The 139,008-nt window shown below is 46.2% G+C and overlaps 5 protein-coding genes, 1 long non-coding RNA gene, 8 other non-coding genes and 1 pseudogene across 21 annotated transcripts; 10 read left to right on the top strand and 5 right to left on the bottom strand.

The window, feature by feature from the left end:
* The first annotated feature begins 19,417 nt into the window (after positions 1-19,417).
* Positions 19,418-37,724, top strand: LOC128050979 (H-2 class I histocompatibility antigen, Q10 alpha chain-like). Its single transcript, XM_052643491.1, has 9 exons — positions 19,418-19,431; positions 20,152-20,486; positions 22,705-22,812; positions 27,544-27,804; positions 28,879-29,154; positions 36,255-36,530; positions 36,642-36,740; positions 37,068-37,109; positions 37,347-37,724. The coding sequence occupies exons 1-9, from the start codon at positions 19,418-19,420 to the stop codon at positions 37,370-37,372; spliced, it is 1,437 nt and encodes a 478-aa protein (XP_052499451.1). The 3' UTR covers positions 37,373-37,724.
* Positions 37,725-47,785: 10,061 nt separating this feature from the next.
* On the top strand, positions 47,786-55,588 carry TRIM52 (tripartite motif containing 52). 2 transcript variants are annotated; one of them, XM_052643291.1, is made up of 2 exons: positions 47,786-48,880; positions 55,329-55,588. In XM_052643291.1, the coding sequence occupies exons 1-2, from the start codon at positions 48,089-48,091 to the stop codon at positions 55,437-55,439; spliced, it is 903 nt and encodes a 300-aa protein (XP_052499251.1). In that variant the 5' UTR covers positions 47,786-48,088; the 3' UTR covers positions 55,440-55,588. The 2 variants fall into 2 exon arrangements, with proteins under 2 accessions (XP_052499251.1, XP_052499253.1); XM_052643293.1 differs by lacking the exon at positions 55,329-55,588 and adding an exon at positions 51,959-52,471.
* On the bottom strand, positions 48,121-56,081 carry LOC128050870 (uncharacterized). The gene is made up of 5 exons (XR_008199698.1): positions 55,978-56,081; positions 51,371-51,429; positions 49,369-49,421; positions 48,578-48,710; positions 48,121-48,226 (listed from the first exon to the last, which is right to left on the bottom strand). It is a non-coding gene; the product is annotated as an uncharacterized LOC128050870 (long non-coding RNA).
* A 5,502-nt stretch (positions 56,082-61,583) lies between these two features.
* On the top strand, positions 61,584-66,171 carry RACK1 (receptor for activated C kinase 1). The gene is made up of 8 exons (XM_052643283.1): positions 61,584-61,800; positions 62,974-63,145; positions 63,683-63,830; positions 64,053-64,148; positions 64,388-64,498; positions 64,905-65,045; positions 65,571-65,681; positions 66,061-66,171. Exons 1-8 carry the CDS (start codon positions 61,692-61,694, stop codon positions 66,124-66,126), a joined length of 954 nt encoding a protein of 317 aa, XP_052499243.1. The 5' UTR covers positions 61,584-61,691; the 3' UTR covers positions 66,127-66,171.
* Positions 62,052-62,119, top strand: LOC128051815 (small nucleolar RNA SNORD95). The gene has a single exon (XR_008199746.1). It is a non-coding gene; the product is annotated as a small nucleolar RNA SNORD95 (small nucleolar RNA).
* Positions 63,439-63,517, top strand: LOC128051808 (small nucleolar RNA SNORD96 family). The gene has a single exon (XR_008199740.1). It is a non-coding gene; the product is annotated as a small nucleolar RNA SNORD96 family (small nucleolar RNA).
* Positions 66,172-66,942: 771 nt separating the features above from the next.
* TRIM41 (tripartite motif containing 41) lies at positions 66,943-77,457 on the bottom strand. 4 transcript variants are annotated; one of them, XM_052643266.1, is made up of 7 exons: positions 75,925-77,457; positions 72,006-72,101; positions 69,832-70,095; positions 69,278-69,300; positions 68,954-69,081; positions 68,353-68,534; positions 66,943-67,716 (listed from the first exon to the last, which is right to left on the bottom strand). In XM_052643266.1, the coding sequence occupies exons 1-7, from the start codon at positions 76,732-76,734 to the stop codon at positions 67,699-67,701; spliced, it is 1,521 nt and encodes a 506-aa protein (XP_052499226.1). In that variant the 5' UTR covers positions 76,735-77,457; the 3' UTR covers positions 66,943-67,698. The 4 variants fall into 4 exon arrangements, with proteins under 4 accessions (XP_052499226.1, XP_052499223.1, XP_052499225.1 ...); XM_052643263.1 differs by having other exon boundaries at positions 66,943-68,534; XM_052643265.1 differs by having other exon boundaries at positions 66,943-68,534; positions 68,954-69,018.
* A 1,579-nt stretch (positions 77,458-79,036) lies between these two features.
* On the top strand, positions 79,037-79,109 carry TRNAV-CAC (transfer RNA valine (anticodon CAC)). The gene has a single exon. It is a non-coding gene; the product is annotated as a tRNA-Val (tRNA).
* Positions 79,110-79,508: 399 nt separating this feature from the next.
* Positions 79,509-79,581, top strand: TRNAK-CUU (transfer RNA lysine (anticodon CUU)). The gene has a single exon. It is a non-coding gene; the product is annotated as a tRNA-Lys (tRNA).
* Positions 79,582-84,861: 5,280 nt separating this feature from the next.
* On the top strand, positions 84,862-84,934 carry TRNAV-AAC (transfer RNA valine (anticodon AAC)). The gene has a single exon. It is a non-coding gene; the product is annotated as a tRNA-Val (tRNA).
* Positions 84,935-92,443: 7,509 nt separating this feature from the next.
* TRNAK-CUU (transfer RNA lysine (anticodon CUU)) lies at positions 92,444-92,516 on the bottom strand. Its single transcript has one exon. It is a non-coding gene; the product is annotated as a tRNA-Lys (tRNA).
* Positions 92,517-92,984: 468 nt separating this feature from the next.
* Positions 92,985-93,056, bottom strand: TRNAA-UGC (transfer RNA alanine (anticodon UGC)). Its single transcript has one exon. It is a non-coding gene; the product is annotated as a tRNA-Ala (tRNA).
* A 3,667-nt stretch (positions 93,057-96,723) lies between these two features.
* On the top strand, positions 96,724-111,679 carry TRIM7 (tripartite motif containing 7). 4 transcript variants are annotated; one of them, XM_052643272.1, is made up of 7 exons: positions 96,724-97,597; positions 98,478-98,573; positions 105,534-105,764; positions 107,251-107,273; positions 107,554-107,669; positions 108,150-108,185; positions 110,095-111,679. In XM_052643272.1, the coding sequence occupies exons 1-7, from the start codon at positions 97,091-97,093 to the stop codon at positions 110,604-110,606; spliced, it is 1,521 nt and encodes a 506-aa protein (XP_052499232.1). In that variant the 5' UTR covers positions 96,724-97,090; the 3' UTR covers positions 110,607-111,679. The 4 variants fall into 4 exon arrangements, with proteins under 4 accessions (XP_052499232.1, XP_052499231.1, XP_052499234.1 ...); XM_052643271.1 differs by having other exon boundaries at positions 107,479-107,669; XM_052643274.1 differs by lacking the exon at positions 105,534-105,764.
* Positions 111,680-114,231: 2,552 nt separating this feature from the next.
* On the top strand, positions 114,232-114,304 carry TRNAT-UGU (transfer RNA threonine (anticodon UGU)). Its single transcript has one exon. It is a non-coding gene; the product is annotated as a tRNA-Thr (tRNA).
* Positions 114,305-122,555: 8,251 nt separating this feature from the next.
* Positions 122,556-125,613, bottom strand: LOC128050978 (EP300-interacting inhibitor of differentiation 1-like; annotated as a pseudogene).
* Between the last annotated feature and the right edge of the window lie 13,395 nt (positions 125,614-139,008).

Here is a 139,008-nt window from a genome sequence, read left to right as displayed (position 1 = left end):
AAGGAGCCTGAGAAGCTACAGTCCATGGGGTCGCAAAGAGTCGGACACGACTGAGCGACTTCACTGGTTCACTGGTTCTGTATGAGACTGGACGAGGAAATGGCAACCCACTCCAGTATTCTTGCCTACAGAATCCCACAGACAGAGAAGCCTGGCAGGCTACAGTCCATGGGGTCGCAAAAAGTCGGACATGACTGAGCGACTGACTAATACTTCTGTATGGGAAGATGCAAGCCTCTGGGCTCACTGAATTCATTCCTTTCATTTGCACTTCAACAATCTTGGGGGTAAATCTTGTTTCCTGATTATCTACATCCTTAGTTCCTTGTTCACCACAAGGAGTGGCAGATATGGTGGATGGCTGCTTCTTGCATTCCCCTGAGGTCCTCAGCAAACACCATTCACGGTTATGGCACTTGCTGGATCACAGGCATTTGTTCCCTTTTGAGAGCCCGCATTCACATTTGGAGGGTCAAAATTGCAGATAGCTGTGACTTTTTTTGGCCACTGATATGGCAAGAAATGTTTCATTTCACAATAGCAAGCAAATGCAGTCTCTTTCAAGTTTTCAGTACAATGATTGTTAGGAAACAGAAAATAAAACTGGACTCTCGTACTCATTCCCATGAGAAGAAAATACCGGGAAAAGGAATTCCTGGTATTGTTACTGAACACAGATTCGTGTGGTAAATGCACAGTGAGGCCAAAACCTGAAATATCAGCGTTTGGAGCAGAGAAGGGTTAATTGCAGGGCCGTGCAAAAAACTGATGGCTTTTGCTCTGAAAACTTGGAACTCCCTGATGGTTTGAGGGCAGAAGTTTTATTAGGTAAAATTTGGTGGCGCTCCAAGACTCTTGAGCTCAGCCTGAAGTTACCATTCTCCGCCTGGCTAGAGTCCTTATTTCCTGCGCAGGAACTCAAAGCTGCTGTTTGTATATTCCTTTAGGAGGAACCAGGATTCTGCTTTAATTGCTACATTATAGTTAAGCAATCCTCAACCTTTTTCACACCAGGTACTTGTTTTGTGGAAGATAATTTTTCCATGGATCAGGTAGGTTGGTTTAGGCAGTAATGTGAGCAGAGGGGAGCAGCAGATGAAACTAGGCTTGCTCACCGGCCAGTCACCTCCTGCTATTTGGCCCAGTTCCTAACAGGCCACAGCCCAGTACCAGTCCTCAGCTGGGTGTTAGGGACCCCTGCTATAGTTTCTTACTGTTCCTCCTTTGTTTCAGCATTCACTACTTCCATGGTTACTAGTTGTTTGAATCTGCCCTTCAGAACTCAGGAAAGTCTAGGAGGCTGAAGTCTTTATCCTGCAAACAAGAATTAGGGGACCCAGAAAGGCTCTTGTACCCAGGAGGGCCCCATAGGACCCTGCTCAGTTTTAGTATGGGGGTACAGACAGAAGTAGTTTGAGTGGGCCTTATTTGCATCTTTATTCCAAAAACTAACTCTGAAAGATATATTTATTGGAGATATAAAACACTGGGTATAAGATGAGCTGCAAGGATGTATTGTACAACACACGGAATATAGCCAATATTTTTTAATAATTGTAAATGGTGTATGACTTTAAAATTGTATATTTTTTTAAATAAATCTATAAATAAATAAATACTTTCTTTTTTTTAAAGACATATTTACACCCATTATGGAAATTTGATTATGAATCTGGCATTAAGGGATAGGAAGGATAATTGTTCATTTTGTTGAATGTGGCAAGGTTCTGAAACCAAGTGTTTCTGAAACCAGTAATCGAGAAACCAAGCACCACACTCGGAGACGGCCAATCGAGCTCGCATAAATTACGAAGCTACCCGGGGTCATCTTGACTCCGTAATCTCCAGCAAAGCCCTTTTTAAAGTTCTTTATCATGAAATCTAAAACTGTTGGCTGAGAGGAACTCCACCCGCCCCATGTTGACAATGTAATCCACCTGACAGGATTCCGAGGAAAACCTAATCTCTTAGATGTCAGCGCAAGGAGTCAGTCGATGGAAGAAAAAACAGTAACCAATAATTCCTCCCTCCCTGTGTATCCCGCCCTGAATCGGTGCTGCAAAGACAAAGGGTGGGTGCTCCCTCAAGAGAGGAGACAATTCAGGTGCCAGCTTGGCTGCATCCCCGGGGGGAAGTTAGGTTCCTCTTAGCACAGGCGGATCAGTATAAACCCCTGATCTGGATCTGTCTCACAGAGAGGGTCCCCCAGAGGCACCGCCTTGAGCCATATGAGGTCACCACAGAACCGCAGGTTAGGGTCAACTCAGACTCCGTAGCCATGAAGCCACACAATCCAGCCTGAAGCGCAAGCAAATCAGGCCACACACTTGTTCACATTCGTTTTTCATCTGCCTGGCCATTCTCCTGAGGGAGAGTTAAGATGCCTCTTAGCATTGGCAGATCGGTATAAACCCCCCGATCAGCCTCATAGGGAGGGATAGAGTCCCTCAGAGACTGGCACTGACTTTTAGCCTTATCAGGTCATCACAGAGCACAGGTTTTGGACCCTCTCAGGCTCCATAGTCCGAGGATGGTGGCACTCGCTCTCACTCCCGATGCCTCCCTTCTCCTTAGTCCCCAGGTCTCTCTATCTGATACTCCCTTCCTGGGAGCTCCAAGGAGACGATCGGTCTCCTCTTCTACCCAGTGGGGTAAGACCTGACTGGGGACTGGCCCTAGGGGGAACCTTATCCTGTGGCCATTCCTGGTGAGTTGGTCATCACTCCAATGAGTCCGATCGGGGCTCAGCCATCTGAAGAGTCGGAATGTCAGTCCGATAGAGAACCCAGAAAACTGTTGGGTGGTGTGCCTCCTCATTCATCTTGGGGTTCCTCCACTCTGGCTTAGCCAAGGCACCAGTCTGGCGACTCAAGGGGCTGACGTGGTTGGCATCTCGCTGGGGCCTCCAGAAATGTTTCAGAAGTGACCGAGAAACCAAGCACCACACTCGGAGAGTTGGAGAACTCAAGTTTATTACCCCGGTGGGCCCAGAGGAGTTACCACTCCAAGTTCTGAGCCCTGAACAAAGGGGTTACTGAGTTTTTATAGACAGATTATAGTGGGTTTCCCTTGTGGCTCAGCTGGTAAAGAATCCACCTGCAATGTGGGAGACCTGAGTTCGATCCCTGGGTTGAGAAAATCCCCTGGAGAAGGAAAAAGCTACCCACCTCAGTATTCTGGCATGAAGAATACCATGGACTGTACAATCCATGGGGTCGCAGAGTTGGACATGACTGAGCGACTTTCACTTCAGTTCATAGTGGGCAACACTAGCTGCTAATAGGCTGGTCTAAACGAAGGAGTTTCACGCACACGGGAACAGTGGTTCAGATGGGGGTGGGGATGCCTGACCTTTACATGGACAGGCATGATTAAGCAGGATGGCAGGGGCTGGACAATTCCAAAGAGCAGGACAGAGGTGAGCGAGATAAGCTCCATCTCCTAGTGTTGTTTTAAGTCCCCACTTTCTGAGACTATGTGACCCACAAGATCCAGACTTTGCAAGGAGCAAGCTGAGTTACAGAGGCTGAATGAGCAGGAGGTTATGTAAAATTTAACTTTTCCTCTTCACATGGAGGACCCTTAGGGGCTCCTTGGCACAAAATCTGTCTGTGTCCCCCATTTCTTATTTGTAGAAAATAGGTTTCGTTCAGCCTTCAAGACCTTCTCTAAGTTTAAAGGGCAGATTCAAACAGTTGCTATTCAGTGGATGGCATTAAAAACTCAGTGGACATGAGCTTGAGCAAACTCCATAGCAAAGGATAGAGAAGCCTGGTATGCTGCAGTCAATGGGGTCACAAAGAGTCGGACATGACTGAGTGACTGAACCATAACCTTTTTGAACTTGTAAATGAACATGTAGCTCTTTCATGAGAAAGATGCATTTCAGCTATCATATAAATGAACACATAAATGGACACATTTCAGTCAGGAAAATTTGAAATGTTGAGCTGATACAAAAGACAAATGCCTTAGTAACTGAACAATAAAAATCAGAGAAGGGAGGGAATGCAGAGACAAGGGGCTTTCCAGGTGGTGCTAGCAGTAAAGACCCTGCCTGCCCATACAGGAGGCCTAAGAGATGTGAGTTCAATCCCTGGATGGGGAAGATCCCCTGGAGGAGGAAATGGCAACCCACTCCAGTACTCTTGCCTGGAGAATCCCATGGACAGAGGAGCCTACAGTCTATAGGGTTTTAAAGAGTCTGTGTGACTGAAGAGGACAAGGGAGGAGACAGTCAAGAAACAATAGTGCAGCCTCGGGGCAGGGTCCTCATTCCCCGGAAGGGATATTTATGAACTTATCTTTAAGCTCTTCTGCCAAACTAAAACTCCCACCTAATGGAAGATGTTAACTGCTTGATGGAGCATTCTTCACTCCAGAGAGAAGGTCACAGTTTGATAACCTCAAGAACCACAGAAGCATGTGAAGAGATGATCTGAGGCCAGATTAAAAGAATGCAGGCACTGCACATACTCTAATTTTACTAGCAATCTTACCATTGAACCATTGCTATAAAAAGTCCACCAAATCCTCCCAGGTTGAAAGATACAGTTTTGAGGAGCATTGTGTCCGCCTTTACCTGGGAAAGTAATAAAGCTATTCTACTTCACCCAAAACTCTGCAAGATTCAGTTTGACACCAGTGCACAAAGTCAGAGTTTTTGGCATCAAGGTGAAGAAAATGAGGGTTATACAATCAGAGCAGTTGGGATAAGGAGAGGTCTTTATATTCTTCTTTCTACTTTAATGTGTGTTTGACATGTTTGTAAACACAAATGCTCTTGAGAAGCAAAGATCGTTTTTAGTGAGCAATGGAGTATTTCCCACCATTTCAGTAAACAAGAGTGTCACAGCCTTCAGCAATTTCAGCCCTCCAAGTGTGAATTTCTGAGTTCAGAGGGCTCCCAAGAAGAATAATACCTGCTATCCGGCAGCCATCAGCCATGCCCCACAGTGAGTGTCTAGGGGAATGGGGGATGTGAAAAACACAGGATACTGGCCACAGATAGCTGAGATGCATATAAAATGAATTATTTTAGTGAATCCAGATTCTTGCATCTTCCTATACATAAAAAAGTGCCAAATTCCTTGAGATATCTGATTTTCCTTAATTAACAATAATCTTTTGATGTTCAGACTATCTGCCTTTTGTTGCAAACTTCTATGTAACCTGATTCCTTCTGACCCAACCTCCTCAAAGCAATTCTCTCAGGTTGCTTGAGATGTCTCCCCAGCTTGAAGTCCTAAAAATTCCCACCAAAAAACATAATTCAAGTTTTAGATTGTGACTATTTTTTAAGTCAACATTAGGAAGGCAGACTTGGGGCAACAACAAAAGTGACTTAAATGGTTTTTCTTCTGCCTCCGGTGCTTCTAGCTGCTCAAAGGATACAGTTAAGCCTCTCCAGGAGTTGTGAACTGCACCCCTTCCCCTGCCAGCCTTGCATTTGTCCCACAGCCCCAAGGGGTCCTGCACCCAGTAGTGTAGGCTCCAGGCCTGGCCTCAGCACAGGGCTGAGAAGTGAGAGTGGCCCAGTTTCCTCTCAGATGACCCAGCATCTTGTCCATTAATACTAGAGCAGAATCTGTGGGTCAGTGACAGTCTGCCGTAGCATGATCAGGTCTGCACGGGTCCTCCCAGCTGTCTGGGAAGGATTTTAGTTTCAGTCTCTTTCCTTATTAGCTAAAGCAATTTCCATACACTTTGCATTAGAGTAGTAAAATAGTCCTTGCAGGCAAAACTGTCATCTCAGGCAGTTGCTTTAGGGTTATTACTGCAGTCAGTCACCCACATTCCACATCATCCCCTCTATCAGTAAAGAATGATTCCTGAACCAGAGGATGATAAAGCCAGCCTTGTGTAAATAGCATTGTGCCACTAATGCTGTTTGTGTCTTATCACAGAAAGAATTTAGAGACAAGAAATAGTGGCCAAGAAAGCAAAGTGAGGATTTATTAAGTGATAGACTTCCCTGCTGGCTCAGACGGTAAAGCGTCTGTCTGTCAACGCGGGAGACCTGGGTTCCATCCCCGGGTAGGGAAGATTCCCTGGAGAAGGCAATGGCACCCCACTCCAGTACTCTTGCCTAGAAAATCCCATGGACGGAGGAGCCTGGTGCAGGCTACTGTCCATGGGGTCGCAAACAGTCGAATACGACTGAGCGATTTCACCTCACTTCACTTCAGCACAGTCTCAGAAGGGAGAGTGAGCAGGCTCATGTGAGTAACTGCCCTGAGTTCCTTTGGCAAACTGGTGGGTGATATGGGGTATAAAAATGGTTGGGTGAAATATTCACTGAAGAGAGAGGGGTCTTGGATCGTATTTCCTGATTTTCATCCTAATTCTGTTACCAAGCCCATGCTCTCTCTACCTCTCACACAATAGACAGACCAATCAATTGGGAGACAAGTAGTTGGAACAGGAATAAAAGTTTTAGTGGGAAAGCTAGCAGACCAAGAAGATAAAAGATTACCCAAAAACCACCTCTTGAACTTCCCTGGGGGTCCAGTGATTAAGAATCCATGTGCCAGTGCAGGGGATGCAGGTACGATCCCTGGTTTGGGAAGATTCCACCTACCAAGGGGAAACTAAGCTGGGCTGCCACAACCACTGAAGCCAGCACAGCCTAGAGCCCAGGCTTTTCAACGAGAGAAGCCCCCACTGTGAGAAGCCTGAGCCCCGAAACTACAGAGTAGTCCCTGCTCGCCACAACTAGAGAAAGCTCGTACGCAGCAATGAAGACCCGGCACAGCCATAAATAAATAGTAAACAAACACAAACAAACCATCTCTCCCCAGTACCAGTTCGGGTTCCTTTTATACAGAGGAGAGTTCCACTGCTCCCCGACCAATGGCTGAGCAGGATCACTGCCGGTTGCTCCTTGACATGTGACCCCATAGACGGCAGCCCACCAGGTTCCCCCGTCCCTGGGATTCTCCAGGCTAGTTTCCATGGCTCTCTCTAAAGTCCCACTCTGTCAACCCCTGTTCCTAAGTCTCCAGGACACCCCTGTCTGGACGACTCTTTCCCAGTGATGATGAATCTGTCCCTAGAATGCCATTCCCAAATAAGCCTGGCTATTCCCTGACCCGCCTTCTCCTCCCAGGTATAACTGACCTCAGTTAGGTTTCCCAGGTCACCTCTATTTTATTGTCTCCTGAGGGTTTACAGCACTGCCCACTCTAGCAGGGTGGTGGGGATAGGGAATTGAGGGGCTGAAAGCAATTCAAGATCAGTTAATGGCTCCTGAGAAGGGGCCATCTCTAGGCGAACAAACCTGGATTGGCCCCTGTCCTCTGCTTCCCCTTATCCAAACCCTCCTAGTGTGGCTTTTGTTCCCCTCCCTGTCTCATTTCCTTCTGAGTCTATTTTATGTGCAACAAGATGTAGAGGAATGTGGAGCCCCGTGTGATTACCCAGGATCCTTACTTCCCAAAGAAGCCCTAAAGTCCAGCTCTTCTGCTAGTAAACATGACATACCTCTTCTTGTGCAGCCCTGTGTCTACCCACCTTTTCCAGTCCCAGCCAGCCCTTCACCCATGTCACTGTCCACTCTCCTGCCTCACAAAGAGATTTAGCATTTCCATTGCAGAGACTATTGTCCAAGTTACACAGTTAACAAGGACCAACCCAGAGCTGATCCCAGGGCTTCTGAGCCCATGAAGGGTGGGAGTGTGGTGGCAAGATCACTGGGTTTTCCCTTCAGATTTGCAGGGACCCTGTGTGTGTTCTGGAACCTCACAGCCTGGCTTCCAGCCCAGTTTATCTGCTTCCCAGCTCTGTGATCATGAGCAGAACACTAACCTCTCTGTGTCTCTGTGTCCTCATCTCTAAAGTGGGGATCATGAAAAGGCTTGAACCAGTGAAGTCAGGACAACTCAGGTCCATCATGACCTAGAGACAGGAACTTCTTCCCCTCCCAGGATCCCACTCTCTGCTGTTCTTGCCATGTGGTATCACAGGCTCACTCCCAGAATCCCTGGGTACAGTGCCTTCAAGTGCCTGGAGGACCTAATGGTCACTCACTCAGGCTGACACTGAGCATTGGAAAGTGGAGTCACGCTGGTTTCAAGGCTGCCTGCATATCATGATGGGCTACTTCAGAGAGAGCCAGGGTGAGTGGTCCAGGAAGCAGCACACTGTCACCCTGTAGAGACCCCAGATCTGAGGTCCAGGGCTACTCATCTCACCCAGCAGGTCGGGGGCAGCAAGACATCCCCTGCTTGGCTGACCAGTGCCGGTACCCTGGGAAGAACAGGCTGTCAAGGTTGGAGTGCTGGAAACAGCCCTGAAGTAGGGCAATTTACGTAAAAGCGCTGTGTGGAGGAGCGAATCATAAAACAAACTCAGAGAGCTTCCAGTTATCCATGTTCAATGTACCAAAAGGCACAATACAAATTGCATATCCTGAAAGGGTCTTCAGGCTTTATTTTTTACATTTTAACACTTATTTTGCATATTAAATATACATAAAACCTTTTCACACGGTAAATATTCTCATTAATAATAAAATTTTAACAGTGTGTTTGAATATGCATCATTATTTCTCCTTTTTTAAATTAATTAATTACTTTTGGCTGTGCTGGGTTTTCACTGTTGTGCAGGCTTTCTCTAGTAGTGGCAAGCAGGGCTTCATTGTGGTGCTTCTTATTGCAGTGACTTCTCCTCTGTGTAGTTCAGTTAGTAAAGCATCTGCCTGCAATGCGGGAGACCTGGGTTCAATTTCTAGGTCAGGAAGATCCCCTGGAGAAGGGAATGGCAACCCATGCCACTATTCTTGCTTGGAGAATCCCATGGACAGAGGAGCCTGGCAGGCTACAGTTCATGGGGTCTCAAGAGTTGGACACGACTTAGTGCTTTCTTTCTTTTCTCTGCTGCCTAGGCGCTCATGCTCAATAATTGTGGCACATGGGGTTAGTTGCCCTGAAGCTTGTGAAATCTTCCTGGACCAGGGATTCAACCCATGTCCCCTGCATTGGCAGGTGGATTCTTAACCACTGGACCACCAGGGAAGTCCCTTCTGGTTTTATTTTTAAATTTTTATTGGAGTATAATTGATTTATAATATTGTGTTTCAGGTGTACAGCAAAGTAAATCAGTTATATGTGTACATATATCCACTCTTATTTTCAAGATCACGTTCCCGTGTAGGTCATTAAGAGTATTGAATGGAATTCTTTGTGCTATACGGGAAGTTCTTATTAGTTATCTATCATTTACATAGTAGTGTGTATGTCAGTCTCAATCTCCCGATTTATCCCTTCCCCACCCATCATCCCCTAGTAACCATGTTTGTTTTATACATCAGTGTCTCTATTTCTATTTTGCAAGTAAGTTCATTTGTACCTGAAAGTGAGAGAGTCATTTCCTAGGCAGGTTGATAAGAAGTCTAGGGGTCCCCAAGGAGAGAGGGGTCTGGAATTCTCAAGGAAGAAGAAAGGATAAATATTTTTTCCTTCTCTACATTCCTTAGGATTATATAACAATAATGTATTCTGCCTGAGGACAGTCTCTGGATTAAACCTTCTGGCTAATTCTGTTATCTTAAAATGTAAATTATGGGAGTAGGTCTGGTGAGGTCTTGACAACCTCCAGACATTCTTTGGATTCATTGGAGAGTATATAACTTCATTGCTAACACTAACAAGGGGGTATTCTTTCTGCCCTCTTCTGATGCCTATGTCAGAAGCTTTCTCTAGCTCCTTTATACTTTAATAAAACTTTATTACACAAAAGCTCTGAGGGATCAAGCCTGGTCTCTGGCCCCGGATTGAATTCTTCTCCTCCGGGGGCCAAGAATCCCGGCGTCGTGATCCAACAACAATCTTTCATCTTGGGGGCTCGTCCAGGATCCTTCAGGACAAGGTAAGGATGCTTGGAGCTCTAGTTCTTTGTTCTCTTAGCGAACACGTTTTCTGCTGTGCTTTACTAACTCTGCGGGGTGCTTGTGTCAATGAATGATATGCCCTGCGGGAAGCAAGTGAGGAGCCTTGCTCTGCGGTTCCACGGTGATCTCATATGGCTTATGGCAGAAACCTGTCAGGGGTTTATACCAACCTGCCAGTGCCAAGAGGCACCCAATGACTCCTTTGGGAACCGACCAGAAATGGGCAAAGCGTATGGACCAAACTCTCCTTTCTCGGTCAAACTTTTCGGTGTCTTTGACCATTTCATAACTCCTTGGGAATTAGAAGTATTAACCTAATCTATCGGATCTTAGACTTTCAAGGGACTTGTGATCTATACTGTTCCCAAACTTGGATTGGTAGTCAAGAAAGCGCCTAGCCTCGCTAGGAATTGGAAGTTCAGAAACTAGATGAAGCTCTAGCTCCAAGAACATCTCTGAGGTTAAAGGTTACTCAGATTGGTACTGCAATGGGTTTTTTTTTTCCTTTGGTAACGCTGGCTCTTAGTGGACCAGAGGAGGCTCTTATACTGGTGTGGTTATGCTTGAAAAGAACATCTCAGCTTTATGTTCATATCGGTCTTATTGTGGTCAGGAATATACTCAGGGTCGTGCACAGGCAGTCAGGTGGCGAATGCTCCCCCCAGCGGTCTTAGCTTGGGAGGCATTCCACAAGGTTACTCTGATTGCACCCTGGGTGGCATCTGAGGCAAGCAAGGTCAAAGGTGAAGAGCTGGACGTCAGGTAGAGATGCTATCAGGTCTACCCCTGGTATATCCCCATCTCGGTGGTAGAACTGGGAGGGTCGAGACAGTGCCTGCGTCAGTAAGGGACAGACTAAGTCCGACCAGGAAGGAAAAGCTTTTGGTGTAAAGTCTGTCTACACCCCCATCTAGGGCAGGGAGGGACGCCTCCGGTAGAAAAATGGCACTGGTCGCTTTTTTTCTCTCTTACAGATGGGAGCTAACAATTCCAGCCTCACTCCTTTTAACTGTATCCTGAAAAACTGGGATAGATTTGATCCCCAGGGCTTAAAGAAGACACACCTGGTCTTCCTATGTGATACTGCATGGCCAAGGTATCCATTGGAGGACGGCGAACGGTAGCCGGTTGGAGGGTCTCTTGAGTATAATACTGTTATACAATTAGACCGGTTCTGTAAGGAACAAGGGAAGTGGGTAGAAGTAGCATATGTGTTGCCCTTTTTCTCTCTGTGAAATATGCCAGACTTATGTCCTAAGGGTATAGATTTGAGGGTGAAACCTTCAGCTCCCTCCTGTCCTCCTACTTTGCCCCCGTACCCAGGGCTCCAAGCTGAGCAAACTGAAAACCAGAGAATCCCCCTTAGAAGGGTTGCCTTTGTCTCAGTGGAAATCCAAACTGAGATTCAAACTGTGCACATGGAGGTCCAAACAACTCCTGTCTCAGTATGACCTCAGACAACTCTGGTTTCAGTAGAAACTCAGACCATCGAAGTAAGAGATGAGATGGAGGACAGGAGACAAAGAGAAAAAGAAAAACATGTTTCTCCAGTCTATCCCTGGGATCATATGTGCAGAGCAGCCAGAGAGACTGAGGAAGAGCCACACAAGCTGTTGCCTCTTCATGAAACACCCACCGGGAGAAATAATTAGTCTATGAGAGTTAATAAGCCTTTTTCTTATCAAGAAATACAAAGAATCAAGGAGGATCTGGGAGACTATTTAGAGGACCGAGAAAAATATATTAGAGCTTTTAAAGGTGTTACTCTGCTTTATGACATTACTTGGAAGGATGTGATGTATATGGGACAAACACTGACTCCCGACTCAAAGACTCGAGTTTTGGGAAAAGCAGTTGCTTATGGAGATGAATGGCTTGGTAATGAATCAGTAGAGAAGAGGGAGGACGAGATAGCAGTCCTCCCCACTGGGAATCAGGCGGTCCCAACTATAGAACCAGACTGGGACTACAACACAGCTAAAGGAAGATGGGATCAGAGTCATTTTTTCAGAAGTACTCTTGAAGGACTCAGGCAGGTGCATTCTAAGCCTTTAAACTATAGCAAATTGGCAGACATAGAACAGGAGGAGAAGGAAGCTCCTGGTAAATTCCTAGGTAGACTAAGAGAAGCCCTTCTCAGATTCACTGAGATTGATCCCAAAAGTGAAGAAGGAGTACACCCGTGGTGGATTCATGTCAATGTATGGCAAAACCAATACAGTATTGTAAAGTAGAATAAAGTAAAAATAAAAATAAAAAAAAAAAAGCTATCGGCAACTTAAAGTTTAAGCCACATCTCCTGTTTTCTCCTAAGATTATGGACAATTTTTCATTAGCCTCATATATTTTTCCTTCTTTAATCAGTTCTTTTTAACCTAAAATTAAATCTCAATAATTTATTGTAAAATTGAAATTCAATAACTATTGTACAAATAAATAATACTGTTTTAAAAGTTAAAGAAAAAAGAAAATAAAAAATTTTAATATGTAAAAAAAAAAAAAAAAGTGAAGAAGGAAAAGTGATCTTAAAAGATAGATTTCTTAAACAGCCAGAGAAAAATGCCCAGAGGGACCCAGGTGAAAAGGGATGGGCTTGCTATTACTGTGGAAAGGAGGGGCACCTCAAGCAGGATTGCCCTCAGGCATCTAAGCCGCCCTGGCTCCATGTCCGGTCTGCAAAGGACCACACTGAAAGAGAGACTGCCCTCAGAGGCGTAGGTCTCCGGGGTCAGACTCTCGAGACAATCAGGACTGAAGGTGCCTGGGGGTCCCCACACAAGCTCCGTCCTAATTACACCTGAGGAACCCTGAGTAGTAATAATTGTGGGGGGGGCAATCCATCGATTTCCTTTTAGATACTGAGGCAACTTACTCTGTGCTTACTGAAGCTCCTGGCCCACTTTCTTCCCAATCCGCTTCTGTAATGGGACTGTCTGGACTAGCCAAAAGGTATTATTTCAGTTATTCTTTATCTTGCAACTGGGATTCTGTGCTATTTTCACACGAGTTTCTGATCATGCCAGAATCTCCATCACCCCTTCTGGGGAGGGATATATTGGAAGGAATGATGCTAAAGCTGAAGCTCCAGTACTTTGGCCACCTCGTGCGAAGAGTTGACTCATTGGAAAAGACTTTGATGCTGGGAGGGATTGGGAGCAGGAGGAGAAGGGGACGACAGAGGATGAGATGGCTGGATGGCATCACTGACTGTCTGAGTGAACTCCGGGAGTTGGTGATGGACAGGGAGGCCTGGCATGCTGTGATTCATGGGGTCGCAAAGAGTCGGACACGACTGAGCAACTGAACTGAACTGAACTGAACTGAACGGATACTGAGCAAGGTCTATGCCTCTGTTTTCATGAATATGGAGCCCTCCCTTTCTCTCCCTTTAGTTGAACAAAATGTAAATCCTAGAGTATGGGCCGATGGAAAATCTGTGGGTCGAGCACAAAATGCTATTCCTGTAATTGTCAAGCTCAAAGACCCACACTTATTTCCACATAAGAAGCAGTATCCACTGAAACCTGAGATTAAGGAAGGATTAAAACCCATCATCGAAAATTTAAAGGAACAGAGACTATTAATTCCCTGTAATAGTCCTTGCAACACTCCTATTTTGGGTGTAAAGAAATCAAATGGTAAATGGAGACTGGTTCAAGATTTACGTGTCATAAATGAGGCTGTAGTTCCTTTCCATCCCGTGGTGCCTAATCCTTATATTCTATTGTCTGAAATTCCTGAACGAGCCAAATATTTCTCAGTAATTGATTTAAAAGAGGCTTTCTATTCAGTGCCTTTGGTGGAAGAAAGTCAATTTCTATTTGCCTTTGAAGACCCTACGCAGTCAGCTTCTCAGTTAACCCGGACGGTTTTGCCCCAGGGATTTCGTGACAGTCCTCACTTATTTGGACAAAGTTTGTCCCGGGAACATCTTTTTTGGGTGGGAGGAGCCACCACACATCCAAGGAGCTGTGGATGCATAGGCACAGGAGGGCCTAGAGGAGCCATCCCAGGTTGAAGGTCAGGAAGGGCGGCGGTGAGGAGACACCCCTCATCCAAGGTGAGGAGACACCCCTCATCCAAGGTAAGGAGCAGCGGCTGCACTTTGCTGGAGCAGCCATGAAGAGATACCCCACGCCCAAGGTAAGGGAAACCCAAGTAAGATGGTAGGTGTTGCAAGAGGGCATCAGAGGGCAGACACACTGAAACCATACTCACAGAAAACTAGTCAATCTAATCACATGAGGACCACAGCCTTGTCTAACTCAATGAAACTAAGCCATGCCCAAGGGGCAACCCAAGACGGGCAGGTCATGGTGGAGAGGTCTGACAGAATGTGGTCCACTGGAGAAGGAAATGGCAAGCCACTTCAGTATTCTTGCTTTGAGAACCCCATGAACAGTATGAAAAAGCAAAATGATGGAATACTGAAAGAGGAACTCCCCAGGTCAGTAGGTGCCCAATATGCTACAGGAGATCAGTGGAGAAATAACTCCAGAAAGAATGAAGGGATGGAGTCAAAGCAAAAACAATACCCAGCTGTGGATGTGACTGGTGATAGAAGCAAGGTCCGATGCTGTAAAGAGAAATATTGCATAGGAACCTGGAATGTCAGGTTCATGAATCAAGGCAAATTGGAAGTGGTCAGACAAGAGATGGCAAGAGTGAACGTTGACATTCTAGGAATCAGTGAACTAAAATGGACTGGAATGGGTGAATTTAACTCAGATGACCATTATATCTACTACTGCGGGCAGGAATCCCTCAGAAGAAATGGAGTAGCCATCATGGGCAACAAAAGAGTCTGAAATGCAGTACTCGGATGCAATCTCAAAAATGACAGAATGATCTCTGTTTGTCTACAAGGCAAACCATTCAATATCACAGTTATCCAAGTCTATGCGCCAACCACTAACGCTGAAGAAACTGAAGTTGAACGGTTCTAAGAAGACCTACAAGACCTTTTAGAACTAACACCCAAAAAAGATGTTCTTTTCCTTATAGGGGACTGGAATGCTAAAGTAGGAAGTCAAGAAACACCTGGAGTAACGCAAATTTGGCCTAGGAATGTGGAATGAAGCAGGGCAAAGACTAATAGAGTTTTGCCAAGAAAATGCACTGGTCATAGCAAACACCCTCTTCCAATAACACAAGAGAAGACTCTACACATGGATGTCACCATGTCCATGTACACATGGACAACACTGGAATCAGATTGATTATATTCTTTGCAGCCAAAGATGGAGAAGCTCTATACAGTCAACAAAAACAAGACCAGGAGCTGACTGTGGCTCAGATCATGAACTCCTTCTTACCAAATTCAGACTCAAATTGAAGAAAGTAGGGGAAACCTCTCCATTCAGGTATGACCTAAATCAAATCCCTTATGATTATACAGTGGAAGTGAGAAATAGATTTAAGGGGCTAGATCTGATAGATAGAGTGCCTGATGAACTATGGAATGAGGTTCATGACATTGTACAGGAGACAGGGATCAAGACCATCCCCATGGAAAAGAAATGCAGAAAAGCAAAATGGCTGTCTGGGGAGGCCTTACAAATAGCTGTGAAAAGAAGAGAGGCGAAAAGCAAGGAGAAAAGGAAAGATATAAGCATCTGAATGCAGAGTTCCAAAGAATAGCAAGAAGAGATAAGAAAGCCTTCTTCAGTGATCAATGCAAAGAAATAGAGGAAAACAACAGAATGGGAAAGACTAGAGATCTCTTCAAGAAAATTAGAGATACCAAGGTAACATTTCATGCAAAGACGAGCTCAATAAAGGACAAAAATGGTCTGGACCTAACAGAAGCAGAAGATATTAAGAAGAGGTGGCAAGAATACACAGAACTGTACAAAATGGTGTGATCACTAACCTAGAGCCAGACATCCTGGAATGTGAAGTCAAGTGGGCCTTAGAAAGCATCACTAAAAACAAAGCTAGAGGAGGTGATGGAATTCCAGTTGAGCTGTTTCAAATCCTGAAAGATGATGCTGTGAAAGTGCTGCACTCAATATGGCAGCAAATTTGGAAAACTCAGCAGTGGCCACAGGACTGGAAAAGGTCAGCTTTCATTCCAATCCCAAAGAAAGGCAATGCCAAAGAATGCTCAAACTACCACACAATTGCACTCATCTTACATGCTAATAAAGTAATGCTCAAAATTCTCCAAGCCAGGCTTCAGCAATACATAAACCGTGAACTCCCTGATGTTTAAACTGGTTTTAGAAAAGGCAGAGGAACCAGAGATCAAATTGCCAACATCTGCTGGATCATGAAAAAAGCAAGAGAGTTCCAGAAAAACATCTATTTCTGCTTTAAATTGACTATGCCAAAGCCTTTGACTGTGTGGATCACAATAAACTGTGGCAAATTCTGAAAGAGATGGGAATACCAGACCACCTGACCTGCCTCTTGAGAAATCTGTATGCAGGACAGGAAGCAACAGTTAGACCTGGACATGGAACAACAGACTGTTTCCAAATAGGGAAAGGAGTATGTCAAGGCTGTATATTGTCACCCTGCTTATTTAACTTATATGCAGAGTACATCATGAGAAATGCTGGACTGGAAGAAGCACAAACTGGAATCAAGATTACCGGGAGAAATATCAATAACCTCAGATATGCAGATGACACCACTCTTATGGCAGAAAGTGAAGAGGAACTAAAAAGCCTCTTGATGAAAGTGAGGGTGGAGAGTGAAAAAGTTGGCCTAAAGCTCAACATTCAGAAAATGAAGATCATGGCATCCGGTCCTATCACTCCATGGGAAATAGACGGGGAAACAGTGGAAACAGTGTCAGACTTTATTTTGGGGGGCTCCAAAATCACTGCAGATGGTGACTGCAGCCATGAAATTAAAAGACGCTTACTCCTTGGAAGAAAAGTTATGACCAACCTAGATAGCATATTCAAAAGCAGAGACATTACTTTGCCAACAAAGGTCCGTCTAGTCAAGGCTATGGTTTTTCCTGTGGTCATGTATGGATGTGAGAGTTGGACTGTGAAGAAGGCTGAGCACCGAAGAATTGATGCTTTTGAACTGTGGTGGTGGAGAAGACTCTTGAGAGTCCCTTGGACTGCAAGGAGATCCAACCAGTCCATTCTGAAGGAGATCAGCCCTGGGATTTCTTTGGAGGGACTGATGCTAAAGCTGAAACTCCAGTACTTTGGCCACCTCATGCGAAGAGGTGACTCATTGGAAAAGACTCTGATGCCGTGAGAGATTGGGGGCAGGAGGAGCAGGGGACGACAGAGGATGAGATGGCTGGATGGCATTACTGACTCGATGGACGTGAGTCTGAGTGAACTCCGGGAGTTGGTGATGGACAGGGAGGCCTGGCGTGCTGCGATTCATGGGGTCTCAAAGAGTCGGACACGACTGAGCCACTGAACTGAACTGAAATCAGAGGTTATTGAGTGGAATGAATGGCAGCTGTAAGTAAAGGGTTTGGACCAGCACTTGTCTGATCCATCCTCCATTATTTATGCATTGGTGTTAGCTGTTTACTAGGATAATGAATATAAATCACCTTTTTCCAGACTGTGGACTTACTCCTGGCAGTAACCTTACCTGGTTCCTGCCTGTGCCAAGCACCTGCTGCAGAGCAGACACTCCTGCCCAGCTGAATGGATGGTTGGATCTGACTGCTTACACCTTGAGGTCAGCATGCAGATTCCTTAGTTCTTCACTCAAGACCCTCTGTGATCAGGACCCCAACAACCCTCAGCTCTGTGGGCTTTGCTTCCACCCATCCCCCCTACCGCCCAGCATTTTCCACTTCTCCCCACACACCACTCTCCTTGCATTTCCCTGCCCAGAATTGCCTTTCATCCTACACCTTCATCTTCCTTGCCCCCTTTGTCAAGAACTAGGTCAATTCTCACCACCTCTAAAGGCCTGGCCCCTCTTCCTGCTCAGGATCCAAGTTTTACCAGTTGTGGGTATCAAAGCCCCATCTGAATAGCTCTCCTTGTTACAAATATTTTATAACATTTTCTTTCTGAAGAGAAATTCAAAGATAATTTAATCTATATACCCATAGAATTTTTGCCTTTCTATACAGTTTATGGGGTTCTCACCACAAGAATACTAAAGTGGTTTGCCATTCCCTCCTCCAGTGGACCACATTTTGTCAGAACTCTCCACTGTGACCCATCTGTCTTGGGTGGTCCTGCATGGCATGACTCATAGCTTCATTGAGTTACCCAAGCCCCTTCATTTAACAAGGCAATGATTCATGAAGGCAGAAGGAGAAGAGGGTGACAGAGGATGAGATGGTTGCATGGCATCATTGACTCAATGGACATGAACTTGGGCAAACTCTGAGAGATGGTGAGAAACAGGGATGCCTGGCGTGCCACAGTCCATGGGGTTGTAGAGTCCAACTTGGCAACTGAACAACAACCCATAGAATTATAAATTGGAGTCAATGTAGTGCCGTAATTATAACAATAAGTATTAAAAATTAAATTATAATATGTAAAATAATAACATGTGTTTGAATAGTTAAATGTTTCAGTTGGTTATATACAAAATAAACTGATGACACAGGTAGTTACATGTATGCAAAAAATTCTGTAAATATGACAGCTATAAAAGCAGACTGATTTGAGTGTGCAGTGTGGACAATCTGGGGCATCCCTGAGGGTGACACCACACTACAGAAAGCCTCTCTTGGTAAAGTACCCCACAGCACAAAGTACAACCTCTCTTTCATCTGCAGCACAGCTGCCTTCCTGAAAGATTCAGTGTGTACAAAGGAAGCAAAAATGACAGTTGCTTGCTTCCTTATGAGCAGGCCTATCATGTCATATAGCCAACTGTCCTGGTTTGAACATGGCTGACGGGTCTTCTGGGATGCACTACCTTCAATACTAAAACCAGGGCTGTTGGTTACCCCACTTTACACCTTGAAACAAACCAAAGCTAACTGGGTTGCTTTATTTGATTTGGCCCCCCAAATAAACCTGGATTATCTAGAAAAATAACTTTCAAAGCTGTCAAACCTAGACAGCATATTAAAAAGCAGAGACATCACCCAGCCAACAAAGGAGGTCTATATAGTCAAAGCTATAGTTTTTCCAGTAGTCATGTATGGATGTGAGAGTTGGACCATAAAAAAGGCTAAGCACTGAAGAACTGATGCTTTTGAATTGTGGCGCTGGAGAAGACTCTTGAGAGTCCCTTGGACAGCAAGGAAGTCAAACCAGTCAATCCTAAAGAAAATCAACCCTGAATATTTATTGTAAGGACTGATGCTGAAGCTGAAACTCCAATACTTTGGCCACCTGACGTTAAGAGCCGACTCATTGAAAAAGACCCTGATGCTGGGAAAGATTGAGGGCAGGAGGAGAAAGGAGTGACAGAGGATGAGATAGTTGGATTTCATCATCAACTCAAAGGACACGAATTTGAGCAAGCTCTGGGAAATGGTGAAGGACAGGGAAGTCTGTAGAGGTGCAGTCCCATGGGGTTGCAAAGAGTCAGACACCACTGAACAAGAGAAAAACAACAATGTCTGCAGCTATGTCCCAATCTTTGTGAGTATAATAATCATATCATAATGCAGATTCATTAATTTTGTAGGTTTTTTCCTTTACATACAAATTTGTATTTGCTTGAACTTTCTGGTGCCCACCTTCCTCTATTCTTTTCACTCCGTGTGTTCTTTTGACAATATTAAAACTTAAAAACCATTGTATTCTAGACACAGATCATTACAGTCTGGTTCCTTTCCTCCTGTTAGCTGGCAGGACACCATTTGTGTCGTGGTCCCCAGACAGGACTGCACATCTGACACTCCTGCTCCCTCCCTCTGATGTGAAAATTGCTCCCCTCACTAACCCCAATCAGGATCACCAGAGCCCTCCTTATGAATTTTCAAATATCAGAGAACGCTGGGCTGAAAACCATTTTTTTGAACAAGAAAGTCCCTAGTGAGAATTCAGGGGTTCTGTGAACCCAGATGGGGAAAATAACCTGTATTTTCACTAACTTCTATTTGAAATTTCGCGGTTCTTTCCTGATGCATGGAGGTAAGAAAGCTCAGTGAGGTTAGCAGGAGCGGTGCCTTGGTCCCCAACAGAAACCACAAGAGTTTTAGAATCACGACAGTTGTCGGAGACACCTCTCGACTTGCCAGACGGCTGTAACGTGAGCTTCACCGCCTGGTCTACTTTCGTGAGGTAGTATACACGAAAGGCTGTGAGGCTGTATTTCACAATTAATCGATTGGTTTTCGTTCCTGTTTTTCTTCCGAGGACCAGCAGAGGGAGCCATCGAGGAGCGGGGGGCGGGTCCCAGTTGTGCGCCCGTGTCCCACGCGGAAGTCTGAACCTGAGCCAGGGTGGGTTCGCACCCTCCGCGGCCCAGAGGGAACTGAGCGCTCACCCGCCGGGGACCGGGGAGGGGAGGCGGCCGGCGTCAGCACAATTGAAGGCGGACCCCCCGGGGACCGGCGCCCTCGGGCGGTGCGTGAGGCTGGCGACCCGGTGGCCTCGTAGTTCCGGGAGTGCGCGGCACCCGCGGCCGCCGCCACCACCACTGCTGCCGCTGCTGCTACTGCTGTTGGGACTGGTGCAGAAGGGAGCGGCAGGTAACCCGGGGCGGCGGGGGCCGGGGGGCGCTGCTAGGGAAAGATCCTCCAAGAACACAAAGGCCATTCCGGGTTTGGAGGAGAGGAGAGCATGGTCATTCAGAGAGCTGACCCAAGATAGCCGAAGCCACAGCTTCCTGGGGATCCCTTGGCCCGTCTGGAGGACGCCGCTCGCACTCGGCTCCCAGACCTGGTCCTCCAGGAAGGCCCCGGAGAAAAGCTCCTTGGGGGCAGGAATCTGAGCGCGGCCTTGGAAACTGCACAGGCCTGTGCTTGCTTGCTTGACGAGGCACCTGCTCATTGCTATATATAGGCCTCCCTGGCTCGCTGCAGAGGTTGTCTCGCGTGGCCCGGGCAGCTCCTTGTTGAGGTAGCGGGTGAGGGGAGCAGCAAGGATTTCTTTGACTTGGTGGGGAATTTCCATACTTTTCCAATTTCCATTCTGCAGGCAACTGCAGAGCTGATCCCCTCCCCTGCCGGATTCCCGATCACCCCCACCGAGCACCACCCATCCTAACTGCCCAGAGGCCTGAAGATTATTAGCACAGACCGGGAGTGTCCACCGTCATGGCAGTAACAATAGCTGATGTCCTTTATTCCAGGCTCTGTACTAAAGGCTTCAAGTACAAGAAGCCATTTTCGCTGTAGAAAATTCAACATGTACAATTTACAGATTTAAAATAGGGCCCGGAGAGGACGCTAGGGGGCAACACTGGGATCCAGATTCGGAGATTTTTTTTTCCTCTTTTTTTCAGTTTTTAACCATGTTTGTACTTGGGCCTTGTCTCAGAATGTTTTTAATACATAAATGAAATACATATGATTGCAAAGGATCCAAATTATATTTTTATAAGCTACTAAAAATTTTAGCTATAAATATAAATTTGTGATATGTAATATATGTGCTTCTAATTAACACATTAAATCACCCATTAAATAGCAACAATTTCCAGAATTTGTAAGTATTGAGGGTAAAGCATATTTACAGGTATCTGAAACCACTGTCATGTGATTGGAAAACATCTGTGGATTCTATCATGGACCACTGCACTGCTGCTGCTAATCCTGCTGAACTTCCATTCAGCATGGAAGATGGGCCAAACTTCAGCTAGAGCTTAGTGAAAATAAAGAGGTTATTTTTTACGTCCAAGTTGAGGCTCCTGAATGCAATAGGAGGATTCAGGGCTTCCCTGGTGGCTTAGCGGTAAAGAATTCACCTGCCAAGCAAAGGAGACACACATGTAAAGAACAGACTTTTGAACTCAGTGAGAGAAGGAAAGGATGGGGTAACTTGAGAGAATAACATTGAAACATGTACATTACCATATGTAAAATAGATGACCAGGGCAAGTTTGATGCATGAAGCAGGGCACCCAGAGCCCGTGCTCTGGGACAACCCAGAGGGATAGGGTGGGGAGGGAGGTGGAAAGAGGGTTCGATGGGGAGAACACACGTATACCTGTGGCCAATTCATGTTGATGTATGGCAAAAAACCAGCACAATATTGTAAAGTGACTATCCTCCAATTAAATTAATTTTTAAAAAAGAATGGTATAATAAATGTCCTTGAACATAAAAATGTGGGGGAGGATTTCTGTATCTGGGTGTTCTGTTTCATATACTAAATATACATATGTCCTCAGAAAATGAATATGTATTTCTCCAAAGATGTATATGCATGTTCCGTTTCTCCTACTAAATATATAATCTGTTATTTTCTTTTAATGAAGGAAATGGCAACCCATTCCAGTGTTCTTTAAACAACAAGCAGATGTTTGTCAAATGAGCAATATTGCAAAGGGAGAGGTCAGGGCTGCCTAGCTGAGCCACTGGGCAGGGCTGAGCCAGGCAGGAGTGCATGGGTTCTCCTTCTGGCAGCATATGAGCATCACCTGGGAGGTTTCAACGCCTGCCAGTGTCCAGCCTTCCTTTACCTCCAAACCAACTAAATCCATGTCAGTGGCAGGATTGTCAAAGCTGCTGGGTGGTGTTAAGCAGCCAGATGGAGACATCCCAGTCCTGGCTGCTTTCCTGGCTTTGTGCCTGCCTGCTGGGGAAATTTCCTATCACTCCTGAGGCAAAACCCCCATGTTCCTCTTCCCTTCCAATGTGCCTCTCATTGTTGTCATTCCATACTATCTCTCCCAGCGAACACAAGGATGGGAAGGATGTTTATGCCTTAAGATTCATACTATCCTTTTCCATTTCCTCCTTGCAGAGAGTCCCTGGGGGCTGCCTGTGGTGGCTGATGGCCCAGCTTCCATGGCAAAGGTGCTGATGGCAGAACTGGCAAACCTGACGTTGGAAAACAAGTCGTGGCCTAGAGGTAAGACTTTGCCTGCCTCCTGAAGAAAGGCTAGGATGGTGGAGGCCAGGAGCACCCAGCCTGCAGGAGGCCATGTCCACTGTCTAGGAATCTGGAGGACTGTCTTGGGGTGGGGAAACTCTGCCAGGATAGAGGATACAGAGGCCAGGGCCTCTGGACAGTGTCCCAGGGGCTGAGACCTGGCCTCCAGAGAGCTGACCCAGGCATCTTTCCCACCCCACCCCAAACTCCAGCTCTCTCCTTCCCAAGGCCACCTCTGCCTCCAGAATAGGAAAAGACTGAGACTAAGAAGGTGCTGTCTCCATGCCTGTTTAGTCGCTCAGTCATGTCGGACCCTTTGCAACCCCAGGGACTGTAGCCTACCAGGCTCCTCTGTCCATGGGATTTCCCCGACAAGAGTACTCAAGTAGGTTTCCATCTCTTTCTCCAGGGAATCTTCCTGACCTAGGGATTTAACCTGAGTCTCCCGCACTGCAGGCGTTTTTTTTCTTTAACCACTGAGCCACCTGGGAAGCCTGCCCCATGCCTGTACTTTTTCATATGTTCATTATCTCATTGGATGCTCCAGTACTGTGGAGCAGGTCAGTTAATTGAGCCTACCTACAGATGAGGAAACCAAGGCCTGGAGCATTGAAATAACTTCCTCAAAGCCATGCAGCTAGGGACTGGCAGTGTTATATGGATCATAGGGGAGGTGTTCAGTTCAGTTCAGTTCAGTCACTCAGTCATGTCCGACTCTTTGCGACCCCATGAACTGCAGCATGCCAGGGCTCCCTGTCCATCACCATCTCCTGGAGTTCACTCAAACTTATCTCCATCGAGTCGGTGATGCCATCCAGCCATCTCATCCTCTGTCATCCCCTTCTCCTCCTGCCCCCAATCCCTCCCAGCATCAGACTCTTTTCCAATGAGTCAACTCTTCGCATGAGGTGGCCGAAGTATTAGAGTTTCAGCTTTAGCATCATTCCTTCCAAAGAACACCCAGGACTGCTCTCCTTTAGAATGGACTGGTTGGATCTCCTTGCAGTCCAAGGGATTCTCAAGAGTCTTCTCCAACACCACAGTTCAAAAGCATCAATTCTTCGGCGCTCAGCTTTCTTCAGAGCCCAACTCTCACATCCATACATGACCACTGGAAAAACCATAGCCTTGACTAGACGGACCTTTGTTGGCAAAGTAATGTCTCTGCTTTTGAATATGCTATCTAGGTTGGTCATAGCTTTCCTTCCAAGGAGTAAGCGTCTTTTAATTTCATGGCTGCAATCACCATCTGCAGTGATTTTGGAGCCCCAAAAAATAAAGTCTGACACTGTTTTCACTGTTTCCCAATCTATTTCCCATGAAGTGATGGGACCAGATGCCATGATCTTTGTTTTCTGAATGTTGAGCTTTAAGCCAACTTTTTCACTCTCCTCTTTCACTTTCATCAAGAGGCTTTTTAGTTCCTCTTCACTTTCTGCCATAAGGGTGGTGTCATCTGCATATATGAGGTTATTGATATTTCTCCCGGCAATCTTGATTCCAGCTTGTGCTTCTTCCAGCCCGGCGTTTTTCATGATGTACTCTGCATATAAGTTAAATAAGCAGGGTGACAATATACAGCCTTGATGTACTCCTTTTCCTATTTGGAACCAGTCTGTTGTTCCATGTCCAGTTCTAACTGTTGCTTCCTGACCTGCATATAGGTTACTCAAGAGGCAGGTCAGGTGGTCTGGTATTCCTATCTCTTTCAGAGGTGGGGAAGATGCAAAAACATCTCCTGGCCTGGGTGGCAAAGGGGCTGGCTCCTTCCTTCCCAACCATGGTCAGAGGAAGAAGGAGGCCAGGCTAATGGGGTGCAGGACTGCTCCTTTTTGAAGACCAGCCATGTGGCCAAGAGACTAGGAATGGCAGTGGAGAGTTAGGGTGGATTGTTCACGCAGGCCCTGAAACAACAACGGGCATGTAGCAACTTCCTTAGGCCATGTCACTGCAGGAGCAGATGCCACTGGATGCCTGCCATGTAGCCCCCACTTCCTCCTGCCTTGGTCCCACAGTACCTGGCACTGACCCCAGTCTGGAAGGTAGAGAGTACCAGCTACACAAAGACACAGGATCTTTTCTGTCCCTCACTTCCAGGGCAGGTAGAGCTGCTGCAGATCAGAGCCAAGGAGTGGGTGGATCACCTTGACATGGAGAAATCATAGCCTCTGTTCTCCCCCAAAGAACTTTGTGCCCATTCACAGCTGCCAGCACAGGAGTACTCCCACACTGCCCTTAACTCAAAGATGTGCAAGGAAACAGCACCACGAGAGATAATTCAGTCATTTCCCAGGAGGCCCACACCGGTTCAGGCCTGACGTTAATCCTTCACTCAAACACTCCCAACATTGACCACTCTTGCCTCCCATGAGGAGGTTTCTCCAGGCATGAGAAGACAGCATCCCTTTTCTCAGTTTAGAAGAAGAGAGCAGTCCCTGGGGAGAGAATCTGGGCTGCCCTCATTCTAGTGCATGCCTTTGAGTACTACACTTGGTCTCCCCTGGGCCTTGATTCCCTTATCTGTAAAATGGGACCAATCACAGTGACCTCTTAGGTTTATTGTAAGGATGAACTAAGATAGTGAATGAGGAGGAGTTAAACCAGTGCAGGCACAGTGGTCACTCCAAAAATAGCAACTCTGATTATCCTCATACCATTCATGTTCTTGTTTTTTGTCCAATTTAGCAACTTCCAGTTGTGTGCTAGGCCCTGGATAAATAGAGGGCAGATGGACTTCCCACCCTCATGAAATCCATAGTTTCACAGGGAGCACAGGACACTCTTGAGATCCCTGTGTCAGACATCAGGCTGAAATCAGGAGGACTTCCTGGAGGAAGGGATGCTTGACTGAAACCTGAGGGATGTGGAGAGTGGCTGAGAGAAAACAGATAGGGGGATGCCTGGGGCAGAAGAAACAGCAGGTACAGAGGACCTGGCCAGAGTTTGGTATAGCCTGAAGTAACAAGGAGGTAATAAAAAGAGAGCTGTGAGTGTAGAGATGTGTTTGACTCCTTTCACATGCGAATGTTCAACCAATGAGCACCCACTGTAGGCCAGAAGCTGTTCTAGGTGCTGAGGAAACAGAACAATCCATACAGGAATCCCTGACCTTTGGAGAGCTGACACTGCAGAGGAAAGAGTCCATTAACAAGACAAACAAACGCAAACTCTCTAGTCAGTGCAAATGCATACTCTCTCCAGTGCTCTGGAGAAAAATAACACAGAGACAGGAGTTTTAGGGGATAAAAACTTCTGAGCAAAACTTTTTTAAAAGTTAAGTACGAAAGCAAGCCAGGGATATCTCTGAGAAATTTGACCTGAGTTTAAGATACAGCGTTTATTTGAATAGCTTGAGTCAGGACTGGCTGCGAAGTAGATTTCATCTCCAGCACCAAGTTAAATCAGTGAGTTTGGAGTTATGGTAGAGAGGCAGCATTGGACTGAAAGAGATAAGAGATCAACTAGTCTTCAGCCTCCCTGGTGCTGCTGCTGCTGCTAAGTTGCTTCAGTCGTGTCCGACTCTGTGCGACCTCATAGACGGCAGCCCACCAGGCTCCCCCGTCCCTGGGATTCTCCAGGCAAGAACACTGGAGTGGGTTGCCATTTCCTTCTCCAATGAATGAAAGTGAAAAGTGAAAGTGAAGTCGCTCAATCGTGCCCGACTCTTAGCGACCCCATGGACTGCAGCCTACCAGGCTCCTCCGTCCATGGGATTTTCCAGGCAAGAGTACTGGAGTGGGTTGCCACTGCCTTCTCCGCCTCCCTGGTGGCTCAGATGGTAAAGAATCTGCCTACAGTGCAGGAGACCTGGGTTTGATCCCTGGGTCAGGAAGATCCCCTGGAGAAGGAAATGGCAACCCACTCCAGGTTTCTTGCCTGGAGAATCCCATGGACAGAGGAGCCCAGTGGGATACAGTCCCTGGGATCACATGATTGAGCGACTAACACACAGTAATGTCTGTTGTGGGAACAGAAGGGAGTGGGGAATGGAATCAAGGTGCCACCAGCTTGGCAGTAATGGTTCAAGCTAAGAATGATGTCCAACCTTTCTCAAGCATGTCTGGGCAATGAATTAAGCTTAATTAACCACATAAATTAAGCTCCCAAGCAACCAACTTTTTAAAAATATCCCACCCTTTTTGTGAGAAATTGGAAACCAGACAATCACACTCACTAGAGATGAATACAAAGTATGAGTAAGTAGGCCCTGCATGAGGAGCTGAGAAACTTTCTGAGAATAAAGTCCATAAGCCTTAATGCATGAGCTTTGGCCTCAGTGTTCAACTGGTTCTGTCTATATTTAATCTCTTTGGATGCCCTTATATTTTTTTTTTTCACTGAAATTGCTAGTGCTTACTCTTGCTAATGGACTTCCCAGGTGGTGCTAGTGGTAAAGAACCCGCCTGCCAATGCAGGAAACATAGGGACTCATGTTTGATCCCTGGGTTAGGAAGAGCCCCTGGAGGAGCAGCAACCTACTCCAGTTTTCTTGCGTGGAGAATCCCGTGGACAGAGGAGCCTGGTGGACTACAGTCCATGGGGTTGCAAAGAGTTGGACACGACTGAAGTGACTTAGCACGTACACACACATTCTTGCTCATAATGAATTCTCTTGGATAAGTTTCTACTGCCAACCTCACCCAGCACACCGAGGCCTGGTGTAGACCCTGGTCGTCTATGTGAACCCAAGACCAGTTTGTGTTTCCACAGGGACGCACTCCCTCCGCTACCACTACCTGGACCTGTCAGAGCCGGGCCCGAGCCTCCCTAAGTTTCTTGCTGTAGGCTACGTGGATGATCAGCCTTTTATCCGGTATGACAGTCGTGTGGACAAAGCTGAGCCCCAGGCTCCGTGGATTACGCCCATGAATGCCAAGTACTGGGAGAAAGAGACCAAGAAGCACAGGAAATGGGCAGAGATTCATCAGGTGGAGACATGGCAAACGATGGGCTACCACAACCACAGCAGCGGTACGTTGGGTGGACGCCCCATTCTCCTTCCTTCACCCTTTGCACACTCACTCTCCAGGCAGCTGTGCTTGTCAGAGGGTGTGGGGCAAGCCTCTGATACTTGGCTCTTTTCAGTCTCCTTCCCCCACAGTCAAGCAGGGGCCTCAGGGCCTCAGAATCCATTGTGGCTTCGGCAGCCAGCCCACAGGCCAGTGCAGCAAGCATCATAGAAGCTGGGGCCCATGATGTCTCCCCTTCACCCCTTGCCTACCCCTTAGCTAACCTGGGCTCTGAAACTCAGCTGATGGGGAGAGGATTTCCCTGCCTCATCCTCACTCATACCTACCGCCAGGCCCTCTGGCACCACCTCAGCTTCCCCCTCTCAGCAACAGTGCACTTGGGCCCACCACCAGGGCTGCTGCTTATTCTGAATGAAGTGCTTATGGAGCACAGCTTGTTCACACCACACCATCCGTCTCTGTGCCTGGGTATGCAAATGCCTAGACTAAGAGCCTCAGGTCCCCAGAGGCCTCAGAATCAGTAGCTACAAAGGATATAAAAGATTGAGACTGAGAAGGGCTGTGCATCAGCCAAGGGCCCCCAGGATAAGCATGGCATGACTTAGTCTTACCATTGAGAACAGTTTACACCCACAAGTGGGCTTCCCTGATGGCTCAGCTGGTAAAGAATATGCCTGCAATGTGGGTGACCTGGGTTTGATCCCTGGGTTGAGGAGATTCCCTGGAGAAGGGAAAGGCTACCCACTCCAGTATCTGGCCTGGAGAATTCCATGTATAGTTCATGGGGTCACAAAGAGTCAGACACAACTGAGCAACTTTCACTTTCACTTTGAAGTAGTGTGGGATATGAAATAAGGATGTATCTAATTATGAAATGGGGTGTTTGTCCCACATGAGAGGCCTAGCAGGTTTCTCAACCCTGCTTATGAAAATTACTTGGGAGATTTCTATCTAAATGATGATGCCCTATCCCTCTACTTTTTTGATGTCCCTGTGGGTGGTAGGCTTCTCCCTGGCTGTCAGGGACTTGACCCCCAGTCCCCACTAGTGACAGCTTTCTTACCTGTACTCACAGGCATGCACAGCACTCACCGCATGTTTGGCTGCGAGATCCAGGAAGATGGCCACTTCAACAGCTTCTGGCGGTTTGGCTATGATGGGCAAGACCACGTGTCACTGGACATGGAAACTCTGAGCTGGGTGTCAGCTAACCCCGTGGCTCTGTTGACCAAGCGCAGAATTGAGACAGAGCACTGCTATGCTGAGTACGACAAAGCCTACCTGGAAGGCCCCTGCCTCGCCTCCCTGCACAGATACCTGGAGTTAGGAGGCCAGAGAGTCACCCAGAGAGGTAAGGTTCAGCCTGTGGCAATGTAGATTGGCCCCACGCTCCCATTCTCAAGAGCCATCCCATTTGACAAACAAGTCTCTGGGGGATGAGAGGTGGGCTGCGTCCCCAGGCTGTGTCCCCCCGGCCCAGGCAAGCCCTCTGGGATCCAGAAAGATGGCCAGCTAGCCAACTGCTTTTTGCTGCAGACTAAGAACAAAGCCCAGACCTCAGGTCTTCGCTCCAAATAAGATAAAGTGTGGAGTTCTGGAGTCTCCCCTGTTTCAAAGTGGTCTTGGGAATAAAGTCTCTTAATCTGGGTTTCATTTTCTTCATCTGCAGAGCAAGTGGGTCAGACTAGGTCCTCCTAAAGTCCTTTGGGGATTTACCAGCCTGTAACTCTGCTCCTTGGGAAACAGATCTCAGGTCCCAGGAGAACAGCAGCCCTCACCTCTCCCTAGACCACTGGGGACTGACAGGGGAGCTGAAGCTTTTTTCCCCTTTCCGCCCTCACACTCCTCATGCTCAATGTGCTCCCCAAACTCCAGGTGCATCATAAACTTCTGACTCCAGCCAACCAGGGCTAGAGACACAAAGGCTGGGGTGGACACCAGGGAAGGTGGGTGCTTGGGGCTGCCTAGGGTGAAAGCCTTTCTGGCTGAGGTTGCCAGGGGTGGAGCTGATCAGAACACCCAGGACACCATGGATGTCTGGCAATTGAATGGTGGGACATGAATCAGCTGAGGTAATAGTAACAGGACAGATAACATCAGGAGTAGAAGATGTGATTGTGAGAGCAGAGCATGGTGGACAGAGCTCAGGCATTGGAGCCTAGCCTCCAGATAGTGCATCCCAGCTCCAGGATTAACTGGCTGTGTGACCTTGTGCCAGTTACTCGCCTTCTCTGCACTTGAGTTTCCTCATCAGTATGATGAGGATAGTAATAATAGCCGAGCCTCTCCAAAGCACCATATTAAATGGTGCATTAAATGAGTACTGTGGAACTCTCATTTAGCACCAGGTTTGTCCTATGTCCTTCACCTGGGAGATTAGTGAGGATTCTTCACAGAAGCAGAACCAACAGGCTACAGGGAGAGAGAGAAAGAGTTGTGTTCCAAGGAACTGGCTCATGTGACTATGGTCGCTAAGTTCCACCATCTGTGGTTGGCAAGCTGGAGACCCAGGAGAGCCAATGTTGCAGTTCCAGTCTGAGACTAAAGGCCTGAGAACTGGGAGAACTAGTGGTATGGTTCCTTGAAATGCTAGAAAGTTTGAGACCCAAGAAGAGTCAGTGTTTCAGTTTGAGTCTGAAGGCAGGAAAACACCAGTGTTCCAGCTCAGCTATCATGCTAGAGGAGCTCCCTGTTACTCAATCTCTTTGTTCTATTCAGATCTTCAGTTGAGTGGATGGACCCACTCACACTGCAGAAGGCAGTCTGCTTCCCTGAGTCCAGTGATTCAAATGATAGTCTCAGGCAGAATACTCTTCAACATAAATCGCAGCAAGATCCTTTTTGACCCATCTCCTAGAGTAATGACCCACCTCCTAGACAAAAATAAACACATGGGACTTCATTAAACTTAAAAGCTTTTACATGGTAGAGAAAACATAAACAAGAGGAAAAGACAACCCTCAGAATGGAAGAAAATATTTGTAAACAAAGCAACAGACAAAGGACTGATTTCCAAAATATACGAACAGAACATGCAGCTTAATATTAAAAAAATAATAACCCAATCAAAAAATGAGTAAAGACCTAAGTACATTTCTCCAAAGAAGATATACAGATGGCCAAGAAATACATAAAAAGATGTTCAATGTCACTCATTATTCAGCTCAGTTCAGTCACTCAGTCATGTCCAACTCTTTGCTACCCCATGAACCGCAGCACGCCAGGTTTCCCTGTCCATCACCAACTCCCGGAGTTCACTCAGATTCATGTCCATCGAGTCAGTGATGCCATCCAGCCATCTCATCCTCTGTCATCCCCTTCTCCTCCTGCCCCCAATCCCTCCCAGCATCAAAGTCTTTTCCAATGAGTCAACCCTTCACATGAGGTGGCCAAAGTACTGGAGTTTCAGCTTTAGCATCATTCCTTCCAAAGAAATCCCAGGGCTGATCTCCTTCAGAATGGACTGGTTGGATCTCCTTGCAGTCCAAGGGACTCTCAAGAGTCTTCTCCTTCACCACAGTTCAAAAGCATCAATTCATTGGTGCTCAGCTTTCTTTATAGTCCAAATTTCACATCCATACATGACCACAGGAAAAATCATAGCCTTGACTAGACAGACCTTTGTTGGCAAAGTAATGTCTCTGCTTTTTAATATGCTGTCTCGGTTGGTCATAACTTTCCTTCCAAGGAGTAAGCGTCTTTTAATTTCATGGCTGCAATCACCATCTGCAGTGATTTCGGAGCCCAGAAAAATAAAGTCAGCCACTGTTTCCACTGTTTCCTCATCTATTTGCCATGAAGTGATGGGACTCATTATTAGAGAAATGCAAATCAAAACTACAACAAGGTATCATCTCACACTTGTCAGAACAGCCATCATTCAAAAATCTACAAACAGGGACTTCCCTGGTGGTCCAGTGTTCAGAATCTGCCTTGCAGTGCAGGGGACATGGATTCAAGCCCTGTCAGGGAACTAAGATCCCACGTCCTGCGAGGCAACTAAATGCGCATCAACAAAACTAGAGAGAAGTCCACTTGCCGCAACAGAGATCCGATGCAGCCATAAATAAACAAATAAAATATATATATTTTTAATCTACAAACAGTAAATGCTGGAGAGGGTGTGGATAAAACAGAACCCTCTTGCACTGTTGGTAGGAATGTAAATTGATACAGTCACTATGGAGTACAATATGAAGGTTCCTTAAAAACCTTAAACTAGAACTACCATATGACTCAGCAATCCCACTACTTGGCATATACCCTGAGAAAACTACAATTTAAAAAGGCACATGTACCCCAGTGTTCATTACAGCACTATTTAAAATAGCCAGGACATGAAAGTGAAACCATTCACCTCAGATTGTGACTCTAACTCACATGGCCAGGACTTGAACACAGCCAAAACCCCCTGTGGAACTCCAACCATGATCTTTTCTTAGAATCGCTCACCTGGTGTCTGGACTTACTAAGGAACAGTTTCTTTGTGCCTCAGCATAGAAGGAATCCAGCAAGAGGCAAAGTGATGGGTTCAGTTCAGTTTGGTTCAGTTGCTCAGTCACGTCCAACTCTTTGTGACCCCATGAATCGCAGCACACCAGGCCTCCCTATCCATCACCAACTCCTGGAGTTTACTCAAACTCATGTGCTCCAAGTCGGTGATGCCATCCAGCCATCTCATTGTCTGTCATCCCCTTCTCCTGCCCCCAATCCCTCTCAGCAGCAGGGTCTTTTCCAATGAGTCAGCTCTTTGCATCAGGAGGCCAAAGTATTGGAATTTCAGCTTCAGCATCAGTCCTTCCAATGAATATTCAGAACTGACTTCCTTTAGGATTGACTGGTTTGATCTCCTTGCAGTCCAAAGGATTCTCAAGAGTCTTCTCCAACACACATTTCAGAAGCATCAATTCTTCAATACTCAGATTTCTTTATGGTCCAACTCTCATATCTCTACATAACTACTGGAAAAACCATAGCTTTGATTATACAGACCTTTGTCGCAAAGTAATGTCTCTGATTTTTAATATGCGGTCTAGGTTTGTCATAGCTTTTCTTCCAAGGAGCAAGCATCTTTTAATTTCATGGCCACAGTGGAATATTACTCAGCTATAAAAAGGAATGAAATTGTGTACTTTATAGTGACATGGTTGGATCTAGAGTCTGTCATACAGAGTGAAGTCAGAGAGAGAAAAACAAACATCATATATTAACACATATTTATGAATCTAGAAAATGGTACACTATACTACACATCTGCTCAGTTGTATCTGACTCTTGCAACCCCATAGACTATAGCCTACCAGGCTCCTCTGTTCATGGGATTCTTCAGCTTCCCTGGTAGAAAATGGTACAATTCAGTTCAGTCACTCAGTCATGTCCAACTCCATGTGACCTCATGGACTGCAGCATGCCAGGCCTCCCTGTCCTTCACCAACTCTTGGAGTTTACTCACACTCATGTCTGTTGCGTCAGTGATGCCATGTAACCATCTCATCCTCTGTCATCCCCTTTTCCTCCCAACTGAGAGGAAGGAATCATAAAGGAAGACTCTGAGTGCTGGCAGAGGATTGTAGACAGGAATCAGACTGGCTTTCAGACCCAGACTCTCCGACTTCAGAGCCCACACTCAAAACCACTCGTATTCCAGGGTGAGGGGAGGGTCATCCTTCTTGTTCTAATTTAACAATCTCTTATTAGTTACCTTTTTCGGTGTCATATGTTTTTGCCTTTTCATACTGTTCATGGGGTTCTCAAAGCAAGAATACTGAAGTGGTTTGCCATTCCCTTCCCCAGTGGACCACGTTTTATCAGAACTCTCCACCATGACCCGTCAGTCTTGCATGGCCCTACACAAATTGGCTCATAATTTCATTGAGCTAGACAAGGCTGTGGTCCATGTGATCAGTTTCATTCAGTTCAGTTCAGTTCAGTTGCTCAGTTGTGTCCAACACTTTGCAACCCCATGAATTGCAGCACGCCAGGCCTCCCTGTTCATCACCAGCTCCCGGAGTTCACTCAAACTCATGTCTATCAAGTCGGTGATGCCATCCAGCCATCTCATCCCTTGTCGTCCCCTTCTCCTGCCCCCAATCCCTCCCAGCATCAGAGTCTTTTCCAATCAGTTTGATTAGTTTTCTGTGATTGTGGTTTTCATTCTGTCTGCCCTCTGAGGGATAAGGATAAGAGGCTTATGGAAACTTCGTGATGGGAGCAACTGACTGTAGGGGAAACTGGGTCTTCTTCTGATGGGCAGGGCCATGATCAGTTCAGTTCAGTTCAGTTCAGTTGCTCAGTCATGTCTGACTCTTTGCGACCCCGTGGATTGAAGCACGCCAGGCTTCCCTGTCCATCACCAACTATCAGAGTTTACTCAAACTCATGTCCATTGAGTCAGTGATGCCATCCAACCAGCTCATCCTCTGTTGTCCCCTTCTCTCCCGCCTTCAATCTTTCCCAGCATCAGGGTCTTTTCAGATGAGTCAGTTCTTCCCATCAGGTGACCAAAGTATTGGAGTTTCAGCTTCAGCATCAGTCCTTCCAATGAATATTCAGGACTGATTTCCTTTAGGATGGACTGGTTTGATCTTGCAGTCCAAGGGACTCTCAAGAGTCTTCTCCAACACAACAGTTAGAAAAGCATCAATTCTTTGGTGCTCAGCTTTCTTTATAGTTCAACTCTCACATCCGTACATGACTACTGGAAAAACCCTAGCCTTAACTAGATGAACCTTTGTTGGCCAAGTAATGTCTCTGCTTTTTAATATGCTGTCTAGGTTGGTCATAACTTTTCTTCCAAGAAGTAAACATCTTTTAATTTCATGGCTGCAGTCACCATCTGCAGTGATTTTGGAGCCCCCCAAAATAAAGTCTCTCATCGTTTCTCTATCTATTTGCCATGAAGTGATGGCACTGGCTGCCATGATCTTAGTTTTCTGAATGTTGAGCTTTAAGCCAACTTTTGCACTCTCCTCTTTCACTTTCATCAAGAGGCTCTTTAGTTCTTCACTTTCTGCCATAAGGGTGATGTCATCTGCCTATCTGAGGTTATTGATATTTCTCCCGGCAATCTTGATTCCAGCTTGTGTTTCTTCCAGTTCAGCGTTTCTCATGATGTACTCTGCATAGAAGTTAAATAAGCAATATACAGTGACAATATACAGCCTTGACGTACTCCTTTTCCTATTTGGAACCAGTCTGTTTTTCCATGTCCAGTTCTAACTGTTCTTCCTGACCTGCATACAGATTTCTCAAGAGGCAGGTCAGGTGGTCTAGTATTCCCATCTCTTGAAGAATTTTCCACAGTTTATTGTGATCCACACAGTCAAAGGCTTTGATATAGTCAATAAAGCAGAAGTAGATGTTTTTTTGGAAGCTCTCTTCTACTGGGCCATGCTCAGTAAATCTGAAATCCAATTTTCTGTTGATGGGCAGGACTGTGTTTCATGGCAAATAGATGGGGAAACAATGGAAACAGTGAGAGACTTTATTTTGGGGAGTTCCAAAATCACTGCAGATGATGATTGCAGCCATGAAATTAAAAGACACTTGCTCCTTGGAAGAAAAGCTATGACCAATCTAGACAGCATATGAAAAAGCAGAGACATTACTTTGCCAACAAAGGTCCATCTAGTCAATGCTATGGTTTTTCCAGTAGTCATGTGTGGGTGTGAAAGTTGGACTATAAAGAAGGCTGAGCACCGAAGAACTGATGCTTTTGAACTGTTGTGTTGGAGAATACTCTTGAGAGTCCTTTGGACTGTGAGGAGATCAAACCAGTCAATCCTAAAGGAAACCAACCCCAAATATTCACTGGAAAGACTGATGCTGAAGCTGAAACTCCAATACTTTGGTCACCTGATGGGAAGAACTGACTCATTGGAAAAGACTCTGATGCTGGGAAGGACTGAAGGAAGGAGGAGAAGGGGATGACAGAGGATGAGGTGGTTGGATGGCATCACCGACTTGGTGGACATGAGTTTGAGCAAACTCCGGGAGTTGATGATGGCACAGGGAAGCCTGGAGTGCTACAGTCCATGGGGTCGCAAAGAGTCGGACACGACTGAGTGACTGAACTGAACTGATTAGGTACCTACTGTATGCAGGAAGTCACAGAGGAAGTAAATAAAGTCAGTGAGAAAACCCTAGGATCTCTTTAGGAAGAAGGGGGTATGTCAGTCTTGGACCCAACAGCCCCACAGAGGTAGGTCCTTGGAGGTTGGGGACAGGAAGTCAGTCCCCCTCATGGCAATTAACAGGTCAGTGCTTCTTTGTAGCAGCTGGAAATCGGTCATCCCTGCCTGCAGCAGTGATTGGGTACATCCCCTGGAGAGAGACCTTGTCCCCGTTTTCCTCGTCTTCCACCCTGGAAGATGCTGGAGGAGCCCAGAATTAAGCATAAGGGATAGGTAGAGAAGAGCCACTCAGCAGTCTTCCTCTCTACTCTCCTTGCAGAACCACCCACAGTACGGGTGACAAAGCACTCAGCCCAGGATGGGGGTACCACCCTGAGGTGCTGGGCCCTGGGCTTCTATCCACAAGACATCTCACTGAGCTGGTGGCTGCGTGAGAAGAAGTTGAATTCAAAGCTTGAGTATGTGGAGACACGCCCCAGTGGAGATGGCACCTATCAGACGTGGATGGCCGTGTGGGTGCCGGCTGGGGATGAGACCCAGTACACGTGCCACGTGCAGCACAGCAGCCTGAATCACACGCTCACTGTGTCCTGGGGTAAGAAGCTGGGCTTGGCTGGGAGGGGCTGAGGAGGGGAAGGGGAGGGTCCCAGGGGACCAGAGACAGTCCCATGATTTGGGAGTGCTCACTTTTCTCTGTCTTTCTTAGAAATGCCCTCTCATCCAGGACTTATGGCCATGGTTATCTCTCTCATCCTGATCTTGCTGGTGATTGGCGGTGTTGTGAGTTTGACCAAGTGCCTTCAAGGTAGGTGGGTAAGGAACAAAGGAGTGGGAAGCCCTCTGGCTGGTACAGCCTTTTAGGGAACAATATAATGTATCCTTCCCTGTGGCAGCAAGAACTGTTTTCTCCTGGGAGCAGCAACTACTGCTGAGGTCCTGCCCCTGTCCCCCACCTGTAGAAAAGCCCACATGTCCCCACCCCACCCCAGTTGCATACCACCAGGAGGACCTTGTGGATTCCACAGTCAGGGGAGACCTGGGACTGACTTGGGGAAAGGCCGAGCTGGGGAGAGGAAGAGGGATGGTGGGGACCCACCACTCACCGGGTCTCCTGTGTTCTTTTTCTCCACAGCCAGGAATAAGGAACCTTACGAGCAAGCCCCAGGTGACTGTGGTATGGACTAGTTGGGGAGAGGAAACCCCAGATGTTCCCAACACGGCGGAGATGCCTTAGAACTCAGGATGGGGGTGGGGCATGGGGTGTATGCTTTCCCTGGCCTCAGCCCCCTGCCCCATGCCACCATCCTGCCCCTAGGCAGAGGGGTAGGGAACACTCCAGAGAGCCAGCATCTGGATTTGGTAGAGGGCTGGGGAGCCTGTTGGGGTCACCTCCCTTCCTTTCTTCCTGCAGGTGAAGAGGACTCCCATAATTCTTAAAGCCCAGCAAGATCAGGAGCTGCTCAACTCATCTCCTGACAGAAGTCACAAGGAGGTGTTTCGTGGGGTGTTAGGGGGGCCTGACAACCCACTCCAGTATTCTTGCCTGGAGAATCCCAGGGACAGGGGAGCCTGGTAGGCTGCCATCTATGGGGTTGCACAGAGTTGGACACGACTGAAGCGACTTAGCAGCAGTAGCAGCAGCAGCAGGAGGGCCTGAAGGCCTCCTACACTGGCTGGCTCATGTGATCTGTGATGGGCCCACCCCACCCCAAAACTGAGCCCTCTTCATCCCCATCAGCCTTATTACAAGCAGTCGGTGCCACTAAGATGCCTTTACCATCTTCCTAAAGTCCTTTTAAAAGTCTAATTATTTCTGGTTTGGGAGGTGGGAAGAGGGGGCAGTAGTTATCCCTCAGCTCCTCTTACACTTGACAATTTGCAGAGTGATTTCATGTTAATTGTAAATCCCACTTGAGCTTCTCAGGCACTCTATGAGTTTGGCAATGTTACTCTCATTCCCACTTGCGCAACATGAAAACCAAGGGTCTGGGCAGTCAGGGAAAAACCCGAAAAATATCCAGAGGTTATAGTGGCAGCATCCTGTGTGTAGCTGCTAGCATCAGAAAGAAATGGCTAGATGCCTGCCTCTTTCATAGGTGTGTTCTATATATATGTATGATCTCCTTTTGTATAGATTAGTGTTGGGTGTGTGAGGGTATAGGGGAGGCAGTAAGGGTAGGTGTGTGAAACTGAGGAGGTGTGTTAGGGTGAGGATGTGTGGGTGTGTATGTCTGAGGGTGAGAGGATATATGGGGTACCTGTGAGGGTGAGTGTATGTGTGGTGTGTGGTATCCTTTTGTATTTGAGGAGAAGCTCAGAAGACAGGTACCTGGAGACCTGTTAGTCCCAGGCAACTGAAGGTTGGGAAACAATTCAGACCATACTTTCCCTATGTCCTGTCCTTTTGAATGGTTGAATTTTTACAATAGGCACATGTTACTGTTACTGTAAGGAAAGACCCCTCTTCTCTGTGTCATGTGAAAATGCCTGTGAAGGATATGTCTGAAGAAGGCCCAGCCTCACCTTTGCATATTCAGTGGAGCAGAAACCCCTTGTCTCCTCTCTGAACAAGATTCCAATCTTAGGGCCATTTGATGTGCTAGCAGCTGGGACTCCAGAGCTGAGGCAGAGAGAGAGTGCACTCCATTGTCATAAAAGACACAAGGTCAGACCCCTTCCAGAGCACCCTCTGCCTCCCCTTCAGCTGACCCCACAGTGTGACAGAGCCTCCTGTGGGGAGTTTGAAACCTCTGTGTCTACAGCCCTGGGAGGCTCAAAGGCCAAGGATGTGAACGATTATAATACTAGAAAAGATTCAACCTGCCCTGGTGGTCTGTGGGACCTAAGCAGTGAGCTTGTAATGATTGACTTGTACTGAAGATGTGCCTTATATGTCTGTCTTTCTCACTGATGTTGTCATGCCCCATATATGCTGTGCAAACCACATACTAAGCAGAGTTCTAAGCACTTTATTGCATGTTAGTTGCTCAGTCGTGTCCAGCTCTGTTGAACCTGGGTGGTGGCTCAGACGGTTTAGCATCTGTCTACAATGTGGGAGACCCGGGTTCGATCCCTGGGTCGGGAAGATCCCCTGGAGAAGGAAATGGCAATCCACTCCAGTACTATTGCCTGGAAAATCCCATGGACAGAGGAGCCTGGTAGGCTACAGCCCAGGGGGTTGCAAAGAGTCGGACACGACTGAGCGACTTTACCTTACCTTACCTTCTGCATTGCAGGCAGATTCTTTACCATCTGAGCCACCAGGGAAGCCCTTTATTTTATATACTTTATTGTATACTAAGCTGTTTAATCTTCCAAGTATGACTGTGAGGGGGGATTAATACTCCTGTGGTATAGATGAGGAAACTGAGCCCCAGGGTCCCACAGCTGATTCATGCCAGAGCTAGGATGTGAGGACAGGCAGTCTGGCTGCTGCAGCCTGGCCACCTCACCACTGTACCAAAGCCTCAACAATAACTGAGCTGTTCTGTAAATGGGCAAGTAAGTACAGGTCTACAATCCCTTATTCGCAATTCTGAAATCTACAAAAACCTCTGGAAGCCAGAAGTGTCTTCCCAACTTTGTCATCAAAACATGACCTGGGAGAGGGGTAGGAGGGAAAAAAAAAATCCTAAAGTGAAGTGAGGCTCAGTGCTTCCACTGCCAGGGGCACAGTTTTGATCCCTAATCAGGAAACTAAGACCCCACATGCCCCATTATGGAGCAAAATAGAAAAAGTCAAGTGGGGTTATTTATATTCTTCATTTACTTCCTCCAGCGTGCCTTTTCACATTTTTTCACAGAAATATTGATTTGGGGGATTATTAGATGTCACCCCAGACATCTCTGGTAGTATTACATAATATTCAGCATTCACATCTTGGTATCTTTCTAAAGCCTAAAGAATTCTAAATTCTAAACTATATCCAGCTCTAAAGGTTTTGGGTAAGGGATTGTGGACCTGTATTAATAAGGTTTTGTGGTAATAAACGTGTTTTATTTTTACAGTTCTCTGGCTGTATGGTGAGATAAGTTAGAAAAAAGATCAGGTATGGTCCCCACCAATGGAGGCACAAGTGCCCAGGTGGACCCTCAAGGCTCCCTCAGCCCTGGGTACACTTAGGGCCTCCTGAGAAGAAGTGGAACTTTTTCTCTGGGGAAGGAGTGGAGGCAGAACGTTTTTGAGAAGAAGCAGATAGAAGGAGGCTTCCGATTAGTCTTCCTCTCTTTGAATTGGTATAGCCTGGTCACCCTTCTGTACCCCACACATACCCCCAAGGTTATGGGGGTTCAGGTTCCTCTATAGACCCTCCAGAGCCACCTCCTAGTTTTGATCTCACCCAACCAAGTGTAGCCCTTAGAATGACAATCTGCATGGCTTCTTTGATGCAAGGGGTGGGGTGGAGGGGGCCAGTATATTCAGGGAGTCTTAGATATAGGGTCTGGCTTCTGTAGTTACGAACACTGGGCAGAATAGGCTGGAAGTTCCTGTCCAGTTCTGGGCTTCCCTGTGTCTAGGACCCTGAATACTTCTGGGGCGGTGGAATTAAAGGGGCAGAGAGGCCATAAACTAGAACAGTGCCATAACAGACCCTATAGGACAGCAGCAGGGCCCCAAGCACCTGCCCCTAAAGGGTATGGTCTTTCCTTCTTCCATTAGCCTCATTGGCTAATTGGCTTAGAAACTGCCAGAGGGCAAGGGACATGCAGTCTACATCTGTCCTGGATATCCATCCACAAACCCTGGTGGTTTATCCTGCTGGTTCTACTTATTCTGTCCACCCAGCCTCCGATCTTCTCATCAGAACATAACATTTGCAAGAAAACCTGGGGCTCTGGGATCAGGGGGCTGATAGAAATGCCTATACTGCCTACCCTGGCCCGAGGGGCCTTCCTCCCCTTTCCTCAGTCCCACTAACCGTTCCCTGGTGGAGTAGCCCCCACCCCAAACTTGACACCCCAGGCAGAACCTACCAGCCTTTTCTGCTGCCAGTGGCACCACTGTCCTGATGTTCAAGAGGTATCTGTTCCATAAACAGATTATGAAATCTTTGGTAACTGGATCGATTTTATTTTGTTTTAATCATCTCCCTTATAGGCTAGTTCAGTGTTTTGCCCATATAACCATAAAATACATTTTAGGAAAACAAAACAAAATTTAAAAAAAAATATATATATATATATACAAAATAAAATAATATATTTTGGACCTAAAAGGATCCTGAAGCACCTCTTTGAACCCCTGATAATTTGACCCTCTCACTAACTGCCCCACCCCCATCACACTACTTCCCTCTGCTGAGGTTTTGAGGCCTCTCACGTTAGAGTCCTTCCTGTCCAGGCTGTGAGCTCTCTCTCAAGCGCATTTCTTTTACCTCCATCCACACCCCAACATATATTGGTTTATGTCTGGTGCAGCTGCAAAAATTGAAATAAAGGAACATGATTCAGTTACCACCCCACAACCAGTAGAGTGAACGCAGGGATCTAATGGCACCAAGGGATGAGCAGGCTTAGAAAACATGGCTGTCTCCCATAACCCAGGTTTTGCTCCACCCCCATTTTTGTTTTTTGGCTTTTTAAAAAATATTTATTTATTTGCCTGCCTCAGTCTTGGTTGTAGCATGTAGGACCTTTGTTGTATCATGCATTGTGGTACACCGGCTCAGTAGTTGTGGAGTGTGGACTTAGTTGCTCTGGGGCATGTGACATCTTAGGTCCCCAACCAGGGATCAAACCCAAGTTCCCTGCATTGCAAGGTAGACACTTAACCACTGGACCACCAGGGAGGTCCCTCCACCCCCATTTTTGTTTCACTGCTTAGTAGCGGCTAGTCAATGGTCCCAACCAAAGTCTGGTGCTCTGAGCCTAGCTGAACCCGCCTGGACATCTGCCTCTCTTGGCTTCCTTCCCCAGCCACCGCTGCCAGGAGAGAAACTTGTGAGGGGACAGAAGGCAAATGCAGAGGGAGTTTGTCTTAGCCTTGAGTGTTCCTCTCAGCTTCACCGATGGACACCATGGTTTCAGGAGTGGACAGAGGCAGGAAGGCAAGTAAGGAGGGTTCTGAGTGCCCTAGAAAGGGCATGGGAATATGGCAGGGGTAGGTTGGCAGCTTTGCAAGGGCTCCTCCCTCAAATCCTTGATCTGAAGGAACAGCCTTCCTATCCAGCAGGGCACTGACTTTGTGTCCTGAGGGCACGGCCACAGGCCTCTCTAGGGAACTGCTTCCTTCTGTCAGCCATCCTGGGCTGTGGCTCAGAACTGTGAGGTCTCTACCCACAGACCCACCCCTGGCTCAGCCTGTGGGGGGAGTGCTAAGTCATACTTCTAAGCCTCAGGCCACCCTGATGGCCTCCCTACCCCCATTTGCACAAATCTCACATGCTAACCACTCACTCAGGAGTCCTGTCCCAAACCACAACTTCTTGAGGGGCTATTCCATTCAGAACAGAATTCTCTGGTTGTTCAGTATGGCCTGGTGCTGTGATTATGTGTCAAATGAATGAAGGAATTCACTAATGAATAATAATGAATCATGGGTATTCAAAGAATACCATTAGAATCCAAACTCTCCAAACAGCAAGTCTTTCTCACCATATCATCTCCAGTACAGCTTGACTCACCCAGTTTCCCTCACTGTTCGGCCTTGCCTCCCTTCCTCCCAAGGCCATCCAGAACTCAGAGACCCGGACGTGCCTGCCCTGGGTACCATGATGAATTATGCAGGATATCCAAGCAGTCACGGCCTGGTCAGATGGGAACTAATGACAAAGGCCAACAGGAAGGCCCAGCCCTGGGCTGGTATTTTTTTTCTCCTCTAACTTCTTGGAAATGTTCACAGATCAGTGTGGCATCAAAAGCATAATCAAGGACATAGGTTCTTTCACAACTGTGTCTTTCTAGACCTCCTTGCCCCAAACTGCCACACAGTACAAATGGAACCATACAACCTCATCTCAAAGCAAACAGCCAGGGAGGAGGGGGTCAAAATTTCAGCTGTCTATGCCAAAGGCCTGTCCCACCTTACTCCATGGTGCCAGAGTCAGGATAGGGAAGAGACCCAGGAAGCCCGAGCTCTCTGCACCGCAGCCAAGGCAGAGAAGAAGCTGGGCCAGTATTAAGGAAAAGCAAGGCTGACCCACTGGTCATACTCACTCTGTCCAGCCAGGACCTCTGGAATCTGACAGGGAGGAGACAGTGCTAGGGCATGGTGGACAAGCCTGAGTCTTGAACCCAAAAGGTAGAGACAAACCAGAATTATAACATTAGAAGGCATTCTGGGGACTCCCCTGCCAGTCTGGTGCTTAGGACTCTGTGCTTCCAATGCAGCAGCTTGCAACTTCCATCCCTGGTCAAGAAACTAAGATCCCATATGCCATGTGGCACAGCAAAAAAACCCACCACCAACAGCAAAGTCCTGCTGTATAGCACAGGGAACTATATTCAATAACCTCTAATATACCATAATGAAGAGAATATATATATGTGTAACTGAATCACTTTGCTGTATGCCTCAAACTAACACAATATTGTAAATTAACTATACTTTGATTGAAAAAAGGCATTCTAGAGGTCTTCCGTTCTAACCCCATATCCCAGAGTTCAGTAAACTTTTCTTGTGAAGTGTCAGATAGTAAATATTTTAGACCTTTCTGGCCACAGTCTCTGTCTAAATATTCACCTTTGTTTTCTTGTCTTTCAACCCCTTTAAAATTTAAGAATTGCTCTTTGTTCTTGAGCCTCACAAAAAGAAACCAAGGGCCAGATTTGCCAACCCCTGGGTGGTCAAGCCCATGCTACACTGCTTCTCAGATACCTCTGACAAAGCGGTTCCCAGTGCCTGTGTGACAAATGCTTGCCTCCTCACCATAAATTGGAATATAATCATCTGCCATTGTGTGGGATTCTTCAGCCTAAAAAGGCTGATGTGAGTTTCCATGGATAAATCTGAAATCAGAATCCTGAGAAAAATGCCCTGGCAGCCACCTTCATTGCTGAGCCCTAGCTCCTGAGTGCCCTCCACAGCTCTGTTTTCCCAGTGCCCTGGGACAATGACACCTGAGGCCCTGTGTGTGCCAAGTGGTCTGCTCCAATTACCCAGAGCCCCCAGCTGAGTTCAAGAGAAGGCTAGCAGTCCTCTGTGAATAGGAGTGTGCCTGGTTGCTGAGGGCGTACAGGTTGCAAGAGGGCTTAAAACCAAGCCTCCTGTATACCCTGGAAAATATCAGCTAGGTTTCACTACATGAAGGAAATTAAACAAAGCCCCCTCTCTCAGGTGCCACTTAGATTTGAGGGGAGGTAATTTAGAAGAGAAGCAAGATAAAATAGGTACTGAATTAGGTCTTCATTCAACTAGGTATTCTTGAGAATGGGTGTCCACTATATGTTTAAGTCATGTTGGTTCCTTCAGGATGCTCCTCTAGCCTCCTCTCACCATCTTCTTTTACTTCCTTGCTCTTTCTCCAGCTCTCCTTCCCACCTGGGCTCTGCTCCCTGGGGCAAGCAGGAACTTGCTTTCATAAGCAGGCCCCTCTTCTCTTGGTCTGCTCCCCAGCTCTTTGCCCACCCACTTCCATGTGCAGTGGAGAACCTGCATTCAGGGATGGGGAAGTATTCCAGCCTTGAAACTCAATTCCAGTTCCTGTTGCACATATTACCCACTGTGGCTTCTCAGTCATGACCTCCAGGATGGCTCTCAGATTGTATATGGGAGCTGTTTTCTAACAAATAAACACCATGGATATGTGTCCCACCTTACACAGGGAAGACCTGGGTTTCCACTCCTGCCCTCTCCAGAATAAAGGCTCTCAGAACCACTAGGATAACAGAGAATTCCCTGTCAGTTCAGTGGTTAGGATTCTGCACCTCCACTTCAGTGGGGAGGAGTTTGATCCTTGCTCTGGACCCTGCTTGTTGAGGACAAAAAAAAAAAAAAGTAGGATGACATATGGTGTGTTATTTTTCCCCTCAGGGTTCCAATCACTTAAACATACTTGAAGTAAGAGAGAATAAGAGATAAGGGAGAGTTTCTTCTGAGACTTATCTCCTACAGGAAAGTAATACAGTGGCAGGTGATAAAAACACAAAAATAACTCCAGTGGGCACTGTTCTAACCATTTTACAATTAATCCAATTTTATAACAACCCATGATGTATGTGCTAGGCTTCCCTGGTGGCTCAAACAGTAAAGAGTTTGCTTGCAATGCAGGAGACCTGGGTTCAATCCCTGGGTTGGGAAAATCCACTGGAGAAGGGAATGGCAACCCACTCCAGGATTCTTGCCTGGAGAATTCCATGGACAGAGGAGTCTGGCGGGCTACAGCCCATGGGGTCACAAACAGTCAGACATGACTGAGCAACTAACACACACATGATGCGTGTGCTACTATCATCTTTATGTTGCATGTAGGAAAACTACAGCACAGGGATGTTAGTAACTAACCCAAGGTCATACATAAAATGAGTAACAGAGTTGGGGTCTGAACACAGGCTGGTGCTGATAGCTCACGGTGAAAGGTGCAACTTTGGGACCAGGGACCAGGCTTGATCACTCAAGAGCTTTTGTGTAGCAGAGTTTTATTAAAGCATAAAAAGGGACAGAGAAAGCTTCTGACATAGACATCAGAAGGGGGGCGAGAGTGCCCCCACTTGCTAGTATTATCAAGGCCTTATGTACTTTTCCAGACCCATTTTCACAACATACATCTTAAATTAACAAGATTAGAACTAACAACAGAAAGGTCTCACCAGACCCGCTCCCATAATATACATTTTAAGATGACAGGATTAGTCAAAAGGTTCTCAATAAGAAGAAACATGTCCTTGAGCAAGATAAATTGTTATACTGACTAAGACAAAGCAATGTAGAAAAAATCGTTTGTCCTTTTCTCCTTGAGACTCCCAGACCCCTTTCTCCTTCTCGAGGGCTCAGGACCCCTCTCTCCTCCTCCTCCTCCTCGGGGACCCTGGACTTCTTATCAGCCTGCCTAGGCATTGACTCTCAGTGCCATCCTCTGGGAAGAGTCTCCTTCAGGAGTTTATGCCTAAGGAGAGACCTGAAGCTTAATTAGGCATTATACCTACGTGAAGCAGCGAAGTGCAAGCCTTCTAGGTGAGTGAACAACATGCCCAAAGACAGAGGCAACAGCCTGGCAAGAGTGTGTCAGACCTTGATTTCAGGTAAATGGTACTGGTAGCTGGTTGCCCTGAAATGAGCGCAAATGACCCTTCAGAAAATTTTTTGTCCATTTGGAAGCTGATAGGGTAAAATATAGGCTGGAAGAAATAGAAATAGAGAAGAAGACCTAGATTTGAGGAGATAAAAATCAGCAGGACTTGCTCCCAGCAATTTGTTGGGTTTTACTTATTTACTCTGCAGTTATATAGGGAATATTAGCTGTATATTCAGCACTATGATGGAGCTGTGTGTACAGTGTTGAATAGTGCATTTATCATTCTTGCTCTGTGTTCAAGCTCAGGCCCAGAGAGGAAGGGCACGGGATCCAGGGTTGGCTGAAGTTTCTGTTAGGGCAAATGGAGTTCCTCACACCAAAGTGACCAATTAGTGAGGTCACTTTGCAATCACTCCAATGGGTCTTGAACAGCACCTTACTGAAGCAGAACATATCAGAGTGATATGAATGCCTCAAGGAAAAGAACAATTTCCCCAAATTTTGTTTCTGTCATATATGTGGAAGCCTGTATTGGATCAATATGTGCAATGTACTTCTTACTGAGGGCCAAGTTAAACAAACAAACCCTGTAAACCTTGGGTGACAGATGACCAAACGTCTATAACTCTGTTACTCCTTGAAGGACCCTATCATGCCTTACGCATTTTCTGTTGTTATTGTTCTTATAATGTGGACAGATGAAAGTGGGTGGATAAATGGATGGAAGGGTTATTCATGCATATGATGAATGAATGGAAAGACAGAGGGATGGATGAAAAATGAATGGTTATTTGGGTAAGTGGATGAGTGCAGGCATGGAAAGAAAGTGAAGTCGCTCACTCGTGTCCGACTCTGCGACCCCATGGATTTTAGCCTACCAGTCTTCTCCGTCCATGCGATTTTCCAGGCAAGAGTACTGGAGTGGGTTGCCATTTCCTTCTCCAGGGGATCTTCCCCACCCAGGGATCAAGACCGGGTCTCCCGCATTGTAGGCAGACACTTTTACCGTCTGAGCCACCAGGGAAGTCGCATGCATGGAGAGTACATGCTGAACGGAAGGATTATAGATGGAGATGAAAAGATCCACAGACGAAGTCGGTGTAGGGTATGCCGAGTCTAAGGTGTCTGAGGGCAGGTAGCAAGAAAGGGGTGAACTGATCTGAGAAGGAAAGTTGGAAGCACCCAGGTTTTTATGCGAGATTCTTCCACTTCACGGCCACTCAGGGGCACAGCAAACTCAATCCCGCCAGGTTCCCACAGACCACACCCTCGAGGGCGGGAGCCTCGGAGTCCTCCCTACCACAAAAGCCTCTGGGTAGACGGGGGTCGGAAATACAGGGCAGCACCAGAGCTTGGTCGCCGCACTTACGGCCCTTTTGGGTGCATGCGGAGACGGGCTTTCCTGAGCAGCTGCTGGACCCTCTGGGTCTGGCTGATTAGAGAACTAGTGGCTTAAATTGATTTTCTCGCCGCCTCCACCCATTCTGACCGGGCAGTTTTTCCTATCTGTGGTAGCTGAATGGGCGGCCGGGGTTCTTGCCTGGCGAGTTTCCGCGGGTACCATAGAGACGTGGTCCTCCGCCTGCCCAGTCCGCCGTCTCCCGCGTGTTAGCGTGCCTACGTCATTTTCGGTTGCCTCCGACGGAGTGAGGAGCGCCGGCTTCTGAGGAGAAAAACGCCGCCGGGTCGCGGACGCCCGGAGGCAGGCGAGAACCGTGGAGTGGTCTGAGTTTGAACGCTGAGTTTCGAAGGGAAGTGGGGGGCCGCAGCCTGGTTCTTTCCCCACTGCCTTCGGAGGACAGCTGTGAGTTCAGGGAGCGCCTGAGAGAAGGAAGCAGGGATTCTCTGAGAGCCTGAGATGGGAGAGCAGAGTTGGGGACAGCTTTGAATCACCAGCGTAGCTTGGAGGCAGGTCCGCAGGTGCTTCCCCTGCTCCTCGGCTCTGAACTGACGCATCCACACCAACCGGCAGCGCGTAAAGATGGCTGGCAGTGCCACTACTCCTAATCCCTTGCAGACACTTCAGGAGGAAGCCGTGTGTGCCATCTGCCTAGATTACTTCAAGGATCCCGTGTCCATCGGCTGTGGTCATAACTTTTGCCGAGGGTGTGTGACCCAGCTGTGGGGCAAGGAAGATGAGCAAGACAGAGAGGAAGAGGAAGATGAATGGGAGGAGGACGAGGACGACGACCAGGCAGTAGGGGCCATCGGTGGATGGGGCAACTCCATTCGGGAGGTTTTATACCAGGGGAATGCTGACGAGTTGTTCCAGGACCAAGAGGATGATGAACCCTGGGTCGGTGACGGTGGCATAAGGGACAGCATGGATTATGTGTGGGACCAGGAGGAAGATACGGACTACTACCTGGGAGGCTTGAGACATGACCTGAGAATTAACGTCTACCTGCAAGAGGAGGAGATTTTGGAAGAATACGACGAGGACGACGAAGAGCTCTACCCTGACACTCACCTAGCCCCGCCTCCAGCCCCTCCACGGCAGTTCACTTGCCCCCAATGCCGAAAGAGCTTTAAGCGTCGCAGCTTTCGTCCCAACTTGCAACTGGCGAACATGGTCCAGATAATTCGCCAGATGTGTCCCACTCCTAATCGAGAGAGCCGGTTGAATGATCAGGGCATCTGCTCCAAACACCAGGAAGCTCTGAAACTCTACTGTGAGGTGGACAAAGAGGCCATCTGTGTGATATGTCGAGAATCCAGGAGCCACAAACAGCATAGTGTGGTGCCATTAGACGAAGCGGTACATGAGTACAAGGTGAGCAGCATGGGAGAATGTGGGGATTTGAAGGAAGTGGAGGAAAAACCAGGGCAGCTGGGTACTTTGTAGCTGAGCCCCTTTTTTTTTGTGAGGGATGAGGCACAGAGTGAAGAGAGATGGACATATGTGGAGAAAAGAAACATTGGCTGAGGCTGACTGGCTTCCCCAGAGGAAACTGAGTGAAGACTAGAGAGAGTAATCAGGAGCTGATCACTAGCCTTACTCCCTTTCAATTTGCCCAAGTGTAAGGGGGTACAAGTGACAGACTCCTCCCCATTCCCCGACTTAATTTCCCTCTTATGTAAGTACTGAGTCTATACCTGACCAAGACTCTAGGACCCTTAATACACAGGAATGGAAAGCCATAGTGCTTGTAGATAACTAGACATTTAGGACATCAGCACAAGCAGTGTCAAAACTGAGGACTAATTGGTAGACCAAAAAGCCAGGGTGTGGTTCCTGCTAATAAGAGCAGCTGGACATACCTGCCTAGTAAAGTCTGGAGTTACTTTCCTGCCTTCAGTGGGGCCCATTTCCCCTGTAGAGAAAGGCAAAGGACATAAACATCAGAATAAACCTGCCCCGATCATTGTCCTTACCTGTTACTTTATCATAGCGGAATAAGTTAAGGGATTTAGGATCAGATGACCTTGCTCTAAAACGTACTGTCTAATCTTGGGCAAGCCTCAAACTCTTAGCTTTACTTTTCTCCTAGGCTTGTTAAGATTAAAAGAGATCTTACATGAAAGTATTTTATAAACCATAAAGCACTAAACAGATGTTTCTTTGGCTTTCCTATAGTTTCCTCTAATTTTTATGGGTTCTGATATGGTTAAAACCTTGCTTTCTAGTTCTGATCTGAGTATTAGAGAATTATCTCAGTGACAGCATGAAGATTGTCAAAAAGCCTAAATGACTCCTAGCAGTACCCAAAGGAGAGAAAGGTTGTCTTCAGGTCCATAACAGTCTTAGTAGCAGTTGCTCATGTCTCAGTAGTGCTTTACAGTATATAAAGTGTATTTTCTCATATTCTACAGCAGTGGTTTTCAAACTGTGGGTTTTGACCAATTAGTGGGTCTTAAATGGGTCATGCCCAGCATTATTTTTAAATGAAATGAGAAAATATCGAGTGCATGGGAGCATAGTAAGGGTAAGTATTGTTTTATGAAACTTTTAAATTATACATACACAGGTGTATACTTGGGCCACAAAACGTATCACTTACTCTGGGTTGTAGTCAAAACACAAACAGAACCCTGCCCTACAGGTATTATATATTATCATCCCTCACCCCCCCCCACCTCACCCCCGCCCCATTTCACAGTAACTGTTGGTAAGTACACAGTTAAGACACAAATCTTCATTACAAACCATTGCTAATTCCATCATATTAATATGATTTAAGGATAAACCCCAGTATCTGCTTTCCCCCCAGGGTAATAATTAAGTTTGCCTATAGAAGAAACTATGTCCTGTACTTCTGGGGTTTAGTACCTAACGCTAAGGAGAGGAGGTAACCTTTCATTCCTCTGCTAGGATTTCCTGAAAAGAATTTTTGAAACCAAAATTTTAATTGAAAGCTAGTTTAGACAAGAGAAAAAGAGGTGATCTCTTTATCTTGGGAAGCCAGCTAACACTTATTTGAAACCTCAGAAGTTACTTATAAAGCACACTTGTAAGTATAAACAGCACAATCAAGTTAAATTGGAGATAATCCCTTTCAAAATATATACTATTTAAAAGAAAATAAAACTTTTTTTTTCCAAACATATACCAGAACTTAGGTTGATGGTGTTAACAAATACAGGAATTACACTGAAGAGGTAATAATTGTGTAGGCCTTCTTTATATGGTTTAGTTTTGTTTTTTATTGGTAAACATGCATCTTACAGTAGCATGATTTAGAACCTTATGATACAAAGTTCTCACAGTAATAGTTAACATCATATGGAACTGTTTTTGTATAATGGTTTATTTAATTTGCTATACATTAGCCACCACACAGTTCTGGTTACATTAAATTCTCTCTTGTCAGCTATTAATTCACCAAAATTTTAACCTCCTTTGGAGGTGATCAAGCTTTTTTAGTTTTAGGGGCTACAGTAGGAAGTTGTTACTCATAGACTCAAGGAACACGTTAGTGATTTTCAGAAATAGAAAAGAAAGCATTCTCTCCCCCTCCCTTTACACATTATATCAGCATTTCTGGGTATGAGGAAAGTTATAGTTTATGAAATCATACTTAATATTGTAATGTTAAAAAAGATTTAATTTTTCATAATATAAGAAATAAATTGGAAAGAACTCCTTGGCTGGTGGGAATACAAAGACAGACCAAGAAGTATTCAGAGTAAAGCCTATAATCAGTGAGGTATATAACAAACTGTATACCCAGAGATGTTTGTTGTAGATATGGTACTGTTCATACTGTTATTCCTTAAAAGTTTAATTTTATATAAGAGCCTTTTTTAGCTCTGAAACACTTACTTATTTACATCTTCCATTTTGTTCACCCCATGAGTTAGAGTTCGTCTTGACTCTTCAAGCTAGAATCAGAGGATTATGAAAGTAAGATCGTTTAGATTGACCAAGGGTACCGTTAAATGGTGTCAGGTTTTAGCCAGCAGATGGGTGTATAAAAAGAAAATGAACAAAGATTTCACTTGTTGAGGCTCAGGCATAACTGGATGCCTGTATTGCCCTGCCACCCAGCTGCCGCCGGTAAAACCATTCATCGCTCTGCAAGAGGGACCAGAGGCTTCCATCATCAGTACTCCTGTTTTTCTGTTGTTTCCCTTGAGGTAGCTAAAGGTGGCAGCCAAAAAAAGTTTTGAGGCTTTTATCAAGTATGTATTCATGAATGATGCAGAAGATAGGGTCAGCTTCTTCAGTTATCTGAAAGTGTTGGGCAGTGACACATGACAAACACTGTTAAAAGTTATGCCACTAAAAACAGTGAAGTATTCTGCAAAGCACAATTCTCTGCAGTTTTAAGGTTGGACAGTATTGGAATATTAATAAGAATCTTCAAAGGCCACGAATGCCTAATACTAAATAACTCTTTTAATTGCAAAGGAGAAAAAAATGGAGAAACTAGTGAAACCTTGCATTCCAAGTGCTGCCATAACTTTGAGAGGAAATTGAGGAATTTCAGAATTTCTTCATCAACTTCTGCATCTGAATTCATTGACTGAGCCTATCAAACACCAGGTTTAAAAAAAAAAAAAAACAAACATCAGCTCATCCTTCTTTGCTGTTAGTTGAGATTAATCTACTGATGAAGAAAACTGTACTTTGCTCTGTTCAGAGTAAGACTTTAAAACTCTGGATGTGCTATTTTCACTAAGCCTAGCACTAAAGACAGTATTTTTGAAGTTGTATGAAATGAAATTGGTTGGAAGAAAAAAATTAGAGAAGTATATGTTAGTGGTGCTACAGCAATGGCATGCTTTAGATCTGGGTCTTTCTCAAAAATTGAAGACAACTGGCGAGATGTACCGTAGCAGTCACCACCAAGCATTAACTTCATCAGCCTGCCCATAATCTACTGGAAATCTTAAGCCTTGCTGTCAGCATAACTGTTTTGAAAAGTAGTCCATATGATCCCAGTTTGCCTTGGTTTTCAAAAATCTGAATGCTGTTCAGAGTATTTTCTGTCACGCATTGAGTTTCCTTGATCAGAAAACTTGGTTCACCTGAATTTATGGACAGAACAACTAATTTGGGACACCAATGATAAAGAATCTGTACTTTAAAACTTAAGTAGAATTTAACACATTGAAGCTTAAAATACGTTGACCCTGAACTGTCAAGGAACAGACACCAACATCACTGCTTGTTATGAAATGAGCACTTTAAGCACTTGCCAAAAATCTCTACAAATAGCAAACTCATGCAAAAAATGTCAATTTTCTTGGCTAATCTTTCAAGAACCAGATTCGTGAATGTTATTTCCAGGGGAAAAAAAGGGAAAATCTAAAACTATTTTGGGTGATGTTTTGTTGACCTCTTAAAACCTACCTGTGGTAGCTTTGGGAAGAATGTCTCATGTTTCACACTTAATGTTCAATTCTCACTGGAAGAACTTCAGGAGTTTGTAGAACTCAAAGTTGGATTGTTTTGACTAGAAATTTTCAGATTTTAATCCTTCATTATTCCATTTTTCTCCTTGTATCTTTAAAGTTTTTTTTTTTTAATTGATATAACTAACTGTGGGAGAAAACACCACAAGAGTGTTGTCAAAGCAGCTTGCATTTTGTTGCATTTTCTACACCATCCAGGAAAGAAAAGGCTAAACAGTGGTTATTATATCATTTGAATAAATTTTTGCTTTCCAAAATTTACCATTGCTTTGATTAATTTTAGTAATGAAACTTAATTTTGTAATTTTAAATAACATTGAAGGAAGGAGAATGTGAGGTGTTAAGATATATGGAAAAAAGGGGGTTACAAAACGTGGGTTACAAAAACATTTAGAAAAACTGATACATATCCAAATCCATCAGATGCTCATCTGTTTATTGAATGTCTTCCCTACTAGGTTCAGCTGTTGACTGCTGTATCACAAGTCAGACTGTTTAAACTTGCTCCTCTCTACTGTGGCTGTACCCTAGACCTCTTCTTCACACAGACTTGCTACACACCTGAAATCCTGAACTCCAATTGTACCATGACCTCTCATTCTGGTACAGTTAAACACACTCCAGTTATACATGCCCTTCATCTTTATGGAGGCCACTGTTCCACTGACTCCTAATTTTTTTCTTTCCCAATTTATCAGACACTTGCTAGCCTTACTTACTGTCCTTCTGACCCTGTACCTCATGATTAGTCTTGGCATGGAAAACTAATCCATGGTGTATTCTAGACCAGGGTTTTCTCAACTTCAGCACTCTTGTCATTTTGAGTGAGATAATTCTTTGCTTTGGAGGGTGGGGGATAGTCTATGCATTTGAGGATGCTTAGCAGCATATATAGGAGAAGGCAATGGCACCCCACTCCAGTACTCTTGCCTGGAAAATCCTATGGACGGAGGAGCCTGGTAAGCTGCAGTCCCTGGGGTTGCAAAGAGTAGGACACAACTGAGCGACTTCACTTTCACTTTTCACCTTCATGCATTGGAGAAGGAAATGGCAACCCACTCGTGTTTTTGCCTGGAGAATCCCAGGGACGGGGGAGCCTGGTGGGCTGCCGTCTATGGGGTCGCACAAAGTTGGACACGACTGAAGCGACAGCAGCAGCAGCAGCATCTATGGATCCCACCTACTAGATGTATGTAGCACTCCTCCACCAGTTGTGACAACCACAAATGTCTCAGACATTGCCAGATGTCTTGGAGGGAGTGGTACAAAAGTATCCCTGCTTAAGAACCACTGCTTTAGTCTCGGAAAATCTAGTCCTATCTGCAGACCTGCCATTACTAGCCTCACTTAGGCTGTATAGTCAGTACCTGGCAGGGGGGTTTAAAAGTGTTCGGGGAATAGCCTCACCCAGCTGGAATTTTATTAAATGCAGTCATAGCATCAGTGGATTAACTAAGACCCCTACTTCTCCCAGTTCTTGGCATACAGGTAACAGGGTCAACAGGCCTTTTTTAAACTGAGTTGCCTATATCACTGCCATCAAGGACTAAGATAAAGCAGTATATGAAATAAGATCTAGAAACGATGAATAATAAAAGGCATTCACTTAAGCTATTCCTTAGTTTCAGCAGAGCCATACGGCAGTATTTAAGAATTCAGAACTAAGACCAGAGCCTCTGTTCCTGTCAGAGTGGGAGTAGCCCTGAACTGATCCATCAGCCCTTAAAGCACTTCTTTAAAACTTAAGGCTCCTCTGCCATTGGCCATCAACCTCTGGTCCCTGTGCCATGCTTCCTGAAGCCTTTATAGGACCTAGAGATTCTATGCTGCTTCCCACCCCTTACCCCTGACCCCCTTTGGAAGCTATCCTATAACAGTGAAATTATCACAGATAGTTATTGACCAATAAATTTGGGTTACAAAGAGGAGACGGGGACAGTAGCCCTCTATACCAGCTCTAAGGTCTTTCTGCAATGATGGAAGTGTTTTAAATCTGTGCTGTGCAATATGGTAGAGGTACCACTGACTACATGGGACTTATGAGCTCTTGCAACATGATTAGTACAACTCATTTATTTTAAATAGTAACATATGGCTGGTGGTGGTTTAGTCGCTAAGTCATGTCCAACTCTTGTGGCCCCATGGACTGTAGCCTGCCAGGCTCCTCTGTCCATGGGATTCTCCAGGTAAGAATACTGAAGTGGGTTGCCATTTCCTTCTCCAGGGGATCTTCCTGACCTAGGAACTGAACCCAGGTCTCCTGCACTGCAGACAGATTCTTTACTAATGAGCTACAAGGGAATCAAATCATGTTGGACTATATAGTTCTATACAAAAACAGGTTGAATTTTGATCCTTCCTAGGACTCTCAAGCGGAGAAGGCAATGGCACCCCACTCCAGTACTCTTGCCTGGAAAATCCCATGGACGGAGGAGCCTGGAAGACTGCAGTCGCTGAGGATCGGACACGACTGAGCGACTTCACTTTCACTTTTCACTTTCATGCATTGGAGGAGGAAATGGCAACCCACTCCAGTGTTCTTCCCTGGAGAATCCCAGGGACAGGGAGCCTGGTGGGCTGCCGTCTATGGGGTCGCACAGAGTCGGACAGGACTGAAGCGACTTAGCAGCAGCAGCAGCAGGACTCTCAAGAGCAGTAAAGTCCAAAGGGAAGATGAAAAGGGAAAAGACAGTTTTCTCTTCTCAATCAGGAGAGAGGCTGTAAGGTTATATTTTTAGGTATAAAAGGAGAAATGGTGGCTTGTTTGTTTAAATCTGCCCAAAATAGCCTTGAGCCAGTTACACTTGTGATCCATATAGATCACATGTGGGAGATGTGACAGAGGAGAATTCTAATGGAAAGTAGCTAAAAACTTTACCCACTTTCCCAAAAGAGCTGGGGCTATAACCTCAAAATAGGACAAGTTTAAATATAAATAAGCTTTTCTTTGGTTTAACTTTTTAATGATAGTGTCTGCCCACAAATCAGAGCCCTTTTGGGGCAACAGCTCACCTGTGCATGTGGGAAGTACAGGTGGAGATGCCACAAGGCTCCTGTTATCAGGAGACCTGGTACTCTTCTCCCCAACTCTTCTGCTTCCAAAGAAGGGGGAAAATGGATACCTTAGGGATTTAAATTAGAAATAGCCTTAAAGAACAAGGAGGCTTATTCCTCCTAGCTGCATTCAGGCTGAGACCTTCCTTGCCTTTTCCCCCATCCTAACAGATTCAGATCCAGAGTTGGTCAGGGCCTTCTGGTCGACAGTTCCACTTGGCATCAAGCAGGGAAAGATAAAGGAGGATCCAGGTGGTCTGCAAGAGGATCCCTGGAAGTCACACCCTTTTTTTGACTACCATTTCCTAGGTGTGTAAAATCCCTTCTCTCCCTCTATAGCAAAGGATGGAATTTCTCAGCAGGCTCTGGCTATTTTACCCAAGTGAGAACAGGGAAAGGTTACATGGGCTGAGGGCTGTCTGCTTCTCAGCCCTCATATCTTGTAGTAAGCTAGTTAGCCTCAAGTTTCCATTTCAACACAATCTCCTGACCCTGGTTGATATGAAATTCTCTTCCTGGTAAAAAGCTGAGAACAAGCACCCTGGGTCACATTTTGTTTCTCCCTACCGCCAAGTGCTATTTTAAATCCTTTAACAAAGCAAAGAAGTTTGCCTTTTGCTGGCATTTCTTATAGTTTTGCCTGGAATATAGCCACTTGCCCAGATCGTGCCCACTTTCATAGCCTGTGGCTCTGCACATCTGGTAAAGCAGGGGTCCCAAACAGGGGCACATAGTAGGAGGTAAGTGATGAGAGAAACCAAAACCACCTCCCCACCCTGCCCCCACCCATGGAAAAACTGTCTTCCATGAAATGTTCCCTGGTGCCAAAAAGGTTGGGGACCACTGTGCTAAAGCACCCAGAGCCTGGGGAATGCCAGTCCATCTCAGGGAAGACCCACAGGATATGTTAGCAGCTTTCTGGGAGACTGTTAGACCTCAGATTTCTGCCTAAGACGGACAAGGGACCTTTCAAGAGATTAAAAAATGGCATGTGATTTCTTTTTAAGATCTATTCCCAGCATTGATTTAATGCCACATCCCTGCCTCTGACTAGGAAGAATGGAACAGGGCCTATAATTATAGTCTCACATTTCCCTGTCTTCAGCCTTTTGAACTTAATTCTTTAGGCCTCAATCATTACATAGCTTCTGTATACTGAACCTGATTCTAGACCCTGGAATGGAGGAAGCAGGGTAGAGATGGACTGGAAGAGACGTTCAACCCCTTACTCATAAGACCTTTGGTAAATCTATTCCTTCCTTTGTAAGAGTCTCATGATCCTCCAGGAGACCCTCTGGTTCAGCTTCTGAATTCTTCCTGTTTTCTAGTCATACTCCTCCAACCTAGCTTCCACTTTGACAACAAATGCCTTTCAGTAAGATCAAGGGTAGGCAGGAGAGGGATGAGATAATCTTTAAGAGACTGTCCTGGGCTTCAGGACAAAAGCACTAGGCTGAACTGCCCACCTTGGATTTCACTCTGCCTTCTCTCTTAAAATAATCATGCTCAAACTTGTGCATGCACACAATGCACAAGTTTGCACATTTCCTCCCCAAGCTGATCCCTCTGCCTAGAATGTCCTGCCTTTAACTACTGGTTCCTAACTACTCAGCCTGTGAGGCTGACCACCAAAGTTAGAATCTTCCACATGGGAAACCCTCTACCTGGTGCTGGGAATGCAAAATGTGAGCAGAAACAGCCTAATCCCTATCCTTAGGGCACTCACAGGAGAGGCTGGCAGAATTTAAGAGACCCAACATACATGGCACCACTAGTAGGACAGCATTAAATAAAGGAGCCTGACATACACCTGAGGGTCACAGAGGGCCTCCCAGATGTGGCAACTTGAGCTGAGACTTGAAGGAAGCTTAGATTTAACTAAGGTGGGGGGAGGCGGTGGTGATAAGACATGGTGGGCCTTCCAGACAGAACAATGCATATTCTGTATGGGAGAGAATTGATGGATGAGTTGGAGGAGCAAGGGAGGGCCAATGTAGTCATAACAATGGAGTATGGGGTATGCCAGAGCCAACCACACTAAGTCTGCAGAAGGACAGTAAAACGAAAGGAAGCCCTTTGCCCAGGGCTGGCAGTCAGGAGGCCCTCTGGTCCCGGCCATACACCTTTCCCTTAGATCCTCACCTCAGCATTCAAGAGAAGACCTCTCCTCCCTCTTGAATGCTGGCAGGAGGGGATGGAGAGGCCTCTGCTCCTGGAAATCATGAGCCTCCAAGAAGTCTGAAGGACCCTTTCCAGCTGTGTGGGTCCTAGGGGCTTCCTTCAGGAAATGAATGGTGAGACAGACTTCCTTAGAAGAGCATCTCCAATTTCTTCTGTGGGATTCTTACCTTGTGTGGACTAGAGGTGGTGCCCATGGGGACAAGGGAAATATGGGGCTGCCCAGGGACCAAGACAATAAGTAGGTGAGACAGCAGTAAGCTCAGAGCCAGGACTGGTTCTACCTACAGGGTGTGGGCTGCCTGGAAAAGTGGGAGGATACCTTGGAGGAGAGCTGAGTCTTCCCTAAAGGGCAGATGAGAGCCTCCAGCAGCCTTCCACCTCTCTGAGGTTGAAGAAATGCCCTGAATGAGAAGGAAGAGGTCTGGCCGGGGTAGTAAGTAGACTTTGTTGAGAAAGGCACAGCTGAGGGACAACACTCTTCTGGAAGGGGGCAGGATCTCTCTGCTAACCGAAACAACCTACAGCCTCCTCAACAGAAGTGAGGAGTCCAGGCAGATCCCTAACCAGGGCCAAGTGAGGGCTTCCATCCCAGGGGTCCCCAACATCTGCGATCTAATGCCTGATGATCTGAGGCGGAGTTGATGTAATAATAATAGAAATAAAGTGCACAATAAATGCAATGTGTTTGAATTATCCTAAAACCACCCACCCCCATGTCCATGGAAAAACTGTCTTGCACAAAACTGGTCCCTGGTGTCAAAAAGGTTGGGAACCACTGCAGCAGGGAGCCACAGAATGCCCTTGAGGGAAGCAGGCGTGAATGTGGCTGGGCTGCAGAGGTCACTCCACCCCCACCTCTACGCAGAGTCAATGCCAAAGAGGTCCCCAGCATTCCCAGGGTCAAGGCAAGGCCTCTTCAGCTAAAGACTGTCCTTCAGTGGCACTGTGGCCTGCGAGCCTCCCCTCCAAGAGAGGAGAGACCAGGTGGTGGCTGTAAAAGAGCTCTGAAGTGGAAAGCCTGAATCCTGCAGGGTCTCTGGTTGATGGGGAAGTCCACTACATCCCATTTCTCTCCTCTACTGGCATTGCCAGCTTAGTCCTGGTGAGCACCAGGGCAAAACCCGAATTCCCTCTTTGACCCCATAGGAGGGGCTACTGCCAGAATCATCTCAAGATTAGAGACAAGTGTGGGGAGAAGCCTGCGGGTTTGGAAAGTCACCTTCAACTGTCTCAGAGCAGAGGCAGGGCAGGGAGGACCTGGGAGGGGCTGGGAACCTGGGAGAGTAAGGATCGTCTGGAAGGCTTCTGGAAAAGAGTGGTGTTACAAAAAGGTCCCATCTTTGAGCCAGTATGAGGGACCTGACAGGCTCCTTTTAAACCTGGTTTCCTGGCACCCTGCCTCAAGAATGCAGATTCCACAGGGGTACCCTGGACAAAATTCAAGAAACAGCCGAATGAGGTTTTTCGAGGGGGAAAAAATATAATAATGTGATTGAGTGAGGGTGTCTTTGGAGAGTAGAGGTAGGAGGTGGAGGAGCAAGTGTTCTTGAGGACAGAGGAAATTTTGCATAACACATCTCACATTCCACAGAGATAACCACAGAATCACTCACCTCTCCATTGTGCTGAGTACCCAGGGAGGCTTAGTCATGGTCTGAGTTGTGGGCAGCAAGCTGGATACTAAGATGGGTAAAGGCAAGGATCTCTCACCATCACAGGAGAAACAAAATGCATGGGTAGGGACTTCCCTGGTGGTCCAGTGGCTAAAACTCTGTGTTCTGAATACAGGGGGGCCACAGTTGGATTCCTGGTCAGGGAACTGGATCCCACATGCCACAACTAATACAGGGTGCAGCTAAATAAACGTTAAAAAAAAAAAAAAGCATGGGTAAGGGTAGAGTTCAGTGTTGGAAAAACTACAGGAGAGCCAGCTGGGGATGCCAAGAAGGCAGATGATGGAACCCTTAAAAGAGTCCTTAGGCTGTGCAGGAACACAGCGAAGGCTGTTCCTGATGAGCCCAACTTGGCTGTGGAGGAAGGGAGAGGTGTGCAAGGCACCAGGAGAGTAGCTGCTTTCAAGGGATGGATTCTGGCCTTCTTCACACATCTGAGTAGCCATAGCCCGTAGAAGCTTTGCCACTGTCCCACACTGTTCCTTCGCAAAGGCAGGCCTTCTAGCAGCCTGCAAGGCCCTCTGTCAACTGCCACTCCCACCCCCACCCCCACCGCATTGGTTTGGTCCCCAGGGCCTTTAACGCTCCAGCTCTGGACTTTGGCACTGATTCTTTACTCGGATTGGAACATCCACCCATAAATCCCCAAAGCTCTCTCCTATATCTTTCTTTGTTAAAAATCTACCCCTTGAGCTCTTTTCCCCATCTCATTGGATGTAAACTCAAAAAACAAAGAAACAGGTCCCTTTTAACCTGTTCACAGCTATGTTACCAAGACCTAAAATTGCGTCTGGTAGCCAAGAGGTGCTCACTAAGTTCTGTGCATTTGCTTTGCCAGGGATCTCTCTGGGTGTTTTACCTATCTAATATACTCTCCACACCGTGTGAGGTAGGTACTATTATTCCCAATCTCATTTCATGAGAAAATAATACACGTGACAAACAGAAAAGAAATACTTGGGCACGCCTAGACACCCAGACCCAAGGACCTTTCTATGAGGTGGTTTTGCCCGAGCCAACCTTCCTCTTGGAGCCTTTCAGTTTCTGCGAGAGCTCTCCACGCTCCTGCTTAGGCGGGAGCGGGGTTTATTGTCCAGCAGCCCACAGACTAACTTATCCTTCATTCCCGGTTTTCCTCTCTGTAACCCATTCCTGCCTTAGTCCTGGGTGGACTGTCTTTCCTTACCCAACACCATTAGTGAATAAACCTCTTGAGGGAAGAGTCGCCGCCCGCGCATGGAATTTGTTAGGGTTTAACAGTTCACCTGAACGCAGCTTACTTTGAAATTTTAATATAGTATTATTCACATTGCCCACCGTTACTCACAATTGTGCCCATGAAATTAAGCTCCCTCTGCGATGCCCTCCGAGCCACCAAGCGGAAAGGGAGGGGTTCAGACTATGCCACGTAGGGCCAGTGAAGCCACTAGGCTCCCCTTACTAAGCTCTGGGGCGTGTACTTCCTCTCTGACGCTTTTGAGACATCATTCCCCTACCATAAGGAGCCTTTTTAAATACTCAGCCATGTTGGTTTAATAAGGGAATTTGTACGGTGCTACCAAATTACGTTGTACGACGGTCTGGACCAGAAGTCTTCTTTTATCTCTCCCTTTGAACTACACGGCGCTGCCACCTTGAGCAGAAGTGAATTATGGGAGGGCGCCATTTCGCTCGAGAGGGCGGGTATTTCCGGTTCCGGCGTGGGCGGTTCTCTCTTTTCCTCTGCAGGGCCGCGGTGGAAGCGGTTGTGCGGGTCGCCTCTCTGAGTTATCCAGTTCCATCCTTGTCGCTCCGGCGACACCCGCACTCTCCTTCGCCATGACTGAACAGATGACCCTTCGTGGTACCCTCAAGGGCCACAACGGCTGGGTGACCCAGATCGCTACCACTCCCCAGTTCCCGGACATGATATTGTCCGCCTCTCGAGGTACGGGCTGAGGTGCTGGATTAAGGGGCAGGGGTCGTTGCGCGCGTCACATGGTTGGGCCTGTGGGCCGCGAGGTGGGCTGTGAGTTGACCTGTGCCTAGGCCTCATCGCGGATAAACCACGATGCGTCCCCGACTTGGCGAGCCCCGAAACAGCTGGCTGCCGGGAGGGTTGCAAGGCTGGGGCCTTTTTAATCTCTACCTCTCAAACCCGTGTATGTAACTGGGGGCCCAGGAGCCTTCGGGTCGGGCGGCGCCGTGATGATCCCAACATGCCATCTGAGTGCCTATGCTGAAACCCAGAGGCTGTTTCTGAGCTGCTGCCCGGACCCTCTGCTCATTAAAAAGTGGACTCCAAGGCGGACCTCGTGTCTAGTCTCTCGGCTACTTCGGGGCAGCCCTTTCTTCCCCCTTTTTTTTCTTCTCATTCTCTCTGTACCTGACTGCATTTGGAGACTTCTTGGCGATTGCTTTTTGCGTTCACGCTATTTAAAAATAGTTCATCTGAGGCTACAATCATGTATGGCACTTACTAGAAAAGTTTATTCAGTGGAACACATTGCAGTGAAAGCATCCAATCCTTAGCGCCTAAAGTGGATTTTCTATTGCTAGTATTTCTTGCATCCCTTAGCAGTAGTCTCAGGAGGCCCACAGCTACTCTTCCATATCCAGCCTGCTGTGCGCATGTATTCTGGAAGTGAAGTCGCTCAGTCGTCTCCGACTTTTTGCAGCCCCATGGACTAGCCTACCAAGCTCCTCAGTCCATGGGATTTTCCCAAGCAAGGGTACTGTAGTGGGTTGCCATTTCCTTCTCCAGGAGATCTTCCCTACCCAGGGATTCAACCCAGGTCTCCTGCATTGCAGGCAGATGCTTTACCATCTGAGCTACTAGGGAAGCCCAATTAATAGATGTGGAATCGTTTTAGATTTTCGAAAGGGGCATCCATAACCTGGTAAAGTTTCACACACCTGAGTTAAATTCTTAGGGTGCAACTTAGCTCTGCTTGACTCTTGACTAAAGTTACTTGGACTTGGCTAATAACTACTCTCTCAGCCTTTACGTAGTTTCCCTACCCCTAAATGCCCTTGATTTATGATCCAGAAGGTCAGATGGTGAGCCGTGGGGTTTTTTCACTGGGTCTTTTTTTTTTTTTTTTTTTTTACCTGCCCTTAGATAAGACCATCATTATGTGGAAGCTGACCAGAGATGAGACCAACTATGGTATCCCACAGCGTGCTCTTCGGGGTCACTCCCACTTTGTTAGTGACGTGGTCATTTCCTCAGATGGCCAGTTTGCCCTCTCAGGCTCCTGGGATGGAACCCTTCGCCTTTGGGATCTCACAACGCAAGTAGCTGCTCTGGGGCACTGGGGGAAAGCTGGGTAGAAAGCAGGTAGATACCATCAGGTTTCCCAGGGTAGTGATTGGGTACTTGAGTGGGAACTGTAAGGCACAGTACCTGGAGAAGATATTTGTGGTTGTTTGGCCTCCCTCCCCGTTGCTTTTAATTAGATACACAGAATTGCTGAAGAGTGGTCTGTTTTAGCAGTTTTATCAGATACTGCACTTGGGAGTAGACAACATGTTTGAACATACTGTATATTGGGAGCTCAGTCTTGGGTGGTCAGGCATAATGGAGGATCCTGGTGATGACAGATGACATTGTCAGCCAATCCCCACATGGGAGTGAGGACATGTCCTGCAATTCTGAAGGGATTCTCTGGCATATTCTTGGCCAAGGGCCTGCCGTTTATCAAAGCCATGTCCAGGGTGGTGTGGGTAACGCAGCTCCACTGGGTGAGGAATTGGGCCAGGGAAACAGTGTGACCGTGGAAGAATGTTTGCAGAGTCTTTCTGGAGAGTAACCAAGTCCTCCTTCTCAGGGGCACCACCACTCGCCGATTTGTAGGCCATACCAAAGATGTACTGAGTGTGGCCTTCTCTTCTGACAACCGGCAAATTGTCTCTGGCTCCCGAGACAAAACCATCAAACTATGGAATACTCTGGGTGTATGCAAATATACTGTCCAGGTAAAGTAAAGGCACATGCAGGGAGCATATGTTGTGGTGATTTTAAGCCTCATCTGGAACCTAAAGGGATTCTATCTTATCTTAAAGGTTTGGGTTCTGGAAGTGTGAATACAGGTTGTCAACATACTGAATATATATCCCACATAACTGAGGGGGGAGGGTGGGGTCTCGAGTTTCATGAGACGAGACAGTTTCTCCTTATTTCCTTTCCATCCTCTGCAGGATGAAAGCCATTCAGAGTGGGTGTCTTGTGTCCGCTTCTCGCCCAACAGCAGCAATCCCATTATTGTTTCCTGTGGCTGGGACAAGCTGGTCAAGGTGAGCTTGGAGCCAGGGCGTGAGGCCTTTACCAACCAGAATGTGTTCCCACTACCTCCCAGTTGGTCATAATCAACTTTGAATGCTTTGTCCCTTAACTGACCGTAAGTGGCCAAGGTTAATAATTGTATTTTTTTGTCACTGATAGAATGGAAATTGGCTCTCCTATCCAGGGATGCCTTTTTTTGACCTTGATAGATCCAGAGCCCAGGTTCTTCACCTTTGACCCACAATTTTAGGTATGGAACTTGGCAAATTGTAAGCTGAAGACCAATCACATCGGCCACACAGGCTACCTGAACACTGTGACCGTCTCTCCAGATGGATCCCTCTGTGCTTCTGGAGGCAAGGTGATTCATAGACACAGGAGTCCCCTAATCAATGGGGAACAATTGGATACTTAAAATAATGGGATAGCAGTCGAGGGGTAAATGTTTCTTCAGAAACATTTTGAGAATGAGTTAAGTTAAGGCATTAAGAGATTGTCTTATGTGAGGCTGGTTTCTTAAAGCTGTTCATGAGATTAGCATCCTGTGATTTTGGAGTTTACAGTGATAGTATTTTGAAGTCAGGTTCTTGTAGGGTTGGTGGTGTCATCTCTTACATAAAGAGATAACTGGTGATACTCATGAAATTAGTTTTTATAAAGACAGTATACTGCGGTAGACAGTTAAAGGCAGCATCTTGAGGCAAAATGGGTGGGATTAACATGTGGAAGAAGTCACTTTCTCTGATTGGTGTTCTCCTGTCACTCAGGATGGGCAGGCTATGTTGTGGGACCTCAATGAAGGCAAGCACCTTTACACACTAGATGGTGGGGACATCATCAACGCCCTGTGCTTCAGTCCCAACCGCTACTGGCTCTGTGCTGCCACAGGTCCTAGCATCAAGATCTGGGTGAGTGTGGGCTGCAATTGAGGCCAGATACCTGGCTGTGCAAGCCTTGGCAATGTTGTAATTTTTCAGTGTGTCTTCTGACTTGCTGCTGGGATTTGAACTTCCTAAACAACTCCAGAACCATCATGCTATCAGTGGATACCCAAGAAGGATGAATTATAACTTCCTGGGATTGGGGGGGAGGGAAGCGAAGACCAATTGTAGCAATCCACTCAACCTCAGTGCAATTGACACTTGGGTCTGGGTAATCCATTGTTGGAGGGGAGGCAGTCTCCTGCATTATTTAGGATGTTTAATAGCATCCCAGGCCCTACTCCCCACAAGATGCCTGTAGCAAACTAGTGACAAATAATGCCTCTAGGCATTGCCAAGGCTCCCCAAAGAGGCAGAAAGTAATTCTCTGCTAAGAATTACTAAATTACAATTAAAGGGGTGCTTGAGAGGGGACCTGTCTTTGGTTTTTAAAAACTGCTAATAGCATGAAAGGGCCGAGTGTCCTTAGCCCTGGTGTTATCCCTTCCCCAGGACTTGGAGGGCAAGATCATTGTAGATGAACTGAAGCAAGAAGTTATCAGTACCAGCAGTAAGGCAGAGCCTCCCCAGTGTACCTCTCTGGCCTGGTCTGCTGATGGCCAGGTAAGTGGATCTATCCTGTGGTGATTCAGCTTTTAACCTTTCCGCTCATCAGCCAATTACAAAACTAGTGACGTAAGTGATTGCCTTTGGCGGGACTTGGATAACTGTGCCAGTGAACACAGATCAGCCTTCATGTGCTAATGTCAGTAGGAAGATTGTGGAGGGACAGTGATTACTTGTCTTCAATGATAACCTTGATTAACTTGATCAGTTTACAACCTGTGAATCCTTACGACCAGCTGTTGCTTCCTCTAGGAATACATAATCACCTGTGAATAGCAAAAGAGTGAGCATCTTAAAACAAGGGTAATCTTTGTTGCACCAACAGGACTGTAGAATTGCATGGCTCTAACTTAATGTTGTCATTTCTCCCTTGCAGACACTGTTTGCTGGCTACACAGACAACCTGGTGCGAGTGTGGCAGGTAACCATCGGCACCCGCTAGAAACAAATATGGCAGAGCTTTAAAAATTAAAAACAAAAAACTGGTTTTCTGACTTTTATAGTGTCTTTCTCTGAAAACTTTTTGAGACTCATCATGTTAGCTTAGTCTACATCAAACTGGGGCTTTGATTAAAAAGGTTTTGTTTTAGTCCTTTAAGGCAAGGACTCCTTTGTACTCACCTTACATAGATATTTAAAATTAGGTGTAATTTTACACCTAATTTTATATCTGGAGGTGGTGGCTTTTCTTCAGGTGGCAGCTAAATGACAGATGTGTGGCACATTGAGGTCTCCTGTATATATACCCTCTAACTCATAATGGCAATAAGACTTCTTTGACTTCCAACTAGATACATAAAAAGACTGGAGATGTAGTGTGCCTGAGTCTTGGGCATAGGGCCACAGTATGGAGATTGTTAGGAAAACCAAAGCCTCAAGCAGCGGTAGAAAAGAAGTGGCAGGTGATCTTGAAGTAGACTTGAGGAGCCTGCCAATAATAAGCTAGGCGGAGGACCCAGATGGAGGGTGGTAGGATTTATACCTCACTCTGTTGAAACAGTCACATCTAACAAGATCTAATCAACCACTCCTCCATTCTGTGGCGTCGGCTTTGTGTGTGTATGCACACTCAAGTCATGTCCGACTCTGGTTTCCAACCCCTATGGACTGTTGCCCCCCAGGCTCCTGTCGCTGGGTTGTCATTTCCTTCCCTGGGGACCCAGGGATTAAACCCACATCTCTTGCTTCTTTTGCACTGACAGGCAGATTGTTTACCACTAGCAACACCTTACTCTTCTAAAGGAATGGACTCCACAAAAGCAGCAAATAGTTTTTATTTCCACAACACAACCCATCTTCCTTTTCTCCCAGGAGCATAAAATTGACCTCAGCCATCAAAGCAGAGGACAAAAGCTGATAAGTGACAGAAGGCAAAGGGTTACTAGAAAAATAGATTCTGCCCAAGGCTCTCCTAGGGATTCAAATCCCTGTCCCAAGGCTCCCCTCCAGGGCTCACCAAATGGAGGGAACTAAGCACATGAAGAGAGGCTGGAAACTGACAAGGGGATTTTACAGAAAAGGAAAGGAGCCTGGCGGTGAAAAGACCTGAGGGATTGGGGTGGGGGAGGAGCCTTGCTCCTAGATTAGTGCTGAAAAAGGAAGGGGGAAGAAATAATTGGATGATGTATGTAGTTTTCATCATGTCGACCATTCCAGATCTCACTGAAGCTAAATTCTGGCCAGTCTATGGAGGTAGAAATTGGGGATGGAAGGAAAATTAGAATCCTTCCTACTTCCCCCAGAGAGTAGACTGTTGATTATCCAGCTCTACCCTTTTCCCAGCCTGCCTCCCCCAAAACAGCTTCCAAATCCCTTAGCTAAAATTTGCATCAGAAAATGGAATGAGGGCTGTCATGAGTCTTGCCCAAATCCTCCAGCCTCAGAACTGACATGAAAGTTGAACAGGAATGGGGAAAGGGAAGTTTAGTAATGAGATTACAACCTCCCATCATCCCCTACTCAAAAACTCAGATCCCTGGGCAGACAGGAAGGGAACACCAGGCAGCTGTTGTCATCAGGGACCCATGCAGACCTGTTGAACAGACCCAGTAGGTGAGAGAAAGCTGAGCTGGAGGCTAGGAGAGTTTATTAGACTCCTAGAAGTAGAAGCAGGGGCCTGGGGTCAAAGGAGGAGCATGAAGCAACGCAAGAACGGGAGCATTTTAGCCCCCAAACTTAATGGGCCACCTTCCACCACCACCCGCCCCCCTAGTGCTAACCAGAGGGGCCCATGCGGGTGGCAGGCTGATCAAGGGCAGAGCTTGATGCGGGTGCCCTTGGAGAGCACCCGGAAGAAAGGGAAGACACGCTCGCCCAAGAAGGCAGCCGAAAAGGTGTGCACGTGAGCCAGAGTCTCTGCATTGTAGAAGCCCAGGCGCCCAGCCTCATAGTCCAGGTACACGCCAAACCGCCGTGGTTTCTCACTTGGGCTCAGCAGTGTCTGCTCCGTTGAGCTTTGTGCCTGGTAGCGTTTGCCATTGGTGCCCACACACCACACTTCCCGCTGGAGCAGGGGCTGCTGGGGCAGGTGGAGGCGGCGGCGGCGGTGGTGATGGCGAGAGGAGCTGGCATCCCCACTGCCCACAGAGGACCCCCCAGAGCCCACCTTCTCCTTATGATGGGTTGATTCACGGGCAGCACCCACCGCCCAGCCCCGCCGCCCACCCACCTCTACCTCCCAGTAGTGCCGGCCAGAGCGGAAGCCCTGGGCCCCCAGCACGCAGCAGTCGGCCGAGAAGCGCTTGGAATGGTCAGCAACCTCCTGCCGCCTCTCTGCCAGGCGGACCCCCCGGCGGTCGGGAGACAGCATCAGAGCCGGGTGAGCCGTGTCAGGGTCCAGCGTCAGGTCCACTTGGGAGGAGGGAGGACAAATACGCCAGGGCTGGAACGACTGCTCCCTGATGGTGGCTAACTCCAAAGTTTGGCCTTTCCTGCTGCCCTCCCCCTTCACCTCTCGCCCTCCCCACCATCCAGCTGTCTTCAGCTCCCTGCCCCAACAGAGTCTGGGCTCAAGTTCCTAGGGGCTCCACTTTTTTTCCCAACTCTTTTCAGGACACCAGACAGGTTTTCCCTCTGGTCCTGCTTTTACTCCCCAACACCCACCTGGGCTAGAACAAAAAAGCTGCTCTCAGCTTGAAGCCCCAATTGGCCTGCCTTTAGCCTGCTCCAATTTCAGCACCCATTCCCCCAGGGCCCAACTTTCCCTCAGAACCCAATCTCAGGTCTGTGAAGGGAAAGGCAAAGGAAGGTCGGACAGGTGACCTCCCTACCTCGGGCAGCCTGACAGAACATCCGGCTCATTTTCCTCACGATGGCGTCTGTCAGGAAGTCATGGCTATGGGGTTGACACGGGTCAGGGGACCAGACCTCTGGGGGCTGCAGCTGTACCTCTTCACACCTGGAGAAGGGGACCGGGCAGGGGGTGGGACCATGATATTCCCCCAGAGGGAAGAGCAGAAGCTGAGGGGAAGGAGAGGGTCCAGGAGGCAGAAACTCAGGTCCTGGGGAAGGAAGGAGAGGAGCGGGATATCCAAGAGATGCAGGGATGGGGAACCAGATGCCATTGGGTCAAAGGATAAAGGGTGAGAACACACCTATTGAAAGTCTCCTTGATGTCCTGGGAATAACAAAAAGAGGGAGAGGGAGAAAGAAACAGAGAGTCAGCTGCACAGGGATGGTTCCCTTCTCCCCATCTGATTCCAGCCAGAGAAAGAACTGAACTTGGACAGTGAGTGAGAAAGCATATACAAGGCCTTCGATAAACACGCATCCATCTCAATCACCCATATGACTCATGCCTAATTTAACCCATCCTGCTGTGAGCCCACCAGAATTTACAGCCCCAGTAAAAGAATTTTCACAATATGACTTGGTCCTATCTTTCAAGATGTTAATGTCAAAAATTCTTTTCCAAACTCTTAAAATCCTTTTACAAACTGAATCTTCATTCTTTTCATTAGGTACATTTATCACACACCACATTCAGTATCAACTAATCTGTCTCCAGCCTCAAAAATTTGGGTTAAATCATTGTGGGTTCCTCCCAATGAGAAGAGAGGCAGCTCTGGACAGGTGTTTGGTAAGCACCACCTGATAACAGCTGACACAGGGCTCTGGGGGGGTGGACAAGGAAGGGGCCATTGCTTACCTGGAGCAGCCGCAGGCCCCCTTGCTGGCTTCGCTCCTGGGCCTCAGCCAGCAGGCGGCTCAGCTGGGCAGCCTGCTCTGAGAGGCGGCTGGCTGCTGCTCCTGCACGCCCCAGCTGAGCTTCATGCATCTCTCGGAGGCGCCGCTCTAGCCCTGCCTGCTCTTCGGCCAGAAATCGTGTCAGCCGACCAAATTCTGAGGCCACAGCTGCCAGCTCTGACTTCATCTGGCTCTGGGATGATGCAAAGGGGATGGTGGATACCACCTCAACACACAGAAACAAACCTCCAATTTGGTAACTGCTGCCCCTCAATCCAAGGCAAAGGAGCCCTACATTCTGAATGGAAAAGAGCCCCTGACCCCTTCCCCATCTCCTGGCTTTAGCAGGCTTTAGCATGCTCCTGGCACAATGGTCCCAAACCCACCAACCACTGCCTGCAACGCTTATCTACACCTTGGCTACTTGACTCTTCAGGTCTAAGCTTAAATATTCCTGAGAAAAGTCTTCTCTCTCTTCCAGATCTAAATCAGGGTCACTTACATAAACATCGTATCTTCTCGTGGCATATGCCTCAATTTGAAAGGTTATATTTACATTGGAGTATCTTTTAAAATCCTCTTTCCCCACTGCTCTGTAAGCTCTGTTGCCACAGGGTCCTCAGACCCTGAAACAGTGCCAACTACCAAGTAGGTGCTTGGTGAGAAGTTTTTGAAATAAATAAAAAATTCAGGAATCAAGATACAAAATCAGGGTCCTGGCTATTCCACTAATGACCATGGGAAGGTCACCCAATCCTTCTAGGTCAGATGTCAGTAAATTTTCCATAAAGGGTCAGATTAGATTTTACACTTTATGGGCCATGAGGCAAAATCAAAAGTATTATGTAGATAATGTTAATATATGAAGAGAGAAGACCTCTACCCATTCCCACCCCATTTGCCTCGGAAGGGCAACCCTGGATGATCAGCACACTTTTTACCCAGATATAAGCTGGAGACATTCTTAAGGGTATGTAAAAAGAATTAAAAGGCCAGAGTATGCAGGGAAGTCCTGGCTGGTCAGGTGTGTGAAGAAAATAGTTTCACTCTCTATCCCAGTGAAATTCAGTTCCTGACACCGCTGCACCCCAGGAGCCCAAACATCTCAATTTGGGCAGCAGGCTAGAAGCAAGAAAATCCCTGACTCCCAGACTCAAGATTCCCACTAGGTGCCCAGCAACAAAGTCCCTAATGTATAGGTGGCAATGAATGAGCATGGGTCCTGGAAAGTGGCAAGGCTCAGCCACCCTGCCAGGATGGCAGGCATTGGAGAGATGGGGGAAGACGTCAGATAGGAGGGATGCCCTGGCTTGGTGTCCAAAGCTCATTGCCAGGTCATTCCAGTGCCTACCAGCTTTACAAAAAGAGGCAGGAGTAAAGGGCTAGAATTAGGAGGAAAATATTTTAAAATACTCCATGGGGAGGGGTAAGCAATAAAGAAAAAAGGCTGAAAAACACCAGACTGGAAGATAATAGGTCTCTATAATGCTGACATTCCTCCACTCATGCCTTGCCCACCACCTGACATCTGTCTTGGAACCTGGAGCTTCTCTGACAGCTGGTATGTGAAGTTTGCCTTGCCCTCTTCTGTCCTCTGTGCTATCTGGAGTGATGGTATGGGGCAGCAGGTCTAGGGTTAAGTGTCCAGGATGGTAAACCTGCTCTGCAACCTTGAGCCAGGGACCAGCCCTCTCCAAGCTAAACCTATTTCATTCCATTTTGGAACCTAGGAATAAGCATGCCTCTTGATTTGCTAAGGCTTCCCTGGTGGCTCAGATGGTAAAGAATGTGCCTGCAATGCAGGAGACCTGGTTTCAATCCCTGGGTCATGAAGATACCCTGGAGAAGGGAATGGCAACCTACTGCAGTAGTCTTGCCTGGAAAATTCCATGGACAGAGGAGTCTGTTGGGCTACATACAGTTCATGGGATCGCAGATTTGGACACAACTGAGCAACTAACTCTTTCTTTGAGCTGCTAAGACCCCTCTCCTCACAGACACCCAAGAAGGTGTCTACTTCTCTCCCAGGCCTTGGCTGTCCCTCTTCAGAGGATCTAGTCACCATTTGTGAGAGCCCATCTTTCCTGCTCTAACCACAGAACCAGTCAGTCAGCCCTGTCAAGGACATTCACTCACCTTCAACTCTGTCACCCGCCTCTCCTCCTTGGCCTTCATCTTCTGCACAGCCTCCAGGTGCTTCCTCAGTGGTTCCACATGCCCCTGCAGTTTGGCCTAAAGAGATGGAGAAAGGAAAGTTAGAGGTCTTGGATAGGAGAAGCACCTGCCCTCAAAGGCCATATCCCCCATTCTCCCCGCAGTGGTTTGGGCTCAAAGCCTGATACCCATTACAGGTATTAAATGAGCATCAAATTCCCTTCCTCCCCTTTCTTCTCTTCAGATGATGACAAAGGCTTTCAACCCTCCTCCTGAACTCATGTACAAAGTCTACAAGTTAAGATTCTGGGACTTCCTTGGCAGTCCAGCAGTAAAGACTCTGCACTTCCACTGCACAGGGCACAGGTTCAGTCCCCGGTCAGGGAAATAAGATCTGGCATGCCACTCGGCCTGGTCAAAATAATAAAGGTAGGATCCTGATGACTACACAGCACCACACTCAAGAGTTGGGAGTGAACATGGCTTGAGCCCCTCAATGCACAGTCTTTCCATATGAATGCTCTTACATATGGTCCCTTCCTTCTCATAAGCAATCTTCCTTATAATTTTCAACTCTAAATACTTCTCTGATGATTTTATGCCTATGCTAAAAATCTTTCAACAGTTCTCCATGACTTGCAATATATAAGGCTCTCACTGCACCTTCATTTCTAGCTCCCCTCCTATACCTCCTGCACACAGAATCTTTAGTTTTAGTCACATAAAACTTCTAGTCTTTTCCTGAGCATAATTCCATACTTTTATCCATGCTACTCCCTCTGTCCGGGACTGCCCTTCTACACTTAGCCCAAGGCATTCTTCCTTTAAAACCCAGCTACCTGTCCATGCCCCTGATGCTCCCCGTCCATGGCCCTGATGCTCCCCACCCCCAACTTCCTCTGTGATCCCAAGGAACATGAATACACCTTTATAATACTTCCCTGCACTGTAATCACTTACATGTGTTCTGTCCCTAGGACACACAGGCTCATGGGAGCATGGACCCCATTTATTTTAATTTCTATGCTTCTCTCCCACTCAATTACTTGCTAAATGGAAGACAAATACACTTTCCTCCTAAAGTTTTAACTCGTGCAACAAAAATGCACTTGAGCTCTGTGTTCTAATCGTTTGTAACAGAATCTTGTGCTTTAAAGACCAGAATGGATAACCCTGGTTTTTGTGCCCTTTCCTTTTTTATGCCTTCTACTACTTCTGCCTTTCTACCTCCTTTTCCTTGGGGGGTAATACAGCCTAGAAGAGCTCACATCTAGACTCTAATCTGAACCTGAATGCAGGCAAGTGACCATGCTTCAAGTTACCTCATCTTAAAAAGGGAACTAGGAATAAGAGAATCTACCTTGTGGACATGATGCTTAGCACAATGTCTGACACAGAACAAAAGATCAGTACTGAATGTTATCTAGAATTCCCTACCCAGGCCTAAGCTGCCAATGACAATCTGATAATGACCCTTGATCTAAAGAGGTTACTGACCCAGAGCACAAAAGGTAGTCATTGCAAGGTTAAATAGTTGAAAAAAAAATCATAATAAAATTACAATCAATCCATAACATAAAAATAGCATAAACAACACAAAAATTTGCCTTTTGCCATTATTTTCTATTTTTTTCCAGTAGGGTCAATAATTTCAACTTTATTAATTCAACATTTATGCTTATATTTCTTATTTAATATTTTTCCTAAATTATGGACAAAAAATTCATACACGAATCCAAATAGAGTACCATTTAAGAGAAATTTTCAAGAACCTTTAACTTTTTTGATGCTTTATTTATATATCATTTGTGCATTATTACCTATTCAATAAAGAAATATTTCTACAAAACAACACTGTGCCAAACTAGTGCTAGTTAGTGTATGTATCTGAAAAGAAACTACCTGCCTGTAAAATACCCTGTAATTTAGAAGAGGAGACTCAAAAAATTAGTCGGACATAATAAAATGTATGTATTTACATTTACTGATCAGTTAATGTCAGACTTTGTGTTTAGTGGCCTCTTCAAATTGCAGAGCTCTACTGGGCTGGCATTCAACAGCTATGGCTAACACAAATTAAAATCCAGTTTCAGAAGCTCTTCAGAAGAGTTCTGCAAGGAGAGGGTGGAGAAGGGATGGAATGCCCCATGGATATGCCACCCTGGGATCCAGTTAACAAAGTGACTACACATTGATGGGTACAGGTAACTAGAAGCCAAGAGGATACAAAAGGGAAGGACAAAAGGAGCTCACAATGTCCCCTAATAATGTAGGGCCTAAAAGGCAGGTGGTAGTACCAGTGCAGTGATTTCCATAGTAGCCTGGGCTTTCTAAAGATTAACCCTCCCTTGTCAGTGATTCAGAATCAATGATGGTAGGGCCCACCGTACTTCTGAAAACCTCCACTAATAACTGGAACAATCAGCCAGGTGTGACAATCACTCTGTGGGAGGAACAGTTACTTGTCATAAGGGGTGTAGATCTGTCTTAACTGTACATACCACTCCCAGCTGAGAAGCTCTAGACATCTTACTCTAAAACTGGGGTAATGATAATAAAACCCAAATGAAGTTACTGTACAAATCAGGAGAAGATTATGAAAACACAGGTCATAAAACAGAAAAGCTCTGTGCAGACTACACAGAAGCAGCTACCCTCTCCTCCTGGTTCCACTTCTACAAACCATCTGGCCCTTCGGTAAATGTTATTTCTACCAGCTATCTCACACACAAATCTCCTTTACCTGTGTCCGAAAAGATGTTAACTAAATTAGAATCAAACTTCGAAAAGAAAAGTCACATGTCAGAAAAATCAAACAACAGACATCTAAATAGTGGTGATGTTGTAAAACAATATAGGCCAGGAAAGGCGGGGCGGGGGGAGGCGGTGTAGTTACGAGTAACTGTGTGGCCCTGTGTGTATATTACTTACATCTCTCTGTTTCTGTTTCCCTTCCGTTTCCCAATCTGTAAAACGGGAATACAAACCACAGCAAACTCACAGGTTTTCAATTTTAAATGAGACAGTCCAAGAAAAAGTGCTTAGTACAGTGCAGGGGTACATAGTAAGTGTTCAGTAAACATTAACTTTTAATCCTGGAGAAATTATAAAGTTCAAAGACATTCAGAGACTAAAGGCCAGATCTTCTGACTTAAAAGCCTATCCCTCTTTTTAAATACCCAGGAAAGGTAAGAAGTCCTGGCCAGTACACCAGAATGATGCCGCAAGGAGAAAACAAAGCCATATCTTGGAGTGGGTGGGGAACGCATTAGAACAAGAGCAGAGCATATGAGTCTGATTCTAGTAGTTAGTCAATATACACTTCTGTTCCTCAGAACACCTTATTATTTGAGGCCCAAGCTCTTTCCTGGAGAAGGAAATGGCAACCCACTCCAGTATTCTTGCCTGGAAAATTCCATGGACAGAGGAGCCTGGTAGGCTACAGTCCATGGGGTCGCAAAGAGTCGGCCAGGACTTTGTGACTGAGCAAGTTCTTCCCATTTCTAGAGGTTTTAATCAGGGCTAGAGTTTTAAGAGTCATTCACAGTTAAATAAGATGGGTGGTAAAGCCCTAAGGGCTTGTCACTTGCATTTCTATAACTTAGGGACAGTGGAAGTGCAAAACAGCAGTGGCTTTTCCCCAAGAGACAAAGTCCAGTGATATGACATCACCAGATTTCGTTTGAGGAAGCCAGTCTTCCCTGGTCTTCTCCACTGTGTCTACTTTGTCTGTGTCCAGGATCCTTCTCACTCTAACCATCTTGGTGCCAGTAAGTGCTTAGGTAAGGAGAATCAGCTCAACAGTACACGAGGATCTCTGGACGGGAAAGACACCATTTCCTTTCCCCAGTTTCTCTTACTACTTCTCCACCCCAACTAAACTCCCATCTTCTACTCTCACCTTGTACTCCTGCACCACCTCCTCCAATGGCACCACGCTGTGCTGTTTGTGGTTCCTGGATTCTCGACATACCACACAGATGGCCTCTTCATCCACCTCGCAGAAGAGCTTCAGGGCTTCTTGGTGTTTGGGACAAATGCCCTGCTCGTTCCCACGGCTCCCCCGACCAGCGGTTGGGTGCATCTGCCGAATCACCTGGACCATGTTGGCCAGCTGCAGGTTGGGCCGGAAGCTCCGCCTAGGAAAGCTCTTGCGGCACTGAGGGCAGGTGAAGCACCTCCGAGGAGTTGGAGGCGGGGGCAGTGGGGTGACGGGATCTAGCTCCTCTTCCTCGTCCTCCTCCAGCACTTCCTCCTCGTCCTCCTCCTCCTCTCCCCTCAGGTCCTCCTCCATATCCCCCAAGTAGTAGTCCAGGTCTTCCTCCTCCTCCTCCTCCTCCCACACGTAGTCCATGTTGTCCCAGTTGGATCCGCCCATGCCACTGGTCCAGAACACACCCTCTTCTTCCTCCTCGACCTCCTCCTCCATGTCGCCCTCATAGTCTTCATCGCGCATGGGGGTGTCCCAACCCCCACCGGCCCCCACAGCCTCCACTTCTTCCTCCTCTGCATCCTCCTCCTCTTCCTCCCGGTCTAACTCTTCTCTGTCCTCTTCATCCTCCCCTCCCCACAACTGGGTTACACACACTCGGCAGAAGTTGTGCCCGCAGCCGATGGACACGGGGTCCGTGAAGTAATCGAGGCAGATAGCGCACACCGCCTCCTCCTGAAGGGTCTGCACAGGGTTGGGTGCCATGGCAACGGCAGCCATCTTAAGTGTCCAGTCAGCCAGTATAGACGGGTGGTGAGTGGTGGGGGCGGGGGGCGGGGGGGGGGTCTTCCCTCTCAGACTCCCTGACGACCCAGCCCCACCCCCAGCCCTGCCCCTCCACACCTCGCCTCAAGCGCAGCCAAAGAAATGTCCTCCCGTCAACACACCCCTGCACACAGAGTTCTCTACTCCCAGACCAAAACCGAGTCCCTGAAAGGGGAGGGGACAGAGCTGAGCGATACCGCCAAGTCCCTCAGGTGGCCCTGAGTGCAAATCTGCCCCAACGCTCCCTTGGCCTCCTCATAAACCCCCGCCCCTCCTCACTTCCTGGCTCCGCCCCCTCACTTCCGGCCTCCCCTAACACTTCCGGTGCTGCTAACCACCCAAGATCGCGAGCTCCCTCCCAGGTCACGCTACGCCCCTTTCTGCCCCCGCTTCCCCGCCCCGGGTCTCCAGATGACAGGAAACGGTGAGGCGACGCTCTAGCAGGCACTCAGGAACAGGGAGGGAGGCCTAGAAGGACGGAGGTGTACGACTCTGTAATGCGAGGGAGTGGGGAACGCAGACGAAACTGAAAGCCCGGCCTCCCCCATCGCCCGCCACTGGGGATAAATTTCGGGGGACCTTGGAAGGGCTTGGCACCCGTCTACTCTCTATGCTATGACCGTATCGGCCCAGCGCCATCCTACCGACCGGACACGGAGAACTGCAGCAGGAACTCCCCACGGCCGATACCGGAAATGGGAAGGGCGGGTGTCGGTGAGAACCCTGAAGTACTTCCGGCCCATCTAGGCGAAGGACTTTGTTGTTTGACGACTCCGAGAGTCGGTCCGAGACTGACTAGGGGGCGGGGTCTGTAGAAGTGCGGTGGAGGTGGGACCGGAGACCCCTCCCATCCTCCCAGCTGTAGTTGGCATTTCCACACACTTTGTAGCAACTACCATCGGTCACTGCCGCTTCGTTTAGATGAACTTTCTTAACTGCCATCAGTAAAGGAACAGTAGCAAATCATGGCATGCACATTCACACAGTGGAACACTTCAGATGTAAAAAAGGGAATCCTCCCCAAAATGTACAAATGAAATGAAAAAACCAAGGTGCTAAACAATGTATAGAGTATAATTGTAAAGAAGGGAAAGGGATAGGATGTTTAGCTTTATAAGTGACTAAGTGAAGTCGCTCAGTCGTGTCCGACTCTGCGACCCCGTGAACTGTAGCCTACCAGGCTCCTCCGTCCATGGGATTCTCCAGGCAAGAGTACTGGAATAGGTTGCCATTTCTTCCAGGGGGGTCTTCCCAACACCAGGAATCAAACCCGGGTCTCCAGCATTGGAGGCAGACACTTTAACCTCTGAGCCACCAGAATCCTGTGCTAATTCATAAAAGGTAGTTCCTATCTCAGAGGGTTTAGTGAAATTACCGTTGTGCAAAACTATTATAATATTGCCTAGCACATAGTAAGTGAGATACAAGGTTTAGCTATCTATCATTATCATCGTTGTTGTCTATCTCTGGATGAATATTAGTGTATCTAGGACACTTTTCTGTAAATGTCGTTCTGTATCTTTTGAACTTGAACCAAGTCAATGTATTGCCTTAAAGAAAAATAATAATAATTTTGTTTTCCACCCCCCAAGTGCTGTTGAGTCCTTCAGCTCTTTCTGAGCTGTGCACCGCGCGTGCTCCACGCCCAGAATACTTCGAGGTCTGTCTTCGTGGAGTCCCAGTGTAAGAGCAGGGGCTCAAACTGGGTTTGCGGCATTGGGTTTTACTTGAGAGAATCCTAGCTAGGATGTAGAACGGTATCGGTAAAGATGCTGCTGTGGTACCTGGAGCATCTCAGCCAAATGGATTGTTTGTTTGTGCGATAAAAATAATACTTGATGTTTTTAAAAGACATGATCTTGCTTAATTAAAAAAGATTTTTTTTGAACAGGGAAAGTTACGGGACTCCCTAGTGATTGTTGGGCGCTGCGCGATGCCAGAACTGGGCACGCAGAATTGACCCTGATCTCGAGGCGGTTCTAACCTCTTGTGGAAACTCCAAAATGACATGTGCTTTATAAAATGGTGGTCGGAACGCGCCCAAACTACGAATCTTCGTGCATAAACTATGTACTAGGCCGTGCCAGGAGCTGCAAACGCTACTGTGGCAGATAAATGGGACCACCAGACCTGAACGTGGTTCAGACGGCCCCTAAAGGGAGCCCCATGTCCCTTTGGAATCTTGTCGTATGTTGTCCTGACCAGTAGGGGCCATGTGTAGATTCAGGGAGTAATCAGCGAGGGAGTTGTTGTGGGCGTTTCCGTAGTGTAGTGGTTATCACGTTCGCCTCACACGCGAAAGGTCCCCGGTTCGAAACCGGGCGGAAACATGGCTTACTTTTCCATTTTATTTTATTTTTTTACTTTTCAATTTTAGAAACTATCTCTCTCGCGTCCTGGAGTGAAGACCATCACATCAAAAATGTGTGTGTGTGTGTGTGTGTCTATGTTTACCTGTATTTCTGTTTCTCGGAGACAGGCAGTGAAGCGGCACTGTAGCAGGCAATACTCTGCTCCAATGGAAATTCGGTTCTGGCACCTCAGCTAATCTCCTTGCTCTTCCCCTCCGAAGCCTGCATGGCCAACCATCCCACGTCGAGAGGGTGTAGATTTCAGATCCCTTCGCCAGGCGCACAGTAGGAGCACCATAGTACTTTTGTTGTTGTTTAGTGATCTGCATCCTTGCTGGATTTTGGTCTTCTGGGACAGGAGGTGCACTCCTGTCTGTAGCCCGGCTAGCTCAGTCGGTAGAGCATGAGACTCTTAATCTCAGGGTCGTGGGTTCGAGCCCCACGTTGGGCGACGGTTAATTTTGGAAAATGAGACAATGAAAGATCTCAATGTAAGGGCAGCAGACCCAGACCCTTCTGGGATCCATCTTCCCGCTGATGATGGCCAGTAGCGGGGCTACAGAACAGATGGAGTGCACCAAGCTCAAAGGGGACAGTGAAGGCTGAGTACCGGCGACAAGTTCCTTGTTTACGAGACAACCCTCCTCTGGAAACTGCGGTATGACCCCAGGGCCCCCTGATTAGCGACCACTTTACCAGATGATTTTGAGGTTAGTATTCCGCGCTCTTGGAGTCTCGGCCCTATTTCGAAGTCTGAAGCCCTCACGTTCAATATATTCTCTTTAAGCTCGATACTGAGTCGATCTTTTGAGAAATGTTGCCCTACACATCCTAGTCTCCACATTCCCCCCACACATAAAGGAATGTTAAAATGCCCGCCCCCCCTTTTTAAATCTTAAAATCATGATACATTTTATTTATAGAGTTCTAAGACTGATGACCTATCAAACACATTATTCTGGGGAAAGGCATGTTGGAGGATATGCTTACGACAGGTCTTTACAGTTCTTTAAAAAATTATCTTTTTGTTTTCTTTATTAATTTATTTTAATTGGGGGCTAATTATTGACTATACCAAAGCCTTTGACTGTGTGGATCACAATATACTGTGGAAAATTCTGAAAGAGATGGGAATACCAGACCACCTGACCTGCCTCTTGAGAAATCTGTATGCAGGCCAGGAAGCAACAGTTAGAACTAGACATGGAACAACAGACTGGTTCCAAATAGGAAAAGGAGTATGTCAAGGCTGTATATTGTCACCCTGCTTATTTAAATTATATGCAGAGTACATCATGAGAAACTCTGGACTGGAAGAAGCATGAGCTGGAATCAAGATTGCCGGGAGAAATATCAATAACCTCAGATATGCAGATGACACCACCCTTATGGCAGAAAGTGAACAGGAATTAAAAAGCCTCTTGATGAAAGTGAAAGAAAAGAGTGAAAAAGTTGGCTTAAAGCTCAACATTCAGAAAACAAAGATCATGGCATCAGGTCCCATTGCTTCATGGGAAATAGATGGGGAAACACTGCAAACAGTGTCAGACTTTATTTTGGGGGGCTCCAAAATCACTGCAGATGGTGATTGCAGCCATGAAATTAAAAGACGCTTACTCCTTGGAAGAAAAGTTATGAGCAACCTAGATAGCATATTCAAAAGCAGAGACATTACTTTGCCGACTAAGGTCCGTCTAGTCAAGGCTATGGTTTTTCCAGTAGTCATGTATGGATGTGAGAGTTGGACTGTGAAGAAGGCTAAGCACCGAAGAATTGATGCTTTTGAACTGTGATATTGGAGAAGACTCTTGAGAGTCCCTTGGACTGCAAGGAGATCCAACCAGTCCATTCTGAAGGCGATCAGCCCTGGGATTTCTTTGGAAGGAATGATGCTAAAGCTGAAACTCCGGTACTTGGCCACCTCATGCGAAGAGTTGACTCATTGGAAAAGACTCTGATGCTGGGAGGGATTGGGGGCAGGAGGAGAAGGGGACGACAGAGGCTGAGATGGCTGGATGGCATCACTGACTCGATGGACATGAGTTTGAGTGTACTCCGGGAGTTGGTGATGGACAGGGAGGCCTGGCGTGCTGTGATTCATGGGGTCGCAAAGAGTCGGACACGACTGAGCGACTGAACTGAACTGAATTGCTTTACAATATTGTAGTTTTTGCCATACATTGACATGAATCAGTCACCGGTGTACATGTGTCCCTTGGTCCTGATCCTCCCTCCAACATCCCTCCCCGTCCCATCTGTCTGGGTGGTCCCAGTGCAGTGTCTTTGAGTGCCCTGTTTCATGCGTCAAACTTGGACTGGTCATCTGTTTCACATAAGGTAATATACATGAATCAATGGTAGTCTCTCAAATCATCCCACCCTCGGCTTCTCCCACAGAGTCCAAAAGTCTGTTCTTTATATCTGTTTCTCTTTTGCTGTCTTGCACATGGGGTCGTCGTTACCATCTTTCTAAATTCCATATATATGCGTTAATATACTGTATTGGTGTTTTTCTTTCTGACTTACCTCACTCTGTATAATAGGCTCCAGTTTCATCCACCTCATTAGAACTAACTCAAATCCATTCTTTTTAATAGTTGAGTAATATTCCATTGTGTATATGTACCACAACTTCCTTATTTGTCTGCCGATGGACATCTAGGTTGCGTCCATGTCCTAGCTATTGTAAACAGTGCTTTGATGAACATTGGGGTACACATGTCTCTTTCAATTCTGGTTTCTTCATTGTGTATGCCCAGCAGTGGGATTGCTGGGTCATATGGCAGTTCTGTTTCCAGTTTTTTAAGGCATCTCCACACTGTTCTCCATAGTGGCTGTACTAGTTTATAGTCCCACCAACAATGTAAGAATGTTCCCTTTTCGTCACATCCTCTCCAGCTAAAGTGCCCTTTTTTAAAAAGACCCTAACATGAACATCTTCAGCATGTCTTGTCACCAGCTTCTTCCTTAACTTCACGTGAATTCATTCTTTTCCATTTATTGTTCCTCAGTCCTGTAAATTCATCTCATTTTCTATTTTCCATCTGTAGAAGTCTCCCCACATACATACCAGACCACAACAGAAGTCGGCTGATTATATAAAGCTGGTTTATTAAACTTTCTAAGTGAAGGATAGTTATCACCTTCAGTCTCAGAAGTGTATGGAAAGGAAGAGTTAGGGAGAGTTTAGCATGACGCCCTCTGAAGACAGTGCAGACAGGAATTGGCTGGTAAAACAGGTAGAGTTCCTAGTATAGTCATAACTCATACATCCCTGGGGAGTTACTGTTACTACCATCTTTTCTTGGGATCAACGGGTCTGAACAAGCCAGCGTTGAAATAGTTTGGCATTTCGTGTGGCAAAAGGCTTGCAAATTCATCTGCAAAGTTGCTTCAGGGATTTTTTTTTTTTTTACCACCTTTACTGGGACTGGAAAACATTCCTAAAAGATTCTGACTTTTTCATTAAGAGAAAGTCCAAATGTACACGTTTCTCTTTTCCTGTCTCCCAACAAGCTGAGGGCACACCCTCCCCAGCTTTTTGCTACAATTTCTTCTTTTCTCTCCTCTCCACCCATTCCACAGAAGCCCCTCAAGCCAGGTCTTAACTGTTTGTAATCCCTCTGCTGCTGCTAAGTCGCTTCAGTTGTGTCAGACTCTGTGCGACCCCAAAGATGGCAGCCCACTAGGCTCCCCTGTCGCTGGGATTCTCAAAGCAAGAACACTGGAGTGGTTTGCCGTTTCCTTCTCCAATGCATGAAAGTGAAAATTGAAAGTGAAATCATTCAGTTGTGTACGACTGTTAGTGACTCCACGGACTGTAGCCCATCAGGCTCCTCCATCCATGGGATTTTCCAGGCTAGAGTACTGGAGTTGGGTGCCATTGCCTTCTTCGATCCCTCTGCTAGTAAGTGACCTATGTAGCTCTCGGTGTTCAACAGTTCAGACATCAGGCTAATGCACGGTATTGCTCTTTAAAGGCCAAAGAGGCAGAAAGACTCTGATGTACGTTTTGGATTCTTTCAGGAACTAAGAGCTGGAGGTGTGAAGGAAGTGAGACTTCCTTGGGGAGAGGAGCTGGAAAGACACAACCACAGTCCAGACAGGAAGGGGCCTGCACCAGGGTCAAGGCAGCAGCCAGCCGGAGAAGTGGCAAAGGAGCTGGATGTATGGTTTGTGCTCAGGGTAGGAAAGGGGTCTCCTGGATTTCTGTTTTATATGGGTTAATAACCAAGATCAGATACTGAAGATTGGGGCTGTTAGGGGAGGGAGGAAAGAGGTTTAGTCAGTTCAGTCTTGGACAGGTTGGGAGATGTCTAGAAGGACATGTCCGAAATGTCCAAGGCAGGAGGATCTAAAGCTTGGGGAGAGCAGTCACAGCTGGAGTCACAGATGCAGGGAAGAAGAGTGGGTCAAGTGTGAGCTGAGATCTGACCCTCAGGGAGATGGCCTCAAGTACATGGAGGAGTCCGATTAGGAGGAAACCCAGCAGCAAAACTTCCACTGAAGCCAAGGGAGTGGAGATGTGCAAAAAAGGAAGGACAAATGGGTAAAGTCAAATTATGGCTTAGGAAGGGAAAATCGTAATGCGTTCATGAATTCAGCCACTTGCAGTCTCCTGGCTAACCTTGAACTAGACTCTGACAAGAGAGTCTCCTGCCCTGTGCTCTGGGGGAGAGGGGCTTCCCTGTCACAGAATCCCTACTCACACATTAAGAATCCCCACTCAGTACGACTCAGCCTCTTTTCCAATTCCTGGTTACCTTGGTCTTTGGCCACCAGCGCTGGTGGCAGAAAAACACTTTGCAGTATTTTAAACCATCCATACTGCTCTTAAATTTGCATACGTGTAAACTACATATAATATACGTTAAATTTCATCCCAATTCTGGGCATCGAATGCTAGGATTGATGAATTTTATTTTTATAAGATACTTAAGAGATTTCACTACATTTTCAAAATTTAATAAAAATGTCAGCTTTATTTAACATCGACTTAAAACTTGATATGTTTCAATCTCCCCTTTATTCTTAATAATTTTATATTATTTCTAAGAAATAGTTATTCTGAAAGCATATGTAAAATTAATTTCATTGTTGCTTTTCGTATTTAACGTATATTTTGACAGAAATATGTTCATATCTCATGTACTTTGTATTTGAATCCTTTGGAGCGTAACTATCAATAGAGCACATATTATGTGAAAATTTAAACCCGGCAGCAGTCCCCCTCAGTTCAGTCCAGTTCAGTAGCTCAGTCGTATCCGACTCTTTGCGACCCCAGGAACCGCAGCACTCGAGGCCTTTCTGTCCATCACCAACTCCCGGAGTTTACCCAAACTCATGTCCTTTGAGTCGGTGATGCCATCCAACCATCTCATCCGCCGTCGTCCCCTTCTCCTCCTGCCGGCAATCTTATCCAGCATCAGCAGTCTCCCTAGAAGACAGATAATGAAAAGGGTTATCCACGTTTTACCTTCCCTTGGGCGAGGCTCGCTGCTTTCATTCGAGCCTTTGTTTTTTAATTGCTGAACCTGACTGATTTCACAACCTACCAACCGGTCGTGCTGCACAAGTTAGACAAACACTGCTACCTGGGGCCACCAGGGGACAGATGTCCTAGTGTAGAATTGTTCCAAAGGCTCTGACCCGGCAGGTGAGGTAGGAGGAGGACCTGGGCAATGACAATGACTATAGTCTATAAGGGATTTGGAAAGGACAAACTTCAGGTGTTTCCGTAGTGTAGTGGTTATCACGTTCGCCTAACACGCGAAAGGTCCCCGGTTCGAAACCGGGCGGAAACAAAAAAAAATGTTCTTATTTTCCCCAGCTACAACCACTTTCTTCTAGTTGATTTGTCAAGTTGTCATCTGTCCCTGGAATGTGTGTGCGTAAAAGTATGCTTAGCTTTTACAGTATTATCCTACCGCTCTCTTTTCCAATCTATTACCAGTTCACTTCAAGCGAGTATATTACGGATCTCTAGGTCTGTAGCGCAAAAGAAGGTGGTCTGTCATTAGAGCCATCCTTCACAGAACTTAAAATCCTAGAAGATCAGAAGGCAGGAATGCCACTCAGAGACAAATGAAATAGTAAAAAAAAGTACAAGTGCGTTGGAATCATATAGTGGAAGTCAGGCTGGGAAAGAGAGTTCACAGGAAAGAGCAGTAATAACCTCACCATCTATCACAATCACGTTGACTGTCTGGTCCTGTTGTTGGTGTCTCCCTCTCCTGCAGGTGAGGCCACTGAGCCACAGACACGTCACACGAGGTGACTAAATGTGGGGTAGAGGAAGTAGCAGACGGAGCTAAAGGACGGAGAATGCGGAATGAAACAGGGCACCGTGAGAAATTCAAGTTAGCATAGCCGAGAAAGTACCTGGTTCTGCCACAGATCTGCTGGTGACTGGTTCCCGCTCAGCGCTGACGGATATTAGCGCGACAACCTTCACCTTACGGGACACCACCGTGAGCGAGTCTGAGTTTTTCTATCCTGACTGGTTTCACTCCCGGCCTGCACCTACGCATCCGCCTTCAGCGGCAGAATAGAACAGTAAAAAGAACATCAGCCTCTCCACAGGTGTCTCGGTCAGCCGCCTTCTTCATCCGTCCTCACTTGCTGCGCATCTACTGCGTGCCTATGCGACTCGAAGGGTGTGTTGCGAAACGGGCTCCAGAGGTCAAAGGCAAAACGTCAGCGAAGGCTTCAGAGAAGCAGACCAGCGGTACTTGGGAGTCCCCAGGCCAGAGTTCCCGGCCTGAAAGATGTCTGCAGACAGGCACACGGTGTGGACTTCTGAAGAAGGGTAGCCTGCTTCTATGCATGGAAAATGGGGTTTACACTTTCATACACCTGACGGTACAACAATTTACACGAGCTAGAGGCAACTACTTCTTTCCCTCGGACTTCTGTCAAGCTTGAAAGTCAAATAGATAAAATATCTAAGTGGTAAATCAAATTCTTTTAAAATAAAGTTTCACAGGGTTTTTTTGTTTTCTTTTTGCGTTGGGGCGGGGCGGGGGGGTGGGGTGGGTGTTGGTTGTGCGGAGGTGGGGGCGGGGTGGAAGGTTGGGATGTCGTGCTGCGCAGCTTGAGAGATTTTAATTGCCAGGCCAGGAATCAAATCCCGGGCCCTGGCAGTGAAAGCACTTTCACATCTTAAATGCAGACAAAGCATAATCAAAACTAGCTACGTGATGGCAAAGCTTGTTAGGTTACCTGCATTCACGTAACTTTCACAGACACAAAATCAATCTCATGCCCATATCTTTATCAGTGCTTTTTAAAAAAATACTTACTCATATGCCTTAGCTTGGTTTACAGATGTAAACCCGACCAAAACGGCTAGGGTCCAGATGTACAGCTTAGAGCCCTAGAAGAGTGAAGAATTTTGGACCCCACTTGGAAGAATTTTCCCAGTTTCCCCTGCTCACTCAATTTCTTTTTTTTCCCCCCTCATATTTTACTGACTGATCTGAGATAAATCAGTACAGTCCCTGCATCCCAGGCTCTGGACTGTCAGAGTGTCTCTTGCTGTACCCCCTCCAAGCCCACCCAAGACTCGGGGAGGCCAGAATCATCACTCAGTCCTGTCATTCTTCACCAGGTGGACTTTGGTCCCTGCCTCAGCTAACGTTAGAGTATCCTCTGACTTCCTTGGGGAGACAATAAACAAATCCACTGCAACACAGTTAACACCAAAGAGGCAGCTGGGCTGGGCAATAAGCTCCACAGGAAGTTGTCTCATGTGGATTGTATTTCTTTTGGGTTACATTTAATGCTAACTTGTCAATAGGGCTTGAGAGCTTTATTAGGTTCATCTTGTTTCAATTAATGCTAAAGTTATCCTCTTGTTGATGCTTAAATTGTTGCTGCTTGTCAGTAGAAGCCGCTTTAAAATTGGCCCCTTTATCCTTTCAGCACTGCCCTAACAATTTGAAAGCACCCTTGTTTCCTGGTAGAAACTCACACTTCAGGCCTATCTTTAATTTTTCCTAGATAAAGAATAATTTTGGACCTCACTTGGAAGAATTCTTGAAAGAATCAAGTTCAGAAAAGTTTTTGTTTTTTGTTTTTTGTTTTAGTAAAAAAAGAATCAAATATGGGTGCCAGGACACAATGCATGGGACCAAAGCTTGGCTCCCCCACGTCTGAGGTTCCCTAGGAAAATCCTTTAAAGGATGTAAACGTACACTGAGAGCTCTATTTAATTGTAGCTTTGCTGGGTCTTTACTTTTTTTTTTTTCCAAATAAGCCTCAATCAAACATACGCAACATTAATACTCTACAAAATTATTTACCTAAATCTCTCACTCAAAAGTAATTGTGTTACTTTTTGCTTTTATTTTTGAAACTTTTATTAAGAAATTTAATAGACAGAATGGTATTAAGAAGTCCCAAGTACTCATCACTCAGCTTCAACACTTTTCTCTCTTTCACCATTTCTATTTTATCTCTACATTCACCAGTTCCCACCCCACTGGCTCATTTATTTATATTCCTCATAGATCTCGTGATATATCCTTCTATAGTCACTCTATTGATCATCTCCCTTTCCCTCTGGTTATTCTGTTACTGTATAAAACTTCAGGGTTAGGAAATAATATTAATAGCTACAAATCTTGTGAATTGAATCCTTACATGGACAAAAAAACTGTTCTAGATGCTGGGCATACATTGATTCTTTGCAGTCTTGCAACAAACCTATGGTGTGCCACTGTTAAAGGGAAACTTCATTCATTCATTCATTCATTCATTCATTCATTCATTCACACTGCAGTGAAAAAGACAGGCCAGTGAAACAGACTTCCCTCCTGATGTTTACCTTCTAATAGGCAATTAAAACAACAAACAAATAAGCGGATAGAAAAGTACTCTTAGTGATACAGACTGTGAGAAAATTAATGAGGGTTATCTGACAGAGTGGTAGGCAGAGGACAGTATTAGAGAGATAGTCCAGGAAAGATACATCACAAGAGGTGACAATGAGCTGAGTCAGAAAGATAAGAAACAGCCACCTTACAAATATCTTGGAGAAAAGGACTTTGGGAGAGGGGGCAGCAGCAGGTTCAAAGGCCCTGAAGTAGGCATAAATTTGGTGTATTTAAGGATGGGGAAAAATCCAAGACCTCCTTACTGAACCTTGGAGGTTAAAGAGCCACAGCTATACCCCCAAGGCTCTGCATTCTGATGACTGCATCCACACCATTTGCTGGTTTTGTTTGCAGATGGGAAGAAAAATGACTGGAGGACACAGGATTTTATGTGTTTGAGGACTCCCAGGCAAATGAAGAACACAGTAGGAATTTTTAACACAGTGTGAAGTTTTTAGGATGACCACACAGGTTCATTCAGAAAATTTCAAATAAAAAATGAACATCAGCTCTAAGTCCTAGCTGTGTGACCTCACCAGTGCCTCCCTCACCTCATCGTGAATTGAGGGTTCAGATAAAGTCTGTAATTATCATTTAAAATGTTTTAGAGAATATCATCAGTGGCTTAGATGTTCAGGATGATGTCTTTAGGTGGCTTTAATTCACATAAGAACCAATGAAAGGGATTGTTCTGGTTGTTTCAAAATTTTCTAGCTTTATAACAAAAACAACAATATTTTAATTGAATTTAAAACCGTGAGAAAAACTAGACTTTAACATTTGTAACTATAATACAATGAATATTAATTACAAAAGAAGTATATATTCCTTTCGCTTTTCAAAAGCCTTCCACTGCCCTTAGACACTGAATATCTCAAATGACAGCAGAAAGCGTTTCCCAAAATAGGCAGTGATTTTAATCCAATTGGTCCTGACACAGACTAGAGGAGCAGGTCACTCTGGGTCATCTTTTTTGGCCATTATTCCTTTTCCAGGGAGTCCTCCGTAATTACCTTGCTCTAGTTGACATTTTGTCTTCCTCCTTACCCAAAATTCACATTCCCCATGATGTTACTGAGATATGCCTTTTTCTAGGGGGACTTGCACCCTTAAACCAATGTGATATAAATAGCATTGAAATAATGGGGTAAGCATTTGATGATGATTGAACCATCTCTACTGATGCTACAGAGACCATAGAAGAATGATTTTCTCAAGTTTAGGAAAGGGAAACCAGTAACTGTTAAAGATACAGGAGTATTTTTATTTTTGATACTGGAATATTTTTAGACTGGTCAGAATATCCATCTACTTGTTCATGCTCAGTTGTGTCTGACTCTGCAATCCCATGGACTGTAGCCCACCAGGGTCCTCTGTCTATGGGATTTCCCAGGCAAGAATACTGGAGTGAGTTGCCCTTTCCTCCTCTAGGGGATTTTCCTGACCCAGGGATCAAAACTGCATCTCCTGTGTCTCCTGCATTGCAGGCAGGTTCTTTAACCTGGAGATAATTTTCTGTTTCAAATGAAATTTTTAAATAAAAATATTCAAGTAGATGGTTGATCAGTATTTACATATAAATTATATGTAATTATTATTTGAGATCACTTCACAATCTACATGCATGATCTAATAATTTATATATGCCCTACATGATACCAAAACCTTATAGAAAATCACATACAAATTTAACTTCCTATACCTGATTGGAGTCTTCCTGCCCAAGGGAGAAAATTTGCCAAATAAAAAATAACTAAACAGGCCTTCCAATGATGTTATGGCTTTGCAAGTGAAGAAAACACAATGGCTCCCACAAAAACAGGTCTGAAAAGAGAAAAAATAGTGTTATCCTATACAGTTGGATTAGAAGTCGTAAGGTCGAGTGACAGTGTGATCTTCAAAATCTTTTGTCCAAGTATGCTCCTATGAGAGGCAAAAGGAAGGTCCCTTCCTCTGTAGGTAGTATCCTGTAGGCCCTGCAATGGTTATTATCTTATAAGACAGACAATGAGGGACCCTGGCAATATTAAGGGGATAGGAACAGTCACATGTTAGGTTTGTTTTTCAAGCAGCTTGATGCCACCAAAGTAGTAGAGAAACAATCAGTCTCATTCATGGCTGGTGGGAAGTAATAATACCCTGTAGCAGCCATAGACTGGTGATTTGTCTATTTCTGTAAAATTATGGCTTCATATATAATGAATCTTACTTGACCCAGGAATCTTAATTCTGGTAATTTGCCTTACAAATGTAAGTTCAAAAGTGCATGAGGACTACACTATATGCTTATTAATGCAGCATCACTTAAAATAGCAAGAGCTTGGAAACTATAAATATCCATCAGTAGGTGACCTGCTGAATGAACTAGGATTCCTCTAAGTGGGATATTAGACAGCTGCAAAAAAGAGTGAGTAAAATTTCCATGTCTTGAGATAGAAAGAAAATTAAAATGTAACGGAGCTATAATTATATCTTTGTGTAAAATAGAGGAAAATAAAAATATCTTTGCATTAAAAATTTTCTGGAAGAATATGTACGTGGATACAAACTTGTTGCCTAAGAAAGGAGAATAGAAGTTGGATTCTTTTCATTGAATATTTCTATAGATGTTTCATTTTTGAACAGTACAGTATATTACCTACTCAAAAGATGTTTTAAAAACTCATTTCGTGGTGCAGCCTCTCTGGAAAATGGTATGACGATTAAAAAAAATAAACATAGAAATACCTTATGATCAGCAAATATACTTCTAGATATATGTGCAGAAGAAATGAAAGCAAGAACTTGAACAGAACAGGTATAAGTAAACCCATATCTAAGTGGACTGATGCTGAACCTGAAACTGCAGTACTTTGGCCACCTGATTCAAAAGACTGACTCATCTGAAAAGACCCTGATGCTGGGAAAGGTTGAAGGCAGGAGGAGACAGGGATGACAGAGGATGAGATGGTTGAATGGCATCACCGACTTGATGGAAATAAGTTTGAGCGAGCTTGGAGAGTTGGTGATGGACAGGGAAGCCTGGCATGCTGCAGTCCATGGGATCACAAAGAGTCGGACAGGACTGAGCAACTGAACTGAGCTCAAGTGTCTACTGAGAGATAAATGGATAAACAAAATATGGTATATACATACAATGAAATATTGAAAGTGTTAGTCACTCAGTCGTGTCTGACTCTTTGGGACCCCAGGGATCAAACCCAGGTCTCCCACAAAGCAGGCAGATTCTTTATCATCTGAGACACAAGGGAACCCCCTGTTGTTTAGCCTTGAGAGGAAGAAATTTAAAGCATGCTACAACATGGAAGAATCTTGAAGACATCATGCTAAGTGAAATAACCCAATCACAAAGGAAAAATAATCTTGATTCATCTTATATGAGGTTCCTAGAGTGGCACAGCAGTAAAGAATCCACCAGGCAATGCAGGAGAAGTGGGTTGGATCTCTGGGTCTAGAAGATCCCAGAGAAGGAAATGGCAACCCACTCCAGTATTCTTACCTAGGAAATCCCAAGGACAGAGGATCCCTGGTGGGCTACAGCCCATGGGATCTCAAAGAGTCGGACATGATTTAGTGACTAAACAACAACAACAAAGAATAGCCAAATGCATAGAGACAGAGAGTAGAATGGTGGTTGCCAGGGACTTCGAGAAAAATAGATAGGGAGCTAATGTTCACTGGGTAGAATTGCAGTTGGGCAATACGGAAAAGTTCTGAGGATGGATGTTGATGAGGGTTGCCTAGCAATGTGAGTGTGTTTAGAGGCACAGAATTGTGCATTTTAAAATAGTGAAAATGAACAAGATCCTACTGTATAGCACAGGGAACTATATTCACTATCTTCTAATAAACCATAATGGAAAAGAATATGACAAAGTATATACACATAGACATATATACATATATATATATATATCTGCTGTATAGCAGAAACTAGCATATTGTGTATCAGCTATAATTTTTTTAAAAAAATAGTGAAAATGGTAAATTTTATTACATGCATTTTGAACAATTAAAAAAAAATTTATTTACTTTTGGCTGCACTGAGTCTTCCTTGCTGGGCGGGTGCTTTCTCTAATTGCGGTGCACAAGCTTCTCATTGCAGTGGTATCTTTTGTGGAGCTCAGGCTGTAGAGTACCTAGGCTTCAGTAGTTGCGGCTACGCCTCCAGAGCCCCGGCTGAACAGTTGTGACTCATAGGCTTAGTTGCCCAAGACAATGTGGGTTCCTCCCAGACCGGGGATCCAACCGACGTCCCCTGCACTGCGGATTCTTTAAACAATTTCTAAAATGTTGCTTTGTTAGTAGGTAAAGGATACAGTAACCAAAGAACAAGAGCGTAATACCAAGAAGCCCACATCAACTTATGCACATGGATCAGAACAGAAGTATTTCTCACTATCAACCTTCCGGTAGTTAAGAGCAAAATACACCTACCGCCCAACGTGGGGCTCGAACCCACGACCCTGAGATTAAGAGTCTCATGCTCTACCGACTGAGCTAGCCGGGCACGCAAACCTCTCTTTCAGTAACTTTTACTTGAAGGAAGCCTTCCGGTTGAATCTAGCTTGAGGTTTGAAGTTGAATTTAATTGGGACAAAATTGGGCCACTAAAGACAAGATTATTGACAACCTGAGATATTTAAACTCTACCAATCATGCTTGACTGACCGTCCTTCCCACTTCCGTCCCTTTTCTGCTCGCCCTTTTCGGCCAGCTCCCTAGCCCTTTTCCATCCCTGAGAAACACAGGCGCTGAGGAGGAATAATGTTTGCATCCTGATACCATCGAAGAGCTTACTCCGTGAATTTTCAGTCCGAAGTTTAAATGCACTGACGCGGGGTTGATCCTAGAGTGGGTGAAGGCCGCCGCCGTGCCCACAACCTGCGCAAACTGCACGATTTAGAGTGGTTCCTTGGATTCTGCATTTCTAAACTCTGGGGTCGACAGAAAGCAAAACGGAAACCACTGCTTGTTCTGGAGATGCCGGGGATCGAACCCGGGGCCTCATACATGCAAAGCATGCGCTCTACCACTGAGCTACATCCCCAGCCTGCCGCAAGGCTTGCTCTAATTTCTGTTAGGTGGTTATTGGCAAAAAGCACAGTCGAACGAAGAGCATCTGCCAACTGTGGCTGCAAAGGCCAGCGGCCAGAGCTGGGAGCTATTCCAGGGTCCTCTACTGACTTCAAGTGAGTGGACTTCGACCGAGATGACCAAGGGGAGCACAGGACCAGGATAAACACTTGGAGGCAGCGGTGAAAAAAGAAGGGAAAGTCATCCGGCACGAGGCCCAAAAATGAACTGTGAGCTGAAAGAAGGAAAGTAAGATTAGGTGCAGGATGCTACGTTTGTTAAACAAAGAGAAGAGTTGTTCAGTCGCTCAGTTGTGTCCAACTCTGCCGCCGCATGGACTGTAGCATGCCCGGCTTCCCTGTCCTTCACTATCTCCCAGAGCTTGCTCAGACTCACGTCCATTGAGGCAGTAATGCCATCCAACCATCTCATTCTCTGTTGTTCCCTTCTCCTCCTGCCTCCAATCTTTCCCAGCATTAGGGTCTTTTCCAATGAGTCAGTTCTTCGCATCAGGTGGTCAAAGTATTGGAGCTTCAGTATCAGCCCTTCCAATGAATATTTAGAGTTGATTTCCTTTAGGATTACTGGTTTGATTTCCTTGCTGTTCAAGGGACTCTCAAGAAGTCTTCTCCAGCACCACAGTTGGAAAACATCAATTCTTTGGCATTCAGCCTCTCTACTGTGCAGCTCTCACATCCATGCATAACTACTGGAAAAACCATAGCTTGACTCTGCAGACCTTTGTCCGTAAAGTGATATCTGCTTTTTAATGAGCTGTCTAGGTTTGTCATAGCTTTTCTTCCATGGAGTAAGTAAGTGTTTTTTTAATTTCATGGCTGCAGTCACCATCTGCAGTGCTTTTGGAGCCCAAGAAAATAAGTCTCTCACTGCTTTCACTGTTTCCCCACCTATTTGCCATGAAGTGATGGGATTGGATGCCATAATCTTAGTTTTTTGAATGTTGAGTTTTAAGCCAGTTTTTCCACTCTGCTCTTTCACCCCCATCCAGAGGCTCTTTAATTCCTCTTCACTTTCTGCCATTAGGGTGGTGTCATCTGCATATCTGAGGTTATTGATAATCTTGATTCCAGCTTGGGATTCATCCAGCCTGGCATTTCGCTTGATGTACTCTGCACAGAAGTTAAATAAGCAGGGTGACATATACAGCACTGATGTACTCCTTTCCCAATTTGGAACCAGTCCATTGTTTCAGGTCCGGTTCTAACTGTTGTATCTTGACATGCATACCAGTTTCTCAGGAGGCAGGTAAGGTGGTCTGGTATTCTCATTTCTTTAAGAATTTTCCACAGTTCATTGTGATCCACACAGTCAAAAGCTTTAGCTTAGTCAATGAAGCAGAAGTCGATGTTTTTCTGGAATTTTCTTGCTTTTTCTATGGCTCAACAGATGTTAGCAATTTCATCTCTGGTTCCTCTGCCTTTTCTAGTTCCAGCTTGTACATCTGGAAGTTCTTGTTTCAAGTATTGTTGAGAAGAGGGAGTGTAGTAAAGTGTGCAATATTTGTATAAAGTAATTCAGAATTGCAAAGTTGACGCTCGGGATTGGAAGGGGGCTGGGGCATAGGCAATGGGCAAAGTTTTTCACTGTTAAATGCTCTCTACATCTGAATTCTGAGCCATATTTAAATTAACTGAACCCAAGAAAAGTTTATCAAGCTCTCTTGTGTACCTAGAACTGCTGTAGAAAACTGGGAGTTCGGCCATAAGCAAAACTGACATAGTTCATTACATCTATCAGCTCTGGTTTCGGAGGAGGTTGAGTGCTAAAGAGAAAATAGAGCCAGCCTTGAGGGAGAGAATGGAGTAAAGTGTGATTCTGAGAAGGTGACATTTGAAGAAAAGTGTTGAAAGAAGATGGAATGTGAGCCATGAAAGTGTCTGTGAAAAGAGAGGTCCAAGTAAAGGTGAGAGCCAGTTTAAAGGCCCTGAGGTAGGAGCTTTGTGACATGTTATTGCAGGAATAATAAGGGGGTCCATGCAGCAGGGGAGAGTGACAGGAGGCAAGGGGATGCATCTCCTATCACTTTGTATGCAGGGGATGGAGAGAAAGAATGGATAGTGCCTTTAGACAGTGTGAAGACTTCAACTTTTACTCTGAGAGAGGAGGGAGCCACGGGAGAATTTGAGGAAAGGAGGGCCCCTATCTGACTTGACATTTTAACAGGATTGTTCTCACAGCTGGATGGAGAAGATAGGACAGGAGAGGGACAGAAGGGGAAAGAAATGTTGTGATCATCAAATTATAGGTGATGAAGCCGTGGAAGAATTGAGATGCTGAGGGCTAGGGGTGGGTCCTGTGCATTTCCCCTCTCTTGGGGAGCCTCAGAAGACTCGCCGATTTGGGCCTGAGCACCTGGATGGATGGAGTTGCTGTTAAGTGGAGTGTAGTGGGGAAGGCTGTGGGAAGAGCAGGTGGAGGGGCAGACAGAAGTGCACTGTGGATGTGACGAGTGTGTAACTCTCCCTTAGAATGCTTCATGTGGAGATGCTGCCCAGTGAGCGGGCTGTGGGAGCCAGGCATCCTAGGAAGAGTTGGGCTGGGGATTTGTGCGTGGAGCAGGGAGAAAGTCTTTCAAGCAAGAAAGTGGAAGAGATCACAAGGAAGTGAGCGTAGACAGAAAGTCCAAGGACCAAGCAAGGGCAGGGAGAGGAAGAGGAAACAACCGTGGTGACCAAGAAGCTGGTAGGAGGCCGTGGAAGCGGGAGAAAAGCCAGGGAGTAAACCGTGGTGACCAAGAAGCTGGTAGGAGGCCGTGGAAGCGGGAGAAAAGCCAGGGAGTACGGTACCCCGGAAGGAAGGCATGGTGCCAGAAGGAGGAAGCATCTGAGGAGACGAGGTAAAGCCTAAGAAGCCTCCTGCTTTCACCTTTGGGTTATGATCGCTGCGGTCACCGGTCACCTTGACAAGAGCAGTTTCTGAGGAGGCTGAGGAAGAAAATCTGCTTAGAGTGCCCTCCAGAGGGAGTGATGAGAGACGTGTGTGTTAGTCGCTCAGTTGTGTCCGACTCATTGTGACCCCAGGGACTGTCCATGGAATCCTCCAGGGAAGAATATTGGAGTGGGTAGCCATTCTCTTCTCCAGGGAATCTACCCGATCCAGGGATCAAACCCGAGTTTTCAAATTGCGGGCAAACTCTTTAGGGTCTGAGCCACCAGGGAAGCCCCTAAGGGGAGACCGGGTGTGAGCAAATATTATTGGTAGCTCCAGAAGGGTTGCAGCGAGCTGTACAAATAAAGCTAAAGAGAAAATAGAGGATTGGGTTTTGTTTTGGTTTTGTTTTTTTTAGGGGAGGAGGATAACACTGAATAAAGGGGGGGGATTGCTTTTAAGTGTATTACTTGCATTAAAAAACAAAAAGAATAAATGGGCAGGGGAGGACACAAATGCAAGAAAGGTAGCTACAAAAGTGGATAAAAGGCCACTCATGGGGGTGGCGGTAGGAGCAAGAGCCAGGTTCCAGACTAAATTTAACTTAGTACAGGGCCGGACAAACCTGTGCTCCGGGAACCCGACACTGTGGTCGGGCGCCAGACCCTCGGGCTGTGCTGGGTCGGCCTCGGGCAGCAACTGGGAGTGGCGCCCAGGTGGGCGTGTGCTTCCACCTGTCCCGGCCCGTTTCTCACGGCTGAGGGAGTCAGGCTTGGACAGCGTAGGCTAGCATTAGAGCTGAGATAAGAGAGAGACGGAGAGAGGGCCGCGAGACCTCCGAGGCTGCTGGCCAAGGCAGGGTATTGAGGGGGCTCAGAGCGGGAATGCAAGGCACTGGCCCGCGCTTAGATCCCCTGGACCTGTGCTACTCCGCCAGTTGACAAGACGCACCCTCCTCTAGCGTTTCTCAGCCGGGAGCACTCAGCTCTAGTCTCTGCCAGCCGGCGTCAGCCCCGCCTTTCCTCTTTCAGCGGCCGCTCGGACTCCCGCCCCGGCCGCGCACTGTCGGGTCCGGCAACTTCCCCAGCGCCGCCCGACTTCGGTGAGCTGGGGGCGCGCATGGCGGCAGTAGGGCCGCGGACTGGCCCAGGCGCCGGGGCCGAGGCGCTGGCGCTGGCAGCAGAGCTGCAAGGAGAGGCGACCTGCTCCATCTGCCTGGAGCTCTTCCGCGAGCCAGTGTCCGTCGAGTGCGGCCACAGCTTCTGCCGCGCCTGCATCGCACGCTGCTGGGAGCGCCCGGGAACGAGGGCCACCGCCGTGTCCCACACGCTGTCCTTCTCGCTGCCCTGCCCGCAGTGTCGCGAGCCCGCGCGCCCCAGCCAGCTGCGGCCCAACCGGCAGCTGGCCGCGGTGGCCACACTGCTGCGGCGTTTCAGCCTGCCGGCCGGAGCGCCAGGAGAACGCGGGCCTCCGGAGGCTGTGGCGGCCGGGTGCGCGCAGCACGGCGAACCGCTCAAGCTCTACTGCCAGGACGATGGACGGGCCATTTGCGTGGTGTGCGACCGCGCCCGCGAGCACCGCGCTCACGCCGTGTTGCCGCTGGACGAGGCGGTTCAGGAGGCTAAGGTGAGTGTCGTCCCCACCCATGAAGGTTCTCGGGACCTCCAGTCCCGGTTCTAGTATTCCCGCGCACGAAGGAAGGCCCAGGTGAGCCCCTGCTTTTTTTGTCCTATCCCATGCTGCCTGGCATTAGCTTCGGGACTCAACGCAGCTCTCCCTCTGTCACCAGCCTCCCACGCCCTTATCATTTCCTTTGGGGCCCATACTGGACGCACTGCATGATACCCCACAGATACGGCGATTTTCTGTCGGCCCCCGGCTTCTCCTAGTGCCTCCTTCACACCCCCACATCTGCTACCCCTACTATCAACCCTTACCACGGGCATAGCTCTGTTCAGTGTTCTCTCATCTCTTGTGGTCAAGTGAGACGACCTTCCCAGGAGGTTGGGCTAAGGGGGTGAGTGGATCCAGAGTTGAGTAGAGGGCCAAGAGCCGGCTGGGATTCTCCGTGCCTGCCGCCTCCCTTTCCTGCCACCTTGCTGGGGTGTGCACTAGGAGGCCTGCGGCACAGTCCCCGGTCTTTCTTTGCTCTGACTCTGCTCCAGCCCTCCTACCCAGAGGGCTTTCTGATGCTGGTGAGGAGAGCAGAAAAGAGGACTAGGCAGACTGGGCAGCTGGAGTGCTTGGATTTCAGCCTAGATTGTGCACAGATGATCCTGAAGACCGGAGACCCTGAGGTCTTTGGAATCAGCTTGCAGTTGCCCTGTACCCTTAAGTGCGGCCTGTGTAGGCTGCATCCGTCCCAACTTCCAGAGGTGGCTTCAATCCTGCCTCCTCCGCCTCAGTGAACAGGGCCTTCACTTTCTTCTGGGTGGTTTCAGGAAGGCCCATGTGGGGGTTTCCAGAATCTTCTCCCCGCAATGTCTTCCTTCTCACCCTCCTGCAGGAGCTTCTGGAGTCCAGGCTGAAGGTCTTGAAGAAGGATTTGGAGGACTATGAGGCCTTTCGTTCCACAGAAGAGAAGGAGAGCAAGGAGCTCCTGGTGAGAATGGCAACCCCCAGGTTGGCTCCCCCTCCCCCAACCCCATGCCCCAGGCCGACAACAGAGGGCCACCTACCACTCTGGATTTGAAGTGTGTTCCTGTGGAACAGAGGTGGATTTTAGAAATATCAGTTCAGTTCAGTCGCTCAGTCATGTCTGACTCTTTACGACCCCATGGACTGCAGCACACCAGGCCACCCTGTGCATCACCGACTCCCGGAGTTTACCCTAACTCATCTCTGGTGAGTCGGTGATGCCATCCAACCGTCTCATCCTCTGTCGTCCCCTTCTCCTCCTGCCCTCAATCTTTCCCAGCATCAGGGGCTTTTCAAATGAGTCAGCGCTTCACATCAGGTGGCCAAAGTATCGGAGTTTCAGCTTCAACATCAGTCCATCCAATGAACACTCAGGACTGATCTCCTTTAGGATGGACTGGTTGGATCTCCTTGCAGTCCAAGGGACTCTCAAGAGTCTTCTCCAACACCACAGTTCAAAAGCATCAATTCTTCAGTGCTCAGCTTTCTTTATAGTCCAACTCTCACATCCATACACGACTACTGGAAAAACCATAGCCTTGACTAGATAGACCTTTGTTGACAAAGTAATGTCTCTGCTTTTTAATATGCTGTCTAGGTTGGTCATAACTTTTCTTCCAGGAAGTAAGCATCTTTTAATTTCATGGCTGCAATCACCATCTGCAGTGATTTTGGAGCCCCCAAAAATAAAGTCAGCCACTGTTTCCACTGTTTCCCCATCTATTTTCCATGAAGTGATGGGACTGGATGCCATGATCTTAGTTTTCTGAATGTTGAGCTTTAAACCAACTTTTTCACTCTCCTCTTTCACTTTCATCAAAAGGCTCTTTAGTTCTTCTTCACTTTCTGCCACAAGGGTGGTGTCATCTGCATATCTGAGGTTATCCATATTTCTCCCTGCAATCTTGATTCCAGCTTGGGTTTCTTCCAGTCCAGTGTTTCTTATGATTTACTCTGCAAATAAGTTAAATAAGCAGGGTGACAATATACAGCCTCGACGTACTCCTTTTCCTATTTGGAAGCAGTCTGTTGTTCCATGTCCAGTTCTAACTGTTGCTCCCTGACCTGTGTACAGATTTCTCAAGAGGTAGGTCAGGTGGTCTGGTATTCCCATCTCTTTAAGAATTTTCCACATTTTGTTGTGATCCACTCAGTCGAAGGCTTTGGCCTAGTTAATAAAGGAGAAACAGATGTTTTTCTAGAACTCTCTTGCTTTTTCCATGATCCAACAGATGTTGGCAATTCAATCTCTGGTTTCTCTGCCTTTTCTAAAACCAGCTTGAACATCGGGAAGTTCACAGTTCATGTATTGTTCAAGCCTGGCTTGGAGAATTTTGAGCATTACTTTACTAGTGTGTGAGATGAATGCAATTTTGCAGTAGTTTGAGCATTCTTTGGCATTGCCTTTCTTTGGGATTGGAATGAAAACTGACTTTTCCAGTCCTGTGGCCACTGCTGATTTTTCCAAATGTGCTGGCATATTGAGTACAGCACCTTCACAGCATCATCTTTTAGTATATGAAATATCTCAACTGGAATTCTATCACCTCTACTAGCTTTGTTTGTAGTGATGCTTTCTAAGGCCCGCTTGACTTCATATTCCAGGATGTCTGGCTCTAGGTGAGTGATCACACCATCGTGATTATCTGGGTCATGAAGATCTTTTTTGTACAGTTCTTCTGTGTATTCTTGCCACCTGTTCTCAATATTGTCTGCTTCTCTTAGGTCCATACCATTTCTGTCCTTTGTTGTGCCCATCTTTGGATGAAATGTTCCCTTGGTATCTCTAAGTTCTTGAAGAGATCTCTAGTCTTTCCCATTCTATTGTTTTCCTCTATTTCTTTGCACTGATCACCTAGGAAGGCTTTCTTATCTCTCCTTGCTATTCTTTGAAACTCTGCATTCAGATGGGTATATCTTTCCTTTTCTCCTTTGCTGTTTGCTTCTCTTCTTTTCACAGATATTTCTAAGGCCTCCTGAGACAGCCATTTTGCTTTTTTGCATTTCTCTTCTTGGAAATATAATGGTATGCATATCATATAGTGTGACCATATAATTTATTATGTAACCAGAGCTTTTGAGAGTAAAAGGGGCAGCTAAAATATTTTCAAACATCTGGCTTAAACTGGAACTGTCCCAGTGAATCAGGAAGTATAGCCCCCCTAATATGACATAACACCTCAGTTAGGGTCTGTGGAGCATCTTGTAATTGAATACATTAACATTCCTGTAGAGAAACATATGAACGGAAAATAAGTAGCCTTCTGTCAGTCTTAGGGTAAATTTTACCACCAAAGGAGTTATGAAAGAAACTTTTTTTCATTTTTAAATTTTAGATTTTGAAATTGAGGCTAGGAGAGAGGGGGTTGGGGGTGGAGGAGGGGATGGCAGAGCTGTTCCCCACCCAGTAGAGGGCAGAAGGTTTGGGGACTTGGGTTTTCAGCAGCTGACTGTGCCAGCACCCCGGTGCCCAGAGCTTGGGGTGGTATTTTGTCTTCCTTGAAGTGAAACAGGAAAATGAAATGGGGTTCATTTTGTTTAAGGTGGGAAAATGTGGGTCACTATTATTTTCTATCTCGAAAATTCAGTTCCTGCTTGTTAGCGCAGGACTGTCTAGTTGTGAAGTTGGAAAATGGAGGGAGAGGAATCTGAGGACCCCTCTATCTTTAAAGGGAGGAGAGGTGGGGTGAAGGGAGGCATGTGTACAGATGCCCCAGTGTTCTTTCCTGATCCTGAACTGCATTGGGTACACTTGCATCCCGTGCACTCCTCAGGCCTTCTCTTCTGAACATTCACTTCCCTCCATAAGCAAGAACTCACCCCTCCACACCTCCACCCTCTCTGCTGGAAAAAGGAATAAACGTGTGGCTCTTTGGCCATTGCTGTACATCTATGACCAGAGGGCCTTCTCCAGCTTGGGCAGCTTCATGGTCTCTGATCCTACATCCCATGGCCTTGCTTAGCACTTTCTACTTTGTCCTACACCCACCCAGCCAACCCCTCTCTGGCCCATACATTCTTTATAACTGCAAAATACCTGCTTAATGAAACAATTATTGCTGTCTTGAGAACAGAGAAAGAACATTTTTATTTGAAAATGCTCTTACTATTTAGAGAAGTGGTTCTCAACTGGTGGCAATTTTGGGCCCCAGGGAACATTTGGCAATGCCTGGAGATATTTTTGGTTGTCAACACTGGGACAGAGGTGCCACTGGTGTTTACTGGTAGAGGCCAGGGTACTGCTTAAACATCCTGCAAAGCATAGGACAAAGCCCTCCACAACAAATAATTATCTAGCCTCAAATGTCAATAGCGCCCAGGCTGGAAACCCTGATTTAGAGTATTTTGGCAAATACTGTTACACTTGTGTTCTTTCCACTTGTGTTACTGTGTAAGAAGCTTGGACTTTGAGGTCAGACTCCCTGGATTAGAATCCTGACTTCCTGCTTCCTGGTAATTCACCTCTCTATCTTCGTCTCCCCATTTGTAAATTGGGATGAGAGTATATCCATGCCATTGGGTGACTGTCACCACTGAGGGAGCTGATACCTCTAAAGTGCCCCGTGTTGCTGCTGCCTGTTTGCTCAACATCCTGAAGACTAGGCAGCAGTGACCTGAACCCCGGGTCACCTGACTTCAGAACTCACTTACAGTCTGCTCTTCTAGCTACTCTTTCCTCCCATAACATTTTCAGGGAAAAGGAATTTTGACATTTGAGCTTGTCCTGGAGGGATGGGATTCTTCTCACTGGCCACGAGAGGCCCCACTTGTGATATCACACAGAGTCCCTCCCATGTGTTTGTGTAAAGAATCAAGAGGATTGGGGTCTAAAAACAGAGGGGGAGAAAATCCCGTGAATAGTAATAATGGAAAGAATAGAATATAAAGCTTGCACACAGCATATTCTCACCTAGGTCTTGTGGATATGCTGTTACCTCTGATCACTGGCATTGATTTCACTTTCTTCTTTCTCTGCTGTTGCGTTCAGTCGCTAAGTCCCGTCCAACTCTTTTCGACCCCATGGACTGTAGCACAGCAGGCTTCCTTCACCATCTACTAGAGTCCGCCCAAACTCATGTCCATTGAGTCAGTGATGCTATATAACCATCTTATCCTCTGCCACCCCCTTCTCCTTTTGCCTTCAGTTTTCCAATGAATCGGCTCTTCACATCAGGTGGCCGAAGTATTGGAATTTCAGTTTGAGTATCAGTCCTTCCAATGAATATTCCGGATTAATTTATTTTAGGATTGACAAGTTTTATCTCCTTGCAGTCCAAGGAACTCAAGAATCTTCTCCATCACCACAATTCAAAAGCATCAATTCTTCAGTGCTTAGCCTTCTTTATGTTTCAACTCTCACATCCATACATGACTACTGGAAAAACCATAGCTTTGACTAAACGGCTATCACTTTGTCAGCAAAGTGATGTCTCTGCTTTTTACTACACTGTCTAGGTTTGTCATAGCTTTCTTTCCAAGGAGCAAGTGTCTTTTGATTTTATGGCTGGAGTTACCATCTGCAGTGAACTTGGAGCCCAAGAAAATAAAATCTGATTTCCACTTTTTACCTCTCTATTTGCCATGAAGTGATGGGACCGGATGTCATGATCTTCGTTTTTTGAATGTTGAGTTACAAGCCAGCTTTTTCACTCTCCTCTCTCACCCTCATCAAGAGGCTCTTTAGATCATCTTCATTTTCTGTCATTAGAGTGGTATCAACTGCATGTCTGAATTTGATATTTCTCTCAGCAGTCTTGATTTTAGCTTGTGATTCATCCAGCCCAGTGTTTCGGCTGATGTACTCTGCATAGCAGTTAAATAAGCAGGATGACAATATACAGCCTTGATGTACTCCTTTCCCAATTTGGAACCAGTCCATTGTTCCACGTACGGTTCTAACTGTTGATTCTTGACCTGCATATGGATTTCTCATGTGGCAGGAAAGGTGGTCTGGTATTCCCATCTCTTTAAAAATTTTCCAGAGTTTGTTGTGATCCACACAATATTCAGCCTGGCAGCAACAGAAGCAATGTGGAGGCCTGATACAGCATCATCCTTGAAGGAAACCAGTTACTTGGTAGCAGATGGGTTGCCTTGGACCTCTTCCACCCTGGAAGGGACAGTATTTTTTCTTGGCTGAAACTGACACATATTCTGAGTAAGAACTGTCTTTGCTGCCTGTGGAGCCTTAGTCAGCACTACTAAGGGCTTATAAACTGATTCATCAACATGATTTATGATCCTAAAGTGACTTGGGTGTCTGATTAGAGAGGGAATTTAAATATCAGAAGTGCTTTGAGGGACTTTCCTGGCAGGTCCGGTGTTTAGAATTCCATGCTACAACTGCAAGGGCATGGGTTCAATCCTTACTTAGGGGACTAAGATCCCACATGCCATGTGGCCAAAAACACACACACACACAAAAAACAAAAAGCTGTGAAAGTGGAGTTATTTAAAATTTACTTCCAATTTTGCAATTTTGATACTCTATTAGTAGATGTTTTAACACTGAATATGCTTCTTTAAATGTGAGACCTGACACCATTTCTCCATACCTTGCTTCAGCCTTGCAGCCTAACAATGACTTAGGGTACTATGTTGGCTTGTCCGTCTGACAGCCAGTGACATTGCTGGTTCACTTTAAGTTTCTGTGACATTGTTGGTTCACTTTAAGTTTCTATGTCTTAAAACGAATTTTCACCAGCACCCCCAGCTCCACAAAGGTTTTGCTTCAAAGTCACACCTTAAATTTGCCTTGTAAATCATCTATTAAATCATTGCCAAAAATGTTGAACTGAATAGAAGTGAGAAGAGTTCGACAGCGTTATGTTTGAGATCTCACTGTGTGCTATAAAAGGTGCTTTCCAACTCTGCAACTTTAATGATTTCCAACTTTCCAACTCTAGTAACTTGAAACCATAATGTGTTTGGATTTCCACAGAATAAAGATCATAAATTTGGTCACACACACAGAAAAGTGGGTTGGCTAGTGCAAAATTGCTTTCCTTGTAGTGGCTGGCATGGTTTTATCAGACAGGTTACTAAACAAACATTGAGGAGGCCATTCCTTATAGGATGGTTTAAGATAATATTTCTCAGTTCAGTTCAGTTCGGTCGCTCTGTCGTGTCCGACTCTTTGCGACCCCATGAATCGCAGCACGCCAGGCCTCCCTGTCCATCACCAGCTCCCAGAGTTCACTCAGACTCGTGTCCATCGAGTCCATGATGCCATCCAGCCATCTCATCCTCAGTCGTCCCCTTCTTCTCCTGCCCCCAAACCCTCCCAGCATCAAAGTCTTTTCCAATGAGTCAACTCTTTGCATGAGGTGGCCAAAGTACTGGAGTTTCAGCTTTAGCATCATTCCTTCCAAAGAAATCCCAGGGTTGATCTCCTTCAGAATGGACTGGTTAATATTTCTAGGAGAGCTGAAACTGTAATTAGGTCTCGGTTTGGTGACATGAGGCTTAGCATAAGTGACTCCATTTGGAGCCTGTTGTCTTGTTTTTAACACAAAATAAATGTGTTTGGGGACCTCAGCTTAATCTTTACAGTAACTACAGAAGGCACTGATTTATCCCTTCCATTTTTCAAATGAGGAAACTGCAGCCCTGGGTGGTTCTGGAGTGACTTTGAAGTTGTCCTAGGTTGATGGGAGAGCCCAGGTCTAAAGTGACACACGGGCACAACTGTGACAGGGGAAGGGAAAGCACATGTTGAGGCTACTGCATGCTCGGAACTGTGATACTTAAACTAGAGTGTGTGCACTGTGGGTATGTATACGTGAGTCTCTGATCCCTGAACACTGAGGGAGATGGACCTTGTCCTGTGAGATGGCACAGAGGCTCCCATCCAAATGGGATGGGATCGATGACCCATCAATGACCACATCCCTTGCCTTCTTCAACTTCACTTCTCCTGAGCCAGAAGCAGATGGCAGCTGAGCAAGAGAAGGTAGGGGCGGAGTTCCAGGCTCTGCGGGCCTTCCTGGTGGAGCAGGAGGGTCGGCTCCTAGGCCGCCTGGAGGAGCTGTCCCGGGAGGTGACACAGAAGCAGAATGAGAACTTGGCCCAGCTTGGGGATGAGATTGCCCAGCTCTCCAAGCTCAGCAGTCAGATCCAGGAGACAACTTGTAAGCCTGATCTTGACTTTCTCCAGGTGAGTCTGGGTTGGCCAGGGGTGAGTCATTAATTTTAAGGCAGGAAGTTTGAATTTATCCCTCCCACTTTTCAAATGAGAAAACAGCAGCAAGAACAGAATTAGTTTAGTAGAAACACACAATCTGGAGCCAAAGGGTATTGAAGAGAAAAGCCCTGATTTTCCTGGTGTTAGCAGTCTAAAAGGATGTGATTTAAATTTTTCTTGACCATGATCCACAATAGTATATCTTACAATGCATTCTATTATATATATATGTGTGTGAAAAAAGTCTCAGAAAATAACACCTGTACTACATGTGATGCACTTTAATGTTTTCTATTCTATCATATGTCCTTCTAAAATAAATAGTCACAATCCACTAATTAAACTTCACAAGTCACAAATGGACAAATGGATCAAGAGAGGTCATTTAAGGGAGTTCCCTGGTGGTTAGGACTCATGCTTTCACACAGATCAGGGAAATAAGATCCCACAAGCCATGCAGCGCCACCCCCACAGAAAAGAATGCTTATTTAAAAGGCACTGGTCTAAGAATTTTTTTCACCTAGTTTTGTGGACATGACTCAGCAGCTAACACTTTATGTCCCTGGATATGTTCCAATGTTTCCTGGTTTATAGTCTATGGGAACTTGAATAGAATTTGTATCTTGCTGTTGTGTAAAAATTGTATAAATGTTAATTATGTTGGATTGGTTCACAGTGCTTTTCAGATCTATTATATCCTTCTACTTATCTATTCATTTTATTAATTTTTGAGAGTCTGATATTGAAACTTCAACTAAAAACCTTATCTACTTAAAAAATAATTGTGATATATAGTGGAACTGTATCTAACTTTGTTCTGTATTTTCCAAGTCTCTGGTAAATGTGTTATCATACTTTCATAATTTAAAAAATAAAAAAGAAGAAAAATAATAATATATGGGGAAAAAAAGCACTGATCTGAGTGACCAGTTGTTGCATAGGGGCTGTCAGTTGTCTTGAAAGTGTTAGTCACTCAGTGATGTCCAACTCTTTGCAATCCCATGGACTATAGCCAGCCAGGCTCTTCAGTACAGGCAAGAATACTAGAGTGGGTTGCCATTTCCTTCCCCAGGGGATCTTCCCTACCCAGGGATCGAACCCAGGTCTCTGGCATTTTAGGCAGATACTTTACCAGCCTCTAGAGAAGCCCCATCCATTTTCTTAGGCGATGTTAAAAGCAGAAGCAACGTTGAGTCCTGGCACTTGTCTCCAGTGATGATTCTGTAATGATGGGAGCAGTTGCAGAGGTGTGGGCAGGGTTGAGGGGTCTACCTTGTTGATGAGACATGCAGTGGTCTGCCATATGAGGAAGCTGTTGCCACATGGGGCCCATGCAAGCAGTGTGTGTGTGGGGTAATGCATCTCTGTATTGCTTATTCCTCTGGAAGCAGGGCAAAGAACCAGTTTTATTTTCTCAAAGATGAATGCTGATTTGGTTTTCTCTCACCTTTCCTTCCAGGAATTCAAAAACACACTAAGCAGGTGAGTGGACCTAATAATACCTGAGGCCTCTCTAAGGTGGCTCTTCTCTTCTACTGTGCTTCTTCTTGTCATTCCCCATCCTGACTTCTCACCTCCTGTTCCCCTCACCAACTTACCTGAGTACCTTCTGAGGCAAACATCTGCCTGCCTGGCCTGGTATTCGGCACAGGGTCAGGCTCTTCTTTTCACCTTTCTTTACCCAAAGGACCTCACTATGCTCTCAAGCCCAGTGGGAGTGGGACAGTGGTTGTGGGCCTTCTTCAGGGTCCTTGTCCTGCAGGTGCAGCAATGTGCCTGCCCCCAAGCCAACCACAGTCTCTTCTGAGATGAAGAATAAAGTCTGGAATGCTTCCCTCAAGACCTTTGTCTTAAAGGGGCTGCTCAAGAAGTTCAAAGGTAGGGGCCTGTGTGGGGGGCTGGGCCTTGCAGGCCTGGTGTTGGTGGTTTAGGGTTCTAAGGATGTGCCTTTCCAGAAGCTGTGTGATAAAACAGGAACTAGTGTGTCTCTCAAAGCCAGATTGGTTCGGGCAGTTAGTGGTGGCCAATTTATTTAAAACCCCCATCCCTACACCAGGACACAAAGCTTCAACTGAAGACAGATGGAGTCGAGGGTGATTAGGGGCAGAAAGAAGGATGAGGAAGGAGAGCTCAGCTCAGAATGGCTCCAGACAAAAGAGGGGGAAGTGGGAGAGGTAGTTAGACTACTGTCCCCTTTCTACCCTTGTGCTTGGCTCGGTACCTGCCTGTCACCTCTAGGTTATCAGGGGAGTGAGTGAGTCAGTGGGGCTTACAAGTCAAGAGATGGTGTCACTGTCATTGCCAGATAGAAATTTTCCATGTCATTCATGCACAACCTGCTCTGTTTCTTCTCTTCAGAGGATCTTCGGGGAGAGCTGGAGAAAGAGGAAAAAGGTACGATGGTTGTTGTGACAGTGAGTACCTGTCATTTGGCAATGTGGAGATACAGTAACTGTCTCTCTGGGCTGTGTGCATGGTTGCTTCCTTCTGCCCATCTACCTAAGCAACTCTGCCATCAGCTGTCCTTTCTCCCTTATCCTCATAATTATGATTCCTTCAGGTCACAGTGGGGCCCATAGGCCTATAAAGCTATGGGTCATTCCAGAGTAGGAGTGCCCTGCACCTTGGGGTATTTAGATCTGGAAGTGCTTGTCAGTCACCTGGACAAAACTCTCTTCCCTGTTTCTACTCCCAGACAGATGGAGACCTCTTCTGGGGACAGGGGTTGTGTGCTGGGTCAGGGGTCAGACTGAAATCAGGAAGGGAAGCAGTTATTATTCTTGCAGAGTTCTGGGGTGAGTGGGATCTAACCCCAGTGGACTGGGAAAGTGGGGAGGGGAAGGCACATATTCCTGATGCTGATGACTAAGCTAAGTCATATCTTACCTAGTAAGCGGAGTCAGACTATGTCCTCCTCTGCTCAAGACTCTGTGACAGCCCTGCCTCTCCCTCTCACTCAGTAAGGGTTGGGGTCCTTGCTCTGGTCTTCAAGGTCTCATGAAATCTAGCCTCACTGCATAGTCTTCCCCTGGTTCACTCTGTGCAGTCACACATGAACTTGCTGCTCCTGGAATGCAGCAGGAGCACGCAGCTACCTCAGGGCCTTTGCACTGCACTGGCTGTGCCAGGGCCTGGAACACCCTTCCCCCAGACAGCCACCTATCTGGCTTTCTCATCTCCTTGATGTCTGTGCTCATATGCACATTTTCGGTAAGGACTTTTCTGGCCCGTCTAGTTGAAATTACAGCCTGCTCTCCTGATCCCTTTATCATTTATTGTCTCTCCTCCTTCTCCCCATAGAAAGGAAGCTGCAGGAGGGCAGGGATATTCCTCTGTGGGATTCACAGGGCCTAGAACAGACCTGGAACATAGTAGTACTTACAGCAAGTGTGCGTATTTTAACTTTTCATTATGGAAGGTTTCAAACATACACTAAAGTAGAGAGAAGAGCATAACAAGTATTATGTACTCATCGTACACCTTCTGCTGCTGCTGCTGCTGCTGCTAAGTCGCTTCAGTCGTGTCCAGCTCTGTGCAGCTCCATAGACAGCAGCCCACCAGGCTCCCCTGTCCCTGGGATTCTCCAGGCAAGAACACTGGAGTGGGTTGCTGTTGCCTTCTCCATGCATGAAAGTGAAAAGTGAAAGTGGAGTCGCTCAGTCATGTCCGATCCTCAGCGACCCCATGGACTGCAGCCTTCCAGGCTCCTCCATCCATGGGATTTTCCAGGCAAGAGTACTGGAGTGGGGTGCCATTGCCTTCTCCATCATATACCTTCAGCAATTATCAACTCATGACTAGTATTTTTCATAAACATCCCTACCTACTTCTTGCCACTGGATTATTTTGAAGCAAATCATAGATAACTGTGATTTCATATATATCATTTCATATATATCTCAGTGTGCTGTCTCTATAGAGACATTTAAAAAAGCATAAAGAGGAAACCATCGTTATAAATAAAAAATTAATGATTCTTTCCAGTATCTAGTGTCCACAATTCCCAAATGTCTTTTTGCTATAAAATACAGTTTAATAATACATATATGTTTTAAGTAAAATTTTACATAGCATCACAAAGGTAATATCAAAGAAAACTTTATGGAAAAACTTTTCCATAAATTATGATACAAGTGTTTTAAATTGGATTTATCGATTTGAATTGAGATCCAAATCAAGCCCATAAACTGTAGTTGTGTGATTTCAACATATACTTATTTGAGGGGACAGTGGGGCGAGGGGAGCTGCATGGGAAGTCTTCTCTCTGTCTCCCCACCTCCCCTAAACCACCCATCCCCCGCAGTGGAGCTGACCTTGGACCCCGACACGGCCAACCCCCGCCTCATCCTCTCTTTGGATCTTAAGAGTGTGCGCCTTGGACAACAAGCCCAGGACCTACCCAGCCACCCGCGCCGCTTCGACACCAACACACGAGTTCTGGCTTCCTGCGGTTTCTCTTCTGGGAGGCACCACTGGGAAGTGGAAGTAGGCTGCAAGGACGGCTGGGCCTTCGGCGTGGCCCGTGAGAGCGTGCGCCGCAAGGGTCTCACGCCCTTCACCCCGGAGGAGGGCGTCTGGGCGCTGCAGCTCAACAACGGGCAGTACTGGGCGGTGACCAGCCCTGAACGGACGCCCCTCAGCTGTGGGCACCTGTCCCGTGTGCGGGTCGCCCTGGACCTGGAGGTGGGGGCTGTGTCCTTCTACGCTGCAGAGGACATGCGCCACATCTATACCTTCCGCGTCAACTTCCAAGAGCGCGTGTTCCCTCTTTTCTCTGTCTGCTCCACCGGCACCTACTTAAGAATCTGGCCTTGAGAGTCATTGCCCGGCCTCCCAGAGGGAGTAAACCAGTCAAGGGTGAACTCCTCCCAATCTGGCTGCCCATGGGAAGGGTTGTTGCCCTCCGATGGAACCTCCTGGACACTTTGGGTCTGTCTTTCTGACTGTTGCCCCAGGCTACCTTAGAGGGGTTTCTGCAGACCACAACATCAAAGACATGAGATTGGGCTACTGAGGAAAACGGCTCTAAGGTTAATTGAGCAGGGGAATATATGGCCTCGGACTCCCCCTTCTGCCTCTTGCCTGTTGTCTTGGTGACGATTTGGCATGAACTGTAAGGAGGTGGAGGTGGATGAGAGGAGCCCAGCTCCATCAGATGTGCTTCCTATCACTACCCCAATTCAGCAGGACCTCTAGTTCCATGGAATAAAACCAAGCTCTGGCTGTGCAAGGGGGCAGCTTCATCCCAGACCACTCAGCTTCATGATCCGTTCTGCTTTGCCTTCTTGTCAGCTGCCAGCTTTGCCTTCAGAACCTGGATCTGGCTAGCTTGCCAAAGTCCTCTACTCAGGGAGGAGCATGGTATTCCCAGCCCAAAGGAGAGTCTAGGCCAGAACTGGAAAGAGACCCTTGATATGTACAATAGGAATAGCCCAGGATAACAGCCTATTGGCATTGCTGTCACTCAACACAGCTTAGCCTGATGAGATTATATGTATATCCTTGGCCACAATGACAGTCCCACATTCTCACATTTGCCTAAATCCTTTCCAAGTGCCAAAGTACAGTCTCCCTTGGGTAAGGAGACCAAAGATTATGGAATTTTGAAACTCAAGGCAGCACTTATAATTTTACAGAAGCAATTAACTCCAGCCTGGAAATGTGCAGGGCACAGACATACCCCTGACAGACAGTTCCTGGAGCTTCTCAAATGTATGCCAATGGCAGAAGACCCTGGTTTCAAGGTCTGCTCAGTCTGTACCCTGGCCTGTGTTATTCCCTTGGCTAATTGTTCCCCAGCTTCTGTATGGCTGCATTTCTGGGAGGGTGGAGGTGGGCTGTTCACTGCTTAGTATGCTCCTGGAAAAGGAGATGGAAATACAGACTGTGAGCTCATTTGTATGGTGCCTTGGCCAATTCTTAACTCCCCCAGTTTGAATGCAAGAGCAGTTGTGAGCAAAGTTTCTGCCAGACTAGGTTGGCATGTGTGTTTATGTGTGTGAGGAACATGTGTATGTGTGTATATGTCTTAGATCTCAGGATTGGGGTGCAGGGCCATGTAAATTTTATAGAGGGCATTTATAAGTATGCATATAGGGTTTAGGTACGAACAGACCTAGGTCAGTATGGTCACACCCTATTATTGTTTTGTTGTTGTAAAATATTAATATTAGCCACTCCATATTTAGGTGAAGGTCAAAGGTTTCCTTCCCCCATTACCTAGCTACCTAGTTAGATGAAAGCCAGTCTCAGACCTAGTTCTGTCCTGCACATATTGTTGGCATTCAAGGATAGTGACAATTAAATAGTCTGACTTACAAGTATCTTGGAGTTTCCATGCTCTGTCCCTGAGATGCTTCAAGCACACTTTGCATACAAGGGACTGCAGGAGAGGTTTTGGTCAGGCCAGCGTGACACTGTTCTAGAGTAGACCCAGTGGACATAACACCAGACAATCAGAATCCAGTGTCCTATAGGCTGGGGACAGTATCATTTAAGAGTCCAGCCTACAGCAGCATCCCAAAGGGTAAATCCTATGTTGTATAGCTCTAGAACACTGTACCCAATCCATGTATTTGAATACACGGATTTCTACAAGGGAAATCACCAAGCCCTCATGTATGGCTGTATGGCTTGTATGGCTTTTTGATTGAGTGTCACAATTACCCTTTCTATCCTCTAATAACTGTGCTGAAGTATGGCAACACATTATGGATCACAGAAGGTAGGGTGACTGGTGGAGTTGCCTGTAGGATCAGGTCTGGGCACTGACCTGTAGGATCTGGCTGTCTGTGTGTATATTTTCAGCTTTTATGTTTGTGAATATGACTATATGTCTATCAGAGTTTGTAGAATAACTAGATAGATATATACATATCTGAAGACGTAACAACAGTACATAACAATCACACGTGGTTGGTAAGAGAGATGTTCTCTCTTGGTCTCCAGGGTGGTGCAATGACTAAGGATGTCACAATGCTGGTGTGAGTATGCCTGTGTATACATTTTCCTCTTCCATCCTGTGACCGTTGTAAGCTCTCTGAGATGTATGCCTGTGTATACATTTTCCTCTTCCATCCTGTGACCGTTGTAAGCTCTCTGAGATGTCTGGACCTCTGAAAGCGATGACTGGCCTAATTTGGTTTCCTTCTGACACCACCTGTTCATTGGTCCTGGATCCTTGAGAGCTACTTTGATATGAGAACCCACATCCTTGACACCAGACCCTCACACTAGTCCTCAGCATCCAGACAGGAGGGCACCTAGGGAACTTCCTTGGGCCTGGCTACCCAGTGATCAAAGTCATTTGGCCTTGAAGGCACCAAAGAACAGACTGGGCCATGAGACCAAGTTCCACCAACTACAGACACACTTTCTGACCATTTCCGGGTTAGGGTTCCTGTCCCTTACCGGGGCTTTCAACCTCTGCCCTTTGCTCCGTGGGTCGTTTGGGGGGCCCTGATGGACCCAGATCTCCCAAAGTCCAAGACAGCCTTCTGCTGCTGCTGCTGCTAAGTTGCTTCAGTCGTGTCCGACTCTGTGCGACCCCATAGACAGCAGCCCACCAGGCTCCCCCGTCGCTGGGATTCTCCAGGCATGAACATTAGAGTGGGTTGCCATTTCCTTCTCTAATGCATGAAAGTGAAAAGTGAAAGTGAAGTGGCTCAGTCGTGTCTGACTCTTCGCGATCCCATGGACTGCAGCCTACCAGGCTCCTCCATCCATGGGATTTTCCAGGCAAGAGTTGCTTTTTCCTAATTTGCTTTAAGTTGTGATAGACAGGAGAACCCACATCCTTGACACCAGACCCTCACACTGGTCCTCAGCATCCAGACGGGAAGGCACCTAGGAAACTTCCTTGGGCCTGGATACCCAGTGATCTGGGTCTCCTGTCCTGATGCAGTCTTTAACACACTGACCACCTGATTTTCCCACCATTCTCTACCAATCTCTTCCTCCTGATCATCTCTTCTACCAGCCTAGCTGGATTCCTCTCAGGACAGGTATATTGACACCATTCCTTTAGCCTTCCCCTCAGGGCCTCGGCCTTGAACCCTATTCTCCTACACAATTACTAGTTGACCTCTCTACTCAAGTCTCGCCCCTGATCCCCAGGCCAGGCGGAAGGCCCCCGGCCGTGCAACAATTCCGCCCACTGGTGGCCCCACCCCCTTTCGCAGCGCGCCCCGCCCTCACCCAATCCTTCCCAGCTTCCGCCCACCCACGTGATCCCCTCTACGCTGGACTTCTTCCCGGGATTTGCGGCTCGGTCGGTGACACTGACACTTCCTGATGCTGCATACTCAGCTGCGGAAGCAGGAAGGGGCGGTTACTGGCTGAGGGGCGTGGGCCCCGCCTCTTCGCGTCGCTCTTCTGTCTGCGGCTGCGCGGTGACCATAGCGGTATCAACTGCTCCTGCGCAGAGTCCAGAATCGCAGTTGGCTCCATAGCTCAGGGGTTAGAGCACTGGTCTTGTAAACCAGGGGTCGCGAGTTCAAATCTCGCTGGGGCCTGTGTAACTTTTTTCTCCCCACCCCTCTTTTTCTGGAGAGGGGAAGACGCGCTTGCCAAGACTTTCCGCCATACTGAAAGGCTAGCCTTGAATTGAGCAGATCTGAGTGTTTTTGCCCCTCAAGTGGCCGCCACTTATCGCTCCCTCCACACCTCCTCTAGCCTTATCTCTTTTAAGAACCAGACCCACTGCTCCCTTGGACTTGCGATCACAGATTCCGCTAGCTCCGCGTGCCTTCTCCCCAGCGACCCCTCTCTCGCTTCTTTCTGCACGTCGTCTTGGCAAATTCATAGCGAGTCTTTTTGTCCCCCCCCCCCCCCCCCCGTCACTCCACTCGGGCCAGGGGCTTTGCCGTGTTCTCTAATTCGTTCTTCTTCCTTGCGCAGGGAGCACCTGTGAACGCTCCACACCCACCTCCGTACTCTGGGAATTTATTATTTTAGTTGACAGTGGGGCTGTGTTTAAGACCCCGGGAAGTCTGCCTTTGGTCCCCGAAATCTGGCTTCTTCAATGAGGTGGGCTTCCAGTAGGGTAGTCACTTGAGGGTTGAAGAATCCCAGGAGTTCGGGCCGCACAAATGCCCCATCGTGCCAGTGTGGGGCAGGTCCATTCGGCTCTTGACGCAAAGCGTGATTCTTTGGATGAGATCTGCCTTGTGTGACGGAGAGAAGCGGGTCCCTCCTTTGCCACGCACCACACCTGTCCCATTTACCCCTCCTAGGCGTCTACCCAGCTTCCCGCGAGCAGTATTCTCTCCTCTGGTGATACGGCCCGGGCTCTATTTTCCAAAGCTGATCCAAGCTAGACCTCACGTGGACTGACTCACTCAGGGCTTTTCTGAGGGTCCTCACCCGCCGGATGGCGCGGCGGGATTAATCACGTCTCTGCCTCTGCCAAGACCCTCACCCCCTGCCATGGGTCATGCCTACGAAGGCCACGGCGGGCGGGCACCCAAGACTGCCAGCGGGCCTCGTTCTGCCCATTGGGCAGGGCCCCCATTGTTCACTTAGGATTTAGGCTTATTTTGTGCACTTGATTTCCATTCACGGCATTAATAAATCAATCAGACAGGTCATCATGAATTACTGCTTTTGGTTTGTTAGAAGGAAAACCAAAAGCTGTTTTTTTTTAAAGACTGGAAGTGAATGTGACAAAGTTGTAGTCTTTAGGTCCAGGTATCACGAATGTGGATTCTTTCTTTCTTTCTTTTGGTTGCATTTTTCTTTATATAATTCTATAGAGAAGACAAGCGAATGCTTACAACACCGAGACAGTAGTGGCCAAGGGGCCAAGGACGCACCGCGGCGGTAAGCAGAGGTGAGCCCATCTACCGCTGAACGCGCAATGGAGACACAGCTTGTGGGGATGCGGTGCGTGAGCATCGTAGTCTCCAAGGAAGAGGCCGAGAGGAGGAGCACTTGAGTGGAGAGGTCAGTGCAGAGCGTTGAGCTGGATCTAAGAGAATGGCAATAGGAAGAAACAGCACTCTCTCCGCCACCCTCCCACCCCGCCCCGGAGTGGGTTTACCAGCATTCATCTCCCACGCTGTTTTGTAGCAGCCACCTGTGTAGGGGGATTTCTCTGCTAGTGGCGCAAAAATACACTTTGGGGTCAACTCTAAGTGGATTTTCGTGAATTTTTCTAGCAAGGAATCAGAATAACCGTTTTTCACAACTAGGTTACCCAGTGGAATTGGAACAGGAAAGCACCCGCACAGTCTGGGCCTCCGGTTCACCCGGCCTAAGGCTGTTCTGGGACGATTCCGGCCGAATGCAGCGAGGGCGGATAGGCGGGACACGCGGCCTCGGCGCCGCGCCTACGTGTGCGCGAGGGCACGGAGGCGAACTTTGCCGGGTGTGCACCAACTGCCGCTGCCGGTCACCCTTGAAGGAGCGGGGTTCCTGGTCATCTCATGTATGCTTTTCATTTCTCACTTTCCTACATTTTCGGAATACTTTGCAAATAAGTAGTTGTTTTAGAAAACATTTTCATAAAATGATAGAGAAAAGCCCCCGCCCCCTTACCAGGCGCTCGATAGGAAGCGATTATCCAGATTTCTTTTCGTCTGCGGCAGCTACTGACCTAGTCTACCCCTTCTCGTCCCCGACTCTCTTCCGGGACCCTCAGGCTCTCCCGGCTTCTGTGCCCTGCCTCCAGTTCTCCAGACTTGCGCCTTATTTGGGCTGCACTGGGAAAAGAGTCCCCACAGTGGAAGGGTGCCCCTGCCTGCGGCCCGATAAACCTTAGCAATGAGGCGCTCGTTGGCATTCCAGATCTCAGAGGGGCCGAGAGATACCGAGAATTGATGCTGAGTGAACTATCTACAGCTGAGACGGCGGACGTGGATATCGTCGAACTGGGATAGGTCGGGCGTGAGAGAGTCCGAGATGCACAGAACATTTTCATCGTGCCAGAAAGAAAAATTGGTTTTCTCAGTGGATAAACGAGTCCACATAGAGTCATACCAGGGACTGACCCAATCATTCCCGAGCCGGAGGCAAGCTGTTTTGTCTACAGGTTACAGTTTTCGCCTCTGACGCGAGAGGTCCCAGGTTCAGACCCCGGACCAGCCCTTTTCTTCTTTTCCTTTGTCCCCTTCTTTCTAAAAATATCTCATGTGGACAGTTTTTGGTCCTGGACAGGTAATGGGCATTACCAAGCGTTCGGGGATCGGAAGAAAGTACGGGTAGAAGAGTGGGTGAGGCGCTTCAGAGCCCACGGTTCCCGGTGAGAGACTGGGAGCAGAGCCTCCCGCGGGTGTTTCCACTGACCGGGTCGTGGGACCATTCTTTCCCACCACAGAACTGTATATTCACTGGTCCCACCAGTTTTCCTAAAAATCAATAGTGTCACAAAGATGACGGAGCTCAGGCGTTTCTGTATTGTAGTAGTTATTACCTTCATCTAACAGGTGAAATGTCTCCAGTTTGAAACTGAGGGGAAACAAAGTTGGTAGCATCCTGAGGTGTTTTTTTTTCCCCCCCCTCACTATTGGAAATTTATTACTTTGAGGTAAATTTAGTCCTAGTCCAGGATGTCCCAGTCCAAGACATCCCATCATCACCTTTACCTGGTTACAGAGGTGTACACTTTTCCAGGGAAGAGAAATTTAACATTTACACCTCTGGATTCTCATTCTCAAGAGGCATTAACCCATGAAAGTGGTATTAACACACCCCACTTTCAGTTTGGGACTTTGCACTCACTGAGTTGGGTGATTTTGCTTGTTTTCAGTCGCTCAGTCGTGTCCAACTCTTTGTGTTGCCATGGACTGCAGCATACCAGGCTTCCCTGTCCTTCACCATCTCCTGGAACTTGCTCAAACTCAGGTCCGTTGGGTCAGTGATGCCATCCAACCATCTCATCCTTTGTTGTCCCCTTCTCTTCCTGCCTTCAGTCTTTCCCAGCATCAAAGTCTTTTCCAATGGGTCAACTCTTCACATCCGATGGCTGAAGTATTGGAGCTTCAACTTGAGCATCTATTTTTCAAATGAATATTCAGGGTTGATTTCCTTTTAGGACTGATGGTTTGTTCTCCTTGCAGCCCAACGGACTCTCAAGAGTCTTCTCCAACACCACAGTTCAAAAGCATCAATTCTGCATTCAGCCTTCTCTATGATCCAACTCTCACATTCATACATGACTACTGGAAAAATCATAACTTTGACTAGACGGACCTTTGTCAGCAAAGTAATATCTCTGCTTTTTAATATGCTGTCTAGGTTTGTCATAGCTTTTCTTCCAAGGAGCAAGCATCTTTTAATTTTGTGGCTACAGTCACCTTCTGCAGTGATTTTGGAGCCTAAGAAAATAAAGTCTGTCACTGTTTCCACTTTTCCCCTTTCTATTTGCCATGAAGTGATGGGACTGGATGCCATGATCTTCCTTTTTTGAATGTTGAGCTTTAAGCCAGCTTTTACACTCTCCTCTTTCGCTTTCATTAAGAGGCTCTTTAGTTCTTCTTCAATTTGTGCCCTTAAGGTGGTGTCATCTGAGTATCTGAGGGTATTGATATTTTTCTCAGCAATCTTGATTCCAGCTTGTACTTCATCCAGTCCAGCATTTTGCATGATGTACTCTGCATATAAGTTAAATAAGCAGGATGACAATATACACCCTTGTCTACCCCTTTCCCAATTTTGAACCAGTCTGTTGTTCCAACTGTTGTTTCTTGACCTGCATACAGGTTTCCCAGGAGGTAGGTAAGGAAGTCTGGTATTACCATCTCTTCAAGAATTTTTCACAGTTTATTGTGATCCACACAGTCAACGGCTTTAACATAGTCAATGAAGCAGAAGTAGATGTTTTTCTGGAAGTCTCTTGCTTTTTCTATGATCTCAGAATAAAGGTAAGGTCGCGATTGAGCGACCAATATGCATAATCTTTTTTTGGGAAGGATTGAGGGAGCTGGGCGAAAAGTTCTCAACAAGCTGGCAGCGGTGGAATTCGAACCCACGCCCCCAAAGAGACTGAAGCCTTAATCCAGCGGCTTAGACCGCTCGGCCACGCTATCGCACTGGAAATCAAGTGTTTATGGTGTTGTTTTTCAATTTAGATAACGTCCCCAGGCTCCCGAGGGAAATCGTGTGTTCCGGTGCCTCTACAGGTCAGAGCAGAACCAACCACACCCCAACTAGCAGAATTAGATTGGCCAGAGTATCGGGAGCGGAATCTGCATCCTCCGCTCCTCTGACAAAGGATGAGCCGTGAAGCCCAGACCACCGCACGCAATGGTTTTGGGAAGAACATTCAAGTCACTCCGACATTTCACTTTTGGGAAGTGGGCGTGGACGCAGGGGAAGACTTCTACAGTATCACTTGTTTTATTTTTATATTTTAACTGTGATCTTCTATTGTTTTTATAAATTAAAAAAAAAACAACAGAATGGAACCCTGCACTACTTCTCCCGGTTCTTTTTTGTTTACCTCATAACAATTTTTGGTAATAACACGGACACATTCAGAAGTGGCTCATTAACGATTGCGTGGCCACCATCTCAGAAGCCTCCATCCTTGCAGTTTTGTTGCCTGATGTTTCCACCCTTGAAACAAATGTTCCAGGTGGAGGTATAGGGCCTTGACAAAACAAGCTTGATTGCACACTATATGGAGACCTCCCCGCCTCCCCGCCCCTCACCAATCATAAAAACCCATTTCTTAAAAAATAGTAAATCCTAGAAAAATGTATAGAAAAAAATCCCCTCACAAGCCCCAAACTCATCAATATTTGGTGAACTAATCTCCAGTTTGATTTTCTGTTGTTTTTTACCTGCACCAGTGGAGAAGGAGGTGACAGAGGATGAGATGGTTGGATGGCATCACTGACTCAACTGACGTGCGCTTAAGCAAACTCCAGGAGATAGTGCAGGACAGGGAAGCCTGGCATGCTGCAGTCCATGGGGTCTCAAAGAGTCCAACAGGATTTAGACACTGAACAACATCAGTGAGGCTATGTCTTTACTTGTGATCATGCTACAGATACAGATTTCAATTAAGCTTTTTTTTTTTTTTAAATTATCTATCTCCATGCCAGTGCATAACTTATGACAAGCTTAATTAGAGGAGGAGACAGAGGGAAACTTCAGATACTGAGGTAGATTTCTGGGCAGGTTTAAAATCTTTAAGCGTGGACAGACATGAGTGTTCACGAAGTCTTTTTTAGGTGTAGGGCTTTCCTTTCACTTGACATTTTTCACTTAACAGTTCTTACATTATGAAGTTGAAATAGTCTTTTACCTGTAAAGTAAATGAAAAATAGAGAGCGAGAGAAACAAACAATTTCTCTAGAGTATAAAGATGTTAGAAATAGTTTGTTTTCCTTTCACAAACATCTTAATGTATAAAATTTGAAACTTCATTAAGGAAGTCTTAATTCTGACTTTTAAAAATTGTCAAGACAACCAATTTTCTTGATTTATAGATCACAGTAGCTTTCTAAACGTTTAGGATACAAGTGCAAGCAAAATCTCAGATACTCTTGGAAATGCATTTTTGGATACATGCACACATGATATATATGTCTTCGGGAGCTTGATTATCCTTTTGCAATATTGAAGAATACTCAGTTTATTACAAATTTAGCCTTTGATAACCACAACTTGGATAGAGCACAAAGTGGAATCTTCAAAGGTTTCTCAATATACCTCAGTCTGGGGAATTCCCTGGTGGCCTAGCAGAACTGCACTCATCTCATACGCTAGCAAAATAATGCTCGAAATTCTCCAAGCCAGTCTTCAACAGTATGTGAACTGTGAACTTCCAGATGTTCAAGCTGGATTTAGAAAAGGCATAGGAACTAGAGATCAAATTGCCAGCATCTGTTGGATCTTTGAAAAAGCAAGAGAATTCCAGAAAAACATCTATTTTATTGACTATGCCAAAGTCAATGCTTTGTCAATGCAGCAGTCAAAGCTATGGTTTTTCCAGTGGTCATGTATGGATGTGAGAGTTGGATTATAAAGAAAGATGAGCACCGATGACTTTGACTACTGTGGACCACAACAGACTGTTGAAAATTCTTGAAGAGATGGGAATACCAGACCACCTGACCTGCCTCCTGAGAAATCTGTATGCAGATCAAGAAGCAATAGTTAGAACTGGACATGGAACAACAGACTGGTTCCAAATCGGGAAAGGAGTATTAAGGCTATATATTGTCCCCTGCTTATTTAACTTAAGGCTTCCGTGGTGGCTCATAGGTTAAAGCGTCTGCCTGCAATGCGGGAGACATGGGTTTGATCCCTGGGTTGGGAAGATCCCCTGGGGAAGGAAATGGCATCCCACTCCAGTATTCTTGCCTGGAGAATCCCATGGACAGAAGAGCCTGGTGGGCTACAGTCCACGGGATTGCAAATAGTCGGACACGACTGAGCGACTTCACTTTCACTTTATTTAACTTATATGCAGAGTACATCATGAGAAATGCTGGGCTGGAGGAAGCACAAGCTGGAATCAAGATTGCTGGGAGAAATATCAATAGCCTCAGATGTGCAGATGACACCACCCTTATGGCAGAAAGTGAAGAAGAACTAAAGAGTCTCTTGATGAAAGTGAAAGAGAAGAGTGAAAAAGCTGGCTTAAAGCTCAACATTCAGAAAACTAAGATGATGGCATCTGGTCCCATCACTTCATGGCAAATAGATGGGGAAACAATGGAAAGAGTGATAGACTTTATTTTGGGGGTTCCAAAATCACTGCAGGTGGTGACTGCAGCCATGAAATTAAAAGATGCTTAATCCTTGGAAGAAAAGTTATGACCAACCTAGACAGCGTATTAAAAAGCAGAGACATTACTTTGCCAACAAAGGTCCATCTAGTCAAAGCTACGGAGAAGGTAATGGCACCCCACTCCAGTACTTTTGCCTGGAAAATCCCATGGACGGAGGAGTCTGGTAGGCTGCAGTCCATGGGGTCACGAAGAGTCGGACATGACTGAGCGACTTCCCTTTCACTCTTCACTTTCATGCATTGGAGAAGGAAATGGCAACCCACTCCAGTGTTCTTGCTTGGAAAATCCCAGGGACGGGGAAGCCTGGTGGGCTGCCATCTATGGGGTCGCACAGGGTCAGACATGACTGAAGTGACTTAGCAGCAGCAGCAGCAGCAGTCAAAGCTATGGTTTTTCCAGTGGTCATGTATGGATGTGAGAGTTGGATTATAAAGAAAGATGAGCACCGATGAATTGATGCTTTTAACTGTGGTGTTGGAGAAGACTCTTGAGAGTCCCTTGGACTGCAAGGAGATCCAACCAGTTTATCCTAAAGGAAATTAGTCCTGAATATTCATTGGAAGCTGAAGCTGAAGCTGAAACTCCAATACTTTGGCCACCTGATGGGAAGTGCTGACTCATTTGAAAAGCCCCTGATGCTGGGAAAGACAGAGGGCAAGAGGAGAAGGGGACAACAGAGGATGAGATGGTTTGGATGGCACCATGAGTTTGAGTAGGCTCTGGGAGTTGGTGATGGACAGGAAGGCCTGGCATGCTGCAGTCCATGGGGTCGCAAAGAGTCGGACACGACTGAGCGACTGAACTGAACTGAACTGAACTGAACTAGCAGAAAGGACTCTTTGGAATTGCTACCAAAAGCACAGGTTCAATTCTTGGCGCTGTGAGACCAAGGGGAAACTTCTTATTATTGAAGCATTGGCAGGTAACTATTTAGAATGAACCCTAGAGACAATGGAATGCTGGATCTTTTCCAACTAGTTTCCTCTTATAGCATCGTTTAACTACTATCATATAGATAACCTAATCATTGTTTTTCAGTCAAATGATTGACAATCATGAGTGGAAAAAAGCTCTTCAATAAAAGCCAGCCGATCAAATGAGGTCTTCTCATAATGCATCTGAAACTCGCCATCCAGAGCTGCTTCTCTTGCTCTGGATGTTCTCAGAAACATCTTATTGGCTTCTTCAGGGGCTGCTGAAATTCTGTAGTCTGCACCACTTGATTGCTCCTCTTCCAGATAGTCCTAGTCATCAAATTCCCAGCCTTCCTTGTGTCCGCCTACCCCATCCCCCCTTCTCGAAGCCAGGGCTGGCAATCTGGCCTGTCTGCTCCCCAGACTTGGGCCAGTTAGCAAAACCCCGGTCCCTCTCTTGCTCTGCCGTTGGCTGTGTCTCCTCCTGCTCGACTGGGCCTCCTGGTCAGCTCTGGCGCGTCTCCTTTGTGGGTGGTTCAGGGATGCTCCTGGCTCCAGCTGCCTACGTCCATCAGTGGAAGGTCAGTCTTGCCATGTATCAGGTCTGTCTGCATGTCAATACTCTCTTTATAGAGCTGGGACTGATCGTACATTTCCAATATTGTGCAAGTGGCTCAACCTCCCTAAAGGGGATTATATTAAGAAGGGACCTACACTTTGAGACAAGTTTTTTTTAACTCAGATTTTTGTCATTAAAAAAATGACAGATTTTTGTGTCATTAAATATTCCAAAATCTCATTTGTCTTTTTTTCCTGATTATGAATATTCAACTTTAATTTAGAATCTGGAATCTAGATGGCACAGTCCTACATTTCCCAGAGTGCAAAACTTCACTTGAAAGCTCAATTTCTAGAAGACAAAAGTAGCCAGATTTCTGTCCCTGGCCCCTGACTTTGAATGGGAGGTTGGAAGAGAGGATGGTAACCAATACAAGAGTGGAATACACTGAGATAACTGCTGCATTGTGTGGCCTTATTCTTGGTGCTTATGTTAAACCTTAATGTAAAGATTATGGTGTGATTTTTAGAACTGTATAGCTGTCTGTTTTTCAGCCAACATGTGTGTATTTCAGGCCTCATGGGCTTGCAGAGATGGCCTCGGCTAATTATTTTGTGTTTTAATATTAATAACACGAACTTCCACTCAATCATTTTAATAACAGGGCCTTCCTCTGCTCTACAGTGAGGACCTCAGTGTGGATTAGAAAATGTGTCTGTAAAACTACATGGAATCATTAATTGACCACAGCCCCTGACAGTAGCAGAGCTTTTGCTGTCTACATATTGCTTCCCTGATGGCTCAGATGGTAAAGCATCTGCCAGAAATACAGGAGACGTGGGTTCGATCCCTGGGTCGGGAAGATCCCCTAGAGAAGGGAATGGCAACCCACTCCAGTATTCTTGCCTGGACAGTTCTATGGACAGATGAGCCTGGTAGGCTACAGAGCTGAACAGGACCAAGCAACTGAACAGACTGACTGACAGTCTGAAGAGCGGCCCTTGACTTGACTTCGTTGGTGCTCTGATCTCAGACTTCCAGCTTCCAGAACTGTGAGAAGTCATTTTTTTCTGTTTATAAGCCCCCCAGTCTGTGGTATTGTATCACAACAGCCTGAACAGACTAAGACAGGCTTACAGCTACAAACAACATGAATGATTTCTCTGACATTAATATTGAGCACAATAAATTGGATGTAAAACAGTTTGTAAGGGCTTCCCAGGTGGCTCAGAGGTAAGGAATCCACTTGACAAGCAGGAGACCCAGGTTTGAACCCTGGCTTGGGAAGATCCTCTGGAGAAGAAAATAGCAACCCACTCTATTATTTTTTTTAAATTTTTATTTATTTGGCTGTGCCAGGCCTTTGTTGTAGCACGTGGGATCTAGTCCCCTGTCCAGGGATCAAACTCAGGCTCCCTGCATTGGGAGCTCGGTCTTCTACCCACTGGACCACCAGGGAAGTCCCCGTCCCAGTATTCTCGCCTGGGAAATCCCACGGACAGAGGAGCCTGGTGGGTTACAGTCCACGGGGTCGCAAAGAGTCAGACTTAGCAACTAAACAAAACCAACAAAACATGACTTTGTGACTAAACAGCAACAAAAAAAACAGTTTGAATTCTGTTGATTTCATACATATGACACTCAAGCATGAGTACAACTAATCAGTGGTGACAAGTTAGAAATTTTGTTACTGCAGGGAAGGAAGTACTGACACTGACAAGTGGCATGAGGAGAGTATTTTGGGTGCTGGAAATGTTCTGTATTAATCTGGGTGACACACACATACACAGACACTTATGTATTCACTTAGTTGTGCACTTAAGAGTTTTGCACATGTAAGAGTACACAATAAAGATATCTTTGCACAAAAATTATGAAGTATATGAGTTAATTGATGAGAAAAACAACAGCAGTAGTTTTTTTATTACTGCATAACAAATTTCCACAAGTTTAGTGGCTTAAAACAACACAAATTTATTACCATATAGTTTTTGTGAGTCAGGAGCCTGGCGACAGGTTAGCAAGGTCCTCTCCTCATGGCTTACCAGGTAAAATCAAGGTGTTGGCTGTTGTTGCTACATGGCAGCAGGCTCAGGTTCTATCCCATCCTCACTAGCTGTTGACAGAGTTCAGTTCCTTGCTGTTGTAGGACAGAAATCCCCATTTCCTTGTTAGCTGTTGGCTGGGGGCTCCTCTAAGAGCCCCTCTGCTGGTTCACTGGCCCTCTCACAGTAGGGTAGTTTACTCCTCCTTTGAGGTCATGGTAAGGCCTCTCTCTAAGAACTGACCTTCTAAAGGGTCCCACCGATTGAGTCAGGCCCACCCAGGTGATTCCCCTTTTGATTAGCTCAAAGCCAACTGACCAATGACCTTAATTACCTCTGCAAAATCTCTGCTTCTATAAAACATAACATGATCCTGGGAGTGACATCTGGTCATAGCCACTCATGGGAAAAGGATTATACTAGGCATGGGCACCATTGTGGGAACCTGTATCTATAGATACATCCCATTTTCTTTGCCTTCAGGAAGTGCTGCCAGCATCCTCCCTGAATGCTGTTCAACTCACAAGCCCAAAGGGTAGCTCCATCCAACACTATTGCCGCCATCATCTCTCTCCAGGATTGTTGCTACACCCTTCATCAGTAACCCCAACAACACCTCCTTCCAGAACATCAGAAAATTGTCCATTTCTTCTCTGCTTACTCCATTAACCAAGCTCAAAGGGATGTGTGGACAAAGCCCAGAATTTGCAGTAAGAAATAAAACACAATTGACACTGGTGATGGGTGTTAGGCAACAAGGGGGAAAACCAGAAAGTAATAGGTGAGGAGGTACCCGGCATGACAAACTCTCTCACCTGGATAGAATCCTTTCAAACCGTGTGGGTAATTTCTTGTGTCATTGAAGAAATCACTTAGATGAATCTTTTAGATAAAATAATAATTTTAGCTAAATAACGATCATCTAGATAAGAGCATTCTTAGTTTTTCTAATAATGATATTCACAATGTGACAGAAGGAAACTCTTCTGTCAAAGCTTGAGGACTCAGTTCTGCCGGTTCTGGTTCTATTCCCAACAGGCAGAGGGAACCCCTTGCTGTTGGCGCCCTCTACTGCCAATAATCTGTAGTTGCAATTTTGGAAGAGAATTCTTTGGAGGTGAGGGGGCGGTTCTGTGAACCTGGATGGGAAAAAAAGAACAGAATTCATATTTTTCCTAGTTACTAAGTGAAATAGAGTCTTTATTTCAATTCTTAATGCAGGCAACAGACCCCAGTAGGATTAACAGGACCTGTGACTTCACTGCCAATAGAAATTGCAGATGTTTTCACATCGTATCATAGTTGTAAATACTTTTTATCATTTATGCCCCTTCGTATTTTAAAAAATCATGGTAATTATTAGATATGCTTCTGGATCTTGTTATTAAGTGTGTTTATAAAGCAGTATATTTATTTCTATATTGAAAATTGATTTTAAAATATTTGGTAACTGGTTGCTCAGACGGTAAAGCGTCTACCTGCAATGCGGAAGACCCTGGTCCTATCCCTGAGTCGGGAAGATCCCCTGGAGAAGGAAATGGAAACCCACTCCAGTACTCTTGCCTAGAAAATTCCATGGATGGAGGAGCCTGGTGGGCTACAGTCCATGGGGTTACAAAGAGTTGGACACAACTGAGCGACTTCACTTTCTTTCTTTCTTTTCAGTAGAATTGGGTTCTTTAAGATGCTATGTATTTTGTACATATAAAACATGATTCTGAGAGAAGGTCCATAGTGTTCACCAGACTTACCAAGGGGTTCATGATCCCAGAAAGGCTGAAGCTCTTGGAAATAGTGCAAGAGAGGTGGAACGAAACCCCCTTTAATAAAAGAGCAGTGACTTTCCAAGAACCAGGAGGGCCCAGAACCCAGGGTGGTCAGGGAGAGTTTCACACTTGTAAAGCAACAAAGCGGTGCTGGTGGTCTCCACTAGCACGCTGCTGGGGAGAAGCTGGTGGAAACTGGCATGCCCTCTGGGACTGGTCAGACTAGAGTTGAGTCTACTTCTGCGAGAAATGTCCCTCGTCAAGAGTCTGGGCTGGTCAGGATTTGCTTGCTGAAGGACTGAAGGATTACGGCAAGCCACACTTTTACTTTTTATTCATTGATGTACTCAATTCATTCATGCATTTCTGTGACCTGCTCCTGTTCTAGGCCCTTCTCTAGATCTTAAGCATAAAGAGATGTGTGCCTTAGAGAACTCAGGGACTTGTGGGTAAGATAGGGTTTCATACTGAGAGACAAGTGCTGCTGCTGCTGCTGCTAAGTCACTTCAGTCGTGTCCGACTCTGTGCGACCGCATAGACGGCAGCCCACCAGGCTCCGCCATCCCTGGGATTCTCCAGGCAAGAACACTGGAGTGGGTTGCCATTTCCTCCTCCAATGCATGAAAGTGAAAAGTGAAAGTGAAGTCGCCCAGTCGTGTCCGACTCGTAGCGACCCCCTGGACTGCAGCCTACCAGGCTCCTCTGTCCATGGGATTTTCTAGGCAAGAGTACTGGAGTGGCTTGCCGTTTTCTTCTCCGGAGAATGTGCCCTAAACGGAGGGGGAGAGGCAGAAAGCCGCAAAGGGAGGAGTACAAGTTTTCAGGCACATGGGAGAGCCAGAGTGCAGCAGGGGCAGCGTTCATGATTCTGGTGCCCCCAGGTGCATTCTTATACCAGACCTCACCTGTGGCCCCCAGGTGGAGTGGGGTGGGACCGGGTGGGCGGAGGGAGGGGAGTGAGTATTGCTGGAGGTGCATGCTCCGAGAATAATGGGTCACAGTTTCAAGGACAGGGTCTGCTACATAATTTGAAGGGCACAGAGCGGAAAAAAAAAAAAAAAGAAAAAACGTAGGGACTCTTGTTCAAACAAGCAAGAAAGTTAAAGATACTAAAGCTAAAAGCATAAATGCAAGGCTTTCCCACTCTTCTGCGATCTTTCTCATGACTTGTCATGGTGGATTTTGTGTTTTTGTTTGTTTGTTTTTTGTTTTGCTAGTCAATGTCATTCTAAGTAAAGAAAAATTAAAAACCTAAATTATTAGCATGGGCTTTCTATTCACTTTTTTTATTATGCAATGCTGGTTTTAAATGCAGATAAAAGAACATTTCACTCAAATACAGAATTGCCAAAATCCCACACGATCCTCATCTGGTAGCTCATAAACACACAGGGACTTCATTCTTGTTGTAACAGTGGAAACACTACACAAAACTAGCTCAACTATTTTTATTTCACTTCTTGAAATGACATTCTATCTTCTGCTTACTGACAAGAAAGGATTGAAGGAGTAATGGGTCTCCCTATCTTTCTCTTCCTTGTCTCTCCTTACTCAGTCCTAAGCTAACAGCTTACCTTGAATTCAACTTTGAGTTTTACTGAATTCCCATGCCTTATGGAGAAGGAAATGGCACCCCACTCCAGTATTCTTGCCTGGAGAATCCTGTGGACGGAGGAGCCTGGTGGGCTGCTGTCCATGGGGTCACAAAGAGTTGGACACGACTGAAGCTACCTAGCATTAGCATGCCTTGTGGGCCCAAGAGATATTGCTGATTGTGTACAAATGGGGTGGCAAGGAACACGGGACACATAATGCACAACAGTGCATAGATCTCTGTTCATAGGCATGCTTCATTGTCCTGCTGCTGCTGCTGCTGCTGCTGCTGCTAAGTTGCGTCAGTCGTGTCTGACTCTGTGCGACCCCATGGACGGCAGCCTGCCTTCAAAGACCAAATCATAAAGAATTTCAACACAGCAGGGCCTTAAACCAAGCCACCCTTTTATCAGCTGTGGCCTTGAACTGGCACTGGGGAAGAGGAAGAGTGCTAGGCTGCATGATACGGCCTTTGTGTCTGGCTTCTTTCACTTTTTTCTTTTTATGGCTGAATAATATCACACTGTATAGCTATGAGTGTGTGCTAAGTCACTTTAGTCGTGCAGTCCTATGGACTGTAGCCCACCAGGCTCCTCTGTCCATGGGATTCTCCAGGCAAGAATACTGGAGTGGGTTGCCATGCCCTCTTCCAGGCCCAGGGATCAAACTCACATCTCTTTAAGTTTCCTGCACTGGCAGGCAGGTTCTTTATCTAGCGTCACCTGGGAAGCTCTTTATAGCTGTACTACATTTTATTTGTCCATTTGATGGACATTGGGGTTGTTTCCACTTGTTGGCTATTAGGAATAATACTAGCATGAATATTACATGTGTAAGTTCTTTCATGAACATATGCTTTTCATGCTTTTTGTTATGTACCTAGGAGTGAATTGCTGGGTTGTATAGTAACTTTTAGATAGCAGAGTTAAACTTAACACATGAGCATTCCAGTGCTACCATTTATATGAAATCTCCAGAAGAGGAACATCCATAGAGACAGAAAGCAGACCAGTGGTGGTCTGTGCCTAAAGGAGAGAGTGAAGTTTGACTGCAAATGGGCATGCAGGAAATTTTTATCATAACGGAACACTTAAAATTGGATTGTGGTAATAGTTGCAGAAATCTATAAAAAAGATTGAGTAAAGAATCACAAAACTGTATACTTACAGTGAATGAACTTTGTTGCACATTAATCATACCTCAAGAAAGCTGTTACAAAATGCTAAAACAAAAAACCAAAGCCACAACAGTGTGCAGGCATTTTTCAGGGAATGGCACGGGTGACAATTGTGTGCAAGATTATTTAAATGACCCAGAGACATACTGTTCATGTTTCACTTTAATGTCACTTAGCAGGTGTGTATCTTGCACCTTGAAAGTTGAAATTTATTGATGGTATTGCTTGCGGTGAAGCTAGAGTAGTTATATAAGTAACAAAGCTATGAGTAAATTTAAAGAAATGTCAATTAAATGAAGTGAGCAGCCATTGTAAGATTGCAGAAGTTGAATGAGAGTGATGGAAGTCATCCAATGTAAAATTGCCAAAACAGAGAACTTACCAAGAGATAGTTTAAAAAATGAAAACTGAATGTCACAGAAATAAAATAATCCAGTTTATGGTAAAAACAAGCACATCCACCCCATGGTGTGTCTGCATGAGGTGCCAGTTTAGTTAATGTTTTGTGCATGATGTGAAAGCTATTTACTGGTGCTTGAACAAATAGGAGATTTTCACCTTTTATATGCTACAACTGTCTTTTTTGTTTTGGTTGCGTTGGGCCTTTGTTGCTTCACTGGGCTTTCTCTGGTTGCAGTGAGCAGGGGCTACTCTCTAGGTATGGCTGCCTTTCTTGTTGTGACTCATGGTCTCCAGAGTAGGGGTTCAGTAGCTGTGCACATGGGCTTAGCTGCCCAGTGGCATGTGGAATCTCACCAGAGAAAGGATCAAACCTGTGTCCCCTGCATTGTAGGTGAATTCTAAACTTCTGGAACACCAGAGAAGTCCCTACAACTGTCTTTTTAAATTAAACTTCAAAGGATTCTATTTATAAGCACTCAGGACTGCAGAGAAGTTGTAGTGTTAAGAGTGTGTGTGACTTCTGGACTGCTCCCACCTGGGGTGGTGTCAGGCCTCCCCTCTGCATCCTCACTATCAGGGTGGATCCTGGGCAAGTTAGCCATCATCTGGAGGCCCCAGATTTCTCATCTGCAGAACAGATGATAGTAGTGTCTTTCTTATAGGGTGATGAGGAGGGTTAAATGAATTAACAAGTACAAAGCACAAGTTGAGAAATGCTTACTGGATCAGCAGGTGTGCCAGGGTAGGCTTTGTTTTAGGTTCAGGGGATACAACAGGAAGGCAAGGAGACAGAGGAATACCCTGCTCTCCAGCACAACAATCACAGGCGTGGGGGGAGGGATGGTTGCACAACAGGAAGACACAATATACAGACCAGCAAGAATGGAGGATGGCTGGGAGGAGGACATCTGAGGTAGGACCGGAGGAAGCCCTGGGAGGGATTAGAACAATGGAAGACAAAAGGGGGAAGTACTGAGGGGCCTGGGCTTCCCTGGTGGCTCAGACAAGGTAAAGAATCTGCCTGCAGTGCAGTAGACCTGGGTTTGATCCCTGAGTCAGGAAGATCCCCTAGAGAAGGGAATGGATACCCACTCCAGGATTCCTGCATGGAGAATCCCATGGACAGAGGATCCTGGCAGGCTACAGTCCATGGGATCACAAACAGTGGAGAGGACTAACACACGGGCCTGACGTGGGTGGGTGGATGTGTGGGTGGGGGGCTGCTGGGCTGAGGTTTCTGTGTATTATCATCAAGGATACTAAATAAAAAATGAAAGTGTTGGTAGTTGCCCCATTTTCCTGCAGCCTAAGCTTCTGCTTTTCTATTAACTGTTACAACTTATGTGAAGCAGATGGTCCTGAGCTTTTCACTCTGAAAGCTCTTTTAGGAGCTCTTTCAGGTGGGACATGGACCAAGGAGGGTTGAGATCATCCTGGAGTCCCTTTGAAACCTGCTCCTCAGGCTTCAGGTATACCTGCTCGGAGTGCGGAGTCTTCTCTCTCCTTTTCCCTGCTCCTTGTGCCTCACTCCAGGCTCATTAACAGGAAAGTTTCAGCAAGAGAGCTGCTGGGAGAGGCAGGCATCCCTTGGGACATAAAGGTCCCTGGTCTTGCTGAGAAACTTACCAAGGATGCAAGTTCGATAGAAGGAGTCCCTCCCTGCCTTGGAGTCTTGGCTGCTCCCAGTGGGAAAGCACTCACCCATCTGATGGAAGCCACCTGTCTTTGGCAACAGCTCCAGGGAGATCTGCCAGGGCTCCAGGGTGCAGGACAGTTGCTGCTCTCCCCATCATAGAAGCAGGAACTTCCCCTCTCTGTTGGCAGGCGAATGTTCCCCTGGCATTCCTTTCTCCACTGACATGCCATGGCTTACACTTCTCTCCTTGAAGGGCTGTTTAATGGGAGCATCATCTGAATCATCATCATCTGAAGGGCTGGTTTGAGGATCAGAGGGAGCTAGGTGTGTTCACTGGTTTTCAAAACTTAACTGACTGTAAATATGATGTCCCAAATTAGATAGGATAGGATAAGATGAAGCACATGACAAACGAGGGATTGGGAAGGGGGTGACATCTTCCACCCGGGGACTGAAAACAGCTTTCTGGAGAAGGTTTCAGACTAGCTCCCCATGTACCCAGTTCATCTGACATGGAGGTGTTGACTTGAAAAATATTCTCAACCTGAATTTGAGAATCATGTTTTATTTGGTGGGAAGTTTTAAGACTTCAAGCCCTGGAGAAAGCATCTCAAGTAACCCTGAAAGAATTTCTCTGAGGAGTCCACAGGGGAGCTAAGTTATACAGAAGTTTTGCAACAAAGGGCAGGTAGGTGGAACATCAAAAGATGATTGTTAAAGAAAATCAGATATCCCAAGTTAAGGAATGTAGTGCTTTTCTATTCATGGGAAGATGCAAGAGTCTGGGCTCACTGAAATCATTCCTTTGATATGCTCCTCAGCTGTCTGGGGCCAATATCTTGTGTTTTCATATTGGAGTTTCCTCAGGGTTCCCCCGGAGAAGGCAATGGCACCCCACTCCAGTACTCTTGCCTGGAAAATCCCATGAATGGAGGAGTCTGGTCGGCTGCAGTCCACGGGGTCACTAAGAGTCGAACACGACTGACCGACTTCACTTTCACTTTTCAGCTTCATGCATTGGAGAAGGAAATGGCAACCCACTCCAGTGTTCTTGCCTGGAGAATCCCAGGGATCCCACCAGAATCCCTGGTTGGAGGCCATCTATGGGGTTGCACAGAGTTGGACACGACTGAAGCGACTTAGCAGCAGCAGCAGCAGCAGCAGCAGCAGCAGCAGCAGCAGCAGCAGCAGCAGCAGGGTTCACCGTAGGGAGTAGCTGCAGTCTGATGACCACTAGATGGCAGGCATTCTTTGCTTCCTTCCTGAATTCCTTCAGGGCTCACCCTTGGGATGACAGCAATTCCTGGTGACTGTGACTTCCTTTGTTTACTGATAAGGCAGAAAATATTCTGATGCTCAGAGATCAGCCTTTGGCTCAGGTTCCCTTGACATTTCTCCTGGCCTTCAGCCACCCTGGAAAGGAACCTGAGAGATCTGAGGTCCTTTTGACCCCCAGAGGTCGAACTGAGCACAGAGGCAAAGTCCAGACTTAGTGGGGGGAGCTTTGCTTTGGAAGTTTCACAGATAGGGTCATTCTGAGTCTGGCGTCCATGGGACAACTATGATGGCTGGTCTCTGCCTATTTGGAACTCCATGTGGATTCAGTTCCAGGGCTGCACGGCTTGGGAGACCTGAGCATGGAGTATGGTGACATGCTCTGTGATGCCAGCCATCCATCCCCATCTCTGAGCTTGTTTTCACATCTGTAAAATGAGAAGGCAGAATAAGTTGATCTTGAAAGGTCCCTTCTGGCTCTGAAATTCCCTGCTCTTGTGGCATTTAAATTGGCCTTATTTTCAATAATGTCTCTGCCGAGCATCCTGTCCATTATCAGGGTGAGTGAAAGGCCAAAATCAAGAGGTCATTTTCTGGACTGCCTGAGTACTGTTGGAAAAGTTTGCCTCTGTGACATGTAATGAGGCACCACCCTTAAACTGCCCCCAAGCACCTCCCCACCATTGTTCTTCATTTTACCCTGGGCCTGGGACACAGAAGTTCAGAAAAGAAGCAGTCTGTCACCAGAGCTGTTCCAACTACAGGTTCCTTTGCTCTGGGTCGGGACAAATTTGGCTGTTGTCTCAAAAGGACCCACATGGGGGTCTCTGAAGACAGGGAGGGCCTGGGAAAATTGCCCTCAGGTTTCCTCACCCTACTCCTATTAGGACAGAGTTGGGGTGAGTGTACCAGAAATGTTCTTCTCATCAGTTAGTTCTCAAAGGCAAGAATTCAGGGAGCAAAATGTAGATGAATGGTGTAAAGTGCTGCAATGAACAGGAGGGAGCCTCAGAGGTTATATTTCAAAAGCCTATAGCACTTTTTGGTGGGGTGGGGGTGTTCCTTATCTGGGTTTTCTTTTCTTGTTTTTTATTTGAAATTTTTTAAAAAATTGAAGTATAGCTGATTTACAATGTTGTGTTTGATTACATATATATATCTCCTTTATCGGATTCTTTTTCATTACAGGTGTCAACTGGGAAACACACACCACCTAAAAATTGAGAGATATGTTTCATTCAGTGGACATTTTTAGGACATCAAGCCTGGGAGGCAGCATCTCAAGTAACACTGAGAAAACATCTTTGCAGAGGCAAGAGGGGAGCTTGGAAATATGAGTTTTGCAACAAAGAGCAGACGGTTGAATAAAAGGTTACTGTTAATAAAAATAAACTAGATATCTCAGGTTAAATATAACATTTTTCTGGCGAAGACTCTTGAGAGTCCCTTGGACTGCAAGGAGATCAGACCATCAATCCTAAAGGAAGTCAACCCTGAATATTCATTGGAAAGAAGATGCTCAAGTCCAATACTTCAGCCACCTGATGTCAACAGTTGACTCATTGGAAAAGATCTTGATGCTGGGAAAGATTGAGGACAGGCGGAGAAGGGGACAGCAGAGGATGAGATGGTTGGATGGCATCACCGCCTCAATGGACATGAGTCTGAGCAAACTCTAGGAGTTGATGATGGACAGGGAAGCCTGGCATGCTGCAGTCCATGGGGTTGCAAAGAGTCGGACATGACTATGCGATTGAACTGAACTGAACTGAACTCAGCTATCTGGGGCCAGTATCTTATGTTTTCACATCCTGAGTTTCCTAAAGCTGCACCCTTGCAGGGTGGCTGCAGACTGGGAACCACTAGATGGCAGGCATTCTTTGTTTCTTTCCTGAGTTCCCTCAGGGCTCTCCCTCAAGGTGACTGAAATCGGTGATGCCTGTGACATCCTTCATTTACTGATATGACAGGCAGCATTCTTTGTCCACAGAGGTTATTACAAGATATTGAATATAATCCTATCTGTGTCTTACCTGAAGCCTCTTTGCTTCTTGATCACTGACTTCTCAGTTCAGTTCAGTCACTCAGTCATGTCTGACTGTGGCCCCATGGACTGCAGCAATCCAGGCTTCCCTGTCCATCACCAACTCCCAGAGCTTGCCCAAACTCATGTCCATCGAGTCAGTGATGCCATCCAACCATCTCATCCACTGTCATCCCCTTCTCCTCTTGCCCTCTGTCTTTCCCAGCATCAGAGTCTTTTCTAGTGATTCAGCACTTTCATCAAGTGGCCAAAGTATTGGAGTTTCAGCTTCAGCATCAGTCCTTCCAATGAATAATCAAGACTGATTTCCTTAAGGATTGACTGGTTGGATCTCCTTGCAGTCCACAGGACTTTCAAGAATCTTCTCCAGCACCACAATTTGAAAAGCATCAGTTCTTTGGTAATCAGCCTTCTTTATGGTCCAACTCTACAACCATACATGACTACTGGAAAAACCATATCTTTGACTGGATGGATATATGTTGGCAAAAAATATACTGTCTAGGTTTGTAATAGCTTTTCTTCCAAGGAGCAAGTTTGGCTATCAGTAGGGAACAGTAAAATAAATTTTGCTTCATCCACACAATGGAACACATTGAAGTTATTGAAAAGAATGAAAGAAATTGTTGCTTTGGGAGGTGAAATAGACAGCAGAAGGAGGAGGAGAAAAGGAGACATTTTTCACTGGCTATCTTTTTCTCTGTTTTGTATTTATTACATTTTAGAAATGAATATAATAATTTACATTAAAAATGCACTTGGGGAAGTGGGGCAAAGAATGGAAGGCTTCATAGAAAAACAGACTCTTCTTTCTTTATGATGCCTAAGTGATTGTCAAAGACAAAATGCACTAGAAAGCTAAAGAGATTATTTTATTCAGACTATTATAATACAGAGAATGTTTAGTAATGAGGAAAGTCTCAAAGAAGAGGAAGAAAACTGGGGTTTTGTAAAACAAGAAAGTCATTGAGGAAGAGCGGAGGCAGCTCTTAGACTATGTGAGAATGAAGTTGTCGTTCATGGTTAGTCCCTTAGCCATTTGTGGAAACAAAAAGGCGGAGGGATTGCTTAATCATTCCTAGTTTTAGGCAACTCATGAACCATCTCATCCAGTTTCATGGCTTTAAATATCATCTGAGCTCTGAGTTAAAAGTCACCCAAAGTTTGGAAATATGGCTGGAGGATAAATGCATATCCTTTCAATGTTGTTTCACAAGCTCATCTAAGGTTTATTTAATATTCTAGGCATGTCCTTTCAATATCTGTGTTTCACAGGATTATCAAAGGATTATTTAAAATTCTAGAATTTAACATTCTAATATGTATGTTTGACTTTGCTACTTACTATATGATTAGAGCTTAGACATTGTGAGGTTCTACCCTGAGCTTGTAAATTTCTGTCAGATGGAAAAAATAATCCCAAAGATTTAACATATTATTCTGTAGTACACTGACTTTTTAAAAAAATTTTTACTTTCAGTTCAGTTCAGTTGAGTTGCTTAGTCGTGTCTGACTCTTTGCAACCCCATGGACTGCAGCACGCCAGGCCTCCCTGTACATCACCAACTCCTGGAGTTTACCCAAATTCATCTCCATTGAGTCAGTGATGCCATCCAACCGTCTCAACCTCTGTCATCCCCTTCTCCTCCCGCCTTCAATCTTTCCCAGCATCAGTGTCTTTTCTAATCAGGTGGCCTTTCCCAATAACCTTTTGACATCAGGTGCCCAAAGCATTGGAGTTTCAGCTTCAACGTCAGTCCTTCCAATGAACACCCAGGACTGATCTCCTTTAGGATGGACTAGTTGGATCTCCTTGCAGTCCAAGGGACTCTCAAGAGTTGTCTCCAACACCACAGTTCAAAAGCATCAATTCTTTGCCACTCAGCTTTCTTTATAGTCCAACTCTCACATCCATACATGACTACTGGAAAAACCATAGCTTTGACTAGATGGATCTTTGTTGGCAAAGTCATGTCTCTGTTTTTTAATATGCTGTCTAGGTTGGTCATAACTTTTCTTCCAAGGAGCAAGCATCTTTCAATTTCATGGCTGCATTCACCAGATGCAGAGTTTTGGAGCCCCCCTGCCCCCAAAATAGTCTCTCACTGTTTCCCCACCTATTTGCAATGAAGTGATGGGACCAGATGCCGTGATCTTAGTTTTCTGAATGTTGAGCTTTAAGCCAACTTTTTCACTCTCCTCTTTCACTTTCATCAAGAGGCTCTTTAGTTCTTCTTCATTTTCTGCCATAATGGTGGTGTCATCTGCATATCTGAGGTTATTGATATTTCTTCCAGCAATCTTGATTCCAGCTTGTGCTTCCTCCAGCCCAGCGTTTCTCATGATGTACTCTGCATAGAAGTTAAATAAGCAGGGTGACAATATACAGCCTTGACATACTCCTTTTCCTATTTGGAACCAGTCTGTTTTTCCATGTCCAGTTCTAACTGTTGCTTCCTGACCTGCATACAGATTTCTCAAGAGGCAGGTCAGGTGGTCTGGTATTCCCACCTCTTGAAGAATTTTCAACAGTTTGTTGTAATCCACACAGTCAAAGGTTTCAGTTCAGTTCAGTCGCTCATTCATGTCCGACTCTTGGTGACCCCATGAATCACAGCACACCAGGCCTCCCTGTCCATCACCATCTCCCGGAGTTCACTCAAATTCACGTCCATTGCGTCAGTGATGTCATGCAGCCATCTCATCCTCTGTCGTCCTCTTTTTCTCTTGCCCCCAATCCCTCCCAGCATCAGAGTCTTTTCCAATGGGTCAACTCTTCGCATGAGGTGGCCAAAGTACTGGAGTTTCAGCTTTAGGCTTGGGCGTAATCAATAAAGCAGAAATAGATGTTTTTCTGGAACTCTCTTGCTTTTTCAATGATTCAACGGATGTTGGCAGTTTGATCTCTGATTCCTTTGCCTTTTCTAAATCCAGCTTGAACGTCTGGAAGTTCCCAGTTCACATACTGTTGAAGCCTGTCTTGGAGAATTTTGAGCATTACTTTACTAACGTGTGAGATGAGTGCAATTGTGTGGTAGTTTGAGCATTGTTTGGCATTGCCTTTCTTTCATTTCTGGAATGAAAACTGACCTTTTCCAGTCCTGTGGCCACTGCAGAGTTTTCCAAATTTGCTGGCATATTGAGTGCAGCACTTTATTTTCTTTTTTAAAAAAATTATTTATTTTAATTGAAGGCTAATTACTTTACATTATTGTAGTGGGTTTTGCCATACATTGACATAAATCAGCCATGGGTTTACATGTGTTCCCCATTCTGAAGCCCCCTCCCACCTCCTTCCCCACCCCATCCCTCTGGGTCATCCTAAGAGTGCAGCACTTTCACAGCATCATCTTTTAAGATTTGAAATAGCTCAACTGGAATTCCATCACATCCACTAGCTTTGTTTGTAGTGATGCTTCCTAAGGCCTACTTGACTTCGCATTCCAGGATGTCTGGCTCTAGGTGAGTGATCACACCATCGTGATTATCTGGGTCATGAAGTTTTTTACCTCACCTAGCATTTTATCCTGTTAGCTCTTTATTAGATAGCCCATACTCTCAACTCTTCAATTACTCTTTGAACCATCTTTACCATCCTATTGCTTGCTTCATTAATTAATATAAATGAAACAAAATACTTGACTTGTTTCTTTTATGTTTATATGAGAGTCAGGTTTTTACCTTTCAAAAAATTATGCTTGGACAGCTTTGGAGGTCCCATATACTTGCTTGAGTGGACTCAGCTGAGGGAGCAGGTAAACTTTGCTGAAGAAGTGTATCTCAGAGCTACTTAAACCCAAGCATGGCTCTCAGAATAATGATTCCCTGGGGGCTCAGAATTTTTTCTTTGCTGGCTCTCTGGTTTTATTTTCTTATTGTTCTTGATGTTCTGTATTTGGGTCTTTGCTTTTGTTTTTAGTTCTTGGGAAAGATTAGTTCTGTGCTGCACATGACTGATAATTGATTCTCTATTGATGGCAGCAATAATTGAGAATCTGTTTTCATGCATTTGCTGATATATGCTAGATGGATGATAGGGGAAAATAATTTTATTGTATGTGTTTGC

The sequence above is a fragment of the Budorcas taxicolor genome, chromosome 7, assembly GCF_023091745.1.
Source record: "Budorcas taxicolor isolate Tak-1 chromosome 7, Takin1.1, whole genome shotgun sequence".
Classification (NCBI taxonomy): Eukaryota; Metazoa; Chordata; class Mammalia; order Artiodactyla; family Bovidae; genus Budorcas; species Budorcas taxicolor.
The sequence above is the reverse complement of the archived record's forward strand: the minus strand, read 5'-3'. Positions and strand labels throughout refer to the sequence as shown.

Excerpts from the sequence above, each read along its gene's own strand:
- LOC128050979 (XM_052643491.1), top strand. Across the intron at positions 20,487-22,704 it reads GGTGCAGAAGGGAGCGGCAG|AGAGTCCCTGGGGGCTGCCT; the intron begins GTAACCCGGGGC and ends TCCTCCTTGCAG. Across the intron at positions 22,813-27,543 it reads AAACAAGTCGTGGCCTAGAG|GGACGCACTCCCTCCGCTAC; the intron begins GTAAGACTTTGC and ends GTGTTTCCACAG.
- TRIM52 (XM_052643291.1), top strand. The coding sequence starts at position 48,089 with ATGGCTGGCAGTGCCACTACTCCTAATCCCTTGCAGACACTTCAGGAG. Across the intron at positions 48,881-55,328 it reads AAGCGGTACATGAGTACAAG|GACTCTCAAGCGGAGAAGGC; the intron begins GTGAGCAGCATG and ends GATCCTTCCTAG.
- RACK1 (XM_052643283.1), top strand. The coding sequence starts at position 61,692 with ATGACTGAACAGATGACCCTTCGTGGTACCCTCAAGGGCCACAACGGC. Across the intron at positions 61,801-62,973 it reads GATATTGTCCGCCTCTCGAG|ATAAGACCATCATTATGTGG; the intron begins GTACGGGCTGAG and ends ACCTGCCCTTAG. Across the intron at positions 65,682-66,060 it reads CCTGGTCTGCTGATGGCCAG|ACACTGTTTGCTGGCTACAC; the intron begins GTAAGTGGATCT and ends TCTCCCTTGCAG.
- TRIM41 (XM_052643263.1), bottom strand. The coding sequence starts at position 76,734 with ATGGCTGCCGTTGCCATGGCACCCAACCCTGTGCAGACCCTTCAGGAG. Across the intron at positions 70,096-72,005 it reads GGCGGGTGACAGAGTTGAAG|GTGGTATCCACCATCCCCTT; the intron begins GTGAGTGAATGT and ends CTGTGTGTTGAG. Across the intron at positions 68,535-68,953 it reads GTTCTGTCAGGCTGCCCGAG|TGGACCTGACGCTGGACCCT; the intron begins GTAGGGAGGTCA and ends CCTCCTCCCAAG.
- TRIM7 (XM_052643271.1), top strand. The coding sequence starts at position 97,091 with ATGGCGGCAGTAGGGCCGCGGACTGGCCCAGGCGCCGGGGCCGAGGCG. Across the intron at positions 107,274-107,478 it reads TTCAAAAACACACTAAGCAG|GACCTCACTATGCTCTCAAG; the intron begins GTGAGTGGACCT and ends CTTTACCCAAAG. Across the intron at positions 108,186-110,094 it reads GCTGGAGAAAGAGGAAAAAG|TGGAGCTGACCTTGGACCCC; the intron begins GTACGATGGTTG and ends CATCCCCCGCAG.